A 118482-nucleotide genomic window follows, 5' to 3' on the forward strand; every position below is an offset into this window, starting at 1 on the left:
TATTTTTTTAATTTGTATTTATGTTAATTTGATTATTATTTATATTAATATTTATAATAATAAATTCATAATAATTATATAATTTAAAAAAGCATGAAAAATTAAAAACAAAACTTTATTCAATGCAAATATTAAATTATAATAACTCAAAATAAAAATTAACACTAATTTAAAAACACTAAAATTAAAAGAAAATACAAAATAAACTAAAATAATAATCTAGTATTCCGATAGATTAGTTTTGGATCCTCTAAGATCATCAAAATATTGGAAAGAATTAGATGTGATGGTTTTTATTTTATTTTTATATTAAATGTAATGTTTATTTGACTAAATAAATGCTTAATTTTATTAAATTAGTATAATTTTCAAAGTTATTATTATTTAATAAAAATATAATTCTCAATATTTAATTAATATATGCAAAAATAATTAATAAAATAAATTGATTGTTGATTATTAATATAAATAAAAAAAAGAATATTTTAAAAAATATTCCTTTTGGTATAATATTTGATACAATGAATTGAAGATGCAATAGTAAAATACGTCAAAAGCTATACCAATTTAGTGTTTGTAGTTGGAGGTGGTCTAAGTGATAGTTTGAATGCAGGAAAAATTCAATTATTATCATATTATCTCAATTAAAAGTGGGAGAAGAAAGAAATCAAAATGCTTTTAAGTTGTTTCCTTAGTGCCTTTAACTATAACACAAGTCCTTTCAAACTTGTCTATTTGAGTCACGTTCAAACACTTTGTTGTTTGCATAAAAATCACTTTCAACTTTATCAAGAAAAGCCGTTCAATATCTTTCATACCAAAATAATAATAATTGAAACTATACTATAACCTAAAGAATTGAGAACTTAATGCATATATTTTTGTTGTTTTTTACACTTTCAATGATCTAATAGTTGTTGCTTCGCTTGAAAGGTAGAGTGACGCAAAACTATCGTAATATTCGACCGTTTCAAAAGATATTGAATTTCTTGAAATGGAAACTAATACATTTGCTATGTTACCATTTTTGAAAATACGATACTGAATTTATTTTTTAAAGCTCAAAATCAAGCTACTTATTTTCATTTTTGGATTCGTTTTTTAAATTAAAACCAAAAATAGAAAAAAAAAAAGGGTTAATTTGTAGAGGTAAGGAAAGATTAATTTAATATATAAAAACGGCTTGCAAATAAAGCTAAATATATATCATATATTAAAATTTGTATCCAATTTTTTAGGATCATATGCATATATAAAACCATAGCAAGTATCACATCGTTTATGACCCACAATTTCCAATTTAGTATTAAATAAATACATAATGGCCAAAATAAACCTTCTTCAATTAATTTGTATATAATTAATTAGGACACATACCTAATTAATTTGGCTAATATTATACACATGAGATGCCGTATATAGTTTGAAATTTCTAGCAAAAATTGAAACCATTTCAATGATTCAAGATGAAGTTATTATTGGTGGGGGTGCATTGTTGATTGTCCAAACTTTTATTATGGGGTTGTTTTTGTATAATAATCTAAATAATAATATTTAATTAGAGGATAATTCAGTAATTTAAATAACATACCCACCAATATATTCCTTCCAACCAAACATATTAATATAACATACCCACCAATTTATTCCAACCACCCAAACACATTTTTCTAAACATTTCCATTAATCTTTAAGGTAATATTTCTTTTCATTAATATAACATTCCTAGTAATGCAATATTCCCTGAACCAAACACACCATTATAGTCAAAATCTTCTATGTGCCAGGAAAGACAAGAGGTGCTATTTCATAAACAATATTAATTAAGAGATTAAATATATCATATTCTCTAGGGGTAATAAAATTATTAAAGTTAATTAAGGTTGCCCCCTATGTATTGAAGGGTCATAGGAACTTTTCTAATATTTCATGAAGGAAATTATTAGGGTACAGATTTCATTCTTGATGGCAAGTTTAGGTGTATTAGACAAAAATTAATCATTCTTGATGTTACGAAATTTAGTTGAAAAAACACTCATGAGATTCTTTATCAAAATTATATCAATTGAATCTTTTGGTCTTAGTTTTGTAGATGTGATGATAATTCTATTGATTTTATTCTTTGAACATTGTCTTAGTCATTTCATGCAAGTTTATAAGGTCAAAATGAAATGGTGTTAGCTCAAAGATGTGCTTTTTTTTTTTTTTTTTTTTGGACGAATAACCAAATTAACTCATGGGTAGTCCAACGATAAGGGCGAACCAAGGGGTTTGTGCATGATTTTAACTTATAGTGTCAACTTCAATTCTCCATTTGATACAAATGTAATACTTTTGCCCGTGATTTACTTGAGAGGTTGCGGCTATATAGCATCCCCTTCCTTGGCGATGGGTTTCTGCTGGATAGCATCTCCTTCCCAGACGGTGGGTTACTATGAGATAGCTTCTCCTGCTGAGGTCGGACACCTCATTTATTAATAAAAATAAAAAAAAAACTAGGGCATTTTTTAATTTATTTAGTTAATTGATTATCAGGATAATATTATTGATATCTTAGATAATTCCAAAAACTTAAATTTCTTTGATAACCCATGTAATGTTTGATTCTTGTGTCACTCAACTTTCTAGTATCTATTTTTTTTTTTGTTTTCTCTTAATTTATAAGATAATAATATATATATATATATATATATATATTAGATGAGGATAAATTTAGAATGTAAAATTCACAGTGTAGAATTATAATCCAAAAACTTTTTTTTTTTTTTTTGGTATTAATTAATTTCATTTATCTCTTCTCTAGTTACTATATATACGGTAGTCTTTCTTTCTTTAAGTTTACATTTTACTCATAATGCATTTAAAACATGTCGTTTTTCCATAATAGAAACTATCCTTTATTTTCCTTCCATTTTCAAAACTTAAATGAGAATTCTTCCTTATAACGAAAGTTATTAATTATAATAGGACCAACACTTCACGTCATTATAGAATTAGTTGTGTGACTATTAGACATCATTAAACACAATGACTTGTAATTATAAGATGATCGAGAAAATCATTCTGAATCAGAAATATTCATTTTCATGGCATTACTTTAACGACGTACTACTGTTATATATTCGTCAAATTTTGTCTTTCATTCATTTATCGACATGATTGGTAAATATTTACCAGGAGGAGTAAGGTAATAAGATCATCTTCCATGTTTGTTTTCTTATTTGATTATTGAGATATATTACTGTGGTAAAAGAGACGATATACAGGGAGATGGTAAAAGGGGGGGATTTTTCGAAGGTGGTGGAGGTGGAGGGTGTTGGTGGTGGTCCAAGAGTGGAGTAGTAGTAGTAGTAGCTTGGTTGGTGAAAGAGATTGTTGAGTATTCACTTGACCGTGGTGGACCCTATTTTGCTATGGCTGGTTCGACAGCAACCCCACCTTCACCACCTCCTTCACGTTCCGTATGTGGGTGGCTCTTCTCTTCTCTCCTCTTCTCTTCATCATGTGCTACGTGACACACTTTCATGCTTTTCCTTATTATAATCCCTCCAAATCCCCCTTCTTCTTCACGCATCACTCCCTCTCTCCCTCTCTTTCCTTCTCTTCTTCTTCTTCTTCTTCTTCATCATCCCTCTCCTGCTTCTCCTCCTTCTCTTCTCTCTCTCCCATGGTTCCTTTCTTCTCACCATGCCCTCTCAGCCCGACCTCCCCTTCTCCCTCCCTAGGTGATTCACCAGCACTCTCCACTCATCTCTTTATGATTATATCTTAAAACTGTTTCTCTCCTTGCAATTTCTAAAAAAATTGTTTCGGTTTTCGAACTAAGATTATATCTTAAATCTGTTTTATTTTCCGAAGTTTCATTTAGATTATATTCGTAAAACTACTATAGTTTTTCAGACTTTTGCGAATTTTAATCGAAGGTTGTAATCTTAAAACTGTTTTTAATGCTCTGAGAATAAGATTGTTTCCGAAAACTGATTCTTCTTTTAAAAGTTGATTAAACTTTCAAGGTTACTGAACTTGTTTCACATGTTTCATGCAGGTGGCTTGGACTGTTTCACAGTAAAAAATCAAGCAACGAAAATGGTGACAACGAAAACAGTAATGACGACAGTCCAGTTACAAACAACTTCGAATGTTACGCCTGTACTCAAGTAGGCGTTCCAGTCTTTCATTCCACCAGCTGCGACGACGCCCAACAGCCGGAATGGGAGGCCTCCGCCGGCTCTTCACTCGTTCCAATCCAGGCCCGGTCCCGGCCCAAGAAGATTCTCAGCCAGGCTCAGGTTCGGTCGGGACTGCTCGGGAACGTTTTGGACCCACGTAGGAAGCGCGTGCAGAGGTGGAACCGGGCGTTCCTTCTGGCACGTGGAATGTCCTTGGCGGTTGATCCTTTGTTTTTCTATGCTCTGTCCATTGGCAGAGGTGGGGCCCCCTGCCTCTACATGGACGGCGCCTTGGCCGCAATAGTCACCATCCTTCGCACGTGTGTGGACACCGTTCATCTCTTCCACTTGTGGCTCCAGTTCAGGCTGGCTTACGTGTCACGAGAGTCCCTCGTCGTCGGCTGCGGCAAGCTTGTGTGGGATGCACGTGCCATCGCCTCTCACTACGTCCGGTCCCTTCGCGGCTTCTGGTTCGACGTGTTTGTGATCCTCCCCGTTCCTCAGGTGAGACAGAAATATCCATCTGTTCGGTAAAATTACTGAATGAAACTCTGAAAAATTGTGAGGTAAGCAGTTAAAGAGAAGGACCTGTCATGATAAGAACCTTAATTAACTCATTTTGTTTGTTTTCATTTTTGGTAGGTATACATCCCAAAGATGGGAGAATTTTCTCCACTCGCTTAACCATTAGAGCACCTGTTGTGTCTTGTTTTGTCCATTGTTGAGTTTGCATTTAAAGCAAAGCAGTAAAAACAAGACTAATGATAATACATAAGTCCTATTGCACGCTCTGTTTATTGATAAGAAGATGGTAAAGATTTCTGCTCATTTACCTAAGTGTGTATTTATGGAAATTAGTGTCATCATGAAAGTTAAAGTTATGATCTAACGGTGGCCTGATACTGATAATACTAAGTGGGTTCCCCCGACCCCATCTGGGTATTGTACAATAATGCCTATCTTTTTGTTCTTGGTTGGTGCAATAATGATCATATGATAGGCAGCTTTTTTAGATCATGAAATTCAAAAAAAGAGGCTGAAATTTGTTTGGTGGGGTGAACTCTGTTAATTTTGATTAACTTTTTTAAATTTGCTGTCTACTAAAACTGGATTTCAAGCACAAACTGTACAGTGAACAAGTTAATTTACATTCACTGTAGAGTTACTGAAATTAGATGGCTTTTTTTACTTAATGAACCTGGTTTTGATTGTGGAATAAGAGCATACGCTATTTTTCTGAACTTACACAGTTTCAAGTTTTTTACTGCTTACATGTGCTTTTTCATTTGGCTTTGCAGGCAGTGTTTTGGTTAGTTGTTCCGAAATTGATTAGGGAAGAGAAGATTAAGATGATCATGACAATACTCCTATTAATCTTCTTGTTTCAGTACCTTCCCAAGGTTTACCATAGCATCTGCCTGATGAGAAGGATGCAGAAAGTTACAGGATATATTTTTGGTACCATCTGGTGGGGGTTTGGCCTTAATCTCATTGCTTACTTCATTGCCTCTCATGTAAGGCCGCGTTGCTTTTTCTCAAAAAAAATGGTCACCACAGCACAGGATTTTTCACAGCTTTTGTTCATGTTTTTGTTAATGATTGTTCACAGGTTGCTGGAGGTTGCTGGTATGTCCTCGCAATACAACGAGTGGCGTCATGCCTTCGTCAACAATGTCAAAGAAAGGCTCATTGTGATCTCTATTTGTCATGCTCAGAGGAGGTTTGCTACCAGTTTCTGGTCCCTGCAGGAGCAATTGGGAATTCATGTGGTAGTAACTCAACCACAACTAAGAGAAAATCCATGTGCTTAGACGTTAATGGTCCCTTCAATTATGGAATTTATCAGTGGGCTCTTCCGGTCATTTCTAGCAATTCTGTTGCTGTCAAGATCCTATATCCCATTTTTTGGGGCCTCATGACCCTCAGGTGAAAAATCGTACCTCTATAATTTGATCGGTTAATTTCCAAACTGTTGACCATGAAAGAGTACCTGCTGCCTTAAATGTTAATTATCCCGCCTTTATGCATATATAACAGCACCTTTGGCAATGATCTTGAACCAACAAGTCACTGGCTGGAAGTAATGTTCAGTATATGTATTGTGCTGAGCGGATTATTGCTCTTCACTCTGTTGATTGGAAATATCCAGGTAAGTTATACAAATTTTCATGGAAGCGGAAAATGCGATTTTAGTGGCTGACCATTTGCTGTTTCTATGAAGGTGTTTCTGCACGCAGTCATGGCAAAGAAGAGAAAAATGCAGCTCAGATGTCGAGACATGGAATGGTGGATGAGACGCAGGCAATTGCCATCACGTTTGAGGCAAAGAGTTCGCCATTATGAGCGTCAAAGATGGGCTACAATGGGAGGAGAAGATGAGATGGATTTGATCAAAGATTTGCCTGAAGGCCTCAGGAGAGACATTAAACGCTATCTTTGCCTTGATCTCATTAAAAAGGTAGGAACTGATACAAATTCAACGACGTCCCAGCTGCTGCTGTTTCTGATTTCATCTATAACGACAATCTCATTTATATTTTCTTATTGCTCTATTGGCTACTTGTCAGGTACCTTTGTTCCATAACTTGGATGATCTCATTCTCGACAACATATGTGACAGGGTGAGGCCCCTAGTCTTCTCCAAGGATGAAAAGGTGAAAATTTTCACAAACTTTAAAATCATTCCCACTAATCAATATGCTGAAATTATCTATGTTCATTTGGAAAACAGATAATTAGAGAAGGAGATCCTGTGCCAAGGATGGTGTTCATCGTCCGCGGACGCATAAAACGAAACCAAGGCTTAAGCAAAGGCATGGTAGCCACAAGTGTGCTAGAACCAGGAGGCTTTCTAGGTGATGAGCTACTCTCCTGGTGCCTTCGCCGCCCTTTCATCGACCGCCTTCCAGCATCATCTGCAACATTTGCTTGTATGGAATCAATAGAGGCATTTGGTCTAGATGCAAACAATCTCAAATACATCACAGATCACTTCAGGTACAAATTTGCAAATGAGAGGCTCAAAAGAACAGCAAGATACTACTCATCGAATTGGAGAACTTGGGCGGCAGTGAACATCCAATTCGCTTGGCGAAAATACAGAATGAGGACTAGGGGTCCTGTGATTCCTGTAATTGAAAGTGGCAGCAGCAATGGAAACATGCTCCTCAAATATGCTGCAATGTTCATGTCAATTAGACCTCATGACCATCTTGAATAACTAAGAACTAGCTAGCCTTAGTAATTTTCAATTCTTCATTCTCTGTTAGTCATCTTCATTGCTCAATAAAAGCTCTTTGCCTTTCTCTAGGTAGGAAATTGGTCATGGAAGTCTTGTAACTTTTGTATTTATTTTAGATGAAATAATAAAAGAAAGATATATATATATATATATATATAGATCTTCGCTCTTCGAAAATTTTCCAAGATAAACTATAGAACTTAAGCGTGTTTGGAAATTAAACAGAAGCGCTTTCAAATAAGTACTTCTCCAAAAAGCACTATTTTTTTTTTTTTTTTATGTACGAATAAACACAAACCAACCTGACATACTTTGAAGAAAATAGACACTCATGCATCTTTCTTGTCAATCCAAACTGTAATTTGATTGACTTTTGTTTCAAGTCAGTCAATGACTCTCCTTTTTTTCCTCTACGTTTGGGGTGGAGAAAAAACCCCTCCACAAATAGCAAAACCTACCAACTCTTAACAACAATGTTTTTTTGTTTTTCTCTTTCATTTGAAACCCAATGGAGATCGCCATTATCATCTCCTGGCTTCCATGAAGCACTTTCCAGGGTCTCCAATTCTCTGAATTGGGTTCTCAAATATCCATTTTCCCCTCCCTTGGATTTGCTTCTTTTTTCTCCTGCAAAACTCAGCCAGGAGTTATCTTTATGTTCAACTTCAGCTCTGCAGGTACATTAATTACATGCCCACATGCAAAAGAAAAAAAAAATTTCCTCTTTATCAAATAAATATCTTCTTTTATCAAAACAATGATTAGGGTTCTTAATGTTGCAGTGGATTGTTGGACAAGCAATCATTATTTTGACAATGGAAGTCGATCATTTTCTTCATTTTCTTTTCTGCAGGTACCTTGTTGTTGGTTGATAGTTTATTGGTTTAGCAGCCAAATGGGGTCCAAGTCTTCAAAGCAGTCAACAGACTCAACACCAACCACCAGAGGAGACGATCTCCATTTCCAAGTTCTCTCTTTTCTCACTAAAAGTTCTTATATTCGTAACTTGGTGTCGAAGCAACGCCGGAGGATGCTGGTTGAAGGTTATGATCTTGACATGTCCTATATCACAGACCGTTTGTTAGCCATGTCTTTTCCTGCAGAACGAATGAGAGCTGTTTACAGAAACCCTCTTTGGCAAGTCAAGTCTGTGCTAGACATGAGACACAATCAACATTATAAGGTGCACTATATCTATAAAATGCTTTACCTATGTTTTAATTATGTGTTATTTCATGAAAATTTATCATCCGCTAGTGTTAATAATCAAACCAACATTTAGGTTTATAATTAAGTATGATAGATCATTTTGCCTAATAGATTAGTCTTTTGGGTTGATTTTTCAAACAAGAAGATAGATGGTATTGTTGGTATCGTGCTCGTCCCCCACGGTTGACGTTACCAATATGTAACATTAATTGTTTGGATAAATACTTTTGATATGTCATGCCCAACGGAATTAATGTGCTGTATAATGTGTTATTTTTGGTTTTGTTTTGCAGGTGTATAATTTATGTATAGAAGAATGTTATGATCCAGAACATTTTTATGGGCGTGTAGACAGATACCCTTTTGATGACAACCATGTTCCACCTCTCGAAATGATCAAGCTTTTCTGTGAGAGTGTGCATTCATGGCTATCAAGTGACCCAAAAAATATTGCAGTTATTCATTGCATGGTATAAGTGTTTGTTTAAATGCTCAAAAGAAATTCTGTTGCTATCAGTTTATTACATTATGATTCACTCCCTTGATTTGCAGGCAGGTAAAGGTCGAACAGGGTTAATGGTATGTGCGTATCTTGTTTACAGTGGCATGTCAGCAGAGGAGGCTCTGCAATTATATGCTCATAAACGAACTACTAACAATGAAGGAGTAAGTCATGTTAGGTATTTGCTTAATTAAATCACCCTGAACTAATCTGTTATGAATCATTTAAAAACTTCAATAGATTTCATTGGGGCCAAAAGTAAGCAAATATTATCTTTAATGTGCATAACTGCAGACAGAACGTTCAATAATTCAATCAATTTGGCCTTAGGGATGCAAGCATTATCCTTTAGAGATGGGGATAGAGCTAGGCGGAGCGAAAAGGGTTACCAAACTTCGATTTGTTCTTGATGCAAATACCTGTTATCTCTCTAACTCAATTAGGCTGCAGCTCTTTTAGTATTCTGCATACTACATATCATCCATTACTGCTGGTTTTATACTTTGCTGGGGGTGGCTATACATTATTTTGCTTGTGTTGTAACAGGTCACTATACCAAGCCAAAGGCGTTATGTCGGTTTCTGGGGCAGCACACTTTCTTTTCCTAGGGGAATTCATAATGGACCTCCAGATGTGAACTTGCCACAAAAATGTAGCAGAGAGTTGCTGCGAGTTCGACTTTATGACACCATTAACACTAACCCAGTCTTCTTTGTGGTGTCAGAGTTGCAAAAGGTGAGTCCACACCATTGAAACAAATTCTGTGTTAAAACTTAGAATGGATATATATGTTCTCATTTTAGTTAATTGAAAGCAAATTCTCTTCCTTTTTCCACAGGTTCCAGGTGAGCTGTACAGTCCAGCTATGGAAGTTTCTCGGAGCGTTTGCAGACAAGTAAGAAAAGGATATGAGAAAAATACTGATGCACGATACTATGTCTCCTTCATCGATGATGATAATGGAGAAGGAAAGAAATCAGAATCAGGAGAACGTGTGGTTGTCCAAATGGACACAGAATCCCCCATAATCTACCAAAAGACCTGTCTTGATCATTGTTTTGACAAACCTTTACTAGTAAGTCACATAATTTTATATGTCTCCTTTCCTATTCACTCAGGCAACACTTTCAGGAATCAATTTGCCAGCACTTTAAGACACTTCACTTTCAGTAATAGTGAACTATAATTGTCTTCATGAAAAGACAGCATTATAAATTATAAGCTGTAAGATTCCCAGGAAATTTCCTACCAAGTTTGTGCACATCTTTTTCCTACTTTAAGTTCTTATCTTTGTCTCCTATGTTCAGTACCAAAAGTGTCACATTGACAACATATGATTGAACAGGTCAGTGGTGATGTTCGCGTAATATTCTACCAGAAAATGGTCGGATCACGCCTCTTCTACGCTTGTTTCAATACATCATTCATCAAAAACGGCTTGCTACAGGTACTTCCAGGAGTTCATGATTCTTAAATTTTTTTATCATTTTACTTGTGCAAGAAGATTCACTTTTTGTGCTCTTTCTTTTGCTGGTTTTTCTGAACTCTGCAGTTCTCCTTGAGGGATTTGGATAAAGTTGGAAGCAAAGGTAGATCAATTTGCGGCCCGGCTTTCTGCCTGGAGTTGCTATTTGGACCTGCAAATCCTAAGTCTTCAATGTCACAAACAAATGACGAAGACGAGGACGATGGTGATGGTGATGGTGATGGTGATCTTAGAACAAATTCATCCTGAAATTAATCTCCAAACCAGCAGCATACATTTAACGATGACAACAACGATGATGAAGGTGGTTTTACTGCGAATTCGTTCTGAAATCTTCAACCGTAGATAAACTTTCAACCGGTACAAATGTGTCATACACAGATTCAATGTAATATCCTCACCAAATGGATCGAAAATGGATGAACATTTGATTCCTCCCCCCGGCTTGGCCCCTGGTTTTTTCGTGGTGGGGTTAAAGCACTAGGAAAAATAAGAGCAAGATCAAAGTTAGTACATTAGAATATTTCTACCATTTTTGTCTCTGGTTTGTGAATGAAAAATGAATCAAATTGTCATCATCACCATTATACATGGGTACATTTTTTCTCTTCTGCATTCATGTTCATAAGTTATTGTCCTTAATTTTGGGAGTGTGTTTGCAAAATTTGAGAATTGAGTGAAAACATGTGAAAAAGCTTTATAATATTTAGTGTACAAAACTACCCTTTGGTGACCGAATGGTTCGATAAAGACTCTTGGATATATTACTTAAGAGGTTCTAAGTTTGAATCTCTCATCGGTTGCTAATAGGGATAGTCACTTAAGCTCTTATTCGATCGATAGTTTCAGGGTCCTTAAAAATTAGTTGAGATGTGCGTCGGACACCCTTGGTCATAAAAAAAAAAATATATATATATTTAGTGTACAAACAATAATTTTGGATTAAATGATACATGTTAAATATTTATAAATAAATAAAGCAAACAATCAGCACCAATAACATATTTTAGATGGGGTTTTTGAACCAAACCAAAAATCTGTCTTTTTTGTTTTATTTAATTATTTAAAAAAAATTAAATAGAGATGAAATAAATTTATTTTTTTAAAATTCAATTAAAAAATAAAAAAAATTGAAATAAAGCCCAAATTTGTTAGGCCCAAATTGGCCCATCAAACCTAATCCTATTCGTAGTTCAATTATGAGAATTCTTGTCTTGATTGATTCTGAAGTAAGCTAGAAATGAGAATTCTAATTCTTGTAGAAGTCTGAACGACGTCGTATTTGTTTCTCATCCATATATTTATTCGTGTTCAAACTCTTAAAAATTCTTTCTTTCATCTTCTGCACTCTTTCAATTCATCCATCAATCAATCATTGAATCATTTACCTTTTCAAACCCTTACTTTCTCTCTTACTTTCCCTCCGTTTCCGGTGGTTTCCCGAGAAAATAAAAAATCTGAACTCTAAATTATTACGCAATGTCAACGCAAAAACCGCAGAGATCACCGGAAGAAATCGAGGATATAATCCTCCGCAAAATCTTCCTCGTCCGATTGACCGACGCCGCTGACTCCAACGCCGATTCGCGAATCGTGTACCTCGAATTGACTGCCGCCGAAATCCTCAGCGAAGGTAAAGACCTAAAGCTTACTCGTGATTTGATGGAGAGGATTCTTATCGACCGGCTTTCCGGTAGCTTCCCCGGTGCCGAGCCGGCGTTTACTTATTTGATCAACTCGTATCGTCGCGCTCATGAGGAAGGTAAAAAGATAGCGAATATGAAGGATAAGAATGTACGGAGTGAATTGGAATCGGTGATTAGGCAATCGAAGAAGCTTTTAGTTTCTTATTGTAGAATTCATTTAGCGAATCCAGATTGTTTCGGTGGCAGTGAAGAGAAGAAGAGTAATAAATTCGATGCTTCAAATGTTTCGCCGTTGTTGCCGTTGATATTTTCGGAGGTCGGAGGAGGAATAGAAGGGTTTGGAGTAAGCAGTAGTGGTGGTAGTGGGGCTCAGTGTCCGCCGGGATTTTTGAAGGAATTTTTTGAGGAAGCTGATTGGGATAGTTTGGACCCGATTTTGAAAGGGTTGTATGAGAATTTGAGGGGAAGTGTGTTGAATGTTTCGGCATTGGGGAATTTTCAGCAGCCATTAAGGGCATTGTTGTATTTGATTAGTTTTCCGGTTGGAGCTAAGAGTTTGGTGAATCATCCGTGGTGGATTCCCAAGAGTTCTTATACGAATGGGAGAGTTATCGAGATGACGAGTATTTTGGGTCCCTTTTTTCATGTCAGCGCGTTGCCTGATCCTACTTTTTTCAAGAGCCAACCTGATGTTGGGTGAGTGATACTTTCGAACTCTTTTAAAGCTAGCATTTTTTAAGTTTTGAAGTTAACACTCAGAAAGTTAGCAGTTTTTGTTTCTGAATTGGGAAGAACTCAAAGTTGGAAATTTTTAGGTTTTTCTTAATCACTTGATGTTTATTTAGTTAAGCGTTTGTGAATGCTTTCCTTTATTTACATATGAACCTATTGACTTAACTACCTGTGGATGCAATGTTTACTACCGAAGAAGGGTGTGTTATTGATATATCACTTGTCTCTTGCAATCACCAGCCAGCAGTGTTTCTCTGATGCGTCAACTCGTCGACCAGCTGATTTGTTATCGTCTTTCACCACAATAAAGACGGTAATGAAAGGTTTATATAAGGATCTTGGAGATGTTGTTCTCGCTCTCCTGAAAAATACAGAGACACGGGAGCATGTTCTTCAATATCTTGGAGAGGTTATAAATAAAAATTCTTCCAGGGCCCATATTCAGGTTATTTTCCCCTCCTTGATGTCTTTCAACTATTTAGTTATGTAACTGTTTCACTAAATAAGTGTATTTATTGATTATAACTACATCCTTTGGTCTACTTTAACAGGCATCTTACTTTACATGTTTCACAGGTTGAACCTATGTATTGTGCAAGTTCTGGCATGTTTGTCAACCTTAGTGCTGTCATGCTTCAGCTGAGTGATCCATTTTTAGATGCAAATTTAACTAAAAGGGATAAAATTGATCCCAAATATGTTTTCTACAGTAGTCGTTTGGATCTGAAGTGAGGGCCTTATCTGTACTTAACAATTATTTTCATCTGTATCTGATTATACATATATTTACTGCTGATGTTCCTAATCATTTTTTGAATCTATATCAGAGAGTTGACTGCTCTTCATGCATCATCAGAGGAAGTTGCTCAATGGATTAATAAAGATAGTCCTGGGAAAATAGATGTCTCTGGACAATATAGTGATGGTGAGAATCGATTGCTACGATCTCAAGAAGCCGCCAGTTCCAGCAGCTTTGCGTCTGAACCTTCTCTTCAGAATGTGAAGCCAACATCAAGTGTTGGTGCAGGAAAATCTAAATACCCATTTATCTGTGAATGTTTCTTTATGACTGCAAGGGTGCTCAACTTGGGCCTGCTAAAAGCATTTTCTGACTTTAAGCATCTAGTTCAGGTATATTGCATGAATGGCTTCTACATGGGCAAGTGTTGGATACAAAATTTTTTTTTTTCTGAGCATTTCTTTCTCTGGTTTCTAATTGTTTAAGTATGCCTTGCAGTACAGATGAGTGGGAAAAAAAAAAAAACTTATTTATTATTTATTTATCCAGGACATTTCAAGAGCTGAAGATACACTTGCCACTTTAAAAGCCATGCAAGGGCAGACACCTACTCCACAATTGGAGCTGGATATAAAACGAATTGAGAAAGAAATTGAATTGTACTCACAGGAGAAGCTTTGTTACGAGGCTCAGATTTTAAGGGTATATCATGTCTCCTCTCTCCTCTCCTCTCAACCCATACAAATATACCCAGTGTATTTGCTTACCTGTGGCACCTTTGAACCTCTGTTGTTGGTTAAGAACGTTTACATTTTTCTTGTTGAGTTTGGCACTTTTGTTGAGTATTAGAGTAATGGGACCAAGGTTTGAATCATATCATAGTGGAATATGATCATGCCAATAAGGTCAGTTAGTGTGTCAATTTATCTGGTGTTGGTGTGGCAATTGATCTGGTGTGTCAGATGGACTTGCTCTTTAGTTTGTGTGCCAGTATATTCCCCCATTTAGGTTTTTTTCTCCTTAGATTCTTGGTTGCCTCATTTGTGGTCTTACTTTTTCTCTTCTGTAGTTTCGTTGCCTTGTTCAACCAGAAATTCTCTCTTCAACTGACATTTTTGTCATCTATTATACTTGTTTTATTTTTCTTTTGAAGGATCCGGATCTTATTCAGCATGCGCTCTCTTTCTATCGATTAATGGTGGTTTGGTTGGTTGACCTGGTTGGTGGGTTTAAAATGCCTTTGCCATCAACTTGCCCAATGGAATTTGCTTGTATGCCTGAGCATTTTGTGGAAGATGCAATGGAATTGCTTATTTTTGCCTCACGGATTCCAAAAGTGTTGGATGGGGTCTTGCTGGTAGGTTGTGTTCTTTATTCAAGAGTTTTGCCCTTTGTAGTCACTGGTAACTCATGTTTTTTGAATGGCAGGATGATTTTATGAACTTCATTATTATGTTCATGGGAAGTCCAAATTTTATTAGGAACCCTTATCTCAGAGCTAAGATGGTTGAAGTTCTGAATTGCTGGATGCCGCGTAGAAGGTGATTTTATATCTTGAAATATTTTTTTTGGTATTTTCTCCTGAATTTTACAAACTGGATTTTCAGCTAATTGTTGCAATTTTATTTATTGTGTGCAGTGGCTCATCATCTGCCACAGCTACTCTATTTGAAGGGCATCAAATGTCTCTTGAGTACCTTGTGAGGAATCTGTTGAAGCTATATGTTGACATCGAGTTCACGGGTTCTCACACACAGGTGATTCCCAATTCACATAAGTTAGTTAAGATTATTGTCATCTAAACAGTGCATGTGACCATAAAGAAAAAAGGGTAATATAGGGAAATCTTTGCAGAGCATATACAAAAATGTTCTATTGCATTCTATAAAAAGTGATCACAAGAAAGATGTTGAATTTTACTTATTACAAAATGGTTTCTTTTTTATGGCTATGATTCTGAAAATCATTGATGGACATATTCACTTAACAGTATCTTGTGAATCCACTTATTTCATATGTATACTACAAAGATACTTGTTAATATGTCTAGCATCAATAGTATGTAGAAGCATGATTATTACTTTCTATGTTTAAGATACTTGAAACTGTGTCTTATAACTTTTCACTGCTGTCTAGTCAATTTTTTTCCATCTTTCATGGACAAATGAATGCAAATAAAATATGAGCTCAAAAAGGGATAACCTGTTATTGTGTAAAAAATGAACAAATTAAGTCCTCACTTTTTATCAGGATACTTCATATTTTGGATGCCATATTACCTGACCCAGAAAGGGAGTTTAATGATAGTACTTAGGAAGTTAACAATGCTGCATACGAGGAGATGAATGTTGGGTATGCTTATTCAATATGACTGGAGAAGGAAGGCTTGTTTTATTTATTTATTTATAATAATTATTATTATTAATTTTTATTTTTTTTGAGTTTTCTATCATAACAGTATTGCTAGGTTGGTCCATGTGGGAGCCATCCTATGCCAAGTATGAAGCATCATTATCTTTAGTTTTGGCATTGGGAATTGAGTCAATATTTGTCATGGTACTGACCAGGGGTCAGAGTCCATTATTGGTTTCTTTAGTTTGTTGTGTGTCAATTCATGAGACAGTTGTCAACTCATTTAATTTTTCTGACTCCCTTCGTTGTTTTATTTGTTTGTTTCTTTGACAATCACAGATGTTAATGTTCACTCCAATTTTTTTGAGTATTGCTTGTTAATAGCTTCTTTTCTGTCCTGCACAGTTCTATGATAAGTTCAACATCCGCCACAATATAGCTGAACTCCTTGAGTACCTATGGCAAGTCCCTAGTCACCGTAATGCTTGGATGCAGGTAGTTATCTTTTTCATTTACCTACACTGGGAACTTCAAGTTGATGCTTCTGTTATTTGAATACACTATCCCTTGGCTTGATTAACTGTAATATTTTTCACTCCAGATTGCAAAGGAAGAGGAAAAGGGTGTTTATCTGAATTTCTTGAACTTCCTCATCAACGATAGCATTTATCTTCTTGATGAAAGTCTTAACAAAATTTTGGAAATCAAAGAGATTGAAGCTGAGATGTCAAACACAACAGAATGGGAGCGAAGACCAGCTCAAGAGAGGCAGGAGAGAACCCGACAATTCCATTCACAAGAAAATGTTAGTGTGATTATTTTACTTCTCTGTATGGTATGTCGTGGATTCACAAACTCAATAAAAAATATTATTGTGTTCAGATTATACGAATTGATATGAAATTAGCCAATGAGGATGTGAGCATGTTGGCATTCACTTCGGAGCAGATTGTAGCTCCTTTCCTACTTCCTGAGATGGTAAAATCTTTCTCCGCTTCACTGCTTCTACATTTTTGCTATTAAAAATCAAGGAAACAAAAGCTACAATTGATTTTCAATGAACCTAAATTTTCTACTTTTTTTTTCATCAGATTGAAAGAGTGGCCAGTATGCTCAATTATTTTTTGTTACAACTTGTGGGCCCCCAGAGAAAATCTCTTACTCTTAAAGACCCTGAAAAGTATGAATTCCGTCCAAAGCAGTTGCTGAAGCAGGTTAGCAGTTGACCCAAAACTTTTTTCTTTGTTGAACGTTCTTTCCTTATTTAATTTTTGGGAGGGGGGATTAAAACATAATGCAACACAGATTAGCATTCTAAGACCGCAAAGTAAAAGAAATGCAAGGTTTGTTATATAATTTATTAAAGGGATCTTGGTCTTTTCCTATTTGTTTCCTTCTGGGAATCATGTTTAGCATGTTATCCATATCCTTATTTGTGTTGTTTTTGTCAATATATCTACTTTCAGTAGAGGTTAATGCTCATGAGGTAGAGAAGCAGATGGCAGTATTTATTGAATCATTTAAATATTTGATGCCATCAACCCTCCTCTACCAGATTTTACCAAATCTTATAAATCATATTAGATGGGCTGAAGGATAGCTAACCTAAAAAAATTTTGTTGATGTATTTGAAGATTGTCCACATTTATGTTCATCTGGCTAGGGGTGATGAGCAAAACATTTTTCCAGCTGCTATCTCCAGTGATGGTCGATCATACAATGAGCAGGTAATCCAGCTTAGTCAAAGCTTTCATGATCAATTTCTATTCAAGTTTAATATTTTCGTCTCATGAGATTTGGGTTAAGTGACTCAATCTAACAAATCAACCCCACTTCAGTTGTTTGGTGCTGCAGCTGATGTGCTTCGGAGAATTGGTGAAGATGGGAGGGTTATTCGGGAGTTTGTTGAGCTTGGTGCAAAAGCTAAAGCTGCTGCTTCCGAGGCTATGGATGCAGAAGCTACCCTTGGAGAGATACCTGATGAATTCTTAGATCCAATTCAAGTATGTTTTCTGTCTTCTTTATTCTTTATTTTCGAACCATAACTGCTGCTCTACTTTGTTTTGCTGACTTATGTTACTAGTATCTGGATTTTGTCCAATTCACTTTGATTACTGAAATAGACTTTGATTCTTTTGCTTCTGCAGTACACTTTGATGAAGGATCCAGTGATCTTACCTTCTTCGAGGATCACAGTGGACAGGCCAGTTATTCAAAGGCATCTTCTTAGCGATAGTGTATGCATCCTTTCCTCGCTTTATATTCTTACGGAATCTAGGATTGAGAAATGAAAAAGAAAAAAAAAAAAAAAAAAAGAAGTTAATTGTACATTATGGTAATTTGCTTTTAATTTGCAGACGGATCCATTCAATCGCTCCCATCTTACGGCAGACATGTTGATAACAGACGAAGAATTGAAGGCAAGAATTGAGGAGTTTGTGAGATCCCAAGAATTAAAACGGCATGGAGAACGCTTAAACATTCAGAGCATAAAGGACTCAATACAGACAACAAATGGTGAGATGTTGATTGATTAGAACAAAATAGTTTGGATTTTGTAATGGTGAATTGGATTCACAAAAGCAGAAAAGATTCAAGGGGATCATGTTAAAGTTGCATTATTTATATATATATATATATATTTATTCATCTATTTTCAGGGAAATGTTTCAAAGACTTGTAACCTCCCGATCCTGTAAAGTTATACAACATTATTTGCAATGTTAAAATATGTATAGATTTCCCTTATTTAATTATACCGAGTCTTTTGTGTCTATCTCGTAACCTCTATGTCATTTTATTGTACTATTGAAACAATATGCAACTTTTCTCAAGATTGGCTACTAAAATATAAGTTCTACAATGTTTCTGAAAATGGAAAACTCAGGCTTAAGAATATAATTCATTGTAGGCAAAGGCAATTTGTTTCTTCTTTTAGCACAACATCCCATCTGGGCTTCTTCTTTGGCTTCATGGTGTATGACTTCTTTGCAGTCATTTTCCAGAGGGATTTTGGGTCACAATTTGTGAATATTCCCTAAGGTTACACTTCATCACAGGGGCATACTCGCCTTTCGCTTGGCATAATCCTGGGCTATGCTTATCGCACTCTTGCTGTGACGCAGTAAGAACTCTGCTAATAGGATTTGTTTTTCTTCCGACGTCAGATCACCATGACAACCCTGTAAACAAAAACAAATAGTATAATGAGAAAAGCTTCTGACGAGCAACGACGTAATTTGTAAGGTCTAAAAGCTTTACCGTCATACATCATCTCAGTGGATGAACATAAATTTCCTACTGTCTAGTATGAACTTGTTTACAGGGAAGTTCTCTAGCTTTTTGTTTGTCATTTGAATATAAATAGTCACAAGACCTAATGGATAAATAACATAACCAAAACAAATCTGTAAACAACAACGCTAGAGTATATGTGACGCTGATGTGAAGATACCCAATCATAGCTAATTCATGAATGTTTCCCGGGGAAATTTCGGTCTAATTTCTCTCATAGCTAGAGAATGGAAGTGCAAAAATCATTACCAAGCGAAAAGCACGGTTGCAAAGAGCATGATGCATGAGGATGCCTGCAGCAACCGAGACGTTAAAAGAATCCACCATGCCTTTCATTGGAATACTGCAGTGCAAATCTGACAGTTCCAGCGCCTCATCACTTATTCCCCTGCAAATAAGAGTTCACCATCATTTACTACAGTATTAAATTTCTTTAAAATCGTAAAAATCACTGTAGCTCCCAAGAACTCAAGCAGATTGAAAGATTAACATTTCATATTTCATATTTTCTTCTGAAAATATGAAAAAGTAAATGAATACTAACAGAAAAACTAGCTGAGACAAGAAGCTTTAAATTTTAAGAGTTAAGGTAAAAGCTATACAAATGTCATTACCTACTTTCGTTCCCCACTACTATTGCAGTCGGGCACGACCAATCCATGTCATAAATGGAAACCTGAGCATAGCAGCAAAAAGTGAGTAGTGCATATGTCCAGATCAACAACTTGTGGACACAAAATACTCAATACTAGGTGTTATTGTTATTAAGAGAAAGGTTGCAAGCTTGATGAATACCGCATCCATGCCCACATGCGTTGTGGCAATTCGATAACCTCGTGATTTTAAAACTTCAAAGCACTCTTGGGGAGTGTCCCAAAGTTCAATGTCCAACCATTTCTCTGCGCCCATGCTGACATGCCGATTTTCTCTATATCTGCAAACACAGTGATTTTTGAAAAGCAAAAAATTAGTTTTGGCTAAGAAGCAAAAAACTAAACCACCCAATAGTAAACTACAATTATAATTATATAATCTCCATGAATAGCCCATTATCAAACATCAAAACTGGTAGAGAAGATGTCATTCATGGTAATAAATATCAAACTTGTCCTCCTAAAAATTATATTAACCTCAAAATCAGGGTAAAACACTATGCACATAATAAACAGTCTAGTTCTTATTACATACATAAAATATAGCTATTAAATCCTTCATTAATAATTAAATATAAGTATGTCACGCTATACAAAAGCATAATTCAGACCGAAACTAGAAATTAAACAGGGAGGAAATCATATTCTTTTTCAATCCTAAGCAAATTAATAAGTACTTGAATAGCCCACACTCTATAAAAATAACAATCAATATCGAATAACATAACCAAAACAACCAAATCAATCAGTAATCACCCGAAACTCTCTTCCCAAACAAACCAGATTATACAAAATATCTAACACACGTAAACAAGATTAAACATAGATAACAAAAGCTTCACTAAACCCAAAACCAATGTCAAAACAATTACAAACACATACTAAATCAGAAAAAATAAAATAAAGAAAAATAAAATCAACCTTATCCCCACCCACCTTATAGTCAAACTAAATTTCTCCCAATTATAATATCAGTGAGATTAGATTTGAAGATGTTATCAATCACCTCAGCGGAACCAAATTGTTACGACAATGAACAAGCAAGAAAAGCATCTAGAAATTGTAACCATTTAAATTTATTCATAAACCAAACATTTGCGATATCTACTCAGTAGGGGTGTTCAAAAGTGGTTAATCGAACCGGTTAACCGCTTTTCTGAACCAAACCGGTTTTTCGGTTTAGAAAAATTCTCGAACCGAAACCGAGCCGGTTTGGGAGGAAAACCGGTTTTTCGGTGAACAAGTTTTCCCCTTTTTTATTGGATAAAACTTATTTTATTTTTAATTTTTTCCTAAATTAAATTGCAAACATAAACAATACATATCCAAATAAAAATTAAACATTCATACATATTAAAAATTAATATATATATATATATAAACCAGTTCAAAAAACCGGTTTTGATTTTTTTCCGAACCGGTAACCGAACCGAAAATCCAGTTTTTTGAATTTTTTGAACCGTAACTGAACCGTTTTTTCGGTTAACCGGTTTTTCGGTTCAGTTGTCACACAATACAACTTGAACAGACTGCATCCCCAGAGCATCAGCTAACCAAAACGCATACTAAAGTCATCACAAAGTATAATTTTTTCACCCTTACCCCTATCCCTCTTATGGGTACACTAAATTCCCCCCAATTATGACGCGAACTGCAATTACATTTTAAGACATTATCAATTAGCTTAGCAGGAACTAAAAATCACAACAATGAATAGCTCAAACAATAGCAATCAAAATTCTTCAAAGAAACACCATTTCACCTCAAACTTCCTTGCACCTTTTCGAGCTGTCACACGATACGACATGAACAGACTGCACCCCGAGGGCATCAGCCGACCGAAACGCAGCTGAAACATTCCCGAAATCACTGAGCCCCTCCACCACCAAACACACCGAATAACTCCTATTCTTCACCACATTCACAAACCTGTCCTTCCTCTCCGCCATCAAGTACGGCCCCACCGCCTCCACAACCTCACTACTATTCAATGACACCTCTCCACACTTATACCTATCCAAGTACGGGAACCACCGCCTATTCTCCCCGCCTCCTCCGCTCAAGGCGCCCATCGGCCGCCGCTCCATTTTCATCAACTGGGTCACGTCATCTTTATTCGTAAGTAACTTCTCCACGGTGTCATTAGCTGATGTCGTGTCGGTCTCTTCGTCATTGTGTTGTTCGTTCACTAAGAAGCTATTAGTAGTATTACCATCAGAGGTTTCTACAGAAATCGCAGCTTGAACGGTGCCGTATTTTCTCGCACGGACATACGGGAAACTGGGTCCTATCAAATTATAAGTAAAATCAATAATTGGGGAAAAATATTAAAATTTTAAGGTGTTTAATGAAGTATTAGAAATTAAAATAGAAAACTTAAATGTGTCTATTTGGGTACCTTGTTTTGGTTGGCGAAGAGAGAGGGAAGGAAAGAAGAGATTCGGGGAAAATGAGTGGAATTTCGAATCGAGGGAGGAGAGAGATGTACGGATTAGGGTTTTGCAGGAGCTCATTTTTGTGGTTTGGCGCCAAATGAGAGTGGATAGGGTTTTGGTTTGGGGTTTTTCTTCTCTTTCTCCTTGTGGAAGATGACAATTTAAACGACGGCGTTTCCTAAACGCTATAAGACGTCGTTTGCTTCTTTCCTTCCCTCTTTGTGTTTATAAAATGTAAAATCCTAACGGTAAATTAATATTAAGTTAAAATTAATCAATAATATGGATTTTATCGTGTTATTCAGTGTATAAACTCAGTACACTATTTTGATGATCGTAGCATTACTCTTGAATAAATATCTTAAACAAAACATAAACTTAACAATTATTATTATTTGATAATCTGGATGTCCGGTCAACTTGTACACATATCAATTAATCTTCGAAGTCTATTAAATACCCTACAAACTGTCTGATCAACTTGTACACATATCAATTAATCTTCGGAGTCTATTAAACACCCTACAAACCCAATGTCTAGATAAACTGCCATTAAGATTAACCCATATTCAAACTTCTTATTACACTTGAAAATAATAAAATACATATTCTTAAGATAATTAGATGACAAAATATTTACTTATTTTTATATAAAAATGACAAATAAAATATATAATTAGTCCTAACGTGTACTTGAAAACAACCTATTGTTTTATGTTTAATCTTTCTTGGCCTTCAAGCAAAAGATGCTGACCAATTGCTAGTTTTCTATTCCACACTCGCAAATTCAGTGTATGCCGATCATAAAACCATCTTTCTTCAACAAATTTGACTCAAACTCTTCACCAAACACACACACAGACACACACATATATATATATTCTTTTGAAGTGATCAGCACTATAGTCTGTAGCCAAACCATTTTACAACTCTAAAAATGGCAGATACCAATGAACTCATCATGCCTTCTTCCTCACACATTGCTCTCCTTCCAAGCTCTGGAATGGGACATCTCACACCTTTCCTTCGCCTCGCTCATTTACTCGCTTCGTGTAATGTCAAGGTCACCTTCATCACTCCAGAGCCAACTGTCTCACTAGCTGAGTCTCAGATTTTGTCTCACTTTTTCTCTGCCTTCCCTCAAATTTGTCAAGAAAAACTTCATCTTCTTCCACTTGACAATTTTTCTGCAAGTTCGGAAGATGACCCTTTTTACCACCATATTGAAGTCATTCGACAGTCTTCACGACTTCTCTCTTCTCTTCTCTGTTCAGTATCTCCACCTCTCTCTGCTCTTGTAACAGACATGAGTTTGACAGCTGCAGTGGTTCCAATCACTGAAGCTCTTAAAATTCCCAACTTCATTTTCTTCACATCATCTGCTAAAATGCTAACACTTTTTGTGTCTTTCCACACACTAGCTGGTTCAAAGGCTAATGCAAACTCATATGAGATGGATTATATCAAGATTCCAACTTTAGAACCAATACCCAGATCATGGATTCCCCCATCACTTCTACAAGATACAAATAATCTCCTGAAGACTTACATTATAGAGAATGGTAAAAGCATGACAAAATCAGATGGAATTCTTGTCAACACATTAGAGAGTATTGAGCAAAGTTCATTGCTAGCACTAAATGGTGGCAAAGTCATAGAGGGGTTACCATTAGTCACCGCCATCGGGCTTCTTCCGCCGCTCTATTTTGAAGACCACCAACCACTAGCATGGCTTGATGATCAACCAGCAGGGTCTGTGGTGTATGTTAGCTTTGGTAGTAGGACTGCTATCACAAGGGAACAGCTCAGAGAGCTGGGAAATGGATTGGTGGGAAGTGGTTGTGGTTTTGTGTGGGTGGTTAAAGATAAGAAAGTTGATCGAGAAGATGGTAAAGAGTTGGTCAATGTAATCGGAGATGAACTTATGGAGCGTGTTAAAGAAAAGGGAATGGTGGTGAAGCATTGGGTGAACCAAGAGAGCATCTTGAAACACCCAGCAGTAGGTGGATTTTTGTCTCACTGTGGCTGGAATTCAGTGACTGAAGCTATGTGGCATGGTGTTCATGTTTTAGCATGGCCGCAACATGGAGACCAGAAAATTAATGCAGATCTGGTGGAGAGGATTGGACTGGGGACATGGGAGAAGAGTTGGAGCTGGGGAGGTGGGGAGATAGTGATGAGGGAGCAGATTGCAGAAAAAATTAAGGAGGTGATGGGGAATAAGTTACTGAGATCACAAGCAATGCGCATTAGAGAAGAAGCTAGGAATGGAATAGAACTTGGTAGAGGTTCTAAGAAGGGGCTGACTGAGCTCATTAAGATGTTGAAGAAAGAACGAAGTTGATGATGTTCTAATGTATCTTTTATTAACTTCGCATTTTGTATGGAAGAGATGAAATCAAAGTTAATGTCGTTGGTGCAGAAAACAGCTTACTACAACAATTTATAAGTAGGATGAACAATATAAACACAAAAGGAACTATACGTTCTACATTCTACATTCATAGATGAACTTCAAAATATGAAATTTTAACATGAAATCAGAACAAGATGCAAAGATGCGATTGCTTGACATAAGCATATCACTCTATAATCTCATCAAAGCTATAACCGCTCTTAGCATGCCAGAAAGAGTCAATAGCAGGAAATTTACAAACTCGTCAATTATTCGCTGGAGTTCTATGATAAAAATTCTAAGTTCTTTGTTCTCTGAAAAAGAAAATTATACCAGTTAAGCTTTTAGTGCACTCTTTGAAACAACATCAAAAGATATTCCATTCTCCTGCAGCCGTTGTTGAAGATCTGTTGGGCCAAAGACAATTCCAGGGGGTAAGACTCCTCCCTTGGGTAGATTATCACGTTGGCTCAAAAGAATAAGAGCGCACTGTACTAATATTATCGGAGTGGTCAAATAGCCAATCTCAGGTCCCATTACTCTAGTTATGATTTCCATGTCAGGTTTTATGTTCCCCTGTGAAGCAAGACTGCTGTCACTGAAACCATGTCCAACAAACCACATCTTAAATGAAGCACTTTTCACCTCGTCTTCAGATGGACCCTTCTTCTTGAACCATCCAAGGCTGAAAACTGAAGGAAATTTTAAAAGAAGCCACTTCCCTAAAGAAAATCCACTGAAGAGCCCCATCAACATCCCAACTGTGATGATACGAAAGATGCCAAACAAAGATTTAGTTCCTATCTTTACTCCAAAATAAGCCGGCTTAACTGTTGACCAAAATGCCTCCCTGTTTTCAATCTGTTCAGGACTCTCATTAACCCCAGGAAGACCATGAGGGTTCTCTGCCAAAATTGAAAGAGTTCTTCGGACAACAACAGAATCTGCCGAAGGTAGCTTCACAGCCCAAAGACCAATCTTCTTCTGATGTTCTAGGGTTGGTCCTTTTGGAGGTGGACCAGGAATCTGCAACCAATATAGGTAAATTTAGCGTCAATGTCCAGCTAATTATCCAGGTAGCAAGAGCAAGATATGATAAGAGTTAATTAAAACAGTTACATACACATTACAGATATAATTGTGTAACCACATTTCCACATCAAAGCAAAGACTTAGTTGGAAAAATCATATCAATATAATTGTGTAACCACGTTTCCACATCAAAGCAAAGACTTAGTTGGAAAAATCATATCAATATTCATAAGACGAAATGGAAATTTGACATAACAGGTGTTTTAAAACTATAATTGGTTCAGTTGTATTTGAAATATTATAGGTGGAATACATAAGACTGGGGTATAAGACTGAGTAAGATTAGACAGAACAAAACTAAAACCAATAAAGGCCAAAATGGATACCTATACTTCGGAAACATGAGTTATTCTGCATCCATACATTCTTCAGACAAACCATATAGAGAAATAACACCCACCAACACATTCTATATTAAATTCTATAAACAAATGTAACAATAAAAGTTCTTACCACAGGCCTTGCTCTTTTTGGTCTTGACCGCCTAAGCTCCAGCAACTTTTTTGCATTGGCCACACCCAAAACAGCTGACTCATAAGTTCCAAAATTTCCAACAATTCTTTTCTCAGACTCCAAGCTCAAATAGGCCTCGACTTGGTTCGGCACAGCTTGACAAATCCATTGCCTGGAATTGAACATAAGTCCCAACTCAGCAGGAACTGAATCAAACCCACATGCAGAAATCACCAAAGAACCAGTCTCCACCGCCTTTTCATGGTACTTCGCCTCCATTCTCTCCATGAACTCAGGCTCCCCACATATATCCAAGTAATCACACCTACAAAATTAATTTAAAAAAGAAAAAGAAATTAAAAATATCCCCTGACAAAACATCTTAAAGTAAACTGAAATCCATACAATCATATCGCAACTTATTTTCACCTCTAAACTCCACTAATAAACAATATAAAACAGTCCCAAATGGCCAAAAACTTGAACAAACCATTCACACGCTTAAAAAGTGCAAAAACAGACAAAAAGTTTGATCACATAAAAACACATTCACGAAATATTAAAATATCAAAATTTTGCTAATATCTGTAACACAAAGTAGCAATTTCGAACCCTGAGTTGGCGCAAGCAGCAACCACAGGCTCCCCCAAGAGGCGAAAGGGGCCGACACAGTTGAGAATGACCTTAGCTTGACCACAGAGGCGGTGGAGGGACGGCAGGTCGGTGGTGTCGGCGGTGATGATAGCAATGGAAGGCGGCGGCAGGCTGGGGTGGGCGGCCCATTGGAGGGTTTCGGTCAGCTTGGTGCGATTGCGGCCGGCTAAAGCTAGAGTCTTGAGCGGAGAAGAAGGAGAATTTAGAAACTTTAAGGCCTCTTTGACTACATATTTTCCGGTGAACCCGGAGGCTCCTAGGATTATTATGTCGAATTGAGAATTCTGGGTTTCTTCCATTTCGGTGGCTTTGTCTGGGGTTGGAAAAGTGTTAATTATTGAAGTTCAAGAGTTTTAAGTGAGGTGGTTTAGTTTAGTTAAAGTTTCTGGTTTGCCTAGAGGTGTGTGCCAATTTGTTGAGAATCATGTTAAAAGAATGGGGTAGGTAAGCAAACTTGGGATCTTCTTAATGGTGGTAGAGGGGTGCACGGTATCGGTATTGGTAATACTTATTACCCCGGTAATGTTACTGAGCGGGTATCATTGGGTGGCTTGGCCGTAAATTAGGATTTTAGGTGTATTACTCAAAAAGTCTTAAGTTCAATTCATCTAGGTTGTTAATAGGGGTGACTATTAGGGGATTTATCCGACTGTTAACATTAGGATCCCGAAAGATTAATTGAAGTATACATAAATTAATTTGGATACTCTCGATCAGTAAAAAAAAAAAAAAAAGTTACTAAACAGGTATAACTTTTTTTTTTCCCCTTTTATAATCCAAAATTTTCTAATCTCACTCTGTGAAGCTAAGTTTGAAACTGGAATCCTTACCTAACCTTACAAATTTTTTGAAATTTTTTTGGAACATTGGATCTACCAATATTCCAAGAATATTGTTTCCCGGGATATTAAGAGTACGATAGAATTGTCCAAAAGAATGAAGATAAAGTTTTATTTACAAGATTGAAGTTTAAATCAGAATCAGGACCGAAAGAGAAATAAAAAAGACGTCAAAAGAATGAAAAATTAATTTTACGAATATTTACGACTAGGTAAACCCTTCAGTCGTCGACCTCTTGAGTAATATATCCAAGAGTTCTTATCTAATCACTTGGCCATTCAAGAGTAATTTATTTGATACGGCCTACTCAAAAGTACTTATTCCTTTAAAATAATCACAACCAAATAGGTTATTAAGAGTAATGTTATACCCACAATTTTTTCTCATAACCCCGATATGATAACTCGTCATTAGTCAGCTCGCAAAATGGATCCCGTCAGCTTGTATGGGTCCCGTATGTTCATTTACAAGCTAACCAATAACGAACTGCTATGTTGGAAATGTGAGAGAAAGTTTGTGAAAAGAAGATATAGGTGTAGCATTTTCCGGCTATTAATTGAGCCCATACAAGATGTACCTACTTGTCTAGCTCTATCAAACTATATCCTGAAGTCANTATACATTTAACATTATACATTATATATGATATACATTTGACATTATATATTATACATTATACATTGTATATTATATATGATATATACTATATAAGTATAATGTATATAACATATATATGTTGTACATTATAATTTATACATAATATACTATTATCTATAATCTTACGTTAATATATTTATTGTTTTGATTGATTATAATGAATCTCTAAATCACTATAATATTTTTTTTTTTGTCCCTCATTGAATCATTATTTCAATTCTATTACCTAATTACCTTTGTTATATTGTGAATTGTGATAGCTATTTATTTAGAATTTATTATAATATGTATGGTAGTTATTTATTTAAAATTTATAAAAGTATAAAATTAAGGAAACAAAAATACAAAAAACCCCCAAACGGGCTTTTTTTAGGGATTCCCTGAATGGGCTTCGAGCCGGGATCGGGGAATTCACTGTCTCCGGCCTCGCCCCGGCCCGCGCCCATTCCTAGTGCACGGTATTAGTATTGGTATTGGTAATACTTATTACCCTAGTAATGTTACTGAGTGGGTATCATTAGATGATCTAGCGGTCAATTAGGACTCTTCGGTGTATTACTCGAGAGGTCTAGAGTTCAATTCATCTGAGTTGTTAATAGGGATGTCACTGAAGAGATTTTCAATATTAGGACTCCAAGAGATTAATTGAGGTGTACATAAACTAGTCCAGATATTCCTCATGTTAAAAGAATGGGGTAGGTAACGTTGCTGGTGCAGTAACCAAACTTGGGATCTTCTTAATGGTAGTAGAAGGGTGCACGGTATTGGTATTGGTAATACTTATTACCCCAGTAATGTTGCTGAGTGGGTATCATTAGATGATCTAGCGGTCAATTAGGACTCTTGGGTGTATTACTCAAGAGGTTCAGAGTTCAATTCATCTGAGTTGTTAATAGGGGTGACCTCTGAGGAGATTTTCAACATTAGGACCTCAAGAGATTAATTGAGGTGTACATAAACTAGTCCAGATTTTATTGATTAAAAAAAAAAAAAAAAAAAATGTTACTAAGCAGGTACAACTTTTTATTGCCTTTATATAGTCAAAAATTTTCTATCTCACACCGTCAATCTAAGTTTGAAACTGGAATCCTTATCCTTACCAAAATTTTGAAACTTTTTTGGAACATTAGATCTACCAATATTCCAAGTTACGGCTGTGTTTGTTTTGTTATTTCACCAATATCCTGTCCTTATTCAAAATACAAATGCGCTTTCGTTTCCTATTTTCAAAATCATATTCTAAATTAAAAAACATTTTTAACCCCTTAAGTTTGTTAATTGACAAAAACACCCTCAATAAAAAAATTTATAAATTGACAAAACACCCCTACTCACCTATAGTTACCAGATTCCGGCAACCACCATCGGTGGTGGTTGAAATCTGTCACAACGACACATTATCGGCCGAAAATGGCCTGCAATGCACCGATCTGGCCGTCAACGACGGCCAAGAGATGGCCATCATTGACCATCAACAACGACCATATCTTTGGTCGTCACCGAAGGCCAGATCTGGCTATAGATCTGGCCTTTTCCGGCTAGATCCGTGGTAGGTCTAGTCAAAAAATGTCAGATTGGCTAACAACTGGCCAGATCCGGCCAGTCGTGCGCCGTAACGCCAGATTCTGGCTAGATTCCGATGGTGGGCCTGAATCTGCCCACTATGGGTGAGTGGGAGTGTTTTTGTCATTTTACAAAAATTTTATATATTGAAGGTGTTTAGTTAAATTAGGGAACCTAGGGATTTTTTTTTGTTAATTTTTAAATTCTACCCTATAATAATCACTCAACTCTACTTACCAATAATATTTCAAAAATACTACTTAAAATAATAAAACAAACACACCAGTACGAGTACTACAGAATTGTCCAAAAGAATGAATATAAAGTTTTATTTACAAGATTGGAGTTTAAATAAAAAACAAGATCGAAAGAGAAATAAAAAAGCCGTCAAATAAATGATAAATTATTTTTGTGAATATTTACGACTAGGTAAACCCTTCAGTCGCCGATGTTCTTGTCTAACCATTCGATCATTCAAAAGTAATTCATTTGGTATGGCTTATTCAAAAGTACTTATTCCTTTAAAATAATCACAACCAAATAGGCTATTAAGAGTAATGTTATACCCACAACTTCTTCTCACAACCCCAACGTGACAACTCATCATTGGTCAGCTCTCAAAATGGGTTCCACCAGCTTGTATGGGTCCCGTCTGTCCATTTGCAAGCTAACCAATAACGAACCACTACGTCGGGATTGTGAGAGAAAGATTGTGAAAAGAGGTTATGAGTGTAACATTTTCCGGCAATTAATTGAGCCCATACAAGATGTACCTACTTGTCTAGCTCTATCAAACTATATCCTGAAGTCAATTTAAGCCGTTTCTCCTTCACCATGGCTTTTATTTTGGCAACTTCATCCCATTTTCCCCCTTCTGCAAACAGATTTGACACCAAAGAATAAGCACTTGAATTCTCAGGTTCTAATTCCAGGATGCGCCTTCCGATGACCTCCCCCATTTCCCTATTTCCATACACTCTACAAGCAGCGACCAGCGCAGCTAGCGCAGAAGCACTTTTTGTTGATGGCATACATTTAATCATGTTAAATGCTTCTTCAAGCCTTCCTGCTCGGCTTAACAAATCTACAATACAACCATAATGCTCTGCACATGGAATGATGGAGTATTCTTCTGTCATGGACTTGTAAATTTGCATACCTTCTTCTACCAAACCTGAGTGGCTGCAAGCACTGAGTATTGATGTAAAGGAAACCTCATCAGGCTCAAGCTTTACACTTTTCATTTTACCAAATAATTCGAGAGCCTCAAGACAGTTCCCATGCATTCCATGAGCAGCTATCATCGTGTTCCACGATGTCAGACACTGCTTGTTCATGTGCTCAAACAGATTCCTTGCCATATCTAACTTTCCACATTTGGCGTAAGTAGTAATCAGACAATTGATGATTGGTGTTTGTCCATCGACAAAAGATCGATATAAGTGACAGTGAACTTCCTTTGCCAGACTTAGATATCCAAGTTGAGACAATGCTTGAAGCAAACTCATCAAAGCAACTGAATCATGATCTACTTTTTCTTCCTTCATAATTCGGAATAAGATTAGAGCTTCATTAGCCTGCCCATGATTCAGATAACCCTTCATCATTGAAGTCCATGATACCAAGTCTCTATATCTGATCCTGCTGAAGACTCGTCTTGCATTAGTTAAACAACCACATTTTGTATACATGTTAATAATTTGATTTGCAATTTCATTACTTCCATGAAATCCATGTATGAATACATATCCATGGACACACTTTCCTCGTCTCGTGTCTTTCAGGTCAGACAATGCAGAAAGTACAGGTAATATGGCACCTAAATTTGGTTGAGTACCTGTTCGCACCATTTCAATGAAAAGCTCCAGGGCTTTAGAAGCAAGTTCATTTTGGAGATAACTAGACATCATGACATTGTACGATATTACATCTCTTCTCTCCATTCCTTCAAACAAATTTCTTGCTTGAACTAAATTGTTGCACTTAGAATACAAATCAACAAGGGCAGTGGTAGCAACTTGATCTAGTTGGAATCCATTCCGTGTGATGTAACCATGAATACTCTTTCCTTCCCGGAAAAAAATCAAATCAGCACAACACAAAATCCCATTGGCCAGAGAAATTTGATCGGGCACAACATGTTCTTGCATCATAAGACAAAAAAAGCTCAAAGCTTCCCAGGGCTGTCCCATTTGAAGATGACCAGCTATCACAGCATTCCAACAACCAATGCATCTCATATTCATTTTCCCAAATAAACATGCCACTGTTTTAAGTTTCCCACACTTGATATACATATCCATGAGAGTCGTTTCAAATACTTCATCAGACAGACCAATTTTTCTCCTTATAGCATAACCATGAACCGAACGTCCCTCTTTCAACATGCCTAACTGTGCTGCCGCCTGAAGTAAGCTCACTAGAGTAACTCTATTAGGATCAAGCTGTTCTTTCTGCATATCGCTTGCAATATCAAAAGCATCATAAACACGATCATCACCACATTGTGCAAACCCAGTAATCATCGATGTATAAACAACAACATCCTTTTCAGTTATTTCATCAAACACTTTACTCGCATCCCCTAAATCACCATACTTTGAGTACAAACCAATAAGAGAAGAACCCACAAAACGATCCATACTTAACCCAAACTTGACACTGTCCCCATGAACTACTCTTCCAAATCTTAAACAACCCAATTCAACACAACTCTTTAAACTAAAAGTAACAGAAAAACCATCCAAACCAATTTTAGATTCCCTCCAATTTTTGTACCTCCCAAGAACTTCATTGAAATAACCAGTTCTAAAGTAGCCAACAAGAACTGAATTCCAAAAACTGAGATTAGTATTAACAATTCTATCAAACACCCATCTCGATTCATTTAAAAACCCAAAATGGGCATAACTAATTACAAGCTGAGAACCCAAAAAAGTGTTCCTTCTGAGACCCCAAGTGAAAACACAAGCATGGAGCTTTTTCAGGGAAAGAGTATCCTTACAATTTTCAAAGCAAGAAGAGATTTTATCTATTAAAAATGCACTAGAATTATTATTTCCACTCAGATTAGAAAAAAAATTAACAAAAGGATTGGTTGGAATTTGGTTATGTTCATGGGCTGGCATTCGAAATCTTAATGAGAAAAGATTCATTTTTTATATGAAATCAGTTGAAATGTGACTGTCTTTCTTGTTTTTAAACAAATCCCAGATGGAAAATCATGCATTTTGCAGTTGAAATGAATTGACACTTGAAGGTTAAGTCTGCAACTATCTGTCTAATTGTTTGTGTATGACTATGTATGTTTGCTTTTGAATTTACAGCCAAGTTTTCTAACTGTATTTCAGCGTGTTTCGGGAATATGTTTTGGGTTTTATTTTCGTCTAGTGGGATTTAAAGAGTCAATGAAATGGCAAATATCAAATTTGTTTTTCTTTTTTTTTTTAATTTAAAAAAAAATATTTAGACCAAAGTTCAATGCTTTTTTTTTTTTTTTTGTTTTTTTAATCAAAGGATCAATCTTTGAATCATAATATAAGGCCTTTATTCATAACCAACCCTTAATCATATGATCTAAGGATTATCAATCTTGATATCTTACACAGTCGACTTTATTGATTAGATTGTTTGAGTTGGTAGCTCGAATCTTTGTGTTCATAAATTCAATTATCATGGAGAAAAATGCAGGGATAGAAGGTTGTTAAGATGGCCAAGTAAACAAACTAACAAAGCATATTAATGAGAAAAATATAGGCAACTCCAGAATCTAAAACTTGCTATATGCCAAACTTTCAGGAGCACTCCTGCAATTATATTACATTAAGCCGAGATGTTTCAGTTTAAGCTCAGAGAAGAACAATGAAACTTATTTATGATGAAACACACAACTCACTCAAGGTACTGAGAAACCAAATTAAGGTTAAGAAATGAAAGCATGTACAAAGTGAATCTCCCTGGAAAGGAAAACCCAGCACCATAGCCAAGAGAACTCCAATTCTCTGAAATCAGACATTTCTTTCTCTTTCTAGTTATTTTATAGAGAGAGGGGGACTACCAATCGGGTATCTTTGTCTCGGTGGACGTCTTGTCCTCTTCCCCCATCCTAATAGGCTTGCCTCCTCAAATGCCACTTCTCTACATTTAGGTGGCTCAGTCTGAGGTGGGCAACTGGTAGGTACATTTGGAGGAGAATCAGAACCCCCTGAACGCCGCCTTCTCTTTCCCCCACCATTCCTAGCAGCATTTTTCAGTGCCAAACTTGACTGCCAGGTGCCACCAGTGGCTTTTATCAGCCCTTCGATTGTCTGAAGATCCTCAGTCACCTCATTCTTTAACAGTGAAGCAAGAGTGGGTAGTACATCCCTTTGAAAGTCCTTCCTTTGCCTTCCTCTCCTTGCCTGACCTCTTCGTGGTCGTTTAAGCATTATGTTTTCAGTTTTTGAGTTTTCAAAAACCTGAGGCTCATAACAGCATTCTTCTACCTTAGTTTCTGTCAGATTTAATGTCATAAGCTCAAAGTAATCCATCCCATTAGGAAAACTATGTTCAGGATTAACACTTTCCCGATCCATTGAAACTGATCCAACCTCATTCTGAACATCACCCTTGTAACCAGAAGCAATGTCTGCAAACCAATCAAGGGGATCACTGAGAGAATCACCTGAGTCATGAGAATAGCTATCAGCCTGATGAGGCACACAAGATGATGAAATTGCCACTAAAGCCTCAGCTGCAACCTGTTTTAGTCCTTCGTGCAGCTCTTTAGATACAACTTGAAGCAAGTTAACAGGTCCTTTAACTTTGCTGTCAAAATGTTCAAACCCAGGAGGCTTGCCGTCAAGAAGTTCAACCCCAGGAGTTTTGCTGTTAAAATGTTCAAACCCAGGAGGTTTGCTGCTGTTAAAATGTTCAAACCCAGGAGGCTTACTGCTGTCAAAATGTAGTTTGCTGCTTTTAAAATGTTCGAACCCAGGAGGCAAATCCATTTCTGTTTCAACTGCTGGTGCCTCCAAATCTATCTCAAGAGCAATCTTCCGACTGCTTCTTGAGGAAGAGAGGGTTGGTTGAGCCAGTTCTTCAACTTCTTCTTCAACAACACACAAATTCAAATCAATATGATGTCTTGAATCAGCACTGTGATTAACTAAGCCTTTCTCCATCAGACCATCCACTTTATGCTGCTCTCCAAATTCATGTGATGTTGGATCATTGGCCTTGGTACCATCAACAGTTGCAAGATAGCTTGGTTTTGAGGGGCGACTAGGAGTGGCAAGATCCTTAGATTTATAAGGCTTTTCAAAAATGGAGAACCCCAGAATCTTCCTGTTGCTTGAACACTCACCAACTTCAGTTTTCCAGTGCTCAGCATCAAGGGCACATGTAGCCGACAAAGAATCCTGAACAAAGGTTTGTAAGGAGCTCTTTCTCATCATTTCCGTTTTATCGAAAAATTGCTGAGAACAGTTTTGCAATGAATCTCCATTCATCTGAGAAGAGCCTTGCCTTTCTTCAGAAGAGTTTCCATTACATGAAGGAACTGCTTTAAGCCAAGGCAATCCTCCATGAGGGTTCTGCTTCCTTGTCCCATTGATAGAAACAATAGCAGGTTGAGTAATTGTTTCATTCTGATAACTATTTGGAGATACTGCATCGGCTTTCTTCTCTTCTGTAAACTTGGCATCCATAATGGAGCCTAAATCCCTAAAGTTGTTTCTAGGACCACGTTCAGCAAAATGTTCAGAAGCAGAACTACTGTCACTGATGCCATTTGGGTGACCAAATCCATTTGATGAGTGGCAAACCCATGATTCTTTGGATTCCAACTGAGAACCAAAGCACAAATCATTTTGGTACAATGCTTCAGCTCTAGTATTTGGGGCAGATCTAGAACTGCTACTAAGTACCAATTTGTCTCCCACAACATCGGGGCTGTGCATCAATGTCACTGAACTCTTATTTGATTGAGTTAAGGTGCTAACAGAAGGTTGTCCTTGAACCATTATCATATTACGGCTTGAGCCAGGATAAAGTTTCTTCCAGGAAGAAATTGAGGATGACTCAGAATTGGCCGCATTAGATTGAGGAACATGTGGGTGCTGAATAGGAGTTCGGAAGGCCTCAGTGGATGCACCACGGTTGCTTTCACAAATTTCAACACCAAAAAGTTTCTTCTTCTGATGTGATTCCCTGTTCTTTTGCTCAGACAAGATAAATTTTGAAAAGCTGGAGTTCCTAGGTTCAACTTGCTGTGACTTAGAAGTTGCAGGTAAATCTTCATGACAAAAACTTGCATGAAGTGGACCTCCATTACTTCCAGTTTGGCCTGTAGGGAGCCAAATCAAACAATCAGTTTACATTAACCAACTCTTTGATACTACTTATCCTGTCTTTAGTGACAGCTACAGAATAAAACAGGCAAGCAAAATGGCAGCTTTTAACACAAAAAATAAAGCCATATTTGGATTATACTTGCGCACAAAAAACATTTAGTCACCTTTCAGTCAGGTAACAAAAATGCAGAAATGAGAATTTGGTATTTATTTTTCTCCAAAAGATAGAAAATTGAATTTCCTTGAAACAGATAACCTTTGTTCAAGTCTTGGTATGTTTTTCCTTAATTTCTATATGATAACTCTTTATTTGTATGAACATATTCACTTCAGTTTGGGAGTAGATTTCCCTTAAAGGTAAATGCATGTTGTAGAAATGGCATTTGGAAAATCATTCTCCTACTTCATTGGAATATATGTAGACATTTTTTTAGGTTTTAGTTTTGTACACATTATTCTTCACAGTTGCCTTTTCTCTGCACTTCCATTAAAATAAAATTTCTTTTAGACGTATATGGAGATGCAAAACCAATTGGTTCTTTGTCAGCCAATTCATTATTTTAAAAGGTATAGGCACTTGTGATTGAAACTGAAAAAAGAAAAGAAGCACTTTTATTACGAACTCAAGCAAATTTAGAAGGCAATAAATTTAAGCCAACAGTGAATTTAAGGCCTTACCAGCTTCAAGGTTACACCCTGACCACCCATTTTGTTGCCTTTCAGTCTCTACATGCAAATTGCTAAAGCTGATTCCTCTTTCCTTTCCTTTTCGGGGATCTTGAGAAAATTTATTGTCCAAGCAGTGAAAACCGGAATGTGAATATGGAGATGGAAAGTGTCTTTCCAGCTCCTCTTTGGAGCAGATAATATTTCCCAAAACATTGGTGGAAGCTGAGACAGACGCTTCTTTAACTTTGACATGTTCATTTAAATTACTCAGTCCGTGGGGATTCCTCATATATGAACTGGAACTGAACCCATCATTTTTACAGCCAGAGATAACACCAGGGTAAAAAGATGAATTTCCAACTCTCTCACGAGTCATCTCATGGTCCCTGCTAAGAAAATAACTACCCACTGACACTCCAGAAACCCCTTGACCTTCCTTTTCATCATTAACGTATTCTTCAGAAGGAAGTTCAAGATCAATTAACCTTCTTTGCTGCTTCTTGCAGTCGGATTCCGAAGTCTCGTAGTCCTTCAATCTTAATCCAGTTTGGTTAGGACCATAACTGGACTGCATGGCATTCTCTTTCATGGATCCAAACTGACATTGGAAGCTGTCAGCACCAGACATAGACAGTCTACCATGATTTAAATCCACTGTGGACAAACTGGAAATATGCTGCCTCCCCTTGTCATCTGTGAATGAAAATCCAGATGAATAAAGACTAGACTGTGATAGTCTTTCCGGTATCAGATGTTTGTTTAATTCTCTGCTTCTCATTTCATTCATCATGCCCCTCTGTATGTGGTAAATACGATGAAGTTCATGGAGCTGAAAAAAGAACCACACACCAATAAGTTCAGAAGTCAGGCAACTGCAGCGCCTCAAGTAGTAAGCTTTCATGACAAACGAGAGCCTTTAGGGGTTCATTGTTCATATTAAAAATTCGGTCTTAATAAGCATACCTGATGCCTGAACATAGATTCATGCTTCAATATAGTTTGCCGCAAGTGTTGCTTGTCATGTTCCTCATTAACATCTATTGCTTGCCTCGTCAAGAAAAAATCATGGTACTGGCCAAACATATTGCTTTGCTGACATAAAGACCAGCTACCACTGCCAGTATTGTCATTTAGATCTCTCAAGGAATAGTAACCCGGTAGATACATTTTAGACTGTACTTCAGTTCCCATTCCTGCAAAAAACTCAATAGAAGCAGTAAATAAACTTGACGGAGACACATAGTCAATGTCACACCAAGAAAATTAAACAAGCTAATTCTCAGCTTTGTGAACTCGATGCAGCTTCAAATATAGGAAAAGATTATGAAGCTAGAAAAAAACATCAGCTAACCCGTCAAAAACTAGTCCCTAGAATCACTCAGAAGAAATTGCCGCTTCGAAATTAAACTTATTTTTAATGGACTCAGAAATAGAACCAGAGAGAGAGATTTGTTACTCATTTTGATGGAGAGATTCAAGATAACAAAATGCTTAACCAAACATTTGCTTCTGGATGTCAAACAATGAACAGAGAGGGGCAAAACTGAACTTTTACTAATTCCCATGATGATCACCAGATCTTACAGTAGATCTTCCAAAATGGAACATATGATCAGAATGAGAATGAACTCTACATCCCATAAGTATTGAATTCGGAAGTCGTAAGCAATGCAATAAAGTAGAAGATCACAAAGAAAATCTAGCAGTAAATTAGCAATGAGAAACACAATGGGTATCAGTGAAATCGCAATTTAACTCAATTCCCAAACCACATTCAAGATGTTCAGATAAGGAATGAAAAATCTAACTAAAAACTAGCAATAGACGCCAAACACCCAACAAAAGAAACAGTTAAACAAATACCATGAAACCCTTATTAACGACAAAATGCATTACACAAATTACCCAAATCATAATTTAGAGTAACACAACTCACTCAACTATGATCAAACACAAAACATCACAAACGATCAACCCAAAAGAAATAAAATTTCACCTCATAACTATATCCTCCACCACCCCTTTTATCAACAACTCATCATGGTCATCATGAGCCAAAACACCTGAAGAAGCCATAAAATAAGCTTAGATCATCATCACAATCATCATCGTCGTCATCATCATCACCAAACAAAAGAATAAAAGCAAACTAAGATCTTCTGGGCCAGTACCTGATAACAAGATAGAGAGATCCCACATACCCAGATGATAAAAATGAGATCTTCCTTCTCCACAAAAACAGAAAAGCAAAAAAAAAAAAAAAAAAAAAAAAAAAAAAAAAAAAAAAAAAAAAGAACCCCCCTGAACAACAACCAAAAAAATGAGTTGAATGACTTCAATTTTGTCAACTTGTAGTCTCTCTCTATTATTCTATATACTTTGCTTCACCTTTGGCTCAAGTTCAATGATATCTTTAACAAAACAAAATGGATTAAATTAATAAAGGGGGGTGATTGAGGATGTGAAAGATATGGGCAATTTTTTTTTTCACATTTCTAGATTCTCTCTACCTTCCATGCTTTTTGGGTACACATATTTTAAGTACTTAGGAAATATGCAGACGCCTGGCTGTACTCAGACAACAGCCAAACAGTTTCCAAAAGTCGCTGACCCCTCCTCAATGGATCTTACTAGGATTACTTTTCCCACGCGCATCAACAGCGTTTGGATTCTCTCTCTCTCTCTAACATCACAAGTACACTACAACAGAATCTTAAATACTGTTTTCTGTCGTCATTGTTGTTTCTTTCTTGACTTCACTTTACTTCATCAATAATGGTCTGTCAATTATTTCATTTGATTTTATTTACTTTCACCTTAATTTCATTATCAACATGTTAAAAGAAAGACATGTTTTGTAATTACATAATTATTCACAATCTTACGACTCTAATTTAATAGTCAATATAAAAAACAGTGGTACCTTTGTTACTGTATTCTCTTATTAACTATTATATAACGAATCAGTCAACATTAAACAGTAAAAAAATGACTGTTAATAATTATTAATAATCAATAAAATTACTGAATGGATTATAATTTAAAGATTGACTAAGATTCAACCAAGTCGGATAGGACTAACGACATGTTACTCCAACTATAAGTAAATATTAATTTATATAGGATTTGACTATAATTAAACTATAGTAATAGTTTTCGTTGTTCATTCCTATTTAATATTATAAATTCATAGTAAAAAAAAAATTGTCATTAATTTTTTAATGACAAATTTACCCCTATGATCTTATTACATTGAATGATAATCTTAAAAAATGGACACTATGCCCATATTAAAAAAAATGTTATATTGATAATCTTAGTAGACATCAATTGTTGAATGGGATTGGTGGGAATTGTGAAACACAGGCCCAGGGGCGCGTGGGTGATATGAGAAAGGTGTATATTTTACTAAGAAATAAAATAATATAAAAGGTATTATTGTATTATTTATTTATATTTATATATATAAAGGGAATTGAATTGAATAGATAGATGGATTATTGTTTTTGTTTGTTTCTTTATTCTTTAATTCTCCTTATAGCATTCAATTTTTCTTATAATGTGACAATTTTTGGTGGGTAAAGAGCATTACACATGTAATTTTTTTTACATACATTTTATTTTTTAATATTTAATATAATTTAAAAATAATAATTTTAGAAGATGTTAACCAATTACATTTTGTTTTTTTTTTTAAATTGTATTTAAATTCTAAATTAAATGGGCCTACCAAGTACCAACCCACCTTCCTTTGCAAGAATATTTCTTGTTATGCTCAATCATATATCATCATGCTTTATTTATTTTATTGAAAATGCTTGAAATTACAAAATCTTCTTCTAATCCATAATTTAGATCATAATACGATTAGTATTATTTCTTAATCATTGTTGGAGAAAAAAATACAAACGTCTCATTAGAAGTGTCAAAAATTAAGTCAACAAATTTAAGTCATAGGATCACAAAACAATCTTCTATTATCAAAACGTTCGTCATTCTCTTCTGTAGATATCCTAAAATAAGGATAAGACGAACCTAACACTAAGAATAATAAAAGATTTCTTATCATTAAACATTCAGAACGTTCGTCATTCTCTCTTTCAGATATCCGAAGTTTTAAGTTGAAAGCAATCTTAGTTTAGTTTTAAAACTTTGTTTAATCAAATCAAAAATTTGTAAAAGTAGAAAAGCAATTAGCAAGCAAGGTAGCCAAAAGTGAAAAAGGAGCATTGGAATAAAATCCTCCTTTTGTTAAATCTAGTAATTAAGATCTCCTAATTCACTTACTTTTTTTTTGACAAAGGGGGGCAAGGGGGGGCCAATAAACTCTTGTAACTTCAATAGAAATTAGAAAGATTTGAATACAAATAATGTAATGGCAAAAGCTGCTTTTTCAAAAGCCTGTCAATATGAAGAACAATGAATGACACTAAACCCTAAAGCATTACAAAGAACCCATTAAAAGAGGTAGAAAAAGTGTCACCGACACCATTACAATTTACGAAACATTGTATCTCAAGGCATCTTCACTCTCAACGTAATGCTTTAGAGTTAAATCCTAAATCTTAAATCCTAAGATCACATCAGTTAAAATTTAAGAGAGTTTAGATGACGAGAAGTTTGCAATTTGTTAATTTTGGATTAGTTTTATTTCGTAACCTTAATATATCATATTTATCTTACTAAAATATGAAACTATAATAGATAATTATTGGAATTCCAACTAGGCACGCTCAAGCCTATTGGTTTATAAGAGAGGGTAATTCTCTCATTTAACAAGACCTTATTAGGTGAAGAGTCAAACCCACCTCAAATTCTATTATGGTATTAGAGTCAGACCAAATTGAGATGGGTACTTGACCAGCGGGTGAGGAGTTAGAACCAACAACTACATCCAGTAGCGGATCCAGGAATATTTTTTAGGGTGGGCCAAAATAAAAATTTAATATACATTACTATTTTTGTCCATTAATATTTTTGTTAGGGTGGGTCAAAATATATAAATTATACATATTAATATTAAAAAAAAAAATTTGAGGGTGGGCAAAAAGTGGCTGGATCTGCCACTAACTACATCTATCAACAGACATGACCCAACATATAGGCTTGAGCGTGATTCCACACCGATCAGGTATGTTCAAGCCTACTCGTTTCTCAAATTCTATTAGTAATTAATAAAACAAATAAAAACAGCAAGAGTGATCAGATTGGTTATGGTACACTCAAGCCTACTGGTTTATAAGATAGGATAATCCTCTCATTTAATAATACCGTATTGGGTGAAGAGTCAGACCCACCTCAAATTCCATTATGATATCAAAGTCAGACCTAATTGAGCTGAGTACTTAATTAGCGGGTTAGAAGTTAGAACTAGCAACTACATCCATCAACAGACATGACTCAACATATGAGCTTGAGCGTGGTCCTACATTGATTAGACACGCTTTAAGCCTACTGGTTTCTCAAATTCTATTAGTAATTAATAAAACAAATAAAAACAGCACGGAGTGATAAGATTGGTCATGGTATAAAGTCTTTGGTATCAAGTGCTTGTTTCATTAAATTCAATCCTTTTCTCTTGTCAATTTCCTATGAATATTAGCCAAAATATATTTATAATTTAAATAGATAGATGGGGACAGAAATGGATGTTACTCGATTCAAGTTAAGGTTTAGTAAGCCATTGAAGAGTCTCAACTATTTCAATTGTGGTTGTAATAAATTATGTGGGAACTCAATGTCGAAATGCGTGAAGCCCTCGTCTACTTGTGAGGAACACAATTTTTTAAATTGTCTATTTCATGATATAGTGCATTTTTAATTAACCATTATTTAATTTTTTTTTATGACTGAGGTTTCTGAACCCCCACTTTCCTCAAGATCCACTTCAAGTTGAGACACGTCAAACCTGTCTAGTCGTTAAAGTTCATTGAATACTCTACAAACTTAAATAAAACAGAGAAATCACAAATGTGATAAGTGGTCAACTCTTCTGATAAGTTGAACAATACAAATTCTCTAGGTCCATTGACAAACCGAACCTAATGGTCTACCATAAACACAAGGAAGTAGGTTAACCATTATATAATTAATATGCTATTATTTAAAGAATTTAGTATAATTATATATTTTTTTAATAAAAGTTTAGAAATACTCAATCTTCATACCCATTCGTTTAATTATATATATATATATATATATATATATATAAAATCAACTGTGCGTTACACACTCGACCTATAATTGGTTGGTTATATCATACATTTATTGTATTTAAATTAATTTTTGAAACATTAAATATAATTTAAAGAACCTAATAATGAGCAAAAGACTATTTATGGGGCCATTTTTACCCTTTTTTTTTTATCTTGAATTTTGAGATTTTACATAATTAACATGAGTTTGACATTTTTCAAATTTGGAATAGTAACAAGCATGACCCATGTCCCATGTGCCCCAAGAATATAGCACTTTTTTTTTTTTTTTTTTTAAAAACATCATTTGACCAAAATAATTTAATTAATTTACTACTCACATGATCCAAACTCTAGCTATTTCACATGTCTATGAATAAACTAAGCTAGCATAGGATCCCTATAACCAAATGTTGGGGGATTTTGGATAATGTTACATAGTATAAAATAAAAGCAACAGGATTCGTATGATCATTGTTTTAAATATTTAAAACATGATCATGTTTTGGTTCAACCCAACATTTAATGTAATATATATTATATTTTATTATAATAATTGTGTTAGATTTATTCAACATAAACATTTATGAATTTTAAAAACGATAACAAAACATTTCACAAGTTAAACTATTAATTCGACCTGTATATAAAGGTTTATACTGATTGTGATAGTTCGTTATCCGGAAGTGTTTCCTGAAAAATGAGACAAACGTGAGGAAACTACCCGCCTCTATGTGTTGATACTATTATGATAGCATTTTTGAGCGTTATGTCAACGTGCTTATTAGTATGAGGCTTTATGCTACCTTAGAAGGATTAGATTGTACATTCCCCCAAATAGTTTAAGCTTTTAATAGAGTTAATTAGTACCATTTCTTAGAGGTATTTTATGTGCAAAAGTGAGAGATCAAACACTAATCACTTAAACACAAAAAAATAGAAACATTGCAATTATAGATCATAATATACATAACTTTGCATGTGAGGTATAAACTCATTTTACAAACCTCACTATATATATATATATATATATATTTTTTGAAAGCCTCAAGATGTCCCTACATCTAAAGGTATGAGACTAATTCCTGATCGGGGCCTTGGTAAATGCCCTTGGCCGAGCTGCTTCCAATGAAATTCGAACCCTTAACATTGTAGGTAAAATTCGCAATCTCACCGTTTAATTAAGCATCTAAAAAGCTTCACAAAGTTAGACCTCACCAAACTTTTCTTGGGCCCATAAGCCCAAGGATCTCATCCCAAAGCCCAATACTCCCTACACAATCCAGCCCAATAACTCTTGGGCTACAAGCGGCAACGGTCCAATAACCAGCCCGTATTTCCTCGTTCAATTGCTCTTTCTCCCACCCACAACACCCATCAAAAAACCTAAAATCTTCAGGCCCTACTACATTTCTCTTCACCATTTCAGCTGCACATCCCACACTCTCTTTGGTCCCAAAATACAATCCTTTCATTACTTCCTCAAAAACCCCACTCTTCCCCACCCCATCACCCACTTTTGGGCTCACCAAAAACAACCCTTCCTCCAAAGGACCACCAAAGAACAATGGCCTATCCGAGAACGTCCCCGCTACGTCTAGGGTTGTCGATCTCATCTCCTTGATCGACATAAGCGACGGTCGATTGAGTATGATCCCAGACGGGCCTATGGGCTCAGTCGATAAGAGTAGGATCACCGTCCGTTCGAAAATATGGACCCCATCGAGCTTTTCTGTTGCAATAAGCAAACAACCCTTTTCGGGCTCATGAATTTCATGGGCCCATCTGTCTCCGATATTGATTTGCGGTGGTGGAGAATCCACCACCGTATCAAGATCAACAAATGCAGAAGGCTCTTGAGGTTGGATTCTTGACGCTGCTTGTTCTTCAGCTACTAATCTTGCTCTAAACGATCTCCAATCAGCATCAACAAAGCCTTTCTTTTTGTCATCGGACGGTGATGACGACTCCGAGTGGCAACCTGTGATTAACAGCGGTAACTTAACTAAACAACGTGAAATAAATCAAACCCAGATGGAAAAAAAAAAGTACCTACATGAAATAGAAGAAGGGGCAGCAACCCTTTTGAGAACAAACTGATTAGAACATCTCTTGGGGTTGAACAGAGTTCTTGCTTTGATTGATGGACCAAATTCTATGGTTTTTGTAAAAGAATTTGATGTAAGACAGCAAGCTTCCATGCCTAATTGATTCTAAGTTTTGATCTTCTTCTTTCTAGTTGTGTAAATGAAATCTGCAGTGACAGGAGGCTTTTAGTAATAAATACAATACTGAAACTTAGAAGAAAGGTGTGGCTCAATATGCACCGCAAGCGTTAGTTTCAATCCCATCGCATCATCCAAGTTGAGTTTTATTGTTTTTTCCAAGTATGGGCCACTGGATATGAATGACAGGTGGCAGAAGAGTACAAGTATGACTATCTATCTAGAAAAAAGCTGATGTGGGAACCAGATTAACTGAAGCTTTTTTCAACCCTTTTTGGTGATATGGCAGAATTGTGACCAGTTATTGGTTGCTTTTGAGCACTGAAGTTCACTAAATTGTAAAGGAAGTGGGAAGTTGCCTACCCGGCATTCCAGCGATAGCATTCTCTCGTGATGGGATAATCACAACTTAAAAGGTGTTTGTCTGAACTTATAAAAATTAGCTTATAAGTTTATAAGCATTTAAAATTTTAAGCAATTACGTGTTTGGTTAAAATACTTATAAGTGACCAATAAGTAGTTGACGTGTTTGGTAAAATGTGGCTTATAAGTACATTTTATTATAAAATGACTAAAAAAGGTATTACATTAAATAAGGGTGTACTATGAAATTTTAAAATTAAACAAGGATAATGTGATAATATACTTGGTCAAACTAATTTATAAGCAGAGTGTTTATAAGCAAAAAAAAAAAAGTACCTCCCCCCCAACTTATTTTTTTTGGCTTATAAACTCAACTTATAAGCTCAAAAAAATTATAAACAAATAGGTCAGCTTAATTTTAGAGCTTATAAACAAGTTTGACCAACTTATAAGCTTAGACAAATACACACTTAATCTTATAATTTATTTTTTTACAATTTGGATATAATAATTGTAATTGATCCGTTTATAATAGTTTTCGCCTACCCAATAATAGGTTTCATTTGTTCAATTACAAATTGATAAATTACAAGTCACCATATTGAGATTGTGAGAGAAAATTTGTTAGATTCGATTGTGAATCAATCTTAGAAGATGACGACATTTTGCAATTTAGTTATCTAAACACTAAAAAAAAAAAAAAAAAAGGATATGTTTGGTAGGTTGCCATTATTTTTTTATTATTTAGCAAATACCAAATTTACGTGTGAACATATACTAGATAACATAATACGTCCATCTTATTCAAAACTTCTTGCTTGTCTCAATCGTATGCATTTTCTCTCAATTTCAAGATCAAAAGGAATAAGGTCTAAGCTTCTAGTATATGCACGATCGAGGCCCTAAGAACAACAAGAAAACAAGAAAAATCCAGATTTAAATTGAAAATTTAGGAGAAAAACAATAAAAACTTGAATAGCCCAAATTCAGCAAAACTGCACGCGAAAGCAAGAAAAATGTTGAAACCTAAAAATTCTAAAATTAAAAGATAAAATTAAACCAAAAGTTAAAACTAAACCTAAACTAACACAAAGAACAAAGAGAATCAAAAACAAGGAAAAAAAAAATCAAATTAGCAATGAAATAACTCATAGTGATATTGGTAAAAAAAAAAAAAAAAAAAATCCCCTAACAACATCGTTAAAAAGTTGATAAGGATTTTTGTAAATGAACGAATTCGTATTGAGCCCTAGAGAATTATTAATTACCAAAATTAGTTATTCCTACCACTAATTGATTAATTGAAATTTGATTGAATGGGAAAACTAAAAATAACAATTTTTAAACATATTGGAAAAGGAAGCAAGTTGTAAAACAATATGGCAAAGCCTAGAGCATAGACATAGTACCAATGTACTCTTATGTCTTGACGAATCATTGTTAAGCCTTCACTAAAGACCAAATTCTCTTAAATTCTAATATTTTCTCTCGAATAATTATCGGATTAACCCTCAATTACCAATTCAAAATATATCTAAATTGAATTTAGATCTTAAAGGTTTATTAAACCTTTTGAAATTTAATATAAGTCTCACAACTCATGTTTAGTATCTCTACTATTCATCTAACTTAGGGTGTTTATTATTTAGACTAACTAGATTTTATCTCTCGATCTCAACCTAGTTCATTATATCAATCAATTCTCGGCACCAAAAAAATTCAAAGCAATAAAAACAATAACAAAAACCTAGAAAAGAATTGCTTAGCAAAGTTTAACATTAATCCATCAAAATATAATCATAAATTGGGTTACATCTTAGCCCTAGAAAATTAATTTAGTTGATAATTAAATGAAAAGAAATAACAATTGAGAAATTGAAAGACATGACTCATGTGCACATGTGCGAGCTGGCTGGACTTGACTTGGCTCAAATCTGTCCAGATTTTTTAGTCTTCAAAGATATCCAAAATAGATCATGATAAATCCCGAATCTGACAAAGTTGTGAGCTTATGAATTGTAGCCATTCGAGTTAGGTTTCCAATGCTCAAAGAATCGTTCAAATTCGAGATCTACAACTCAAGTTATCATGAAAATACTAAAGCATGTTCTAAAAGTCACGATTTGTACTCAAATCTTCTTGTTTTATTCAAAACCTAATAAAATCACCCAAAAAAAAAAAAAAAAGAAAAGAAAATGACAATAATCCATTGAAATTAATACCTGAGGAGCAAATATATAAGTAATAAGGGCATGACATAAATATACAAATGTAAGCCTATCAAAGGCGGTTTGGTCAAATACTCTTTCAGGCTCTGAAATGCAGCTTCACAATTAACAGTCCACTAATTTTGCTCAAGATTTAACTTTATTTGGTGGGTGTTTAGGATCTCGAATGTTTCTCTAATTTTGCTCTTTATTAAGTGATCGACTGTAATCAAGATCTATATATCATAAGCTAATTAACTTATTATGTTCTCTATTAATAGGCAAGCAAGTTGAAAAAATATTTATTCCGATGAGAAGAATTGGTTATATGTATCATGTACGAAGATGCTATATTGTTTTATGATAATACTGAAACTATAATCTTAAGTTCTCATTTATTAATTATCTATTTTTAAATTAGAGAACTACTTAGAATATTAAAACATGTATATTGTCATTTTTGGATATTATTTGCAAACATTGTCTTAATTCATTCATGTTATTGGATCCAAATGTTATAGATATTTATTATAAGCTACAAAGAAGTAAATTGTTTAAGGAAAGAGATAACAAATTAAGTTAAAACCAAGTAAGAATTTTTGAACTTTGGAAATGATTTAAAGGAAATTAATAGAGGCCAACTAATATATTGTCTTGAGTACGAAAAATCAAAATCCGAATTAAATCCAATGTTTTGTTAATTGAAAGGGAGTAAGTGACTTATTGTTATTTCTAATCTTCTACCATCATTATTGTTTCGCAATCAAAGCTTCATTTTGGTAGGTTTGTTTTTGTAACGTTGTGTGGAATCAGGGCAAAACAGAGGGTGTGTATTTGACAAGAAATTCCATGGTCTTTCTCCAACACGGGAACGAAATTAGCATGAAATTTTAAAGTTAATTCTTGGAAAAACAATGCACAAAGAGTCATCGTTAGAGAAATTAATTATCGTATTCATTGCAAGACTAAAATCAAAAATAAAATTTTATATTCGAAAGACTATGATCATAAATATTAAAAAAGGGTATTGAAAATTTGCCCTTTTTAGTCAGCAAAAATATACTATCATGAGTTATAAATAGGGGTGTTCAAAAGTGGTTAACCGAACCAGTTAACCGCTTTTTTAAACCGAACTGGTTTTAAGAAAACCAATTTAAAAAAAGCAGTTAACCGGTTTTGAACCGGTTTTTCCTTTTTTTTTTTTATAAAACTTTTTTTTTTTTAATTTTGTCATAAATTAAATTGTAAATATAGACAATACATTGGAAACTAAGAAAAAAAATTTGGGTTGGGATTTTAGATTGAGTGAATTAGGGATTTATTTTATTTTAGGTTATTATTTATTTATATATATATATTTGAAAAACCGGTTTAGAAAACCGGTTTTCGGTTAACCGTTTCTAATTTCTCCCAAACCGGTAACCGAACCGAAAATTCGGTTTTTTGAATTTTTTGAATCGTAACCAAACCGTTTTTTCGGTTCGGTTTTTGCATTTTTTTGAACACCCCTAGTTATAAAGGTAGCATTTACATAATTTTCAGAATATCCAGAGTGATATTAGTATAAAAAGAAATTCATAATTTTGTAGATATTTTATTTCCAAAGTGAGTCCTCTTTAATATAAAAATTCCCTAAAAAATGGATGTCACATGTCTACTATTTCTTTAATATGTATGTTGTACATTTTCATAAAAATTAAGCAAAATTACAATGTTACAATGTTAACAATCATTCTTCATATTATATTGTTTTTATTAATGAATATTAAGGTTCTACACTTGTACTTTATTAATAATTATAATTGTTTAATTATGTGCATTATTATTATGGCAACTAATCTGATATCTTTCTAAGAAATTCCCTTATTTTTTATCAATAATTTAGACAATATTTGTTTATTTTCTCTGCTAATTAATGAGTCGAATTTAGTCATTTATACGGTGGTATGATATTTCTGTGAAATTTCTCTACCATTCCTCATTCATGAATCATATATGTTTCCACAAATCTTTTAATTTCTAATTTTATTTTGTTCTAACTCTTCGTATTTCTTTATAAGTGAAGAGGACTCTTGGTAGTATTATTATCTTCGTTTACAATCATACAATTTATTATGAATTAGCTCATAACATGTAGGAGTAGATGACTTTTTATTTAATTTTTAAATTTGCATTTTATTTAAATCCAATGGTGTATTTTTTTAATTGAAAAATAAGGATTTATTGTTATTTCATAAAGTAATTTTGAATTCTAGCTTATGCCTCTTAATTATTTCTAATCTTCTACAATTATTATTGTTTCGCAATCAAAGCTTCTTTTTGGTAGGCCTGTTTTTGTAATATTGCGTGGAATTAGGGAAAAACAGGGGCATGAAACTCGGTTTTAATGGGTAGTTTTCTTTGACCAGTATGTGAAGAAGAGAAAAAGAAAAACATCCAAGAAATTATTTCTAACTGGAAAATTTATCTGATTTACAATTACTTTTCTTATTTTAATGGGTATGAAACTCGGTTTTTCTTCTGTTAATGTAGGATTTAGAATTAATTACTTGGTTGTACAAGAGTTGAGGTTGTGATTTCATAAACAAATTAATCTATATTTGTGTTATAACGATATTGATTGGTTTGTCTCATGCTTTATTGTTGATTTTGATTAATTTAATTTTACTTTTAATTTTGAGAGCTGTAAATATAAAGCTTTGAAGCGAAGAAATGGAGAAAAAAGAATATTATTTTTATTACAATTATACCCTCACTTAAAATTAGTAAATTGCATAAGGCTCATATCTGACCAAATTTATCACAACTTTGCAAGATACATGGCCCGTTATATTAGGTCTATGCTAATAGGGTTTTTTTTTTTTTTAATGACCGTGGTATCCATGCTAACTTGCGTATACCTCAATTAATCCTTGGAATTCATTGAATACAAGTCTAATAGATTAGATAAATCACAAATGTGGTAAATAACTATTTGGTGAGACTCAAATACAAGACCTCTTGATTACCTAAGGTCATGTCATCTGTCACAAGCCAAGTGGTTTATGCCAATAGGGTTGCCTTTCATTAGCGTGGATAAATTAGAAATTAATATAGATATAAAAATAGAGAAATTAATTTAAAATCAACATATTTAATTTAAAGTAAATCCGATTAAGAATCATCATTTTTTTTAATACAATAAGTTATTAATAAATAAAAATCTTGTTAATTGCTATTTACTTATTTTATTCATGAACTTAATAGCAATAAATTAAAAGTAAAGAAAAAAATCCGGCCCTAACATTCTCACTGTGGAAGACATGGGCTCCGTTTGGTTCAAAATTTTGGGTTTTTGGGAAAAGTTTTTTGAAAAAAGTTAAAAAAAAGTTGAATTGGGCAGGTATTACGATGTAGGAATTACAAATTAATAAAATACCCTTTATGTTTATTTATTTACAAAAACACCCCTATAATAAAACATTAAAAGTTAACCAAAACACCCCCAACCAACCCTCAAATACGGACAGCCGGCCACCACCGTCGGAGGGTGGCCGGAGTCGCCGTATCGGCGCATGACCGGCTAGATCTTGTCGGTCATACGCCGATATGGCCTTTTTTGGCCAGACCTATGGCCAGATTTGGCCGTATTTGCTGGTCAACGATGGCTAACAAACGGTCGTCATTGATGGTCAACGATGATTGTCATTACCGACTGTTACGGCCAAAGATCTGGCCGTCAACAGCCAGATCTTTGGCCTTAGATCTGGCCTTTTCCGGCCAGATCCTCTGTGGATCTGGCTGAAAAGGCTAGATCGGCTCACTACCGGCCAGATTCAGCAGGTAATACGCCATCCTAATAGATTCCAACAATTTTTCGACAGTGGTGGCCGGAATCTAGTAAATATAGATTAATGGGGTGTTTTTACAATTTTTTAAAAAATATTTAGGGGTATTTAATTAAATTATCAAATTTAAATTGTTTAAAAAAAGTAAAATATTATTGGGAATAGTATTCCTAAAAATCAGGGCTTCGTTTGGTTTAAAATTTGGGGGTTTTGAGAAAAGTTTTTTGAAAAAAGTTAAAAAAAAGTTGAATTGGGCGGGTATTACGATGTAGGATTTATAAATTAATAAAATACCCTTTATGTTTGTTTTTTTACAAAATACCCCCTATAATAAAACATTAAAAGTTAACAAAAACACCCCTAACCCACCCTCAAACACCCCCAGCCGGCCACCACCATCGGAGGTGGTCGGAGTAGCCTTATAGGCGCATGACCGGCTGGATCTTACCGGTCATGCGCCGATATGGCCTTTTCCGACCAGATCCAGGGTGGATCTGGCCGCCGTAAATCTGGCCGTCAACGGCCAGATCTAGCCGTATTTGCTCTCAACGATGGCCAACAAACGATCATCGTTGATGGTCAACGACGACCGTTTGTTGGCCGTCGTGACCGACTATTATGGCCAAAGATCTGGCAGTCAACGGCCAGATCTTTGGCCTTAGATCTGGCCTTTTTCGGCCAGATCCACCGTGAATCTGATCGGAAAAGGCTAGATCAGCGCACTACCAGCCAGATTCAGCCGATAGAGCGCCATCCTACCAGATTCTGGCCATTTTTCAGCGGTGGTGGCCGGAATATGGTAAATGTGGATTGTTGGGGTGTTTTTGTAATTTAAAAAAAATATTTAGGGGTATTTAATTAAATTAACAAATTTAGAGGGTTTAAAAAAAATGAATAATATTGAAAATAGTATTCCCAAAAATGAGAGTTTTTAGGGCTTCGTTTGGTTCGTGATTTAACAGTTTTGAAAATAGTTTTCTGAAAAAAGTTGGTGGAGTTGTATTTAATAGTTTTCTGAAAAAGTGTTTGCATTTAAATATACTTGTTTATTTATTATAATTATCAATAGATAATGTTAGAAAAAAGTTGTTTGCATTTAATAATGTCAGATAATGCTGTGCGCTTGCGCCTTGTGTGTCACCTTTATTCCCACGCCACTCGCGCCATCGGTTAGCTGAACGCAGGGGTGTTTTTGATAATTATTGAACTTTTCAATTCACATTTAAATAATATTAATTAGTTGTTTGGTAAATTTTTAAGGGTTTAATTAAAAACAATTTCTCCGTAACAAGTTCGACTACTAATATATCATTTAAAAACACAACATTAATACATATCTAAATTAATAATACGAAGCTACTAATAATCATCCCTCAAAATTCTTTGTACACCAATATTCAGTTATCAATACGAGTTGGACTCATGTTCTGCCCACAGAGCAGTAGTTATGCTATCCCTATCCTTCCCATGTCGTCTGTATTACGCTGAGTCAGTTGATTCGAACTCGTCCCATTTCCTTCCTCACAAACTCCATTGCCATTAACCTTTGGAAGATAGGGTCGTTTGTATCGAACCTTTTGATAAAATTATGAATTACACAACATGCCATAACAATGTTAGCTTGCTTCTCAACGGGTAATTATTCATGCCATCAAGAAGGCGGAACCTTTTTTTAAAACCACCAAAGGTCCTCTCCACAACATTCCGAAGCGATGCATGTCTGTAATTAAACAACTCCATAGGTCCAGAAGGTTACGACGCACATCGGAAACATGATAGGAACCTGTCTATGTGGGGTGAGGAACCCACCTTTGTTCGCATAACCCGCATCTACTAGTAATATTTACCTATAATAATAACTGAATGTTTTTGAAGAAACATGAAAAATGTTTTCTAGTTTAGCTACATTACATAAACCAAGTTAGTTATACCTAGAGGGATGCGGGAAACCCGAACCAGGATCATCTAAAACTGAATTAACCCTTGCGTCATGGGTAATCCTTCCCAGCCTGACGACATATTGTGAACAACATTGAAGTCACAGACGACCATCACATTCTGCGACATGCCCCTTTACGATTTCGATGTACAGCTACCTCAACTGGCGTCAACCACGTATATGTTTACCGTCAATCGCTCCAATACGTCCTGTTGACAAAATTGCATTTTAGTAATATGTGAAGACGAACAACAATTATGAAACAATGAACTAACCAACATCTAATTAAAAATTATTAAGTACCTTAAAGAATGGGTAAAAGTTTGGGTTGGTCGATATCTCCAATGGAACATCAGTAAAGTCAGGTGACTTGATAAAGACTAACATCAACTCCACTATCCATCACAAACTGCATGGACATATCTACAATTGTCTCACCGGAATGCTGGTAATCCTTCCCACAATCACGATTTGACGCATTTTTGCCAACTGTTATAAAAAAATATCATTACGTGTCTCAATACTCATGTGTCTGGTTACTCGCAGTTTGCCTCTTTGTGTCAATATATACATAAGTTTTGAAAACATCTTTTGCTCATGCGACACTTATTGTAATTCTTCTAGGATGACCATTCGGCATTTCCACCATATAATCGTGACCATTAATGAAGATGTATTTACAGGTTGGCTGGTTTGCATGCTTAACTCCATTTCATATGTAATAGCCCCACACAACGCGACTGCAGCATATTATATAATTGTTCTTTTCACTCTCATTATCTTGATTATGGTTTGTATGGCTAGACGACGCCATTTACACCTGTCCATTATGAGCTTTGCTTCCATTAGTTCATACTTTTTTAATACTAAACAAATAAATACATTCAATTTAAAGATATGAATCATTGCACAACACAGATGGTTTATCGATCTCAGAACAAGCAAGTGAAGTCTGTAATACGAAGAAAGTAAATATAAAATATCTCATATTTCAACAGAATCAATAAGACTAACAACCGAAAACAAGTTCAACAAGGAAGTCCTAAACCGTCATCTACATACGACGGATATCATTTAAACCCAAAATTCCTTGTTCGCATGTGACATGTTCACCATAAGCTACGCCACTCTGGGTTGGCAATTAAGTACTTCATGCATCCAATATATTGCGGTGGAGTTGCATACTTTCCAAAATTCTGACAATTTTCCGGGAATATCGATCCTTCCAACCACTTGTGTTCTCTTGGGTCCCATCACCGCCACTGCGAGTTGATGCCGCAGATCCCATATCTTATTGGAAATAGCTTGCGCCAACTGAGTCATCGCACCCAAAAATGGGTTTCCCTCCCTCTCTCCTTCTCCTCCTCCTATTTACGGATCGCTATCTCCCAGACCTATCAGATCGTTTTTCTCTAGTTGATCTCCTGGATCAAGATCGAAGTCATCTTCATCATGTTGCCTCGATGGGATCGAAAAAACACGGTGGATGCCGCAGGTTCAGATGCAGATGTGAAAGCAAATCTGCCAGTGCATTTTGCTTCTCGAATATGACCTCATATAACTCTCTATCAACGAGTCCTTTATGTAGGAATTGCTGCGCACCAGGTTTTGCTGTTATTGAAAAACAAACATACACATTAATTTATTTTACCCAAAACAAAAGTGCATACCACATCTGCGTTATAAGAATTAGAAAAAAGAAAATATATTTACCTTTATATATTCTTCCCATATCTCTTTAGGACAGGTTGGAGTTTGGGACTCTTGATCCCAACCAAACCCCGTTGTCCTATTAGCATACGCCAAGACTTGTATGTTGATCGCAAGCGTTGTACTTAGAAGCCAACTGTTGCACTTTCAATTTTCTCTGCGCACATTTTGTAATTGTTCACTAATCCTCCTATGGTCAGAAGCTCTTATTGCAGTACCGTGGGTTGTTTTCACCCGCTCAGCCAACAGTTCTAAGAACCTATGGGTGAGTTCAGCAGTCCATTGAACGGACTCACTCATCTATATAGTAGGTGAGAAGAACAATCATGATGTGAAATATTGTAACAATTAGGATACATATCAATATAAACATATGCAACATATAACATATAAACAAACATACAGAAATATTACCTCGTTTGACCCAACACTGCTTTCAACAGAAAGTACGGGGCACGATGGTCAAGGTAGACCAACAAGGTCTTTGTGTACCCCAATTCTGAATAACGTCAACCTGTCTTCTGCATCGAAAGTATTGATCAATTCTGCGATGGTGGGCTGAGTGACATGTACATTGTTCATGGCATTGTAAGTAACTATGCGATGACTTGCAGTTATCACCTACAAAATGATTAATACATAAGTTAGACAAATCATCACCCTCTCAACCATTGATTAGTTTGCTGGAATGAATAAGAAAATAGTGCATGATGGGGTTGAATAGAGCTGAATCAAGCAATGGAAAACCTGCTCATCTATCCACTTGAGATTAACTGAATACTCTCTGTCCATTGTATAATTAAATTATAATTATTCAAATCAACTCCATAAACAAAAATTACATTGAAAAACAATAATATTTGAGCATAAGTGTGAGTGATCTCATTCTGCGTTTAATCAAAATTTTGGTGAAACACACAAAAGGAAGAACAATAAATTGGAAACTTGAAAAAGAAAAATAACAATGATGAGCCAAGAAAACAAAATAGTTTTTCCCTTTATAAGATATAATGCTTCCACAAAGGCGAAACACAGTCATGACTTAGTTGTACTTGACCAAAAGGTTTACTGAATATGAATGATAATATTTTAGAGGAAGTGAACATAGCCAATTGTTCAATCAATGACGAGGTTATCTATATCACTATTGACATCCCCTAGTCACCAGATTAAATTTATAGTCTTAAAAAAAAAAAGTTTAATCTTTCAAAGTGATTATATGGATTATGGAAGAGAAATAAAATTTTACAGAATAGAAGTCAAACTAGACATCCTGGCAGTTCATAATAGGGTCAAACTCACCTCTTCAAGTAGGTTTCTACATTGGACATCTTTGAAAGTAAGGAACCCCACAATAATCCTAAAGGATTTTAGGTTATCACTACTCAATCTCATCTTTTTATAAATTTAACTCTGTATACAGAATTTGGATGAGCTGTCCTGCATACGACCATGTTACTGGATCATGCCCCCACTATCCATTCATTATGCAATTTTCATTTACTTACAACTCATTCTATCTACAGTTCTTTCAATAGTAAATCCCACATAGCTGGTGAATATCTTCTTTCACAACTCCTTCATATCCTCTTCAATTCAATCTCAAAATTCCAACACATTTTTCCGCTCTCTCCCAAAACACCCTCATCAGCCACCTATCCACCATTTCATAACATCTCACAATAAATGCACTGCTTACAAAGAAACACAGCCATTTCAAAATTTTTCTACATTCACATAAACCCTTTTTTACTTCTTCAATCGGCAAAATCCTTAATCCCATTTAGTCAAACTCAGACAAAACTACCCCACCAACCCATTAATCATAGAACCAAAAAACCAAAAATTTTATGATTTTTCACCAAGTAGTGGTCTTAATGGGTCTAACCCAAACTTGTGGTAGCTATCAGCTATGTCCACACACAGAACTAAACTACAACAAATTACTCAACTATCACAAACCATTCATAAATTCCCACATTACTCAAACCACCCATCAAATTGAACACTTTGCAAACAAGTCCTCTCTGTCGAACCATATAACCACAATCACAAGACACATACTACAACCCATTCCACCATATTCACAACACTTCTGCAAAATTAAACCCTACTCGTTTCCAGAAACACAAAAAACACAACGGGGTTAAGTTTCACTGCAAAAATCATACAATAAAAATTGCCATTTTTTTTCAGTTTCATTTCATTGGGTACAAAATAGTTATATGTAACTTAGAATTGAAAAAATAAAAATGAAAATAAAATTCTGAAAGTGGAAGGTACCAACAATCATGATGTCATTTGATTGAAAGTTGAAACTGAGATTGTTCAAGAGTAGCCAATTTGCGCAGGGTGGTGATGAGAGCCGTTTTATATATCCTGCGCATCTTTCTTACCCTACGCTTTCTCGCTCTCCAAACATCGCTCTGATGACTCAAAGAACGACTGTCGTAGAGGTTAAAACCAACATCTTGCTTTGGTGGAGAATAGTGGAGTAAATGAAGAGAATAAGGAAATGAAAAGCTTAGTAGCAGTTGGGCGAGAAGGAGGAAGAGTTGTATTTCAGTGTGCTTTGTGCTTCGTTGATGGACTGAGTGAGAGGAGAAGTCACGGGTGTATGCAGTAAATAAAAAGAAGAGAAGATGTCAGTTGTTGTTGGGAGAAATAATGGCGAAAAATTCACAATGGTCAAAAAAATACTGAGTAATATTGATGGATATCTGAACCAAACACAATTTTTACTGTAACCTTTATTGAGAAACTCATTGACAGTTTTTTAAAGACTGAACCAAACGGACCCTAAGTATTTTACTGTTTAACTTTTTTGAAAATACTAAGAGTAGTATTCCCAATCTTGAACCAAACGAAGCTCAGAGTTTTTAGATATTTTACTAGTTAATACTAAAAGTAGTATTCCCAAAACTGAAGCATGATTGTCAAAGTCAAGAAAGAAAAAAGGGCAGACAACTTTTGATAAAGTAAAAATAATGGAGACAGAATAAGAAAAAGAAACCAGTTGACTGACACTGGTAATGAAATTTCCACGAAATTTCTGGTACTTTCTCTGCAATTTACTCCGCAATTTTCTTTCAAGAGTGAGTGAAGAAGAGATAAATATATGAGAAATCATTCATAACATCAAAGTTTTATCGTTTTCCGTCGCTTCAACATCCTCATTTATCTTCACTGATCTTTACATACTTTCTCTGTAGCAATTCAGATCTGTCTTCATTTGTTATTTGGGTAAACATACTATGACTTTTTATATATATTATTTTTCTCATATATTTTTTTAAATTTTATATAATTTTATGAAGTGAAAGTTATCCATCTTCAGTTTCGTAAGTGCTGGATCTGAACTTCCAAGGCTAATTAAAAGGTAAGTGTCTCTATTGTTCCTGGATTTTTTAATTTTTGTTTTTTTTTTTTTTTGTTTGTTTTAAATAGTTATAAGTAGCTTATATGTGTATTTTTGGTTAGCTTGTTTGAGTTTTTATATCTATTATTTTTCTCTATTTTTATTTTAATTATATAATTTTACCAAACAAATGCATCTATGTTTCAAACAAATTGAACATTTTGTTGATTCTTGATGTTCATAGTCTCTCAAAGCCGTGTCAATCTTTAATTTCCAGTAACTCAGGTGCAAGTGCAAATATGATCTTCTAGGACTAATTAGAAAGTAAGTGCCTCTTTTTATTTTTGTAATATTTTTTTTTTTTGTTTGTAATATTTCTTCACTTGTCTTTTAATTTTTATATAATTAAAAATGTCATATCAATTTTTTTTTTTTAAATTTATAACTAAGAAGTTATAAAAACAAAAACAAAAAAACTTTTGCCCTGTTTTCTATTTTCAAGATTTATTTAACAAAATCAGAAAGTATTTTTTTTTTTAGTAATTGTTTATGTATCATATTTATTTTATTTTTTACTTTTAAAATAAATCATTTTTTAGGGATATTAATGAAGCATTTAATTATTTCATATTAAATTATAATAATATTTCAAAGAATGAAAATGGGAAAAATTATAATAATATTAGTCTCACAAATATTTTTTGTAACCTCATGTGGGAGTTCACAATTGGTTTGGTTAGACGGGATCTATTGTTGGGTAGACGAGACTCATGTGAACTGAGCAATTGCGAGCTGATACATCGATTTTGTGAGATAAAGTTTGTGAGTAGTGTTTATGAGTGTAATATTACTCAGAAAATTATTAAACATAAGACTTCTAATTACTTTAATTTTTTTTCTTTTATTCATTGATTGTCTACAAACTTAAACAGATCTGAAAAGTCTTTCATCAGAGGAGTTGGATGGCTGCTTCTTCATCTTCAGCCACTCCTCAATTGAAGAACTATGATGTCTTTCTTAGTTTCCGAGGCGAGGACACCCGCTATAATTTTACAAGGCATCTCTATGTGGCTTTGTGTCGCAAAAAGATTGAAACTTTCATGGATGACCAACTGATAAGAGGAAATGAGATTTCGTCATCTCTTTTGAATACAATTAAAGCATCAAAGATTTCTGTCATCATTTTCTCACAAAATTACGCGTCTTCAAGTTGGTGTCTCCAAGAACTTGAACAGATTATTGATTGCATGAAAACGAAACAGCAGATTGTACTACCAATTTTCTACAAGGTAGACGCATCTCATGTAAGGCGTCAGAAAGAGAGTTTTGGGAAGGGATTTGCTGAACTTCAAGACCGTTTTAAGGAACAGCCGGAGATGCTGCAAAGATGGGAGAATGCGCTGAATGAAGCAGCTAATCAATCTGGTTGGCCTATAGATGGAAAAACGAAAGTGTTAATCTGCATATAATTTTGTACTAATCAATATTACTTCTTTTTTAAAATCTAACAAGATCGGTTATTAAAATCTTTGCATTGGTTTTTGTGATCTTTTCTTCCTGTCTCCTTTTGATTTACTTATCCTAACTAATTAATGTTTAAATTTTTTCTATTTACTAGGTCTGAACCTGAACTCATAGATGAAATTTCAGGCGTTATATTGAAAAGACTAAATAAATTGTCTCCAAGTGATTATAAAGGCCTGGTTGGGGTAGAATTTTCAGTAAACAAAATAGAGTCTTTGTTGCACAAGGGATCAAATGGTGTTTTCAAAATAGGAATTTGGGGCATAGGTGGTATAGGCAGAACAACTATTGCCCGTGTTGTATACAACAAAATCTTGAGCCAGTTCGAAAGATTCTATTTTGCTGACAATGTTAGGGAACAGTCAGAGAAAAATGGTATAACTCACTTGAAAAAAGAACTTCTTTCCACGATATTAGATGATAGAGATCCCAATATAGGACTCACCTACACAAGAGAAAGACTTAAAAAACAGAAGGTTCTCATTATTTTTGATGATGTGACATTTTCACAGCAAATAGAAGATTTGATTGAAAACCTTAACTTGTTGAGCTCGGAAAGTCAAATTATCATAACAACAAGAGATAAACAAGTGTTAAGAAATTGTGACGTAGATGATGCTTGTATGTACAAGGTTGAGGGATTAAGAGAGGAGGAAGCTCATCAACTTTTTAATCAGCATGCTTTTAAACAAAACCCTCCTATTGCATATTATATGGAGCTATCAAAGAAAGCAGTAGAATATTCCAAAGGCGTTCCATTGGCTCTTAAAGTGTTGGGTTCCAATTTGTTTTCCAAGGAAAAAGAGTTTTGGGAAAGTGTAATAAACAAACTGGAAAAAGGTCCTCCTTCGAATGTTCTTAACATATTAAGAGTTAGTTATGATGGACTTGAGAAAGACGAGAAGGAAATATTTTTAGATATTACATGTTTCTTCGACGGGGAAGATAGAGATTTAGTGATAGAAATCCTTAATGCTTGTGACCTTTATGCAAAGCAAGGAATAGAAGTTCTTATTGATAAGTGTCTCGTGCTTGTGACTTGCAATAGAATAACAATGCATGATTTGCTTCAAGAAATGGGTAAGAAAATTGCTCAAGATGATGATTGCAAAGACATTCGATTATGGCATCACATGGATATCTTGAAAGTATGTAGAAATTATAAGGTAAGGGTTAGCTATATGTATTTATAAATAAATACATAGCTTTGAAAGAGAGCTTACATTTTCATTCAAATTTTAAATTAATGTGGTTTAAGGAAATCTAATAAGAGATCTTGAATTTTTTTTTTTTTATTAATATTTTCTTTCTAAAAATTCTTACTTTTCAAGCACTTTTACTGCTATTGTTATCCTATTTATTATTTTTTCTGCTACTGAAATCCGTAATCTTTATTTGTTTAAGTTAGTTCAATGTTTCTATTCACTAGAGTATGTATTTGTGATTGTGATTGATTCATATTTTATTTTTAATAAAAAAATAAATTTTGTATCTTAATTTACGTATGAAGCTTAAATTAATTTGATTAGGCTAACATTGCTGGTTAATAAACATTAGCTAATTAATTAGTTTGATTTAATGGGAGATTCTTGTATGCTAACTGTTCGTCTCTTTTGATTGTTAGGGATGTGAAGCAGTACGAAGCATAAACTTGGACATATCTAAAATAAGCAACGCAAGCTTAATTTTTCATGTTTTGTCAAAGATGGATAACTTGAGATTCTTCAGACTATACAACTCAGAATACCGATTTAATAATCCATTTTTAAGACGGATTTAACTTACCAGGCAAAGATGATTATGAAAATAAGTTGGATGATTTTGAAGAACCTAAATCCTTTCCCAATGACATAACATTTTTCTGTTGGAATAATTACCCCTTTAAATCATTGCCATTATGTTCTCCTTCAATGAGTCTTGTTAAACTTGATATGCGTTGGAGCAAAGTTAAACATTGGCATGGTTTTCAGGTATGTATTTTTGTATTTATACGGTGGTCTTTTTGTTGAAAATTATAAAAATACAAGGCACTAATTTGAGTTGATCATTTTTGTTTGTTTTCTTACAGGATGCTGTAAGTTTGAAATATGTTGATCTTAGTTTCTCCCGACACATGACAGAGATTCCAAATCTCTCAAGAGCCTCAAATATTCAGGAATTGATTCTAGCACATTGTACGAGTTTGTTGGAGATTGCTCCCTCATCTATTCAAAATCTCAATAAGCTTGTGAATGTAGATCTAAGCTTTTGTACAAGGCTTATTAGTCTACCAGATTACATTCAATCAAAATCAATTGATCTCCGTGCTTGCCCTAATCTCAAGAAAGCTCCAAAGATCTCACGTAAGGTGGAAAGATTACGGTTAATTGGAACTGCAATAAATGAATTACCCTTCATCGAACATCCATCTGGACTAACTGAATTGGATCTTGAAAGATGTTCATCGCTTGAGAGTCTCTCGAGTAGCATCTATAAGCCGACATATCTCAAAACCTTTAATCTTGTGCGCTACTCCAAATTGGTAAGATCACCCAATGACAATGGAGATTTAGAAAGGTTGAAGGGTCTCTATCTAGGTACTGCAACCATAAAAATAGCACCATCATCCTTCTTTCACGTGTCAAAAATTAGACATTTAGACCTATGTCTACCTTTTTATGAACTGGAAACCTTGAATGGGGCATTGAATTCTTCATCAGGTTCAAGCTCTTTGGTATCAGATTATTTGGAAAAATGTAAAATCACCAAATTACCTGATAATCTTGGACAATTATCCTCTTTGAAAGAGTTACATCTATGTGGAAATAATTTTGAGAGCATACCAGAACACATCAAAGGGCTTTCTTACTTGTACTTCTTAGACATAAGTAACTGTCGGAGACTTCGACTTTTGCCAGAGCTTCCATTGGGTGTAAATGTGCAAGCATCTAACTGCTCATCCTTGCAATCAATATCAGATGCATCATTTCTATTTTTACCTGATTGGAGATTACGAGGGACAAGTTTTGCCAATTGTTTTGAATTGGATTTATACAAAATTCTTCATGAGGTATCTCTTTTTACCCTTTCTCATTTTTTATGATGTTAGTTGTTTTTTAAAAGTAATAGAAAAAAAAAAAAAAAAAAAAAAAAGGTCTAAAGCTAAAAGCCTAAAAGTATGTTATGATGTGATGATTTTCATTTTCATTGGTACAGGAATCTTGTCGAGAATTTTGTTCCAATATTTGTTTCCCTGGAAATGAAATTCCAAAGTGGTTTACCCTTCAAAATACGGGATCTTATATAACTCTTGATCAGCCACTAGATTGGCATAGTAAAAACTTTCTAGGTTATTTTACATCTGCTGTTGTTGGTCCAGAAGCAGTAAAGTCCAGTACTCTTCAAGAATACAATGTTACCTGTTACTGCTTGGTAACAACTGAAGATGGTAAGGAGCAAATTTATAGAAATTGCTTTAGACCTCGGGAACATGATGATTATGTCTTCGGTCAATTTTATTCGGATCATGTATTATTCAATTTTTTTTTCTATAACGGATAATGCGTTTCAAGAGTGCGATAGGGAATATCATGAAATTTCTTGTGAGATGGAGTCATTAGATTGGTGTCAAGAGTGCAATAGGGGATATCATGAAATTTCTTGTGAGATGGAGTCGTTAGATTGTAAAGTGCTCATCAAATTTCATGCTAAAGATAGAAAGGTGAAAAAGTGTGGGATCCATTTCTTGTATGTTGAAGATTATGGAGAACCATTGGAAACATCCAGAAGAAGTGTTGACAATGCTAAAAAGAAAGGGAAAGAGAAAGATGAACTACAATCCAATAAATTGCAAATTTCAAATTCCTTTGATGGTATATGCGGCTTAAGGTAAATAATAAAGATTTATTTTAAGCTCAATAATGTTTTTCGATTCTTTTGATTTATTTTGTCTAAATAAAAGAAATTATATATATCTCAAGTAGTACTAAATTTTTTCATCTCATGTGGTACATAATTTTATGTGACATTCTAAAGCCACTTAACAGATCAACACATCATATATAGAGTCTTACTAATAACACAAAACAAAATTCATTTGAGATCAAATTTTATATCGAATTTCATGTCAAATGTTGTTTTTGATGTTTGCTTGACTTAATCTGTTGTAACAGGCCTCGTTTCATTTCAAATTATCCATGTTATCTACAGTGTCTAGAAGCACGGTATTGGAAATTGAAAAGGAATGCAATTAGAGAAATTGTAAAAACTGCTCTACTCAATTTTCAGCCAAATACAATTTTATGCTCAGAAGATGAAGAGGTCTCTCTCCTATCATACCAAGTCAATTCTTATTTTTATTTTTTGTTGAATAAAAAATTTGATGTTAAATTAACAATGCTAGATTTTCTTATTGTAGATGAATGGTGTGAATCCAAAAGGTTGTATGAGTTTCCCGGGAAGTGAAATTCCAGAGTGGTTTAGCTTTCAAAATGCTGGTGATTATGTAGAACTACCACCATGGGGCTCAATCACTTATAAATTTGCCAGTTTGGCTTTCTGCACCATTATAGAATTCTCAGATTTGTTAGATTTGGGCCAACCTTTCTTCGTTAAATGTGAGATGTCTTTTGAAGGATGTGATCGTTTGATTGTTGCAATTGGGTCTATACAAGGTTGGTTCGAAGGTGATAGAACTCACTACATCAAATCAGATCATGTATTCTTGGGATATGATTGTGTCATGTATACTCATAAAGTTCCTAGGTTAGATATATATCATACTAATGCGAAGCCCATCGTCAATTTCTATGTTACTAATCATGATGGAGTATTGATAGAGGGTTGTAAGGTGAAAAAGTGTGGAGTTTGTTTATTGTACCGTGAAGATTTTGAGAACAAATGGAAGAATCCAATAGATCTTTCATTTTTAAAGAGAAGGCTAAAACTCAATGGAAATGGCCACTGTAACGATGAACCACCATCCTATGAACTTTCCACCGCACGTGATTGGCAACCTATGAGTTCTGCTACTTCTCTGGAATTGAATTTAATGGTTGGATCAACAGTAATCGATACAACTGAACCACCCTTGAAGAGATTGAAAGCACACAACTATGAAAATAAGTAAGTTTTCCTTCTACACCTCGTTTTAATTATATGATTAATTTTTGTTTTCTTAATTCATTTTTCTAGAAATTCTTGTTCACCAAATGGAATATGATTACGAGATTCTTATAGAAATATAAAATTTAAATATATTTTCAATTTTAGTGTTTCCCTTTCTTATGGGCACATGATCATAAGATGATTTATAAATGCGTCACAATAATGAAAATGTTGTTTAAGAGTAAAGTGAACAATATTTCAGATTAGGAATTATTGAATTTTGTTAGAGAAAAAAAAAAGTAATATTATGCAATCTAATTCATACACCAAATATAATATATTATAAAAATATATTAGTTAAATGATAATTGAAAAATATATTAATTTTTAATAAATGAATTTTTGTTAGAGAAACAAAATGTAATATTAATCTAATTCATACACCAAATATAATATAGTATAAAAATAATACAATGCAATGTTCTACCAACCATTATACAACATTTAGCATAACATTATATAATACAACGTAATGCTATATGCTATGTAATTTGCTTAATGTTATGCTCTGTCGCATGCCAAACATGACCTCAAAAGGATATTATATTTGTTTAATTTATGTTCTAACAACATTATAATTAATTCAAATATGCTGAAATAAATTGAAAATAAAAAGGCCAAGAAATTTTTCATTAAACCTCTTTCATATAATTTTGTTCTTAAAGTGCACTCAGATGGACCTAGAGAGTTGATTATGATTATTATCTTTTTTGCTAACTTAAAGTTCTAATATAATTTTGTTGTTAATCATAAAGTATTACTGATTTCATATAATTTTGTTCTTAACCATAAAATATATATATGTTGATCAAATAAATATATATAATTTACATGTAGTTGTTTGGTAATTGCTTATTTTAAAATATCATTACCTTTAAAGTAATCCTTTATAAGATCAAATAGGTTCTTTGAATTGCATAGATTTATTTCATATATTATTTGTGTTTGGTCATGATGATAAGCTTTTGTTGTATTAATAATTGTGATGCTAAAAGAAATGGAGGTGAGAAGGATGATAAAGAAGATACTAAAGAGTTAAATCCAAGTACAAGTCAACCCACAGGCTTTGTTGATTCTAATTTGAATGAGTTCCCTATCGATGACGAAGATGAACCGCAACCTAAAAGACTTAAAGAATTCAATTTCTTTTAAAGGGTAAGGAAGTCCAAATCTCTATTCCTAATCCATTTCTATCTAATTAATTTTGCTCTCAATTTCTAGTCTATTTTAGTCTTTAGATTGATTACAATCAAGATGCATCATAAAATAATTATGTAGAAGCTTATTTTATTAGGATGGAGAAGGTGAAGTACCCATCTAATTTGAAGAAAAGACATGAAGCAGAAGCAGAGCAAACAATTAGTGAGTAAAACATTGCTATATTAATAGGAAGCTGTAGTTATTTCAAGAAAAATTCTAGTCTAATATTAGTTTAGTTAACCATTGTTACTCTTCTTTCACCCATCAATGAAATTCAGTTCTGATTTGTCTCTGTTCTTAGTGTAAATTGACTTGTTGGTATCAGAGCACAAGAGTCAAGATGGCAAAATTTCCCTTCCACTTCAAACAAGTAGAAGCTAGCACCATAAGCAACAATTTAACAGCCCGTTCCATCTAAATAAACCGCCTCACCAACATCTACTGGTACCTTTGGGACATACCTGGCCTCATTAAGATCTTGACCCAATGTTTCAATCATCTCATATATCTTTTCCGATTTAGGGTGCAATCTATCGTATACTGTAAATTCATGGACCTCGTTATCCACTTCAATAGAACTAGTCCCCGATGGCTTTTGAATTCCAGTGCTTCTCATAAGTAGCCTTACACTAGCAACGTTGTCCCAGTCTTCTGCTGCTGCAGCAAAAATGTTTGACAACATAGAGTAATTCCCAGGATCTGCCGGTTTCAATTTAACCAGGTGATCAACTACCTCCTCAGCTAGTTCTACAGCATTATGCATTCGGCACGCTCCCAAAAGGGTACCCCAAATAACAGCATTCGGTTCAAATGGCATGCTGTGCACAAGTCTAAAAGCCTCCTTAAGATGTCCACCCCGGCCCAAAAGGTCAATCATGCAACCATAATGCTTAACTCGAGGAAGAATCCCGTAATCTCTTTCCATTGAATAGAAATACTGTACACCCTCGTCAATGAAGCCTGCATGTGTACAAGCACATAAGACACCAATGAAAGTAATTTTATTAGGCTTAAACCCTTCTTGTTTCATCGTTGAGAAAAGCTCCAGTGCTTTCTCACCATGACCATGCATCGCAAATCCTTGTAGCATAGCATTCCAAGACCCCACATCTTTCTTTGGTGTCTCATTAAAGACTCTCACAGCCTTGTCCAAGCTACCACACTTTGCATACATATCAATTAAGGCATTGGACACATTCGTACTACATTTAAACCTATTCCTCTCAATAGAAGTATGAACTTTCGTCCCCAAACTAAGCAAACCTGACTCAGCGCAAGCAGCCAATATTCTAATAACAGTCCAAGCACCCGGCTTCAATCCAACCTCCTCCCTTTCATCATACAATCTCATTGCCTCCTTCGTCATCCCCTTTTCAGCGAACCCAGATATTAATATAGTCCAAGGAATCAACTTCTTAACTGGCATCCTATCGAACAACAATTTTGCCATCTCCATATCTCCAGCTTTACTATACCCCCAAATCATCGTCGACCACGAAACAACATCTCTCGCTGGAATTTTTTCAAACAATTCAAACGCCAAGTTCATTTCTCCAGCCTTTGCATACCCCTCTAACATCGTATTCCAAGTAATCCTATCTCTCTCAGGCATTTCATCAAACAGCCTTTGAGCTTCAGTCAACTCCCCACTTTTCACCAACCCATAAATCGTTAAATTCCACGTCACGATATCTTTCTCACCCAGAACCATAAACAACTTCTTAGCTGCAATAACACCAACCACACCACACTTTGAGTAACTATCAATTAACGCATTAATCACAGGAATAACACTCAAAAACCCACATTTCTCTATCAGGGTATGTATCATTTGTACAACTTTTAACCCATTTTGCCCACCACACGCCTTTAAAATAAAGGGGTACGTATAATTATCAGCAAAAACACCATCCTTTTGCATTTCAAAGAAGACCCTAAAAGCGTGAACATCCTTAGAGTTTTGCACACAAGCGCTTATCAAAGTATTGTACAAATGAACATTAGGGTCTTGAACATAATTAAAAACCTTAATAGCCAACCCCAATTGGCGGCAAAGGGACAAAGAAGAAACGAGTTTCGGTGCGATATACAAGTCATTGTGGAGGTCCTGCTTGATGATTTGTGCGTAAAGTTGTTTAATGTGGTTAAGGTTGGTGCGTTTGTGAAGGATTTGAAGCTTTTCTTCCAAGAGTCCCCGTGTGGAGATCAAAGTCGCAGCTCGAATTGGGACATACATTCGAGCCTTAGCGGTGTAAGGTGGCATTGAAGAAGCGATTTTTCGTCGTGTAATGAAGAATTGGAGATGGGTTTCAGTGAATTTTGGCTCAAGGATTTGAAAGTCCTAACCTTTGGTGTGCGTTTAAACCATGAGTTGCCTGTGGTATCGCTTCTTGGGCTTACCCACAAGAGAACATATAATTATAGTGTAATATTAACAAGAAAAATTCTTTCATATATTTAACTATTAATCTTCTTTATAATACGAATTGAGGATATCACAAAGATTCAAAACTTGAGTAATGACAGAAACCAGAGGAAATTTAACTCGTCAGACCTCCCAAGTTTGCATTTAGAAAAATAACTCTAAAAAAATTTTACAATTTTTTTTAAGTTAGAAAAACTGACGTGACACACTTAGGATTCATTAAACATGTAAAACTGGTTAAACCGAAAAGATTTAAATATATATGGGTAATATTATAATTAATGGAAGTTTGTTTAAATTTTAAAAATAAAAAACGACCCCCTCCCTTCAAAATTGCTTAACTGAACAATATACTCCAAAAAGACTGACGAAACACCTTCAATTTCTCTACAATTTCCAACGATAAAAGTTCTCTATTTCCAGCCAATATTTGATCCTAAAGATTCGTTACACAAAATCATGGTTGATATTCACAAGGAGGAGGAAAACCCAACCCCATTCCAAATCATAGACTACGGCGGCGGCAACTATTCAAAGGTTGTCGAAGAAGATGCTCTAGTGGATCATCCGATGAGTCAAGGTGGTCCCGAGGCAGAGGAGACAATGGCGGCACAAGAATAAAGAGAAGAATCGAAAAATGGTTTTGAAGAGGAGGACGCCAACGAGAATTCAGGCGAGGAGGAGGACACCGGTGAAGAAATGGTACTTTTTTACTGGTGATTTTGAATTTGATGAATAATTTGATTGGTTTGTGCGAATTTGGGGGATATGTAGTTGGTTTTATTGTTATGGTGGTTGTGCCGTTTTGTCGAGCAAATGGCGAGCATTGGGAGAGTCGCTTTGTTTGGGTTCTAGAGGATGAGGGAAGGCAATAGAGGTTGTTTGTAGGAGGTTGGAGGGCTGGGGATGGCAGAAGATGGCGGAATAGGGGGACTGGAGGGCTGCCTTGCAATACAGAAGATGGCGGAATAGGGGGGCTGGAGGGCTGCCTTGCAATATCTGTCATCCTCAGCCATCTCCAGTCATGGAACCTGCCACAACAGCCTTTGTAGAGCTTGCATTGGCTTCCCCAGTCCTCTCGAAGCCAAAAACACCCACTCCCTGATGCCCTCGAAGCCCATATCCCCAAAATTGACAGCCTATTAGTTGTTTTGGTTTCTTTTTTTGTTGTTGTTTAGTTTATATCAATTATGTAGATTTTTCTAAGTGTAAATTATAAAGACTATAGGTTGGAAGTTGTAAGCGATAAGGTACCGTACTTCCCAATAAGGGTGACAGTTAGGTCAAGTTGGCAAGTTTTTATAAGAATAATGGAGATTTTAGAGGAACAAAAGAAGGGTATGGACCAATTCAAAAATAGTTGTTTCGGTCATTTTACAGACATCAGAGAAAATTGGAAAAAGACGTTTATGGGGGCAAGAGTGTATTATATGTTCTGCACTTAGTTAAAAGCCAAAAAAAAAAAAAAAAGGAAATGTGGTTGGTGTGTGATGGAAGCCACTACGTTTTGGGATGATGGAATATGCCTTGATGACAAGCTTAGATGTGAGGCTTTCTAGATGCGAAGAGCAGGCGAATTACGAAGAGTAGAGCAACCAATACTTGGCTACAAGGTTTTGGGAGGAAGGCATCGATTACAGGACGTTATTTAGAGGAGATGTTAGGAGAAATGGGTATACCTCTTCAAAAATTTCAGATTGTGCCTATATGGTTCGTGCATTCGATCATAATGGCTTCTGACTCAACAAAAGTTGTTAATATGGATTGGTGAAGTTTACAGCAACATGAACTTCTTTAATGCTCATCCGTGAGACAGGTATCATTTCAGCCTACCATTGACTCTCTGCGTGGAAAAGACATGGCGATAAGCATCGCCAAGCTGTTGAGAAGGATAAACCGAGCACGTACATTTTATTTGGCTTCCCATGAGCATGCAGGTAATATTTTTTTTTTAGTCAACAATCCAATATGGATAAGGAATCAATTAACTAGTAAACTAAGGTGAATCGGGCTAAACTATTCTGTACATCTTCGAAATTCAAGCATCAACAGAAAGAAAAGGATGTTGCAGCAACTCTTCGGCAGTCCATCTGTCTTCAAAATCTCTGATCATACACTGCTCAGGAATCTCTGATCATGAGTTGTGTGCACATCATCATAAATTAAAACTGATCACGCCATTCTCTTGAGGTTTCTAGCTCCATAATAGGTCTCACATCAGTCTTGAGGTTGTACTAAATCCTGCTTCTACAAGCGACTGAATTGGACAGCACACAAAATAACAAGTCATGAGCAAATTCAGAAATAGCCATTATCAATTGGTGCAATTGGCATCTTCTCTACTGTCAGAAGCTGTTTTTTTCAGAAGTAATAAATAATAGACCCAAGTTATATAAAATAACACTAACAACCAATATCATATACTTGCAGTTTCAGCGTTAACATACAGCATCAGCATATTGATTCATTGAATTTTAATTGCATACCATTCAAGAGACATACATATAAAATAACCAAACAAATCCATTGCTTCAAATCATAACTTAATCACAATTCTGCAGCAAATTTCTTAACTTTTTGGATGAAAGATCAAACCTGCAAGGCCAATGTCTACTAATCCAAAGTACTTGGTAATGGCGAAGAGATGCGTGACAAACGTATGATCCAAAAGCTTGTTCTGCTCATTATTTAAAAGAAAAAAAATCAGAAATATCCAATTCCCGATATAAATAGAGTAAAAAAAAATACAAACTACTGACCAGAACTTTCCTCTTTGTGACATACAGGCAGACTCTTCACCACGACGACCAAGGAAGTGATGGACCAACTTTATAGCCTTCAAGCATATTTTACTCATTGAATGATATAAAGTAAAAAATTAAAATTAAATTAAATAGTAAAGAGAAAAGTGGAATAAAAGTAAATGTATACCAAGAGTTACTCACTTGGTAGTAAATGTGGCAGCCGAACAGCTATACTCTTCACAAGGAACTCAACCGTGAAATGATGCAAGAGGCAATAGTGAGATGGTCGGTTTGGCTACATCATGTGATATTGGAGTGCTGTGGTGGCGCTGCTGGAGTGCGACTGAAACTGTTTTTTTTGTTGTGACTAGATTCCTGAAATTGGAAATGATTCGGGCAAATTTTAGGCTTTAAAAATTTGGGGAAATGAATTTTGGGAGGGAAATTTGATTTGGGATTCTTCTGATTTTGCTAATCACGGTTGTTGAAAAAATTTTTTTTTTTTTCCAATTTTCTGGTGTTGTTACGTTGTAAAAGCTTATACGATAGATGAAGTGACACCTACCACTCACTGCCTCATCAGTCAGGGAGTCGATAAAAGCTGAGGTAGCATTATTGTAAAAAAAAAAAAAAAAAGATATGATTTGTGGGTTACAATTATTTTTCATGTAAAAATACTAAATTTACATGCAAAGATATATAGAAAAAATATATCCATCTTATTCAAAACTTTTTATTAATTGGCAGTTTGCCAAATTTTATTGGAGAATAATTTGAGTCTTTGACACATGTATTATTGTACACAAAAAGATAAACCGTAGAATTTCTTCCTTCGTGGTTTTTGTCAGTTAACAACTATATGTACCGCACAGAAAACAATTCTGAGGAACTTCTTCTCTGCAGAATCCGCCAGTACAGATTCTTTTTATGGTCCCTTCCACTTCAAACAAGTAAAAGCAGCACCATAAGCAACATTCAACAGCCCGTTCCATTAAATAAACCGCCTCACCAACATCTACTGGTACCTTTGGGACATACCTGGCCTCATTAAGATCTGACCCAATGTTTCAATCAACTCATATATCTTTTCCGATTTAGGTGCAATCTATCTTATACTGTAAATTCATGGACCTCGTTATCCACTTCAATAGAACTAGCCCCCGATGGCTTTTGAATTCCAGTGCTTCTCATAAGTAGCCTTACACTAGCAACGTTGTCCCAGTCTCTGCTGCTGCACTCAAACAAATGTTTGACAACATAGAGTAATTCCCAGGATCTGCCGGTTTCAATTTAACCAGGTGATCAACTACCTCCTCAGCTGCTCTACACCAGCATTATGCATTCGCACGCTCCCAAGGTACCCCAAATAAGCATTCGGTTCAAATGGCATGCTGTGCACAAGTCTAAAAGCCTCCTTAAGACGTCCGCCCCGGCCCAAAAGGTCAATCATGCAACCATAAGCTAACTCGAGGAAGAATCCCGTAATCTCTTTCCATTGAAAAAAATACTGTACACCTCGTCAATGAAGCCTGCATGTGTACACACATAAGACCAATGAAAGTAATTTTATTAGGCTTAAACCCTTCTTGTTTCATCATTGAGAAAAGCTCCAGTGCTTTCTCACCATGACCATGCATCGCAAATCCTTGTAGCATAGCATCCAGACCCCCTCTTCTTTTGTGGTCTCATTAAAGACTCTCCACCCTTGTCCAAGCTACCACACTTTGCATACATATCAATTAAGGCATTGGACACATTCGTACTACATTTAAACCTATTCCTCTCAATAGAATATGAACTTTCGTCCCCAAACTAAGCAAACCTAACTCAGCGCAAGCAGCCAATTTCTAATAACAGCCACACCCGCTTCAATCCAACCTCCTCCCTTTTCATCATACCACTCATTGCCCTTCGTCATCCCCTTTTCAGCGAACCCAGATATTAATATAGTCCAAGGAATCAACTTCTTAACTGCATCCTATCGAACACACAATTTGCCATCTCCATATCTCCATCTTTACTATACCCCCAATCTCGTCGCCCACGAAACACCATCTCTCGCTGGAATTTTTTCACAATCCAAACGCCAAGTTCTTTCTCCAGCCTTTGCATACCCTCTAACATCGTATTCCATAATCCTATCTCTCTCAGGCATTTCATCAACAGCCTTTGAGCTTCATGTCACTCCCCGCTTTTCACCAACCCATTATCGTTAAATTCCACGTCACGATATCTTTCTCACCCAGAACCATAAACAACTTCTTAGCTGCACTAACACCAACCACACCACACTTTGAGTAACTATCAATTAACGCATTAATCCAAGAATAACACTCAAAAACCCACATTTCTCTATCAGGGTATGTATCATTTGTACAACTTTTAACCCATTTTGCCCACCACACGCCTTTAAAATAAAGGGGTACATATATTATCAGCAAAAACACCATCCTTTTGCATTTCAAGAAGACCCTAAAAGCGTGAACATCCTTAGATTTTGCCACACAAGCGCTTATCAAAGTATTGTACAAATGACATTAGGGTCTTGAACTAATTAAAAACCTTAATAGCCAACCCCAATTGGCGGCAAAGGGACAAAGAAGAAACGAGTTTCGTGTGCAATATACAAGTCTTGTGGAGGTCCGCTGATGATTTGTGCGTAAAGTTGTTTAATGTGGTTAAGGTTGGTGCGTTTGTGAAGGATTTGAAGCTTTTCTTCCAAGAGTCCCCGTGTGGAGATCAAAGTCGCAGCTCGAATTGGGACATACATTCGAGCCTTAGCGGTGTAAGGTGGCATTGAAGAAGCGATTTTTCGTCGTGTATGAAGAATTGGAGATGGTTTCAGTGAATTTTGGCTCAAGGATTTGAAAGTCCTAACCTTTGGTGTGCTTTTAAACCATGAGTTGCCTGTGGTATCGCTTCTTGGGCTTACCCACAGAGAACATATAATTTGTGTAATATTAACAAGAAAATTCTTTCATATATTTAACTATTAATCTTCTTTATAATACGAATTGAGGATATCACAAGATTCAAACTTGAGTAATGACAAAACCAGAGGAAATTTAACTCGTCAGACCTCCCAAGTTTGCATTTAGAAAATAATCTAAAAAATTTTACAATTTTTTTTAAGTTAGAAAAACTGACGTGACACACTTAGGATTCATTAAACATGTAAAACTGGTTAACCGAAAAGATTTAAATATATATGGGTAATATTATAATTAATGAAGTTTGTTTAAATTTTAAATAAAAACACGACCCCCTCCCTTCAAATTGCTTAACTGAACAATACCCAAAAAAGCTGACGAAACACCTTCAATTCTCTACAATTTCCGACGATAAAAGTTCTCTATTTCCAGCCAATATTGATCCTAAAATTCGTTACCAAAATCATGGTTGATATTCACAAGGAGGAGGAAAACCCACCCCATCCAAATCCTAGACTCCGCGGCGGCAACTATTCAAAGGTTGTCGAAGAATGCTTTAGTGGATCATCCGATGAGTGAAGGTGGTCCAGAGGCAGAGAGACAATGGCGGCACAAGAATAAAGAGAGAATCGAAAAATGTTTTGAGAGGATGCCGCCAAACGAGAATTCAGGAGAGGAGGAGGACACCGGTGAAGAAATGGTACTTTTTTTTTGGTGGTTTTGAATTTGATGAATAATTTGATTGGTTTGTGCGAATTTGGGGGATATGTAGTTGGTTTTATTGTTATGGTGGTTGTGCCATTTTGTCGAGCAGTAGGCATTAGGGGAGTCGCTTTGTTTGGGTTCTAGAGGATGAGGGAAGGCAAGGGAGGTTGTTTGTGGGAGGTTGGAGGGATGGGGATGGCAGAAGGTGGCGGAATAGGGGGGCTGGAGGGCTGCCCTGCAATATCTGTCATCCTCAACCATCTCCAGTCATGGACCCTGCCACAATAGCCTCTGTAAAGCTTGCATTGGCTTCCCTAGTCCTCTCGAAGCCAAAAACACCCACTCCCTGATGCCTTCGAAGCCCATATCCCTCAAATTGATAGCCTATTAGTTGTTTTGGTTTCTTTTTTGGTTGATGTTTAGTTTATATCAATTGTGTACATTTTTCTAAGTGTAAATTATAAAGACTATGGGTTGGAGGTTGTAAGCGATAAGGTACCATACTTCCCAATAAGGGTGACAATTAGGTCAAGTTGGCAAGTTCTTATAAGAATAATGGAGATTTTACAGGAACAAACGAAGGATATGGACCGATTCAAAAAGAGTTGTTTCGGTCATTTTGCAAACATCGGAGAAAATTGGAAAAAGACGTTATGGGGGCAAAGAGTGCATTATATGTTGCTGCACTTAGTTAAAAGCCAGAAAAAAAAAAAAAAAAAAAGGAAATGTGGTTGGTGGTGGATGGGAAATCATTACGTTTTGGGATGATGGAATATGCCCTGATGACAAGCTTAAGATGTGAGGCATTTCTAGATGCGGAAGAGCAAGAGAGAATTACGAAGAGTAAAGCAACTGATAACTTGGCTACAAAGGTTTTGGGAGGGAAGGCGTCGATTACAGGACGCGATTTAGAGGAGAGGTTAAGAGAAGATGGGTATACCTCTTCAAAAATTTCAAGATGTGCCTGGTATGATTCGTGCATTCAATCCTAATGGCTTCTGACTCAACAAAAGTCGTTAATATGGATTGGGTGAAGTTTGCAAGCAACATGAACTTCTTTAATGCTCATCCGTAGCGACGGGTATCATTTCAGCCTACCATTGACTCTCTGCGTGGAAAAGACATGGCGATAAAGCATCATCGAGCTGTCGAGAAGGATAAACCAAGCACGTACAATTTGTTTGGCTTCCCATGGGCAATGCAGGTAAATATTAATAGCTTTTTGTTATATTTTTTGTATTATATGTATTTTAATTATGATATGGGCTGTTTTTTTACAATGTAGGCTTGGATGTATGAGGTCGTCCCTGTCCTGGCTAAGACGGGGGGCAGAAGAAGACTTTGGATGAGCGACCGCAATTTCCTAGGATGTTGTGGTGGCACATCGAGAAATATACCTATTGGGATTACGACAAAATAGAAATGGAAATTCAAGCGGCTCGGGTAAGATTAAAAGATTAATCTTTTGAATATGCACTTACTTTTAAATGTGGCTTAAATTTGATTGATTTTTTTTCTTATTGCAGGGAGTCGTCCGTCCCTTCCTCACCCCTACAATGGTGAAGCGGGAGAGGAGTATGTTACATCGTTCAGAGCACTAAATGATGTAGCAGATGAAGGGATAGACTGCCTAATGCAGAATGTTACATCGTTCAGAGTACTAAATGATGTAGCAGATGAAGGGATAGACTGCCTAATGCAGGACCTAGAAGGGTAGCGCATGTGAGTGGAGCTATAGGGCCACTACTTGAGAATGTTGTTGAGGCCAAGGATAATAAAGCTCCAATCAATGGGAAGGAAGAGGAGGAGGAGGATGAAGAGGTTTGTACGCCTCCACCCAATTGCTTTGCTGAGACATCGGGGTCGGGAGAATAAAGTGGTTGACCTCATAAATGGTCTGTTTGAGAGTTTTACAATAGCCATTTATGAGAGGTTTGAGCAGATGGAAGAGCAGATGAAAAAGGTGGCAGAGAAAGTTGGTAGGGTGGAGGAGGAAGTTGGTGGGGTATTGAGAGTGGTTGAAGTGCAACCTGAACATAAAAGAGAGAGTCAAAAGAGTAAGCACGTAAAATCTCCTTACACGATAGTAACGTATGGAAAGAAAAGGAAAATGAGGAAGTCCGTGAAAGTGGAGAAGCAAAAATGGAGGAGGGTAAAGAAGAAGGTTGAGGAAGTGGGGAAGCGAAAAATGAAGGAGGGTGAGGCAAGACGCGAAGGAAGTGGGGAAGTGAAAATGGAGGAGGATGAGGTGGGACATGAAGGAAGCGAGGAAGTGAAAATGGAGGAGGGTGAGAAGGAAGGCAGAGAAAGTAGGGAAGTGAAAACGAAGGAGTTAAAGGTCAATTTGTACAGGCCAATAGATGAGGAAAAGAAAAAACTCTTTTATGCCTATTACAATGATTCTGGAAGTGATGGGTGTGTGAAGTGCAAGATTGAGGATTATCCCAGGGGTGGTTTGAAAAGATATTGACAATGGGCAGGTGGCTTGACGACTCAGTGAGTTGTTTTCTCTTATTTTTGCTTATGTTTTCCATGAGATATTGTATACTTATCATGTTGTTTTAATTTGATGCAACACATTGATGAGGTATTGGCACTTATGAGGCTACAACAAAGCAATAATGGTGATATTTTGTATCCACACTATGCCATCACTGATGTGGCCTTTGGCGAAAGGCTAGTAACTAAATATAGGAAAAGACCAATGGTGGAGGTGCAACAAGGGGAGGCAAGCAAAAAAGATTGGTCGCAGATGACTTCAATGGTGTCCTTGATGATTTTCGGTTTGATGAGAGGATGATGCAGTATGTATGTGGGAAAAGACCCAAATATGGCAACAGTTGGGCAAACATTAAAAAAGTATACTGCATCATGAACATCAAGGATATGCATTGGATAACCATCGTTTAGATACTAAAGGAAGGCTTGCTGTAGATCCTTGATTGCAACCCGAGTATTTGTCGAGAGAGACAACTGGAGACGAAGTTGCAACCGTTGTGTATATTGTTCTCACGGCTATTATGTGACAATGGGATGTTTCAACACTTGGGTGATGAACTACTGACGGGAAAGTGGCCACTCAAACGCCTTCCTGTCCCAATAAAGAACTCGAGGTAAATTTTGTATAAAACTTACATAATATAATTGTTCTATAAGCTGATTCTAATGCTAATGTATTCCTCCTATTATAATGCTGATTGCGGGGCATATGCACTAAAATTTATTGAGTTCGACATGACCAACACACTAATGGACAAGTTGAATGATGAAACAATGAGCAACTTTCCAGAGCGGTTGGCTGTTGAGTGCTTCCATGGGCATATGGATCCTTTTTGACTGACCAGAACCCAATCTAAGTTATTGTTGATGTTGTCATCAAAAGGTATGGAAGTTGGACTTAGAGTTTTGTAGTTTATGTGAAATGCATTTCTTATTGGGTTGTCTTGAATAATTGAATTGTCTTGAATTGGATCAGTTGATGTTGTTAGGCGTCAGGCTATTAATACTTGGGTTTTGGTGTTATGTATACTTTGTGGCCAAGGCCAAGGCTGGATAATATTGGAAGGGGTGTTATAGAAGAAGACGAACAAGCTGCTATTGATGCTGAAGGTGTGCTGGATAATTGTGTAGAATGGGGAAGTGATTGAAGAGAATGATGAAGAGGGAGGATGGAGGCTACCGGCACTGCTTTTATTTTGGGTGTATATAGGACATTTATTTGTTGTATATAATGTTGTAATTTAATGTAATTGACACATTTTAGATATGTACAAAAGCAATTCAGTATTTCTTTCCCTCTTTTGAGTTTGAGTTTGTTTAGTATTCTTGTTAAAGGGCATTAATGTGTTGATGCAATTAGGTTGTCAAATTCAGTAGAAAATATGAAATTAATATGTGTTGGTGATTTTAGTTTTTCAAAATTCAAGAGAAAAGTTGGAAAAAATAAGTGTTGCCCATGATCGCTTAAGCGATTATATATATTGCTTAAGCGGTAAAGGGTTTTCTATATAGGATCGCGTAAGTGAGACCATAAATCGCTTAAGCCATCGTGCACCTAGGATGATCTTGATTCTGCCTTGGAGGCTAAAAGTGAAGAATTGCTTAAGCGAGACCGTAAATCACTTAAGCGATTGTGCATATAATCTTGATTCTGCCTTGGACTTAATCGCTTAAGCGACCAAGGCTGAAAGTGAAGAATTGCTGACCCTAAATCGCTTAAGCGATTGTTTATCTAGGATGATTTTGATTCTGTCTTGGACTTGATCGCTTAAGCGACCAAGGCTAAACGTGAAGAATCGCTTAAATGATAAATAAATTGCTTAAGCGATCGTGCATCTAGGATGGTCTTGATTTTGCCTTCGACTTGATCGCTTAAGCAATCGTAAATCGCTTAAGTAACCAAGGCTAAATGTGAAGAATCGCTTAAGTGATACATAAATCGCTTAAGCGATCATGCATCTGAGATCTTGATTTTGCCTTGCACTTCATCGCTTAAGCGATCTAGGATCGATTAAGCGACCAAGGCTAAAAGTGAAGAATCGCTTAAGTGATCTTGATTCTGCCTTGGACTTGATCGCTTAAGCGACCAAGTGTAAAAGTGAATAATCGCTTAAACAAGACCTTAAATCGCTTAAGTGATTGTGCACCTGGGGTGACTTGATTCTACCTTGGACTTGATCGCTTAAGCGATCATGCATCACTTAAGCTACCCAGGGTAAAAGTGGAAAGTCACTTAAGTGATCTTAATTTTGGCTTGTACGTGATCGCTTAATCAACTGCGGCTGAATATACTGAATCGCTTAAGTGATACCTGAAATCGCTTAAGCGATCCAATATATTCGGATGATCTTTATATTGCCTTTGACAAGATCGCTTAAGCAATAACATACATCACTTAAGCAACCAAGGCTAAATATACAGGATCGCTTAAGCGAAACCATACATCGCTTAAGCGATCAAGGCTAATTTACTTTGGTACTTTAAAAACATTAAAATTTGCATTATATAGAATCATTCTGTACTTTAATATTTCTTTTTCATGTTTATCTACACATATAAAAAACTTAGTTTAATTAAAATATAATTAAAAAAAATCGATTAAGTGATATAAATAATCAAATAAGTTGACACAAGACAGATAATAGTCCATTGAATTAATCGTACTGTCAAAATTCAAGCTTATTTCAATCTATTCCCCCCACATCGTACAAGATATGACTACATTTTGGTCAATAAAAAGAGCACAATAATCATTCTCAAATACAACATCCATATTTGTGAAATGAGGTATATTTCTACTAACGTGTCACACTAGTGCACTATTACATTCATCCCTATATCATACGGTTGTAAACTTAATATGTGTTAATGGAATTAGGTTGCAAATAATCTTTCTTAATTGGCCTTAATATGTGTTAATAACTGATATTGCTTAACATTAATGTTAACAATCATGTGATGTTGTGAATGTCCAAAATTCACATTAACGTCACTTAATTGGGGTTGACAACCTATTCCGAAAAAAAAAAAAAAAAAAAGAGGAATAGCTTAAGCGATCCAGTGTTTATAAGCCTTCGCCACTTAAGCGATCCTTGAAAGGCATAATAAAGATCATCCGAATATACTGGATCGCTTAAGCGATTTCAGGTCAAGATCATCCGAATATACTGGATCGCTTAAGCGATTTCAGGTCTCGCTTAAGCGATCCAGTATATTTAGCCTTAGTTGCTTAAGCGATGCATAGTCGCTTGCCAGAATTAAAATCACTTAAGCGATTCTTCACTTTTACCTTTGGTTGCTTAAGTGATCAAGTCCAAGGCAGAATGAATTCACCCCAAGTGCACGATCTCTTGCACGATTTCTTAAGCAATTTAGGTCTCGCTTAAGCGATTCTTCACTTATACACTTGGTCGCTCAAGCGATTTATGATTGCTTAAGCAATTTATGATCGCTAAAGCAATCAAGTTCAAGACAGAATCAATATCATCTCAGATGTACGATCGCTTAAGCGATTATTCACTTTTAGTCTTGGTCGCTTAAGCGATTTACGATCCTTTAAGCGATCAAGTCCAAGGCAGAATCAAGATCATCCCAGATGTATGATCGCTTAAGCGATTTATGTATCGCTTAAGCGATTCTTCATGTTTAGCNCTGAAACTGTCATACCTGGCGGACCACTCAACGCCCAAACAGAGCCAATAAAATCTGTCATACCCGACGGAATCCTGCATCGCTCGGGCAGAGCCAAAAATCTGTATCTCTAGGGAACGGGTACTTTGTAGAGTGGTTTGAAAACCACTTTTATTCTTATATATAGTCTAAAATGCTTTTCTTCATGAAAAATGCATAGTTTGCTTGGAAAATATAATATTTATGCCCAAGGTGGGAAAAATATAGATTTATGAACATGCCTCAAAACTGACAAATCAACCCTTTTTCGTTTCTCATATAGTATATTTATCAAAATCACTAAACTCTCATTTAATCATGCATCTCATGTTAATCTCAAGTAACATATATAAGTCAAGAGCATACCACATATGTGCTTATAAATCACGCACATATGACATAATATTCAAAAATCACATATAGGGGTGAAACTGAAAATTTCCAAACATGTTTTAAAACTGAACGTTTAACCCAGATTAAAAATTACTTTTAACATCACATTACCATAGCATATGTCCGACACTAATCATAAGATATATACCACATTTCATATAAAAGCAAATCATGCCAAAACGTATGAAATTCCATGCAAAATGGGGGTAGAATGCAAGTTTTAAAACATACTTTCAAAACTGACGAATGCACCCCTTCTCTTTTTCTTTTTACCAAGAAACCATCTACCAANTTATGTATCGCTTAAGCGATTCTTCATGTTTAGCCTTGGTCACTTAAGTGATTTAGGATCGCTTAAGCGATCAAGTCCAAGGCAGAATCAAGATCATCTTAGATGCACGATCGCTTAAACGATTCCTCACTTTTAGCCTTGGTTGCTTAAGCAATTCCTCACTTTTAGCCTTGGTTGCTTAAGCAATTCCTCACTTTTAGCCTTGGTTGCTTAAGCAATTTAGGATCGCTTAAGTAATCAAGTCCAAGAAAGAATCAAAATCATCCCAGATGCATGATCGCTTAAGCAAGTTAGGATCTCGCTTAAGCGATCCTGTTTAGAAAACCCTTAATCGCTTAAGCAATATATATAGTCGCTTAAGCAGTCGCTTAAGCGATCATGGGCAACACTTATTTTTTTCTAGCTTTTCTCCTGAATTTTGACAAACTAAAATCACCAACACATATTAATTTCATCTTTTCTCTTGAATTTGGCAACCTAATTGCATCAACACATTAATGCCATTTAATAAAAATACTAAACAAACTCAAACTCAAAAGAGGGAAAGAAATACTCAATTGCTTTTATACAAATGTAAAACGTGTCAATTATATTAAATTACAAAATTATATACAACAAATAAATGTCCTATATACACCCAAAATAAAAGCAATGCCGGCAGTTTTTATCCTTCCTCTTCATCATTCTCTTCGGCCACTTTCCCATCTTCCACAATTATCCAACACACCTTCAACATTAGCAACAACAACAACAGCTTCTTCGTCTTTTTCTACAGCACCCCTTCCAACATTATCCAGCCTTGGCCTTGGCCACAAAGCATACATAACACCACAACCCAAGTATCAATAGCCTGACGCCTAACAATGCCAACTGATCCAATTCAAGACAACCCAATAAGAAATGCATTTCACATAAACTACCAAACTCTAAGTCCAACTTCCATACTTGATCCTATCTACAGACCTTACAGAAGGTTGCTTGTTTTCTTGCATCTGATCGATTCGAACCTAATTTTTAGGATTTACATGTGATCAATTATGGCAATTGCTTCTCCTGTGGCTAAGTTGCTTGCAAATAGAGCACTTATTTATCCTTCGGAGAACCTTATAAGCTGATGGAATATGCTTAAATATTTTTCTCCCCTTTTCTGTCTTCTTGAATGGCATATGGATGATAATGTCAACCAACTTTAGCAGCACCACGCACTGTACTTCTGGAGGAACTGGATATATCGTTTTTGAATAAGCCAGCATGTAGAGGTTTGCCATATAGAGAGGGGAGCAAAGTTTCATGTAAATTCTTGAACTAAAATCCAGCTTCCATTGGTTTTGCAGTGTTGTTAGTGCATGAGGACAAGATAAACGTTGAATGTCAAACACTTTATAGCTGCAAGTTTTACTAAGAAGGTTATCTAGGGCATCCAAACCATAGCTGACACGACCCGCCTCGACCCTCCCTACCCCATAAGCTCCGGGCNCAATAAAGAGAAATGGCAGACAACTTTTGATAAAGTAGAAATAAATAATGGAGAGAGACTAAGAAAAAGAAACCAGTTAATAATTGTAATGAAATTTCCACCAAATTTCTAGTACTTTCTCTGCTATTTACCTTGCAATTTTCTTTCAAGAGTTGAGTAAAGAAGAGATAAAAATATGAGAAATCATTCATACCCAGAAAGTTTTACGGTTTTCCATCGCTTCAATATCCTCATCGATCTTCATTGATCTTTACATACTTTCTCTCGAGCAATTCAGATCTGCCTCCATTTGTTATTTAGGTAATATACTATGACTTTTTATATCTATTATTTTACTCAGATTTTATTTTAATTTTTGTATAATTTTATGAAAGTAGTGATGCGTTTATGTTTCAAACAAGCTGAATACATAGTAAAAATTAGCATCAAATTTTGTTAAAGATTCTTGATGTTAGATCTGAACTTCTAAGGCTAATTAAAAGGTAAGTGCCTCTATTGATCCTGGATTTGTTTTAATTTTAAAGTTAATTTTTTTTCTTCTCTCCTATAAAGTACTTGTTCAGGTGTCTTAAATGCAACTTACTGTATATCATACTCTTTTCAAATATTACTAGTATATATATTTATCAGTATTATTCTAGAAATATAAATTTAATTTTACTTTGACGAATAATTTTATAATTCATATCTGGCTTCACATACTCTCTCTGGAGCAATTACATCTCACTGCAAAACATTAAGATCTGGATCCAGTTGTTAGTTCGGTAACATATATACTTGGATTTTTATGTATTCTATTTTTCTTTGATATTATCTTAATTTTATAATTGTATGAAAAATTAGCATCTATGTTTCAAACAAGCTTAACATGTAGCCAAATTTGTTTGAAGATTTATTGATATTTATAGTGTCTCAAAATTGTTTCCAGTGGCTGGAGTGTCAGATCTGAACTAATTAATGCCTCTATCATAATTGTTATTGTTATTAATTGTTTACATATAATTTTAATTATTTTTTTAGAATTACTAGGAATATTAATGAATTATTTAATAATTATATATTGAATCATAATTTTTTATTTCTCAATTACTTCAATTTATTTTCTAATGAGGTGTTTTTCGATTGATGAAGAATGTCATTAATATTTTGTCTACTTAAACAGAACTAAAAAGCATTTCACCAATTGATGTCGATGGCTGGTTCTTCATCTTTCACCAACAATCATTTAGAGAAGCATGACGTTTTTCTTAGTTTCAGAGGCGAGGAAACCCGCAATGGTTTCACGAGCCATCTCTATGCAGCTTTGTGCCGTAAACAGATTAATACTTTCATTGATGACCAAATTGTGAGAGGAGATGACATTTCATCATTTCTTTTGAATACCATCAAAGCATCAAAGATTTCAGTCATCATCTTCTCAAAAAATTATGCATCTTCTAAATGGTGCCTCCAAGAACTCGAACAAATCCTTCACTGCAAGAAAATAGAGGAGCAGATTGTTATACCAGTTTTCTATCATGTAGATCCATCAGATGTAAGGAATCAAATTGGGAAGTTCGGAGATGGATTCGCTAAGCTTGAAAAAGGTACTAAGGAGAAGTTAGAGATGCTGCAAAGATGGAAGATTGCTTTGAATGAAGCAGCTAGTCTAGCTGGTTGGACTATAAATGGTCAAAAGTAAGTTTTAATTCCATAATAGTTCGCTTTTTGTAATTCTGTTATGTCTTAAACATTTCCTAACACTTGAATTGAATGAAACATAAATCAACATAATTAATTTGTAATTAACTAAAGTTTGTTTTGTTGTTTATTTTTAGGTCTGAATCTAAACTTGTAGATGAGATTTCATGGGCTATATTGAAAAGACTAAATAAATTGTCTCCAAGTGATTATAAAGGTCTGGTTGGAGTAAAATTTTCAATAAACAAAATAGAGTCTCTGTTGCACAAGGGATCAAATGGTGTTTCCAAAATAGGAATTTGGGGCATAGGTGGTGTTGGCAAGACAACTATTACTCGTGTTGTATTCAATAAAATCTTGCATGATTTTGAAGGATCCTATTTTGCTGAAAATATTAGGGAAGAGTCGGAGAAAAATAGTGGATTAACTGACTTGCGAGAAAAACTTATTTCCATAATATTAGAGGATAAAGATCCCAATATAGGGCTCACCTTCCCAAGAAAAAGACTTGAAGATAAGAAGGTTCTCATCGTTTTTGATGATGTGACATCTTTACAACAAATAGAAAATTTGATTGGAAATCTTAATTGGTTGAGCTCGGAAAGTCAAATTATCATAACAACAAGGGACAAACAAGTGTTGAGAAATTGTGGAGTAGATGATGCTTATATATACAAGGTTAAGGGATTAAGAGAGAAGGAAGCTCATATACTTTTTAATCAGTATGCCTTTAAACAAGACTGTCCTATTGAGGATTACATGGAGCTATCGAACAAAGCAATTTCATATACCAAATGTCTTCCTCTGGCTCTTAAAGTGTTGGGTTCCTATTTGTTTTCCCATAACAAAGAATTTTGGGAAAGTGCAATAAATAAACTAGAAAAAGGTCCTCCTTTGGATATTCATAAGGTATTAAGAGTTAGTTATGATGGACTTGATAAAGAGGAGAAGGATTTATTATTAGATATTGCATGTTTTTTCAAAGGGGAAGATATAGATCCAGTGATAGAAGCCCTAAATGCTTGTGACATCTCTGCAAAACAAGGAATACAAGTTCTTATTGATAAGTGTCTCGTGCTTGTTACATACAACAATAAAATAACAATGCATGATTTGCTTCAAGAAGTGGGAAAGAAAATTGCTCGAGATGATGCTTGCAAAGACATTCGATTATGGTATCACATGGATATCTTGAAAGTATTTAAAAATTATAAGGTAAGGGTTAGCTATATGTATTTATAAATAGATAGATATCTTCGAGAGTAAGCTTACATTTTTATTCAAATTTTAAATTAATGTTTGGTTTAAGGATATCTAATAAGAGATCATGGTATCTTTTTTATTATTATTATTTTTCTAATAAGGTCTTCCTCGTACCAGAGGCTCGCCAAAAAAGAAAAATGTTTTATACTATTAGATTATATTTTTATTTTCCTTAAAACTCACTCAAGCTTCTATATTTACATATTTTCTTTTTGCAAATTGTTTAGTGCTATTCAATTAATTATTTCCTTTCATGTATTGTCTCAGTCTCCTAGTTTAGATTTTATATAAAAATAATATGCCTTTGATTTAAAGAAAACATAAATACATCAAGAAGAAATATATCATATATACGATCTATCTTTGTATACGTAGTCTTACTTTTCAAGCACTTTTATTGCTATTGTTATCCTATTTATTTTTCCCTGCTACTAAAATCTGTAATCTTTATTTGTTTAAGTCAGCTCAATGTTTCTATTCACTAGAGTATTTATTGGTGATTGATTCATAATTTATTTTTAATAAATTTTCTCTTAATTTACATATTAAGCTTAAATTAATTTGATTAGGCTAACATTGCTGGTTAATAAACATTAGCTAATTAAATAGTTTGATTTAATGGGAGTATCTTGTATGCCAACTAATCATCTCTTTTGATTGTTAGGGATCTGAAGCAATACGAAGCATAAACTTGGACATATCTAAAATAAGCAACACAGGCTTAATTTTTCATGTTTTGTCAAAGATGGATAACTTAAGATTCTTCAGAGTATACAACTCAGAACACCGATTTAATTATCCATTTTTAAGTTTATACGACGGATTTAACTTCCCAGGCGAAGATGATTATGGTTTTGAAGAACCTGAATCCTTTCCCAATGACATAACATTATTCTGTTGGAATAATTACCCATTTAAATCATTGCCATTATTTTTTCCTTCAGTGAGTCTTGTTAAACTTGAGATGCGTCACAACAAAGTTAAACATTGGAATGGTTTTCAGGTATGAATTTTTGTATTTATACGGTTGTCTTTCTGTTAAAAATTATAAAAATACAAGGCACTAATTTCAATTTTTTCTTACAGAATGTCGTAAATTTGAAATATGTTGATCTTTGTTTCTCCCAACACATGAAAGAGATTCCAAATCTCTCAAGAGCCTCAAATATGCAAGAATTGATTCTAATAGGTTGTACGAGTTTGTTGGAGATTGCTCCCTCATCTATTCAAAATCTCAATAAGCTTGTCAACTTGGATGTAGGCTTTTGCACAAGGCTTATTAGTCTACCAGATTACATTCAATCAAAATCTATTACTCTCAGTGGTTGCTTTAATCTCAAGATAGCTCCAAAGATCTCATGTAAGGTGGAAAAATTAAAATTAACTGTAACTGCAATAGACGAATTACCCTTCATCGAACATCCATTTATACTAGTTGAGTTGACTCTTCAAAATTGTCCATTGCTTGACAGTCTCTCAAGTAGCATTTTTAGGTTGAAATCTCTCAAAAAGCTTAATCTTCAAAGTTGCTCCAAATTGTTAAGTTCATCCAATGGCATTGTAGATTTAGAAGCTTTGGAGAATCTCTTTCTAGCTGCTACAATCATGAAAGAAGTACCATCATCCATCTTGGACTTGCGAAAAATTACAAAATTATTCCTATGTCAACCTTCTTGTAAACTAGAACCCTTTGATTGGGTATTTGATTTTTCATTAGATTTAAGCTCTCTAGTAACAGTTTATTTGGAAAACTGTCAAATCACCGAATTACCTGACAATCTTGGACAATTTTCCTCTTTGGAAATGTTACATCTATGTGGAAATAATTTTGAGAGCCTACTAGAAAGCATCAAAGGGCTTTCTAACTTGTACTTCCTAGACATAAGTAATTGTCGGAGACTTCGACTTTTGCCAGAGCTTTCGTTCGGTGTAAGTGTGAATGCATCTTGTTGAAGTGGAAGCTTGAAAACGATGTCGTTTTGAGTAAGCAGAACGACATTGTTTCATACATGCTATCAGATGAATCCTGACCGTAGATTAATCTTCAGATTCAACGGCCAAAATCCAGCCACTAGGTTAACCATATATAAACTCAACTTTTCGTTCAAAAGAGAGAATCACTGTTGGCTTCTTTACGTGATTGAGAAGTTAGGGTTTGTAAAAGTTTTTACTCTTGCTTTGTGTAATCAATTAGGTTAGAGTGATTAGGGGTTTAATCATTCTGGTGAGGGTGCTGTTCTTTCAGATTAGAGTTACCAGGTGAGTTTCTCTAAGGGCTGATATGGGATATTTTGTATCAGGGTGAGTGATTCTGTGTTAGCTTGTTTTGAGGTGTTGTAATCGTGATTCTTGAGATAATAGTAAGTGCAACGAGCTCATCTCTTTCTTCAGCTCAACGTGGATGTAGCTTATCCTATAAGGATAAGTGAACCATGGTAAATCTTCGTGTTCTTGCTGTTCTTGATTGATTATGTGTGTGATTGGTATGTTATAGAATCTTGTTAAGTTGCATAACACATCTGACTGCTCATCCTTGCAATCAATATCAGATCCATCATTTGTATTGTTACCTGATTGGAGATCACGGGGAACAACTTTTGCCAATTGTTTTAAATTGGATTTATCTAAAATTCTTCATGAGGTATCTCTTTTTACCCTTTCTCCATTTTTATGATGTTAGTTGTTTTTTTTAAAGTAATAGAAAAGAAAAAAAAAATCTAAAGCTGAAAGCCTAAAACTATGTCATGATGTGATGATTTTCATTTTCATCGGTACAGGAATCTTGTCTAGAATTTTGTTCTGATTAGAAATGAAATTCTAGAGTGGTTTACCTTTCAAAATACTGGATCTTATATAACTCTTGATCAGCCACTAGATTGGCATAATAAAAATTTTCTAGGTTATTTTACATCTGCTGTTGTTTGTCCAGAAGCAATAGTGTTCAGTATTGATCCAAAAGAAGAAGAAGAGTTCAATATTCTTCGAGATTACAGTGTTACTTGTTACTCCTTAAGTGAAGATGGTAAGAAGCAAATTTATAAAAGTTGCTTTGGACCTTGGAAAGATGATTATTTTGTCTCCAGTCAGTTTTATTCAGATCATGTATTATTCAATTTTTATTCTATAACGGATAACGCGTTTCAAAAGTGCGATAGGGAATATCATGAAATTTCTTGTGAGATGGAGTCATTAGATTGTAAAGTGCTCATCAAATTTCATTCTAAAGATACAAAGGTGAAAAAGAGTGGGATCAATTTCTTGTATGTTGAAGATTATGGAGAACCATTGGAAACATCCAGAAGTAGTGTTGACAATGCTAAAAAGAAAGGGAAAGAGAAAGAGAAAGATGAACTACAATGCAGTAAATTGCAAATTTCAAAGTCCTTTGATGGTATATCTGGCTTAAGGTAAATAATAAAGATTTTTTTTCAGCTCAATAATGTTTTTTGGTTCTTTTAATTTATTTTGTCTAATAAAAAGTAATTATATATCTCAAGTAGTACTAAAATTTTTCATCTCATGTGGTACATAATTTTATGTGACATTCTAAAGTCACTTAACAGATCAACACATCATCTATAAAGTCTTACTAAGAACACAAAATAAAAATCATTTGAGATCAAATTTTATATCAAATTTCATGTCAAATGCTGTTTTTGTTGTTTGCTTGACTTAACCCGTTGTTAACATGCCTCGTTTCATGTCAACAAGTCAACTTGCTCTAGAGTGTGTAGAAGCACGGTATTGGAAATTGAAAAGCAATGCACTCAGAGAAATTGTGAAAAATGCTCTACTGAATTTTCAGCAAAATATAATTTTGTGCTCAGAAGTTGAAGAGGTCTCTCTTATATTATACAAATTCAAATCTTATTTTTATTTTTTGTTGAATAAAAAATTTGATGTTAAATTAACAATGCTAGATTTTCTTATTGCAGATGAACTGTGTGAATCCAAAAGGTTGTATGAGTTTCCCAGAAAGTAAAATTCCAGAGTGGTTTAGCTTTCAAAATGCTAATGATTATGTAGGACTACCACCGGGCTCATTCCTTTATAAATTTGCCGGTTTGGCTTTCGGCACCATTGTAGAATTCCCAGATTTGTTAGATTTGGGCCAACCTTTCTTCGTTAAATGTGAGTTGTTTTTTGAAGAACATGATCATTCGATTGTTGCAATTGGGTCTATACAAGGTTGGTTCGAAGGTGATAGAACTCACTACATCAAATCAGATCATGTATTCTTGGGATATGATTGTGTTATGTATACTCATGAAGGGCCTATGTTAGATATATATTATACTAATGCAAAGGCCATCATCAATTTCTATGTTACTAATCACGATGGAGTACTGATAGAAGGTTGTAAGGTGAAAAAGTGTGGAGTTCGTTTATTGTGCCCTGAAGATTTTGAGAACAAATGGAAGAATCCAATAGATCTTTCATCTTTAAAGAAAAGGCTAAAACTCAATGTAAATGACCGCTGTAATGATGAACCACCATCCTATGGCCTTTTCACCGCACGTGATTGGCAATCTACGAGTTTTGCTGCTTCTCCGGATTTGAATTTAATGGTTGGATCAACAGTGATCGATACAACTGAACCACACTCCAAGAGATTGAAAACATGCAACTGTAAAAATAAGTAAGTTTTCCTTCTACACCTCATTTTAATTAAATGATTAGTTTTTATTTTCCTAATTCATTTTTCTGGAAGCTCTTGTTCACCTAATGGGAATATGATTATGAGATTCTTATAGAAATATAAAATTTAAATATATTTTCAATTTTAGCGTTTCACTTTCTTTTCAGGCGAAAAAGTATAATATAAAGAAATATGATTATGGGCACATGAATACATCATAAGATGATCTATGAATACGTCACAATAATGAAAATGTTGTTGAAGAGTAAAGTGGCCAAGGAAACTTTCAGAAAACTTTGAAGAGTATTAATTAGCTGTTTGGTTGGGGGTTATCCCCATTACTCAAGTAATGTCATCTTATATTACTGACAATACTATGTTTGATTGTCAAATATTATAAGATTTCGGTAATCTTTCAAAACTAATAGTAATTACTGTTGGTTATATAGATGGTATGAATACCATTATTTTCTTAGGTATTTTGAGATTACTTGGAAATCTTATTTTTGTTACAATTTTACCCCTTACTAATAAAATTTTAGGACAGTAATGTCTTTGTTATATAAACAATTTACAAGAATTTTCATGGACAATTTTAGCCTTATACAAAAAAATTTAAGCCATTTATACTCTTGAACTTGAACCACATTACCCATGATAGATGGTCGGATCTAGCCACCACCACCGGCCGCCGACCAATGTCACCAGAATGATGCATGACTAGCTAGATCTCGTCGTTTCTGGCTAGATCCATGACGATCTAGCCATTTTTCCTGAATGGCGCATGACCAGCCAGATCTGACCGGTGACAGTGGCCGATGGTCGGCAATGGCTTGGGTGGATGGGGGTGATTTTGTTAAAATTTAAACTTTTATTAGCTGAGGTGTTTTCGCAAAATCTCAAATGTAGAGAGTTAAAAGAAATAATTCAAATATATTATTATTACTGTAATAACAATTCAATAATCTATATAACATTCTCACCAACTTATTCCTTCCAATCAAACATATCAATATCCATTAATTTATTCCAATCTAATCACACACATTTAATATACCATTTTCAGTAATCTATCTTTCCATTAATATAACATTTCCAATAATACAACATTTCCTGAACCAAACGCATTTAAAATTTTTTTTTTGAACATATAAATGTCCTTAAAATTAAAGTTAAATAAAAAACATTTAAAAATAAAAAATTAACAATATTTTAGATTAGGAATTATTAAACCTTGATTCAAACGACACTGTTGGCTTATATATATTTTTTAAATTATTTATCTTAGTTATTGGTTTGTTTGGGCTTTTCAATATTTTTTATAACTTGTGCCATTTTCAATAAATTTTGAAAAAGTTGTCCTCAAACTAAGAATAGCCATTGACTGCTGTTTCACTGGTGTTGACCAGCATTTGGCTAGTGTGGGTGTTTGGCCGGTGTTTTGACTTTTGTTGACTAGCATTGACTGTTATCTCGTTCAACTTTTGACTTTTTCTTTTAAATTTATTAGTTAAATAATAATTGAAAAATATATTAATTTTTAATAAATGAATTTTTGTTAGAGAAAAAAAAGAAATATTATGCAATCTAATTCATACACCAAATATAATACAGTATAAAAATAATACAATACAATGTTCTACAGAACATTATATAACATTATAAAATACAATGTAATGTTATGCTATATAATTTGCTTAATGTTATGCTCGATCGCTTGCCAAACATGACCTCAAAAGGACATTATATTTGTTTAATTTATGTTCTAACAACATTATAATTAATTCAAATATGCCGAAATAAATTGAAAATTTTCATTAAACCTCTTTCACATAATTTTGTTCTTAAAGTGCACTCATATGGACCTAGAGAGTTGATTATGATTATTATCTTTTTTGCTAACTCAAAGTTCTAATATAATTTTGTTGTTAATCATAAAGTATTACTGATTTCATATAATTTTGTTCTCAACCATAAAATGTATATATTGATCAAATAAATATATTTAATTTACATTTAGTTTTTTGTTAATTGCTTATTTTAAAATATGATTGCCTTTAAAGTAATCATTTATAAAATCAAATAGGTTCTTTGAATTGCATAGATTTATTTCATATATTAATTGTTTTTGGTCATGATGATATGCTTTTGTTGTATTAGTAATTGTGATGCCAAAAGGTGTGAGGATGATAAAGAAGTGGAAGAGTTGAATCCAAGTATAAGTCAACCCATTGGCTTTTTTGATTTTGATTGGGTTGAGGTCTATATCGAAGATGAAGATGAACCGCAACCTAAAAGACTTAAAGAATTCAAATTCTTTCAAAGGGTAAGGAAGTCCAAATCTCTATTCCTAATCCATTTCTATCTAATTAATTTTGCTCTCAATTTCTAGTCTATTTTAGTGTTTAGATTGATTACAATCAAGATGCAACATAAAATAATTATGTAGAAGCTTATTTTATTAGGATGGAGAAGGTGAAGAACACATCTAATTTGAAGAAAAGACATGAAGCAGAGCAAACAATTAGTGAGTAAAACATTGCTATATTAATAGGAAGCTGTAGTTATTTCAAGAAAAATTCTAGTCTAATATAGTTTAGTTAACCATTGTTACTCTTCTTTTACCCATCAATGAAATTCAGTTCTGATTTGTCTCTGTTCTTAGTGTAAATTGACTTGGTATTAGAGCACAAGAGTCAAGATGGCAAAATTTCCCGCATTTTCTATCTTTCTTGACAGTCCAGATAAGACTTCAAGTTCTGGTTTCTAATTTCTGGTTCAAACCCTGAAGCTTTTAATCCTTTCCCTTTGACAACAACAGTTTGTGGTTAGTTAATGAACCACAGAGTTTTACAAAAATATATATGGTTATTTCTTTAATGCCATAATATTGATTTCTTCACGTATACAGGGGAGAATCTGTTGATGATCATGCGGAGCTTATTGAAGTAAGTAGCTTGGAGAAAGTAGTAGTAGAAAGGAAGTTAAATTGCCATTATTCACTTCTGCAAGTGTTTCTGCTGCAACAGATAGTTCCTCATTCACAAATATGCTTGGTGAAAGGGGGTTTTGGACCTGTTTACAAGGTAAGATTTTTATGTCCTTGGGAGCAAGGCTAAAGCTGATTAGTAATTGGTGCCAGAGTTTCAAAGTAAAACTTTATCAAGTCAATGAAGAAAGTAATATTTCAGGGAGCAGTATTGAAAGGGGATCAAATAACTGTGAAAAGGCTCTCAAAAAGATCTGGACAAGGATGGGAGGAATCAACAAATGAAGCAGTTCTCATAGCCAAGCTCCAACACAGGAATCTTGTTAGACTTTTGGGCTGCTTTATCGAACAAGATGAAAGGTACTGATCTATGAGTACATGCCAAAAATAAGAGCTTCGGTATCTTTTTCTTTGATCTGTAAATCTCACAGGTCTAGCTTATTGATTGTACATAATGGGTGTTTTCCTTCTTGGGTTACTTACTCTTGGCTCGTATCTTTTCATTTGCTTATCAGATCTGAGAAGCGTAAGTTGTTAGATTGGATTACACGTGTTCGAATTATTAAAGGGGTTGCTCGAGAACTTTTCTACCTTCATGAATATTCTAGGGATTTAAAAGCTAGTAATATTTTGTTGGATAAAGACATGAATCCTAAAATTTCTGATTTGGAAGGCAAGAAATTTGGAGGGGATGAGTTACAAGCGAACACAAAGAGAATCGTTGGAACTTAATAAGTAAATGATGCAACTAAATTTAAGACTACTATGTGCCACATTAAAATCCTCTTTACTTAAGTTTAGCATGAAGTTATTATCATGAATTTACTAATTATCCCAATGATTTTGAATTGTAGTGGATATATGTCCCCAGAATATGTCCTTGAAGCTGTATTCCAATAAAATCTAAGTGTTTGCTTTGGGGTGTTGTTACTGGAGATTATAGCGGCAAGAAGAATACTGGTTTTTATCAGGCAATAAGTGGACAAGTGACAGCGGATTGGACTTGATGGGTACAGTATTGAGAGAAGTAGCTTCCAAGCATATAGTAACATAGGGCTGCTTTGTGTTTCAAGAAAATGCAGAAGATAGACCCTCCATGTGGTGTTAGTCTCCATGCTTATGAATGTTACTGCAACATTATCTTCTCCGAAACAACCTGCTTTTGCGCACATAAGAAGTAATGCCGATTCAAGGTCGTCTACTAGTAGGTCAGAGAACTGTTCTGTCAACGATACAACTACTACAATACGGAAGCCCGTTAGCGTTAAGTACTTCCTGATTGATGAGAGAGTGTATATATTTTCCTGTGTGTATGTCTTGAGTTGAGTTAAATTTACACTATTCTGTACATCTTCAAACTCAGCATCAACAGAAAATACACAGTCATGAGCAAATTCACAAAATAGCTATTATCAAATGGTGCAAAGGCAGTCCTACTTACTGTCAAAAGCTGTTTTTCAGAAGTAATAAATAATAGAGCCCAAGTTAATATAAAAATAAAACTAACAATCAAAATCATATACTGCAGTTTCAGCATTAACATAAAGCATCAGCATATTGATTCATTTAATTGCATACCATTCAAGAGACGTACATATAAAATAACCAAATAGAATCCATTGCTTCAAATCAATAACTTAATCACAATTGCAAAAATTTCTTACTTTTGGATGAAAGATAAAACTGTAAGGCCAATGGCTACTAATCCAAGGTACTTAGTAATGGGGAAGAGATGCGTGACAAACGTATGATCCAAAAGCTATGCTGCCCATTATTTAAAAGAAAAAAACAACGATAACCCAAATTTAAAGAAAAATATCCAAATTCCCGATATAAATAGAGTAGTAAAAAAAATTAAACTACTGACCGAACTTTCCTCTGTGTGACAAACAGGCAGACTCTTCACACGGACACCAAAGGAAGTGATGGAAGCCAACTTTATAGCCTTTACAAGCATATTTACTCAATTGAATGTATAAAAGTAAAAAATTAAAATTAAAATTAAATGAGTAAAAGAGAAAGTGGAATAAAAGTAAATATGATAACAGAGAGTACTCACTTGGTAGTAATATGACAGTGAAACACCTATACTCTTCACAAGGAACTCAACTGTGAAATGATGCAGGAGGCAATAGTGAGAATGGTTGGTTGGCTACATCGGTGAAATTGGAGTGCGGTGGTGGGCGTGCGTGGAGTGCAACTGAAACCTTTTTTGTGGTGGTTAGGATTCCTGAAATTGAAATGAGTGGGGCAAATTTGGGTTTAAAATTTGGGAGGAGAATTTGAATTGGGATTCTTCGATTTTGTATCATGATTGTTGAAATTTGAAACATTTTTTTTTTTTTTTTTTTTCAATTCTCTGGGTGTTGAGGGTGACACCTACCACCTTAGTCAGAGTCAATAAAAAACTGAGGTAGCATATTGTAAAAAAAAAAAAAAAAAAAAGATATGATGGGGGGTGCAATTATATTTATCATAAAAAATAATAAATTTACTGCCAAGATATAGATAAAATAAATCCATCTTATTCAAAACTTTTATTAATTGGAGTTTGCCAAATTTTATTGGAGAATAAATTTGAGTCTTTGAACACTGTTATTAGTGTACAGAAAAAAATAAACCGTAGAATTTCTTCCCTCTATGGCTTTGTCAGTTAACAACTATATGTACCGCACAGAAAAAACATTCTGAGGAACTTCTTCTTGCAGAATCCGCCCGTACAAGATTCTTGTTAGTGTCCCTTCCACTTCAAACAAGTAGAAGCTAGCACCATAAGCAACAATTTAACAGCGTTCCATCTAAAAACCGCCTACCCAACTTACTGGTACCTTTGGGAATACTGGCCTCATTAGACTTGACCCAATGTTTCAATCATCTCATATATCTTCCGATTTAGGGTGCAATCTATCGTACTGTAAATTCTGGACCTCGATCCACTTCAATAGAACTAGCCCCGATGGCTTTTGAATTCCAGTGTTCTCATAAGTAGCCTTACACTAGCAACGTTGTCCAGTCTTCTGCTGCTGCAGCAAAAATGTTTGAAAAATAGAGTAATTCCCAGGATCTGCCGGTTCCAATTTAACCAGGTGATCAACTACCTCCTCAGCTAGTTCTACAGCATTATGCATTCGGCACGCTCCCAAAAGGGCCCCAAATAACAGCATTCGGTTCAAAAGGCATGCGGCACAAGTCTAAAAGCCTCCTAGAAGTCCACCCCGGCCAAAAGGTCAATCATGCAACCATAATGCTAACTCGAGGAAGAATCCCATAATCTCTTTCCATTGAATAGAAATACTGTACACCCTCGTCAATGAACCTGCATGTGTACAAGCACATAAGACACCAATGAAAGTAATTTTATTAGGCTTAAACCCTTCTTGTTTCATCGTTGAGAAAAGCTCCAGTGCTTTCCCACCATGACCATGCATCGCAAATCCTTGTAGCATAGCATTCCAAGACCCCAATCTTTCTTGGTGTCTCATTAAAGACCTCACAGCCTTGTCCAAGCTACCACACTTTGCATACATATCAATTAAGGCATTGGACACATTCGTACTAACATTTAAACCTATTCCTCTCAATAGAAGTATGAACTTTCGTCCCCAAACTAAGCACACCTGACTCAGCGCAAGCAGCCAATATTTTATAACAGTCCCAGCCACCGGCTTCAGTCCCACCTCCTCCCTCATCATCAATCCATTGCCCTCTTCGTCATCCCCTTTTCAGCGAACCCAGATATTAATATAGTCCACGGAATCAACTTCTTAACTGGCATCCTATCGAACAACAATTTTGCCATCTCCATATCTCCATCTTTACTATACCCCCAAATCATCGTCGACCACGAAACAAATCTCTCGCTGGAATTTTTCAAAAAATTCAAACGCCAAGTTCATTTCTCCAGCTTTGCATACCCATCTAACATCGTATTCCAAGTAATCTATCTCTTCAGGCATTTCATCAAACAGCCTTTGAGCTTCAGTCAACTCCCCGCTTTTCACCAACCAAAATCGTTAAATTCCACGTCACGAATCTTTCTCACCCAAACCATAAACAACTTTAGCTGCACCAACACCAACCACACCACACTTTGAGTACTATCAATTAACGCATTAATCACAGGAATAACACTCAAAACCCACATTTTCATCAGGGTATGTCATTTTGTACAACTTTTAACCCATTTTGCACCACAACGCCTTTAAAAAGAGGTACGTATATTATCAGCAAAAACACCATCCTTTTGCATTTCAAAGAAGACCCTAAAAGCGTGAACATCCTTAGAGTTTTGCACCCACGCGCTTATCAAAGTATTGTACAAATGAACATTAGGGTCTTGAACATAATAAAAACCTTAATAGCCAACCCCAATTGGCGGCAAAGGGACAAAGAAGAAACGAGTTTCGGTGCGATATACAAGTCATTGTGGAGGTCCTGCTTGATGATTTGTGCGTAAAGTGTTTTATGTGGTTAAGGTTGGTGCGTTTGTGAAGGATTTGAAGCTTTTTTCCAAGAGTCCCCGTGTGGAGATCAAAGTCGCAGCTCGAATTGGGACATACATTCGAGCCTTAGCGGTGTAAGGTGGCATTGAAGAAGCGATTTTTCGTCGTGTAATGAAGAATTGGAGATGGGTTTCAGTGAATTTTGGCTCAAGGATTTGAAAGTCCTAACCTTTGGTGTGCGTTTAAACCATGAGTTGCCGTGGTATCGCTGCTTGGGCTTACCCACAAGAGAACATATATTATGGTTAAATTTACAACAAAAATTCTTTCATATATTAACTATTAATCTTCTTTATAATACGAATTGAGGATCACAAAGATTCAAAACTTGAGTAATGACAGAAACCAGAGGAAATTTAACTTGCCAGACCTCCCAAGTTTGCATTTAGAAAAATAACTCTAAATTTTTTGCAATTTGTTTAAGTTAGAAAAAACTGACGTGAACACTTAGGATTCATTAAACATGAAAAGGGTTAAACTGAAAAGATTTAAACATATATGGGTAATATATAAAATGGAAGTTTGTTTAAATTTTAAAATTAAAAAACGACCCCCTCCCTTCAAAATTGCTTAACTGAACAATATACCCAAAAAAGACTGACGAAACACCTTCAATTTCTCTACAATTCCGACGATAAAAGTTCTCTTTTCCGGCCAATATTTGATTCTAAAGATTCGTACACAAAATCATGGTTGTATACAAGGAGGAGGAACCCAACCCACTCCAAATCCTAGACTCCGCGGTGGCAACTATTCAAAGGTTGTCGAAGAAGGCTTAGTGGATCATCCGATGAGTCAAGGTGGGCAGAGGCAGAGGAGATAATGGTGGCACAAGAATAAAGAGAAGAATCGAAAAATGGTTTTGAAGAGGGGACGCCGGCGAGAATTCAGGCGAGGAGGAGGACACCGGTGAAGAAATGGTACTTTTTTACTGGTGGTTTTGAATTTGATGAATAATTGATTGGTTGTGCGAATTTGGGGATATGAGTGGTTTTATTGTTATGGTGGTTGTGTTTTGTCGAGCAGAAGGCATTAGGGGAGTTCGTTTGTTTGGGTTCTAGAGGATGAGGGAAGGCAAGGGAGGTTGTTGTGGGAGGTTGGAGGGATGGGAGGATGCAGAAGTGTGCGGAATAGGGGGGCTGGAGGGCTGCCTGCAATATCTGTCATCCTCAGCCATCTCAGTCATGGAACCTGCCACAAAAGCCTCTGTAAAGCTTGCATTGGCTTCCCCAGTCCTCTCGAAGCCAAAAAACACCCACTCCCTGAGCCTCGAAGCCCATTCCCCAAATTGACAGCCTATTAGTTGTTTTGGTTTCTTTTTTGGTTGATGTTTAGTTATATCATGGGTGACATTTTTCTAAGTGTAAATATAAAGACTATGGGTTGAATTTGTAAGCGATAAGGGACCATACTTCCCAATAAGGGCGCAATTAGGTAAGTTGGCAAGTTCTTATAAGAATAATAGAGATTTTACAGGAACAAAAGAAGGATATGGACCGATTCAAAAAGAATTGTTTAGTCATTTTGCAACATCGGGAGAATTGGAAAAAGACGTTATGGGGGCAAAGAGTGCATTATATGTTGGTGCACTTGTTAAAAGCCAAAAAAAAAAAAAAAAAAAAAAAAAGGAAATGTGGTGGTGGTGGTGGATAGGAAGTCATTACGTTTTGGGATGATGGAATATGCCCTGATGACAAGCTTAAGATGTGAGGCATTTCTAGATACGGAAGAGCAAGAGAGAATTACGAAGAGTAGAGCAACTGAACTTGGCTACAAAGGTTTTGGAAGGAAGGCGGTCATTACAAGACGCATTTAGAGGAGAGGGTAGGAGAATATGGGTATACCTCTTCAAAAATTTCAAGATGTGCCTGGTATGGTTCGTGCATTCAATCCTAATGGCTTCTGACTCAACAAAAGTCGTTAATATGATTGGGTGAAGTTTGCAAGCAACATGAACTTCGTTAATGTTATTCGTAGGGACGGACATTTCAGTACCATATACTCTCTGTGTGGAAAAAACATGGCGATAAAGCATCATCGAGCTGTCGAGAAGGATAAACCAAGCACGTACAATTGTTGGCTCCCATGGGCAAGCAAGTAATATTAATTTTTTGTTATATTTTTTGTATTTTGTATTTTAATTATGATATGGGTGTTTTTTACAATGTAGGCTTGATGTATGAGGGCGTCCCTGTCCTGGCTAAGACGGGGGGCGAAGAAGACTTCGGATGAGCGACCACAATTTCCTAGGATGTTGCGGTGGCACATCGGAAGTATACCCATTGGGATTACGACAAAATAGAAATGGAAATTCAAGCGGCTGGGTAAGATTAAAGATTAATCTTTTGAATATGCACTTACTTTTAATATGGTTAAATTTGATTGATTTTTTTCTTATTGCAAGGAGTCGTCCGTCCCTTCCTCACCCCTACAATGGGTGAGCGGGAAAGGAGTATGTACACGTTCAGAGCATTTAATGATGTAGCAGATGAAGGGATAGACTGCCTAATGCGGACCTAGAAGGGTAGCGCATGGGAGTAGAGCTATAGGGCCACTGCTTGAGATGTTGTTGGGCCAAGGATAATAAAGCCCCAATCAATGGGAAGGAAGAGAAGGAGGAGGATGAAGAGGTTGTATGCCTCCACCCAATTGGCAACTGGTATAACAAATACTGCTTTGCTGAGCATCGGGGTGGGAGAATAAGGTGGTTGACCTCATAAACGGTTTTTGAGATTTTTACAATGGCCATTTATGAGAGGTTTGAGAAGATGGAAGAGCGGATGAAAAAGGTGGCAGAGAAAGTTGGTAGGTGGAAGAGGAAGTTGGTGGGGTATTGAGAGTGGTTGAGTGCAACCTGAACATAAAAGAGAAGTGAAAGAGTAAGCACGTAAAATCTCCTTACACGGTAGTAACGTATAGAAAGAAAAGGAGAATGAGGAAGTCCGTGAAGTGGGAAGCAAAAATGAAGGAGGGTAAGGAAGAAGGTGAGGAGTGGGAAGCGAAAATGAAGAAGGGTGAGGCAGGACGCGAAGGAAGTGGGGAAGTGAAAATGGAGGAGGTGAGGTGGGACACGAAGGAAGTGAGGAAGTGAAAATGAGAGGGTGAGGAGGAAGGCGGAGAAAGTAGGCAAGTGAAAATGAAGGAGTTAAAGGTCAATTTGATAGGCCAATAGATGAGGAAGAAAAAACTATTTTATGCCTATTACAATGATTCTGGAAGTGATGGTGTGTGAAGTGCAAGATTGAGGATTAACCCAGGAGTGGTTTGAAAAGATGTGACAATGGGCAGGTGGCTTGACGACTCGGTGAGTTATTTCCTCTTTTACTTATGTTTTCCATGGATATTGTATATTATATGTTGTTTTAATTTGATGCAACACATTGATGAGGTATTGGCACTTTGAGGCTACGACCGAGCAATAATGGTGATATTTTATATCCACACTGTGCCTCATTGATGTGGCCTTGGCGAAAGGCTAGTAACTATATATGATACTTTAATGGAAAAGACCAATGGTGAGGTGCAACAAGGGGAGGCAAGCGAAAGATGGTCGCAGATGACTTTGATGGTGTCCTTGATGATTTTCGGTTTGATGGAGGATGAGCAGTAGTATGTGGGGAAAGACCCAAATATGGCAACAGTTGGGCAAACATTAAAAAGTATATTACTCATAAACATCAGGATATGCATTGGATAACCATCGTTTAGATACTAGAGGAAGGCTTGCTGCAGATCCTTGATTGTAACCCTAGTATTGTTTTTGAGAGAGACAACTAGAGATGAGTTGCAACCGCTGTGTATAGTTGCTCACAGCTATTACGTGACAAGGGATGTTTCAACACTTGGGTGATGAACTACTGACGGGAAAGTGGCCACTCAAACGCCTTCCTGTCCAATAAATAACTCGAGGTAAATTTTGTATAAATACTACATAATATAATTGTTCTATAAGCTGATTCTATGCTAATGTATTCCTCTATTATAATGCTGATGTCGGGGCATAGCACTAAATTTATTGAGTTCGACATGAAAACACACTAATGGACAAGTTGAATGATGAACAATGAGCAACTTTCCGGAGCGGTTGGCTGTTGAGTGCTTCCATGGGCATATGGATCTTTTTGACTGACCAAACCCAATCTAAGTTATTGTTGATGTTGTCATCAAGGTATGGAGTTGGACTTAGAGTTTTGTAGTTCATGTGAAATGCATTTCTTATTGGGTTGTCTTGATAATTGAATTGTCTTGAATTGGATCAGCTGATGTTGTTAGGCGTCAGGCTGTTAATACTTGGGTTTTGGTGTTATGTATACTTTGTGGCCAAGGCCAAGGTTGGATAATGTTGGAAGGGGTGTTGTAGAAGAAGACGAGCAAGCTGCTGTTGATGGAAGGTGTGCTGGTAATTGTGCAGAATGGGGAAGTGATTGAAGAGAGTGATGAAGAGGGAGAATGGAGGCTACCGCACTGCTTTTATTTGGTGTATATAGGACATTTATTGTTGTATATAATGTTGTAATTTAATGTAATTGACACATTTTAGATAGACAAAAGCAATTCAGTATTTCTTTCCTTTGAGTTTGAGTTTGTTTAGTATTCTTGTTAAAGGGATTAGTGTTGATGCAATTAGGTTGTCAAATTCGTAGAAAATATGAAATTAATATGTGTTGGTGATTTTAGTTTTTCAAAATTCAAGAGAAAAGCTGGAAAAAAATAGTGTTGCCCATGATCGCTTAAGCGATTATATATATTGCTTAGCGGTAAGGGTTTTCATATAGGAGCGTAGTGAGACCATAAATCGCTTAAGCCATCGTGCACTAGGATGTCTTGATTCTGCCTTGGAGGCTAAAAGTGAAGAATTGCTTAAGCGAGACCGTAAATCACTTAAGCGATGTGCATATGAGATAATCTTGATTCTGCCTTGGACTAATCGCTTAAGCGACCAAGGCTGAAAGTGAAGAATCGCGACCCTAAATTGCTTAAGCGATTGTTTATCTAGGATGATTTTGATTCGTCTGGGCTTGCTCGTAAGCGACCAAGGCTAACGTGAAGAATCGCTTAAATGATAAATAAATCGCTTAAGCGATCATGCATTAGGATGATCTTGATTTTGCCTTCGACTTGATCGTTAAGCAATAAATCGCTTAAGTAACCAAGGCTAAATGTGAAGAATCGCTTAAGTGATACATAAATCGCTTAAGCGATCATGCATCTGAGATCTGATTTGCCTGCACTTCATCGCTTAAGGATCCTGAATGTGTCGTGCTAACTTACGTGCATCTCAATTAATCCTTGGGATTTATTAAATACCCTACAAGTCCAATAAATTAGGTAAGTTAAATGTGTTAGGTGACCACTTGATAGGAATCAAATACAAGACCTCTTGATCACCTAAAGTCTTTGCCACAAGCCAAGTGGTTTATGCTAATAGGGTTGCCCTCCATTAGCGTGGATAAATTAGAAATTAATATAGAGAAATTAATTTAAAATTAACATATATATATATATATAAAATTTAAAGTAAATCCGATGAGAATCATCATTTTTTTAATGCAATAAATTATTTATAATAAAAATCTTGTTAATTGCTATTTACTATTTTATTCATGAACTTAATAGCAATAAATTAAAGTAAGAAAAAAAACCCGTCCCTAACATTCTCAATGTAGAATACGTGATTGGACAAATTTGATAAGGTAGAAAACTAGAAATAATGGAGGGAGACCAGAAAAAGAAACCAGTTTACTGACACTGGTAATGAAATTTCCACCAAATTTCTGGTACTTTCTCTGCAATTTACTCCGCAATTTTCTTCAGAGAGAGTGAAGAGAGATAAATATAGGAGAAATCATTCATAACATCAAAGTTTTATGGTTCCGTCACTTCAACATCCTCATTGATTCCATACTTTCTCTGGAGCAATTCAGATCTGCCTCCATTTGTTATTTGGGTAACATATTATGATTTATATCCATTATTTTCTCAGATTTTATTTCAATTTTTATATAATTTTATGAAAGTATGATGCGTTTATGTTTCCACAAGCGAATATATAGTGAAAATAGCATCAATTTTGTTGAAGATTCTCCATATATAGTCTCCAAAGTTGTCCATCTTCAGTTTCCTAACTGTTAGATCTGAACTTCCAAGGCTAATTAAAAGGTAAGTGCCTCTATTGTTCTTGGATTTGTTTGATTTAATTTTAATTTACTTTTGTTTTTCTCTCTATAAATTACTTGTTCATGTGTCTTAAATGCAACTTAACGTATCTCTACTCTTTTCAATATACTAGTATATATTATAGTATTGTTCTAGAAATATAAAATTAATTTTACTTTGACGAACAATTTACGGTTCATATCTAGCTCACAGAGCAATTACATCTCACTACAAAACATTCAGATTAGATCCATTTGTTAGTTCGGTAACATATATACTTGGATTTTTATGTATCTATTTTTCTTTGATATTATCTTAATTTTATAATTGTATGAAAAATTAGCATCTACGTTTCAAACAAGCCGAACATGTAGACAAATTTAGTTGAAGATTTACTAATATTTATAGTGTTCCCAAATCCTTCACTGCAAGAAAATAGAGGAGCAGATGTTTATACCAGTTTTCTATCATGTAGATCCATCAGATGTAAGGAATCAAATTGGGAAGTTCGGAGATGGATTCGCTAAGCTTGAAAAAGGTACTAAGGAGAAGTTAGAGATGCTGCAAAGATGGAAGATTGCTTTGAATGAAGCAGCTAGTCTAGCTGGTTGGACTATAAATGGTCAAAAGTAATTTTAATTCCATAATAGTTCGCTTTTTGAATTCTGTTATGTCTTAAACATTTCCAACACTTGATTGAATGATGAAACATAAATCAACATAATTAATTTGTAATTAACTAAAGTTTGTGTTGTTTATTTTAGGTCTGAATCTAAACTTGTAGATGAGATTTCATGGGCTATTTGAAAAGACTAAAAAATTGTCTCCAAGTGATTATAAGGTCTGGTTGGAGTAAATTTTCAATAAACAAAATAGAGTCTCTGTGCACAAGGGATCAAATGGTGTTTCCAAAATAGGAATTTGGGGCATAGGTGGTGTTGGCAAGACAACTATTACTCGTGTTGTATTCAATAAAATCTTGCATGATTTTGAGGATCCTATTTGTGAAAATATTAGGGAAGAGTGGAGAAAAATAGTGGATTAACTGACTTGCGAGAAAACTTATTTCCATAATATTAGAGGATAAAGATCCCAATATAGGGCTCACCTTCCCAAGAAAAAGACTTGAAGATAAGAAGGTTCTCATCGTTTTGATGATGTGACATCTTACAACAAATAGAAAATTTGATTGGAAATCTTAATTGGTTGAGCTCGGAAGTCAAATTACATAACAACAAGGGACAAACAAGTTGAGAAATGTGGAGTAGATGATGCTTATATATACAAGGTTAAGGGATTAAGAGAGAAGGAAGCTCATATACTTTTTAATCCGTATGCCTTTAAACAAGACTGTCCTATTGAGGATTACATGGAGCTATCGAACAAGACAATTCAATACCAAATGTCTTCTCTGGCTCAAAGTGTTGGGTTCTATTTGTTTTCCCATAACAAAATTTTGGGAAGTGCAATAAATAAACTAGAAAAAGGTCCTCCTTGGATATTCATAAGGTATAAGAGTTAGTTATGATGGATGATAAAAGGGAAGGATTTATATTAGATATTGCATGTTTTTTCAAAGGGGAAGATATAGATCCAGTGATAGAAGCCCTAAATGCTTGTGACACTCTGCAAAACAGGAATACAAGTTCTTATTGATAAGTGTCTGTGCTTGTAACATACAACATAAAATAACAATGCATGATTTGCTTCAAGAAGTGGGAAAGAAAATTGCTCGAGATGATGCTTGCAAAGACATTCGATTATGGTATCACATGGATTCTGAAAGTATTTAAAAATTATAAGGTAAGGGTTAGCTATATGTATTTATAAATAGATAGATATCTTCGAGAGTAAGCACATTATTCAAATTTTAATATGTTTGGTTTAAGGATATCTAATAAGAGATCATGGTATTTTTTATTATTTTTTTTTTTTTCTAATAAGGTCTTCCTCGTACCAGAGGCGCCCAAAAAGAAAAAATGTTTTATACTATTAGATTTATTTTTATTTTCCTTAAAACTCACTCAAGCTCTATATTTACATATTTTCTTTTTGCAAATTGTTTAGTGCTATTCAATTAATTATTTCCTTTCAGTATTGTCTCAGTCTCCTAGTAGATTTATATAAAAATAATAGCCTTTGATTTAAAGAAAACATAAATACATCAAGAAGAAAATATCATATATACGATCTATCTTCGATACGTAGTCTTACTTTTCAAGCACTTTTATTGCTATTGTTATCTGACCGTGGCAGTGGCCGATGGTCGGCAATGGCTTGGGTGGATGGGGGTGATTTTGTTAAAATTTAAACTTTTATTAGCTGAGGTTTTCGCAAAATCTCAAATGTAGAGAGTTAAAAGAAATAATTCAAAATATTATTATTACTTTAATAACAATTCAATAATCTATAAACATTCTCACCAACTTATCCTTCCAATCAAACATATCAATATCATTAATTTTATCCAATCTAATCACACACATTTAATATACCATTTTCAATAATCTTTAAGGTAATCTATCTTCCATTAAATAACATTCCCTGAACCAAACGCATTTAACAAAATTTTTTTGAACATATAAATGTCCTTAAACAATTAAAGAAAAAAAAACATTTAAAAATAAAAAACATATTTTAGATTAGGAATTATTAACTTGATTCAGACGACACTGGTGGCTTATATATATTTTTAAATTATATCTTGTTATTGGTTGTTTGGGCTTTTCAATATTTTTATTAACTTGTGCCATTTTCAAAAATTAAATTTTAAAAAAGTTGTCCTCAAACTAAGAATAGCCATTGACTGCTGTTTCACTGGTGTTGACCAGCATTTGGCTAGTGTGGGTGTTTGGCCGGTGTTTTGACTGTTGTTGACTAGCATTGACTGTTACCTCGATCAACTTTTGACTTTTCTTTTAAATATTAGTTAAATAATAATTGAAAAATATATTAATTTTTAATAAATAATTTTGTTAGAGAAAAAAAAGAAATATTATGCAATCTAATTCATACACCAAATATAATACAGTATAAAAATAATACAATGCAATGTTCTACAGAACATTATATAACATTATAAAATACAATGTAATGTTATGCTATATAATTTGCTTATGTAATGCTCGGTCGCCTGCCAAACATGACCTCAAAAGGACATTATATTTGTTATTTATGTCTAACAACATTAAATTAATTCAATATGCTGAAATAAATTGAAAATTTTCATTAAACCTCTTTCACTCTTAAAGTGCACTCATATGGACCTAGAGAGTGATTATGATTATTATCTTTTTTGCTAACTTAAAGTTCTAATATAATTTGTTGTTAATCATAAAGTATTACTGATTCATATAATTTTGTTCTCAACCATAAAATGTATATATTGATAAATAAATATATTTAATTTACATTTAGTTTTTTGTTAATTGCTTATTTTAAAATATGATTGCCTTTAAAGTAATCATTTATAAAATCAAATAGGTTCTTTGAATTGCATAGATTTATTTCATATATTAATTGTTTTGGTCATGATGATATGCTTTGTGTATTAGTAATTGTGATGCCAAAAGGTGTGAGGATGATAAAGAAGTGGAAGAGTTGAATCCAAGTACAAGTCAACCCATAGCTTTATGATTGTTTGGTTTGAATGAGTTCCCTATCGATGATGAAGATGAGCCGCAACCTAAAAGACTTAAGAATTCAAATTTCTTAAGGGTAAAGAAATCCATTTCTATCTAATAATTTTGCTCTCAATTTCTAGTCATTTTAGTCTTTAGATTGATTACAATCAAGATGCATCATAAATAATTATGTAGAAGCTTATTTATTAGGATGGAGAAGGTGAAGAACCACCATCTAATTTGAAGAAGAGAGCAAACAATTAGTGAGTAAAACATTGCTATATCAATAGGAAGCTGTAGTTATTTCAAGAAAAATTCTAGTCTAATATAGTTTAGTTAACCATTGTTACTCTCTTTCACCCATCAATGAAATTTAGTTCTGATTTGTCTCGTTCTAGTGTAAATGACTGGTATCAGAGCACAAGAGTCAAGATGGAAAAATTTCCCGCATTTTCTATCTTTCTTAACAGTCCAGATGAGACTTCAAGTTCTGGTTTCTAATTTCTGGTTCAAACCCTGAAGCTTTTAATCCTTTCCCTTTGACAACAACAGTTTGTGGTTAGTTAATGAACCACAGAGTTTTACAAAAATATATATGGTTATTTCTTTAATGCCATAATATTGATTTCTTCACGTATACAGGGGAGAATCTGTTGCTATTTGATATTTTGATGTTGGTATGGGGCTAGATGATGATCATGCGGAGCTTACTGAAGTAAGTTGCTTGGAGAAAGTAGTAGTAGAAAGGAAGTTAAATTGCCATTATTCACTTTTGCAAGTGTTTCTGCTGCAACAGATAGTTTCTCATTCACAAAGGGGGGTTCTGGACCTGTTTACAAGATTTTTATGTCCTTAGCAGCAATGCTAAAGCTGATTAGTAATTGGTGCCAGAGTTTCAAAGTAAAACTTTATCAAGTCAATGAAGAAAGTAATATTTCAGGGAACACTATTGAAAGGGGATCAAATAGCTGTAAAAAGGCTCTCAAAAAGATCTGGACAAGGATGGGAGGAATTAAAAAATGAAGCAGTTCTCATAGCCAAGCTCCAACACAGGAATCTTGTTAGACTTTTGGGCTGCTTTATCGACAAGATGAAGGGGTACTGATCTATGAGTACATGCCAAATGAGAGCTTGGATATCTTTCCCTTTGATTTGTAAATCTCACAGTTTCATATTTTTATTTGATTGTACGTAATTGGTGTTTTCCTTCTTGGGTCTACTTCTTGGCTCGTATCTTCTTCACTTGCTTATCAGATCCTGAGAAGCGTAAGTTGTTAGATTGGAGTGATTGGACTACACATGTTCGAATTATTGAAGGGATTGCTCGAGGATTTCTCTACCTTCATGAATATTCTAGATTGCGAATTATTTATAGTGATTTAAAAGATAGTAATATTTTGCTGGATAAAGACATGGATCCTAAAATTTCTGATTTTGGAATGGCAAGAATATTTGGAGGGGATGAGTTACAAGCGAACACAAAGAGAATCGTTGGAACTTAATAAGTAAATGATGCAACTAAATTTAAGATATTTGCCACATTAAAATCCTCTTTACTTAAGTTTATGCATGAAGTTATTATCATGACTTTACTAATTATCCCAATGATTTTTGAATTGCAGCGGATATATGTCCCCAGAATATGCCCTTGCAGGTGTCTTCTCAGTAAAATCTAATGTTTAGCTTTGGGGTGTTGTTACTGGAGATTATTAGCGGCAAGAAGAATACTGGTTTTTATCAGGCAATAAGTGGACAAGTGACAGCGGATTGGACTTGATGGGTACAGTATTAGCAGAAGTAGCTTCCAAGCATATATGTTAACATAGGGCTGCTTTGTGTTCAAGAAAATGCAGAAGATAGACCCTCCATGTGTGATGTAGTCTCCATGCTTATGAATGTTACTGCAACATTATCTTCTCCGAAACAACCTGCTTTTGCACACATAAGAAGTAATGCCGATTCAAGGTCGTCTACCAGTAGGCCAGAGAACTGTTCTGTCAACGATACAACTACTACAATTACGGAAGCCCGTTAGCGTTAAGTACTTCCATGACTGATAGAGAGTGTATATATTTTGCTGTGTATGTCTTGAGTTGAGTTAAATTTACACATATGGTCCAGTTTCAGAGAAATACCACATTGATAAATGGAAATATCTTTTGAGCTCAAATGTGTTTTGTGTGCTTGACTCTTTGTGTGTTTGTCTTTGATCTTTCTCATTATAAACATTGAGTACTGCAATATTTATTCCTCCGATTGAATTGTATGGTCAACTTAAAAGTAAAACAATCAATAATGATCCAAGAGTGCATAGTCATTAGTCAACAATCCAATATGGATAAAGGAATCAATTAACTAGTAAACTAAGGTGAATCAGGCTAAACTATTCTGTACATCTTCGAAACTCAAGCATCAACAGAAAGAAAAGGATGTTGCAGCAACGCTTCGGCAGTCCATCTGTCTTCAAAATCTCTGATCATACACTGCTCAGGAATCTCTGATCATGAGTTGTGTGCACATCATCATAAAATTAAAACTTGATCAGCCATTCTCTTGAGGTTTCTAGCTCCATAATAGAGTCTCACATCAGGTCTTGAGGTTTGTACTAAATCCTGCTTCTACAAGCGACTGAATTGGACAGCGCATACAAAATAACAAGTCATGAGCAAATTCACAAAATAGCCATATATCAAATGGTGCAATTAGCAGTCCTTCTCTACTGTCAGAAACTGTTTTTTCAGAAGTAATAAATAATAGAGCCCAAGTTAATATAAAAAATAACACTAACAATCCAAATATCATATACTGCAGTTTCAGCGTTAACATACAGCATCAGCATATTGATTCATTGAATTTTAATTGCATACCATTCAAGAGACATACATATAAAATAACCAAACAGAATCCATTGCTTCAAATCAATAACTTAAATCACAATTCTGCAGCAAAATTCTTAACTTTTTGGATGAAAGATCAAACCTGCAAGGCCAATGGCTACTAATCCAAAGTACTTGGTAATGGCGAAGAGATGCGTGACAAACGTATGATCCAAAAGCTTGTTCTGCTCATTGTTTAAAAAGAAAAAAAATCAACGATAACCCAAATTTAAAGAAAAATATCCAAATTCCCGATATAAAAAGAGTAAAAAAAATACAAACTACTAGACCAGAACTTTCCTCTTGTGTGACAATACAGGCAGACTCTTCACCACGGACACCAAAGGAAGTGATGGAAGCCAACTTTATAGCCTTCAAAGCATATTCTACTCAATTGAATGATATCAAGTAAAAAAATTAAAATTAAAATTAAATGAGTAAAAGAGAAAAGTGGAATAAAAGTAAATGTGATAACAGAGAGTTACTCACTTGGTAGTAAATGTGGCAGCCGAACCAGCTATACTCTTCACAAGGAACTCAATCGTGAAATGATGCAGAGAGGCAATAGTGAGAATGGTCGGTTTGGCTACATCAGTGAAATTGGAGTGCTGTGGTGGCGCGTGCGTGGAGTGCGACTGAAACTGTTTTTTGTTGTGATTAGGATTCCTGAAATTGGAAATGATTCGGGGCAAATTTTAGGCTTTAAAAATTTGGGGGAAATGAATTTTGGGAGGGAAATTTGAATTTGGGATTCTTCTGATTTTGCTAATCACGGTGTTGAAAACAATTTTTTTTTTTTTTTTCCAATTTTTTGGGTGTTGTGACGTTGTAGAAAGCTTATACGAAGATGAAGGACACCTACCAGTAACTGCCCATCAGTAGGGAGTCGTATAAAAAGCTGAGGTGCATTATTGTAAAAAAAAAAAAAAAAAAGATATGATTGGTGGGTTACAATTATATTTTCATGTAAAAAATACTAAATTTACATGCAAGATATATAGAAAAATAATCCATCTTATTCAAAACTTTTTTTTATGGCAGTTTGCCAAATTTTTTGGAGAATAATTGAGTCTTTGAACACTGTTATTAGTGTACAAAAAATAAACCGTGAATTTCTTCCTCTTGGTTTTTGAGTTAACAAATATTGTACCGACAGAAAAACAATTCTGAGGAACTTCTTTCTGCAGAATGCCAGTACAAGATTTTTGTTAGTGTCCCTTCCACTTCAAACAAGTAGAAGCTAGCACCATAAGCAACAATTTAACAGCCCGTCCATTAAATAACGCCTCACCAACATCTACTGGTACCTTTGGGACATACCTGGCATTAAGATCTTGACCCAATGTTTCAATCAACTCATATATCTTTTTCGATTTAGGGTGCAATCTATCGTATACGTAAATTCATGGACCTCGGATCCACTTCAATAGAACTAGCCCCGATGGCTTTGAATCCAGTGCTTCTCATAAGTAGCCTTACACTAGCAACGTTGTCCCAGTCTTCTGCTGCTGCAGCAAAAATGTTTGACACATAGAGTAATTCCCAGGATTGCCGGTTTCAATTTAACCAGGTGATCAACTACCTCCTCAGCTAGTCTACGCATATGCATTCGGCACGCTCCCAAAAGGGACCCCAAATAACAGCATTCGGTTCAAAGGCATGCTGTGCACAAGTCTAAAAGCCTCCTTAAGACGTCCCCGGCCCAAAAGGTCAATCATGCAACCATAATGCTAACTCGAGGAAGAATCCCTAATCTCTTTCCATTGAATAGAAATACTGTACACCCTCGTCAATGAAGCCTGCATGTGTACAAGCACTAAGACACCAATGAAGTAATTTTATTAGGTTAAACCCTTCTTGTTTCATCTTGAGAAAAGCTCCAGTGCTTTCCACCATGACCATGCATCGCAAATCCTTGTAGTAGCATTCCAAGACCCACATCTTTCTTTGGTGTCTCATTAAAGACTCACAGCCTTGTCCAAGTACCACACTTGCATACATATCAATTAAGGCATTGGACACATTCGTACTACATTAAACCTATTCCTCTCAATAGAAGTATGAACTTTGTCCCCAAAGCAAACCTAGACTCAGCGCAAGCAGCCAATATTTAATAACAGTCCCAGCACCCGGCTTCAATCCAACTCCTCCCTTTCATCATACAATCTCATTGCCTCTTCGTCATCCTTTCAGCGAACCCAGATATTTAATAGTCAAGGAATCAACTTTAACTGGCATCCTATCGAACAACAATTTTGCCATCTCCATATTCCATCTTTACTATACCCCAAATCATCGTCGACACGAAACAACATCTCTCGCTGGAATTTTTTCAAACAATTCAAACGCCAAGTTCATTTCTCCAGCCTTTGCATACCCATCTAACATCGTATTCCAAGTAATCCTATCTCTCTCAGGCATTTCATCAAACAGCCTTTGAGCTTCAGTCAACTCCCGCTTTTCACCAACATAATCGTTAAATCCACGTCACGATATCTTCTCACCCAGAACCATAAACAACTTCTTAGCTGCACAACACCACCACACCACACTTTGAGTAAACTATCAATTAACGCATTAATCACAGAATAACACTCAAAACCACATTTCTCTTTCAGGGTATGTATCATTTGTACAACTTTTAACCCATTTTGCCCACACAGCCTTAAAATAAAGGGGTACTATAATTATCAGCAAAAACACCATCTTTTGCATTCAAAGAAGACCCTAAAAGCGTGAACATCCTTAGAGTTTTGCACACAAGCGCTTATCAAAGTATTGTACAAATGAACATTAGGGTCTTGAACATAATTAAAAACCTTAATAGCCAACCCCAATTGGCGGCAAAGGGACAAAGAAGAAACGAGTTTCGGTGCATCAAGTCATTGTGGAGGTCCTGCTTGATGATTTGTGGTAAAGTGTTTATGTGGTTAAGGTTGGTGGCGTTTGTGAAGGATTTGAAGCTTTTCTTCCAAGAGTCCCCGTGTGGAGATCAAAGTGCAGCTCGAATTGGGACATACATTCGAGCCTTAGCGGTGTAAGGTGGCATTGAAGAAGCGATTTTTCGTCGTGTAATGAAGAATTGGAGATGGGTTTCAGTGAATTTGGCTCAAGGATTTGAAAGTCCTAACCTTTGGGTGTGCGTTAAAACATGAGTTGCTGTGGTATCGCTCTTGGGCTACCCACAAGAGAACATATAATTTTAGTGTAATATTACAAAAAAATTCTTTCATATATTTAACTATAATTCTTTATAATACGAATTGAGGATATCACAAAGATTCAAAACTTGAGTAATGACAGAAACCAGAGGAAATTTAACTGCAGACCTCCCAAGTTTGCATTTAGAAAAATAACTCTAAAAAAATTTTTCAATTTTTTTAAGTTAGAAAAACTGACGTGACACACTTAGGATTCATTAAACATGTAAAATGGTTAAACGAAAAGATTTAAAATATATGGGTAATATTATAATAATGGAAGTTTGTTTAAATTTTAAAAATAAAAAACGACCCCCCTCAAAATTGCTTAACTGAACAATTACCCAAAAAGACTGACGAAACACCTTCAATTTCTCTACAATTTCCGACGATAAAAGTTCTCTATTTCGCCAATATTGATCCTAAAGATCGTTACACAAAATCATGGTTGATATTCACAAGGGGAGGAAAACAACCCACTCACAACTAGACTCCGGCGTGGCAACTATTCAAAGGTTGTCGAAGAAGATGCTTAGTGGATCATCGATGAGTAAGGTGGTCCAGAGGCAGAGGAGACAATTGCGGCACAAGAATAAAGAGAAGAATCGAAAAATGGTTTTGAAGAGGAGGACGCCAGAGATTCAGAGGAGGAGGGACACCGGTGAAGAAATGGTACTTTTTTACTGGTGGTTTGAATTTGATGAATAATTTGATTGGTTTGTGCGAATTTGGGGGATATGTAGTTGGTTTTATGTTATGGTGGTTGTGCCTTTTGTCGAGATGGCAGGCATTGGGGAGTCGCTTTGTTTGGGTTCTGAGGATGAGGGAAGGCAAAGGAGGTTGTTTGTGGGGGTTGGAGGGATGGGGATGGCAGAAGGTGGCGGAATAGGGGGGCTGGAGGGTGCCCTGCAATATCTGTCATCTCAACATCTCCAGTCATGGAACCTGCCACAAAGCCTTGTAAGTTGCATTGGCTTCCTCCTCCGAAGCCAAAAACCCCACTCCTGATGCCTCGAAGCCCATATCCCAAATTGAAGCCTATTAGTTGTTTTGGTTCTTTTTTGGTGATGTTTAGTTTATATCAATTGTGTACATTTTCTTAAGTGTAAATTATAAAGACTATGGGTGGAGGTTGTAAGCGATAAGGTACAATATTCCAATAAGGGGACAATTAGGTCAAGTTGGGCAGTTTTTATAAGAATAATGGAGTTTTACAGGAACAAGAAGGATATGGACCGATTCAAAAAGAGTTGTTTCGTCATTTGCAAACATCGGAGAAAATTGGAAAAAGACGTTATGGGGGCAAAGAGTGCATTATATGTGCTGCACTTAGTAAAAGCCAAAAAAAAAAAAAAAAAAAAAAGGGAAATGTGGTTGGTGGTGGAGGGAATCATTACGTTTTGGGATGATGGAATATGCCCTGATGACAAGCTTAAGATGTGAGGCATTTCTAGATGCGGAAGAGCAAGAGAGAATCGAAGAGTAGAAGCAACTGATAACTTGGCTACAAAGGTTTTGGGAGGAAGGCGTCGATTACAGGACCATTTAGAGGAGAGGTTGAGAAGATGGGTATACCTCTTCAAAAATTTCAAGATGTGCCTGGTATGTTCGTGCATTCAATCCTAATGGTTCTGACTCAACAAAAGTCGTTAATATGGATTGGGTGAAGTTTGCAAGCAACATGAACTTTTAATGCTCATCCGTAGGAGGGTATCATTTCAGCCTACCATTACTCTCTGCGTGGAAAACATGGCGATAAAGCATCATCGAGCTTTGAGAAGGATAAACCGAGCACGTACAATTGTTTGGCTTCCCTGGGCAATGCAGGTAAATATTAATAGCTTTTTGTTATATTTTTGTTTATATGTTTTAATTATGATATGGGCTGTTTTTTACAATGTAGGCTTGATGTATGAGGTCGTCCCTGTCCTGGCTAAGACGGGGGGCGAGAAGAAGACTTCGGATGAGCGACCCAATTTCCTAGGATGGTGTGGTGGCACATCAGAAATATACCTATGGGATTACGACAAAATAGAAATGGAAATTCAAGCGGCTCGGGTAAGATTAAAGATTAATCTTTTGAATAGCACTACTTTTAAATGGCTTAAATTTGATTGATTTTTTCTTATTGCAGGAGGCGTCCGTCCTTCCTCACCCCTACAATGGTGAAGCGGGAGGAGTATGTTACATTCAGAGCACTAATGATGTAGCAGATGAAGGGATAGACTGCCTATGAGTAACGTCAGAGACTAATGATGTAGAGATAGTAGACATGCCTGAGACTAGAGGGCGCAGTGAGAATAGGGCACTACTTGAGTTGTTGAGGCCAAGGATAAAAAGCTCCAACAATGGGAAGGAAGAGGAGGAGGAGGATGAAGAGGTTTGTACGCCTCCACCAATTGCTTTGCTGAGACATCGGGGTGGAGAATAAAGTGGTTGACCTCATAAAGGTCTGTTTGAGGTTTTTATAGCCATTGAGAGGTTGAGAAGATGGAAGAGCGATGAAAAAGGTGGAGAGAAAGTTGGTAGGGTGGAGGGGAAGTTGGTGGGGTATTGAGAGTGGTTGAAGTGCAACTGAACATAAAAGAGAGAGCAAAGAGTAAGCACGTAAAATCTCCTTACACGTAGTAACGTATGGAAAGAAAAGGAAATGAGGAAGTCGTGAAGTGGAGAAGCAAAATGGAGGAGGGAAGGAAGAAGGTGAGGAAGTGGGGAAGGAAAAATGAAGGAGGGTGAGGCAGAGACGCGAAGGAAGTGGGGAAGTGAAAATGGAGGAGGAGAGGTGGGACATGAGGAAGAGAAGTGAAAATGGAGGAGGGTGGGAAGGAAGGCAGAGAAAGTAGGGAAGTGAAAACGAAGGAGTTAAAGGTCAATTTGTAAGGCCCTAGATGAGGAAAGAAAAAAATCTTTATGCCTATTACAATGATTCTGGAAGTGATGGGTGTGTGAGTGCAAGATTGAGGATTATCCCAGGGTGGGTTTGAAAGATATTGACAATGGGCAGGTGGCTTGACGACTCGTGAGTTGTTTTCTTTATTTTTGCTTATGTTTCCATGAGATATTGTATACTTATCATGTTGTTTTAATTTGATGCACACATTGATGAGGTATTGGCACTTATGAGGCTACCACAAAGCAATAATGGTGATATTTTGTATCCACACTATGCCATCATGATGTGGCCTTGGCGAAAGGCTAGTAACTAATATAGATTTAAGGAAAAGACCAATGGTGGAGGTGCAACAGGGGAGGCAAGCAAAAGATTGGTCGCAGATGACTTAGTGTTGTCCTTGATGATTTTCGGTTTGATGAGAGGATGATGCAGTATTATGTGGGAAAAGACCAATATGGCAACAGTTGGGCAAACATTAAAAAAGTATACTGCATCAAACATCAAGGATATGCATTGGATAAACATCGTTTAGATACTAAGGAAGGCTTGCTGTAGATCCTTGATTGCAACCCGAGTATTTGGAGAGAGACAAATGAGAGAAGTTGCAACCGTGTGTATATGTTTCAGGCTATTAGTGACAAGGATGTTTCAACACTTGGGTGATGAACTACTGGGGAAAGTGGCCACTCAAACGCCTTCTGTCCCAATAAAGAACTCGAGGT

At 35.4% G+C, this 118482-nt stretch overlaps 12 protein-coding genes and 2 pseudogenes across 23 annotated transcripts; 7 read left to right on the plus strand and 7 right to left on the minus strand.

Annotated features, from left to right (window-relative positions):
- The first annotated feature begins 3582 nt into the window (after positions 1-3582).
- LOC116145392 (cyclic nucleotide-gated ion channel 2) lies at positions 3583-7554 on the plus strand. The gene is made up of 8 exons (XM_031430859.1): positions 3583-3725; positions 4046-4673; positions 5468-5683; positions 5779-6095; positions 6207-6318; positions 6391-6627; positions 6737-6823; positions 6901-7554. The coding sequence occupies exons 1-8, from the start codon at positions 3688-3690 to the stop codon at positions 7387-7389; spliced, it is 2124 nt and encodes a 707-aa protein (XP_031286719.1). The 5' UTR covers positions 3583-3687; the 3' UTR covers positions 7390-7554.
- A 390-nt stretch (positions 7555-7944) lies between these two features.
- Positions 7945-11066, plus strand: LOC116145469 (phosphatidylinositol 3,4,5-trisphosphate 3-phosphatase and protein-tyrosine-phosphatase PTEN1). Its single transcript, XM_031430924.1, has 7 exons — positions 7945-8593; positions 8913-9089; positions 9172-9285; positions 9668-9856; positions 9960-10196; positions 10467-10568; positions 10674-11066. Exons 1-7 carry the CDS (start codon positions 8168-8170, stop codon positions 10854-10856), a joined length of 1428 nt encoding a protein of 475 aa, XP_031286784.1. The 5' UTR covers positions 7945-8167; the 3' UTR covers positions 10857-11066.
- Positions 11067-11929: 863 nt separating this feature from the next.
- LOC116145335 (probable ubiquitin conjugation factor E4) lies at positions 11930-18852 on the plus strand. The gene is made up of 16 exons (XM_031430782.1): positions 11930-12949; positions 13226-13430; positions 13562-13713; positions 13813-14116; positions 14274-14426; positions 14878-15081; positions 15153-15265; positions 15364-15481; positions 16482-16571; positions 16678-16881; positions 16959-17054; positions 17168-17290; positions 17711-17803; positions 17915-18079; positions 18224-18313; positions 18434-18852. The coding sequence occupies exons 1-16, from the start codon at positions 12087-12089 to the stop codon at positions 18611-18613; spliced, it is 3153 nt and encodes a 1050-aa protein (XP_031286642.1). The 5' UTR covers positions 11930-12086; the 3' UTR covers positions 18614-18852.
- Positions 18853-19007: 155 nt separating this feature from the next.
- On the minus strand, positions 19008-22614 carry LOC116145386 (tRNA (guanosine(18)-2'-O)-methyltransferase). Its single transcript, XM_031430852.1, has 6 exons — positions 22422-22614; positions 21803-22310; positions 20166-20304; positions 19985-20046; positions 19620-19758; positions 19008-19258 (listed from the first exon to the last, which is right to left on the minus strand). The coding sequence occupies exons 1-6, from the start codon at positions 22534-22536 to the stop codon at positions 19130-19132; spliced, it is 1092 nt and encodes a 363-aa protein (XP_031286712.1). The 5' UTR covers positions 22537-22614; the 3' UTR covers positions 19008-19129.
- Positions 22615-23345: 731 nt separating this feature from the next.
- On the plus strand, positions 23346-24820 carry LOC116145333 (UDP-glycosyltransferase 13-like). Its single transcript, XM_031430779.1, has one exon. It carries the CDS (start codon positions 23396-23398, stop codon positions 24800-24802), a length of 1407 nt encoding a protein of 468 aa, XP_031286639.1. The 5' UTR covers positions 23346-23395; the 3' UTR covers positions 24803-24820.
- A 104-nt stretch (positions 24821-24924) lies between these two features.
- Positions 24925-27486, minus strand: LOC116145334 (probable mitochondrial saccharopine dehydrogenase-like oxidoreductase At5g39410). Its single transcript, XM_031430781.1, has 3 exons — positions 27011-27486; positions 26399-26723; positions 24925-25879 (listed from the first exon to the last, which is right to left on the minus strand). Exons 1-3 carry the CDS (start codon positions 27349-27351, stop codon positions 25190-25192), a joined length of 1356 nt encoding a protein of 451 aa, XP_031286641.1. The 5' UTR covers positions 27352-27486; the 3' UTR covers positions 24925-25189.
- A 3356-nt stretch (positions 27487-30842) lies between these two features.
- Positions 30843-33385, minus strand: LOC116145326 (putative pentatricopeptide repeat-containing protein At3g01580). The gene has a single exon (XM_031430769.1). The coding sequence runs from the start codon at positions 33265-33267 to the stop codon at positions 30886-30888; it is 2382 nt and encodes a 793-aa protein (XP_031286629.1). The 5' UTR covers positions 33268-33385; the 3' UTR covers positions 30843-30885.
- Positions 33386-33896: 511 nt separating this feature from the next.
- On the minus strand, positions 33897-39633 carry LOC116145325. The gene is made up of 5 exons (XM_031430767.1): positions 39285-39633; positions 39110-39176; positions 38077-38306; positions 37123-37942; positions 33897-36437 (listed from the first exon to the last, which is right to left on the minus strand). Exons 3-5 carry the CDS (start codon positions 38302-38304, stop codon positions 34144-34146), a joined length of 3342 nt encoding a protein of 1113 aa, XP_031286627.1. The 5' UTR covers positions 38305-38306; positions 39110-39176; positions 39285-39633; the 3' UTR covers positions 33897-34143.
- A 4708-nt stretch (positions 39634-44341) lies between these two features.
- On the minus strand, positions 44342-45606 carry LOC116145370 (UPF0301 protein APL_0232). The gene is made up of 2 exons (XM_031430826.1): positions 45364-45606; positions 44342-45288 (listed from the first exon to the last, which is right to left on the minus strand). Exons 1-2 carry the CDS (start codon positions 45506-45508, stop codon positions 44522-44524), a joined length of 912 nt encoding a protein of 303 aa, XP_031286686.1. The 5' UTR covers positions 45509-45606; the 3' UTR covers positions 44342-44521.
- A 13022-nt stretch (positions 45607-58628) lies between these two features.
- LOC116145380 (TMV resistance protein N-like) lies at positions 58629-67042 on the plus strand. 12 transcript variants are annotated; one of them, XM_031430842.1, is made up of 13 exons: positions 58629-58821; positions 58896-58957; positions 59181-59260; positions 59677-59758; positions 59869-60383; positions 60555-61626; positions 62085-62430; positions 62529-63509; positions 63656-64327; positions 64612-64759; positions 64857-65563; positions 66601-66760; positions 66900-67042. In XM_031430842.1, exons 5-7 carry the CDS (start codon positions 59899-59901, stop codon positions 62238-62240), a joined length of 1713 nt encoding a protein of 570 aa, XP_031286702.1. In that variant the 5' UTR covers positions 58629-58821; positions 58896-58957; positions 59181-59260; positions 59677-59758; positions 59869-59898; the 3' UTR covers positions 62241-62430; positions 62529-63509; positions 63656-64327; positions 64612-64759; positions 64857-65563; positions 66601-66760; positions 66900-67042. The 12 variants fall into 12 exon arrangements, with proteins under 12 accessions (XP_031286702.1, XP_031286700.1, XP_031286698.1 ...); XM_031430840.1 differs by having other exon boundaries at positions 58916-58957; XM_031430838.1 differs by having other exon boundaries at positions 58916-58957; positions 59214-59260.
- Positions 67043-67162: 120 nt separating this feature from the next.
- LOC116145379 (pentatricopeptide repeat-containing protein At3g29230-like) lies at positions 67163-69041 on the minus strand. The gene has a single exon (XM_031430833.1). It carries the CDS (start codon positions 69039-69041, stop codon positions 67203-67205), a length of 1839 nt encoding a protein of 612 aa, XP_031286693.1. The 3' UTR covers positions 67163-67202.
- A 16090-nt stretch (positions 69042-85131) lies between these two features.
- On the plus strand, positions 85132-90293 carry LOC116145423 (disease resistance-like protein DSC1). The gene is made up of 6 exons (XM_031430886.1): positions 85132-85616; positions 85757-86834; positions 87547-87885; positions 87969-88496; positions 89377-89523; positions 89751-90293. The coding sequence occupies exons 1-6, from the start codon at positions 85132-85134 to the stop codon at positions 90291-90293; spliced, it is 3120 nt and encodes a 1039-aa protein (XP_031286746.1).
- Positions 90294-97506: 7213 nt separating this feature from the next.
- LOC116145424 lies at positions 97507-99098 on the minus strand (annotated as a pseudogene).
- Positions 99099-101974: 2876 nt separating this feature from the next.
- Positions 101975-110826, plus strand: LOC116145425 (annotated as a pseudogene).
- Positions 110827-118482: the final 7656 nt, after the last annotated feature.

The sequence above is a fragment of the Pistacia vera genome, unplaced genomic scaffold (assembly GCF_008641045.1).
Source record: "Pistacia vera cultivar Batoury unplaced genomic scaffold, PisVer_v2 Contig461, whole genome shotgun sequence".
In the NCBI taxonomy this organism is placed as follows: domain Eukaryota; kingdom Viridiplantae; phylum Streptophyta; class Magnoliopsida; order Sapindales; family Anacardiaceae; genus Pistacia; species Pistacia vera.

What these genes read in the sequence shown, in the direction of transcription:
- LOC116145392 (XM_031430859.1), top strand. Translation starts at nt 3,688, where the DNA reads ATGCCCTCTCAGCCCGACCTCCCCTTCTCCCTCCCTAG. An exon ending in TGGGGCCTCATGACCCTCAG is followed by an intron (nt 6,096 to 6,206) that starts GTGAAAAATCGT and finishes CATATATAACAG; the next exon opens with CACCTTTGGCAATGATCTTG. An exon ending in TCTTCTCCAAGGATGAAAAG is followed by an intron (nt 6,824 to 6,900) that starts GTGAAAATTTTC and finishes TTTGGAAAACAG; the next exon opens with ATAATTAGAGAAGGAGATCC.
- LOC116145469 (XM_031430924.1), top strand. Translation starts at nt 8,168, where the DNA reads ATGATTAGGGTTCTTAATGTTGCAGTGGATTGTTGGACAAGCAATCAT. An exon ending in GACACAATCAACATTATAAG is followed by an intron (nt 8,594 to 8,912) that starts GTGCACTATATC and finishes TTTGTTTTGCAG; the next exon opens with GTGTATAATTTATGTATAGA. An exon ending in TGGTGTCAGAGTTGCAAAAG is followed by an intron (nt 9,857 to 9,959) that starts GTGAGTCCACAC and finishes CTTTTTCCACAG; the next exon opens with GTTCCAGGTGAGCTGTACAG.
- LOC116145335 (XM_031430782.1), top strand. Translation starts at nt 12,087, where the DNA reads ATGTCAACGCAAAAACCGCAGAGATCACCGGAAGAAATCGAGGATATA. An exon ending in TCACGGGTTCTCACACACAG is followed by an intron (nt 15,482 to 16,481) that starts GTGATTCCCAAT and finishes TGTCCTGCACAG; the next exon opens with TTCTATGATAAGTTCAACAT. An exon ending in ACCGTAATGCTTGGATGCAG is followed by an intron (nt 16,572 to 16,677) that starts GTAGTTATCTTT and finishes TTTTCACTCCAG; the next exon opens with ATTGCAAAGGAAGAGGAAAA.
- LOC116145386 (XM_031430852.1), bottom strand. Translation starts at nt 22,536, where the DNA reads ATGAGCTCCTGCAAAACCCTAATCCGTACATCTCTCTCCTCCCTCGAT. An exon ending in TCTTCGCCAACCAAAACAAG is followed by an intron (nt 22,311 to 22,421) that starts GTACCCAAATAG and finishes ATAATTTGATAG; the next exon opens with GACCCAGTTTCCCGTATGTC. An exon ending in TCGTGTGACAGCTCGAAAAG is followed by an intron (nt 20,305 to 21,802) that starts GTGCAAGGAAGT and finishes CTGTGTTTGCAG; the next exon opens with ATATAGAGAAAATCGGCATG.
- LOC116145333 (XM_031430779.1), top strand. Translation starts at nt 23,396, where the DNA reads ATGGCAGATACCAATGAACTCATCATGCCTTCTTCCTCACACATTGCT.
- LOC116145334 (XM_031430781.1), bottom strand. Translation starts at nt 27,351, where the DNA reads ATGGAAGAAACCCAGAATTCTCAATTCGACATAATAATCCTAGGAGCC. An exon ending in GCTGCTTGCGCCAACTCAGG is followed by an intron (nt 26,724 to 27,010) that starts GTTCGAAATTGC and finishes TTAATTTTGTAG; the next exon opens with GTGTGATTACTTGGATATAT. An exon ending in CAAAAAGAGCAAGGCCTGTG is followed by an intron (nt 25,880 to 26,398) that starts GTAAGAACTTTT and finishes TATTGGTTGCAG; the next exon opens with ATTCCTGGTCCACCTCCAAA.
- LOC116145326 (XM_031430769.1), bottom strand. Translation starts at nt 33,267, where the DNA reads ATGAATCTTTTCTCATTAAGATTTCGAATGCCAGCCCATGAACATAAC.
- LOC116145325 (XM_031430767.1), bottom strand. Translation starts at nt 38,304, where the DNA reads ATGGGAACTGAAGTACAGTCTAAAATGTATCTACCGGGTTACTATTCC. An exon ending in AATCTATGTTCAGGCATCAG is followed by an intron (nt 37,943 to 38,076) that starts GTATGCTTATTA and finishes TTCTTTTTTCAG; the next exon opens with CTCCATGAACTTCATCGTAT. An exon ending in AGGGTGTAACCTTGAAGCTG is followed by an intron (nt 36,438 to 37,122) that starts GTAAGGCCTTAA and finishes GGCTCCCTACAG; the next exon opens with GCCAAACTGGAAGTAATGGA.
- LOC116145370 (XM_031430826.1), bottom strand. Translation starts at nt 45,508, where the DNA reads ATGGAAGCTTGCTGTCTTACATCAAATTCTTTTACAAAAACCATAGAA. An exon ending in TGCCCCTTCTTCTATTTCAT is followed by an intron (nt 45,289 to 45,363) that starts GTAGGTACTTTT and finishes TGTTAATCACAG; the next exon opens with GTTGCCACTCGGAGTCGTCA.
- LOC116145380 (XM_031430837.1), top strand. Translation starts at nt 59,899, where the DNA reads ATGGCTGCTTCTTCATCTTCAGCCACTCCTCAATTGAAGAACTATGAT. An exon ending in TGGCCTATAGATGGAAAAAC is followed by an intron (nt 60,384 to 60,554) that starts GAAAGTGTTAAT and finishes TCTATTTACTAG; the next exon opens with GTCTGAACCTGAACTCATAG. An exon ending in AAGTATGTAGAAATTATAAG is followed by an intron (nt 61,627 to 62,084) that starts GTAAGGGTTAGC and finishes TTTGATTGTTAG; the next exon opens with GGATGTGAAGCAGTACGAAG.
- LOC116145379 (XM_031430833.1), bottom strand. Translation starts at nt 69,041, where the DNA reads ATGTATGTCCCAATTCGAGCTGCGACTTTGATCTCCACACGGGGACTC.
- LOC116145423 (XM_031430886.1), top strand. Translation starts at nt 85,132, where the DNA reads ATGGCTGGTTCTTCATCTTTCACCAACAATCATTTAGAGAAGCATGAC. An exon ending in TGGACTATAAATGGTCAAAA is followed by an intron (nt 85,617 to 85,756) that starts GTAAGTTTTAAT and finishes GTTTATTTTTAG; the next exon opens with GTCTGAATCTAAACTTGTAG. An exon ending in CTGCTACAATCATGAAAGAA is followed by an intron (nt 88,497 to 89,376) that starts GTACCATCATCC and finishes GGTATGTTATAG; the next exon opens with AATCTTGTTAAGTTGCATAA.